General features: G+C 41.5%; 1 protein-coding gene and 1 long non-coding RNA gene across 3 annotated transcripts; both read right to left on the bottom strand.

Annotated features, from left to right (window-relative positions):
• Positions 1–16,278: 16,278 nt before the first annotated feature.
• LOC136960412 (uncharacterized) lies at positions 16,279–17,440 on the bottom strand. The gene is made up of 5 exons (XR_010878839.1): positions 17,393–17,440; positions 17,214–17,288; positions 16,764–16,942; positions 16,568–16,670; positions 16,279–16,375 (listed from the first exon to the last, which is right to left on the bottom strand). It is a non-coding gene; the product is annotated as an uncharacterized lncRNA (long non-coding RNA).
• Positions 17,441–31,000: 13,560 nt separating this feature from the next.
• On the bottom strand, positions 31,001–101,855 carry arid2 (AT-rich interactive domain 2). Of its 2 annotated transcripts, XM_067254327.1 has the most exons (21): positions 101,415–101,855; positions 101,200–101,293; positions 100,219–100,316; positions 93,563–93,696; positions 90,160–90,378; positions 89,805–89,872; positions 88,642–88,711; positions 88,091–88,341; positions 86,622–86,718; positions 86,060–86,269; positions 68,744–68,911; positions 58,448–58,520; positions 48,203–48,337; positions 47,762–47,952; positions 39,389–41,721; positions 39,065–39,228; positions 38,761–38,899; positions 38,328–38,410; positions 36,476–36,599; positions 35,748–35,839; positions 31,001–32,472 (listed from the first exon to the last, which is right to left on the bottom strand). In XM_067254327.1, the coding sequence occupies exons 1-21, from the start codon at positions 101,504–101,506 to the stop codon at positions 32,361–32,363; spliced, it is 4,947 nt and encodes a 1,648-aa protein (XP_067110428.1). In that variant the 5' UTR covers positions 101,507–101,855; the 3' UTR covers positions 31,001–32,360. The 2 variants fall into 2 exon arrangements, 1 of the variants encoding a protein (XP_067110428.1); XR_010878808.1 differs by lacking the exon at positions 31,001–32,472 and having other exon boundaries at positions 35,820–35,839; positions 36,476–37,254.
• Positions 101,856–144,179: the final 42,324 nt, after the last annotated feature.

The raw sequence follows: 144,179 nt of genomic DNA, 5'->3' as shown, positions 1-144,179 counted from the left end.
AGCTTTTTATGAATTAGCGATTTCCCCCTAAATAAATGTCAAGCTTATTTACGTTTTTGTGGGCATATTTTCAGTTAGCAGATGGTACTGTTTGAATCGCGATTCCATTTGAGATAGCTAGCTACTGCCGGTAACGTCGTTGCTAGAATAAGTTTCAAAGGGGGTTCTTTATTAATGAATGAATGCAGTATGAGTAGGATAAATGCCTGAAAATATCACGAGAAGGGAAAAACTTAAAAGGACGTTTAATTCATAGAGATTAGGTAAATGTTTACACCGTTCTGCCAAATGTATTTGTTTTGATTCAACTATGAGGATGCTACTGTATATAGCCGATCACCATTCCCTCTGGCAGGGGAAATGAGAAGACAACTATTTCATTCTACACTTCACTCTTAGTATTTTGAGTTGTAAATGAGCAGCAAAAAAATTATGCTTTTAAATCCATGTAATCTTTATAAATAATAAGTATGCATTTAATATCAAATATACAGAAATATCAGTTGTAAAAATGTCATTAAAAACGGACCCCTTTGCAACAGACGCAAGCAAGTACACCCTACAATTTTCCCAGAAATTGTACCCTCTCTAGTTGTATATGATAGTGTGGACAATAAGACACGGACGCGGTCTCTTTTCATAACTTGTATTTTACCACTGCTCTTCTTGACATCGCCATTCGAACAGCCCTCACGGATTTCACGTAATGCTTTCAGCATCAAGCCTACGGCAACTCCCGAGGGACAAAACACCCTTGTCCGTTGTCACATAGAAAGGTGTGCTACAGGTCTCTATTTGTTTGTGTCTCAGCAACCGGAAACACGCACTCCCTCTCTTCATGTTGTGGCGGACCTTCGAGCCTCTGCTGATAACACTGAGAGGGATGATTGGTTATCTCTTGGCTTTGTGAAAGATTCCATGTGCATTGTTACCTTGGTTGGCTCGCATGGCGCACGGATGTGCCCATACGAGCAAGGGGGGTATGGTCTCAATAGTAAATACAGATTGGTTTGCACCTGGTTTTTCCACAAAGGCTGAGCAACATTGTGCTCAGTGTCATATTTACCAGCAGCATAATCCCGAAAAGGGACCAAAGAGAAGAGACGCAGCCCACCCACCACCAAGTGGTCCTTTTATTAATTTACAAATTGATTTTATGCAGATGAACAAGTGTTGTAATTTTGAGTATGTACTTGTAATTGTTGACATGTTCTCGAAATGGGTAGAAGCCTACCCATGTCGGAAAGTTGATGCTACCACGATAGCCAAGATTCTTATTATTAGAGATGTGATCTGTAGATATGGGATCCTCACAAGACTGTCCAGTGATAGAGGTTCACATTTCACAGGTCAAATTGTTCAGGAACTTTGTAAAGCGCTCCAGATCAACCAGCATTTTCACAACTTTCAAAACTTTTGTTTTGCCCTAACTAGAGCAGACAGGGTTGTGCATTCACAGGTGAAAGCTGCCCGCTGGGGAGCCATGTCATCCCTATCAACCGGGAGACTATGTGAAAGTGCACAAACGGAGGACCGGTCCATACCTGGTTTCTCTTGGTGACTCACACAGCTGTAAAAGTGGAGGGTCGTCCGACATGGATTCATGCAACGGAGTGCAAAATGGCCCCTCCACCGAACAACACGGTGGAGGGTCCCAACGGAGAGCCAGGGGCCGGTGGAGGAGCAGGTGCACCTCCAAATGGTGCCTGCTCCAACTTGTCATTTGTCTCATCCCCACTGGGTTACTCCTCCAGGAGTACACCAAGGGGTGTGGAGACCCGTTTGCAGCGGCTGATCCGGGAGCAGGTTCCAGTCCAGCGAACCAATTTGAGCCAAAACCAGGACTCCAATCCAGGGGCGCTGAGAAGGAGGTCCCAAAGAGCACCCACCCGGAGGTGTTGAAGACGTTGAAAGGTGAGTCACATGAGGAGAAAGCCAGAGAGGGGCTGCTGTTGCTACCACGCCTCTCTTCCCCATGTGTGATTCATGAACCAGATGACAGCACCCAGACGGGAAACCAGAGATAGGAGCCTGGAGAGGGGAAGACACTTTCAGTCTTCCTCCGGCCTCTACATGAAGCAGATGACAATACCCAGAATGGGGACGAGAGGATACTGTGGTGGAGGCCCTCGGTTGTTTCAAGGAAACCGAGGCTGCTGCCGGAGCTACGATGAGAGATGAGATCCAGACATACTGACGCACACACCTGACAGACATTTACTGATACTGGACGCACAAGTCCATAGACATCGCATACATGAGCCACACCGAGAGTCACTATTGCACGCTCCCAATTATACTGATCATTGAGATTCATCATAAAGCACACATGAAGAACAATCTGTACAATAACACCTTACCGTGGACGTGAAAAAATGACTGGACGCAGCATTAGAGGGGACAGACCTTGCAGGGTTTGTGGTTAGAGTCCCAAGCATTCTGGAGGTTATCCTGGGATATCTGTCCCTCTGTCAATGGCTGATATGTGTAAGGTCAAGAAGTGGCCTTGTGTAGGGTTGGATGTGATAAATGTGACTGTTCTGTCAAACGAGTCAGTCATCTCTTGAATATGCCCCACCTGCATGGTTATATGTATGGCCCAGTGGTACAGTGAGAGTGTTAATACATGCAAGGATACGGTTTCTATGTATGCTCACACTCTACTGGATGATTTGTAAGTTCAATTGTATCTGAGTTCAATGTTACTTGTCCTGTATACCATCTGGGCGGGTGACATCAATTCCTGATGTTGCTGACTATGCTATTCCTACACCTTTAGCATACTACAGAAGATGTAGTATATGGTTGATTAAATGTTTAAATAATTATGCGAAGGTATTTGGGAAAATATATGTAACCACACTCTGGTATGTATGCTAACAGCCTGTTACATGATTTGCCTGTTGCAGATGGACCTGTAAGTATAAGGGCATCACCATTTTGGGTTTCTCGTGCAGCTAACAATTGCACCATGTGGGTATGTGGTAAGAGTGCTTATTATTTACTGCTGTCCGACTGGTCAGGAACGTGTTACCTTGGGTTTATTGTAGGAGCCCTCAGACCTGTAGATTGGTTGCCCCTGCACCCCTTTCCCAAACATTGGTGGCACCGCCACAAGAGAAGTATTATTAATGCAGATGCTAAGAAGCTGGGATCACATCACATGGATTTAATAGTACACAGTCACTTTTCGTGTTTTCAGCTGCCATTCTCCCTGTGTATGGTGTTATCACTGCCTTTACAGATATTAGGAGCTTAGCACTAGGGTTGTAGTCCATTGGTAATGAGACAGCCGACGCCTTAACTGCGGTTGCTTCTGAGATGAAAGCCATGAGGCAGGTAGTGCTACAGAACGGTATGGCACTGGATTATCTGTTGTCAGCTCAGGGAGGTACCTGTGCTGTGATAGGTCATGACTGTTGTACTTTTATCCAAGATTAATCTGCTAATATCACAAGTATGGCTGCTCACATTAAAGAGTTAATGTCAGCTTTGGGGGAACCTGAAGCTTGGAATTGTGCTGACTGACCTCCTCTGTTGGGGGTTTCCTTTTCGACTATTATTCAAATGGGAATCACTGGATTGGGCATGTTAATCGTTGTTGTGCTGATTGTGGTTTGTGCTTGGAAGATGTGTACTGCCTGCTGTGTACAGTGCTGTGCAGTGGGCTCTCGTAAGGCTGCCAGTAAGATTATGGTAGCCCAAATCAAGCCACAGACAAAAGAAAGCAAGACTGATGATTACTTTATTGCCCTGAGAATGATTGACATGTCTAATATGTAATCTCATGTACCAAGTGACTACTTTGCCAATGTAATAAAGATGGCCATTTGCCTCCTTCTATTTTCCAACTGATATACAATGCTGTATGCAATGTGAATAGATCTGTCCTTGACCACAGATCAGTTAACAATAATTAAAGATGGTTACTTTATTACTTTTTATACTGTTTGAAATACTCTGAATTTAATGAACAGTGTTTGATATACCCTGATGTGTTGAGCTCACGAGAGCATGACCAGTGGGTATGTCCAGCAGAGAAATATGCCTATGTTTCTAGAACTATTGATAAACTGTCATTATGCTGTTTGCTTAAGAAGTGAATAGCTAGAAGCTGGTTCTTTTGTGGGGTCTTAGGAAATGCCTGTGTTACTAGGATGAATCAGAGGTCACAATATCGCCAAAGTGTATAATGCCATGCAACTTTGAACAAGGAAAATAGAAGGAGCGTTAAGGTCATTTCTGGGAGCCCTGTCTTGAGAACTAAGCAAAAAGCTATTCACTTCATTGACTTTGTACCTTTTCACCTGTGATTGGGTATTAACTAATGTCTTCAAATCCTATAACGCAGCGGCCCGCCTGGTCTACAATCTACCCAGACGCTCCCATGTTACCCCGCTCCTCATCTCTCTCCACTGGCTACCTATCATGGCCCGTATCAGATTCAAGACCCTGGTATTGACCTTCCGAGCAGTGAACGGGACTGCACCCGTCTACATCAAGTCTCTCCTGCAGCCTTACACCCCCACCCGTCACCTACGGTCTTCTTCAGACAACCGCCTGGTGGTCCCACCGCTCAAGACCGCCCGGTCCCAACACAAGCTCTTCTCCTGTCTGGCCCCCCAGTGGTGGAATCAACTCCCCACCTCCATCAGAGACACTAACTGTCTCTCCACCTTCAAGAAAAGGCTCAAGACGCACTTGTTCCGGGAGTACAACGGTACTTAGGAATGGTTCGCTTGACCCGATGTTAGTTTCCTCAAGGATCACAATGACTCTTGCTCAGAGACTTGTTGCTCTTGTGGTTAGTGGTAACTGATTTAAATGTGTTTGTACTCGCTGTGATATATTGTTTTTATTATTATTGCTTTTTTTTTTTTTTTACTTTATTGTAACTTGTTTAACTACATGCTCTTATGGTTCTTCCCTTTGGCACTTACTTTGGTTGTTCACAATGTGTGCTTCATGTTTTGGCTACTCGCAATGTTTTGTGGCTATCTCGTTGTTATGATCAGTGACCTATGCACTTTGTAAAGCTCTCTCTTGGAAGTCGCTTTGGATAAAAGCGTCTGCTAAATGAATAAATGTAAATGTTAATGGCAGGTGAATTCTGCATGTGGAACTGTGAAATGTAATGCAATCTCATGTAATCCCAGTTACAAGTAAATGAGTACAAACTGCACCTCATGAAGAAAGTGCCAAAAACTGACCAAGTGATGGTGTAGGCCTACTTAAGGTAGAAGAATAAAGGCTAATCTTGAAAAAGATTTACTGGAACACCGGGAGTCAGGTGGCTGAGCGGTTAGGGAATCGGGCTAGTAATCAGAAGGTTGCTGGTTCGATCCCCGGCTCTGCAAAATGACGTTGTGTCATTGGGCAAGGCATTTCACCCTACTTGCCTCGGGGCGATGTCCCTTCCTGTAAGTCGCTCTGGATAGGAGCATCTGCTAAATGACTAAATGTACAATTTAAAGTTACAGGAGGATGCATGGGCACAGGTGATGTTAATTGTAGGACCAATAGCCTATATGAATATTAATTGTTGAATTTGCCGAATTTCTACTTTGACCAAAAGACGGTGTACTTAGGGGCAGAAGAATAAAGGCTGATCTTGTAAGGCTATCAACCTGCCCCCACCTCTCATATGGTAAAATTTGGAGTTACTGGATGGAGTCTCAACTTGATGGCCCTCACACATCATTGTGTAACTTACTGTAGCATTGCTAGTCATGTTGATAAGTAAGGGTCAAGATTGTGGTGTGATTAGTTGCTCTTGGGTATAAAAGGAATTGTGAAGCATCTGTGGATTCTTGATCTTCTGAGACCTTCTCCTCAGCTTCAAAGAGTAGGTAAGAGTTAACCTTCATTGATTTCATTAATTTGCAATATGATTAAATGATTATATTATTTAACCTTACTTTGACCATTCTTGCTCTGATTTAACCCATAGAGTCAAATAACTGTAATTCCATTGGTATTGGCATTATTTGGTTAATGTTAATACACTTCAGTTTCCCATCTTCCTTCAAACCATAGGGGAATTAGTTTTGGTTGTTTGGTCAATATTGACCCCCTACAATCTTGAAATAGATTTGCTGAAACACCAGTTACAGGACGGTACATGTAAATTGTAGGAACAATAGCTGATAAAAATACTCATTGTTAGATTTCTATTTGTAGGCAATGAAGACCAAATACAATTTCAATTATTTGTCTTTATTTCAGTGCCAAAAAGCATTTGGTCAGTTCTGAGTGCACGTCCACGGCGAGTAACATTAGCGATGTAGGCCTAAGGGCTGAGAATATCGCTAAAGTAAATTACAGATTGTGACGGGAAACAGTAACGTTAACCTAGATATTCATCAGGGAATTAAAGCACATCGAATCGCAGTCTTAAAATCCTCTCCTGGCGTATAACTAAGCGAATTAAATTTTGTTCGAGATCGGTCGGCTGAACCAGGAAAGGATATCCTATGTCTGCCAACGATATCAGGCTCAGAAAGTGGGAGAGGATAGGTAAAACGCAGAGTCTGGCATGGAAAACCTGCTAGCGAGCAGGTTAGTTTCACAGAGTAAGTTACCATGGAAACTTTCCAAAAGGTTTCGTTACCTCTCTTTCTGGAACGGAAAACCCGAAGTATGCCACTTTTCAGGGTTAACCAACTACCTGGAATACCCCCCTGGACTGCTGTAAGCAGCCTTGAAAAGGATCCTGACAAGCTAAAGGAAAAAGTGTAAAAAGCGATGCAAGTCCTAAAAGCAACACTCCACAGACAGTGGTTATGTCATGAAGTTCTCATCGAAGCAGAAGGCGCAATCATCTCTTTCAGTCAAAGACAAAGATTCAGTGAGGAACTATCGGTACTAAAGGCTGGTAAAACTGGTGTCAAGAAAGGCAGTCATTTATACATACTGGATCCGGTGCTGGATGATGGACTTTTGAGAGTAAGTGGTCGCCTGAATAGACTAGCGATGCCTGAAGAGGCGAAGCATCCGATAATTCTGTCAAAGGACCTTCACATATCCACACTCGTGTTTCGACAGATCCATGAACAAATTGGACATGGAGGAAGAAATCACATGCTGTCTCGCCTCCATAGAACATAATGGATTATCGAAGCCAATTCCGCTGCAAGAAAGATCATTACATACTGTGTAGTGTGTAAACAACAGCGAGGAAAGGTTGGAGAACAGAAAATGGCAGACTTGCCACTGGAGAGAATTTTGCCAGACAAGCCTCCATTTACGGATGTAGGGGTAGACTATTTTGGTCCTTAAGAAATCAAGAGAGGACTTAGTCTTCTAAAAAGATATGGTGTAATCTTCACCTGCATGGCAAGCAGGGCAGTACATCTTGAAGTTGCCTATACACTTGATACAGACTCCTGCATTAATGCGTTGTGAAGATTTATCTGTCGACGAGGTCAAGTTTCAACCATAAGATCAGACAATGGCACAAATTTCATTGAACCAGAAAGAGAATTGAGAGAAGCACTCAGAGGCCTGAATCAAGACAAAATCAGGAATGCTATGCTTCAGTGAGGGATAAAGTGGTGCTTTAATCCCCCAACAGGATCCCATCACAGCATCGTTTGGGAATGATTGATTCACATGTTCCGAAATGTGCTGCGCTCTGTTCTCGTCCAACAAGTTCTAGATGATGAAGGATTGCAAACTGTGATTTGTGAGGTTGAAGCCATTTTAAACGATCGACCCATCACCAAAATGTCTGATGATCCAATGGACCTGGAAGCCCTTACACCAAACCATCTTATTCTGTTGAAACTCCAGCCAATACTACCACCTGGACTCTTTGTAAAAGAAGACTTGTACTTCAAGCGCAGATGGAGACAAGTGCAATACATGGCGGACCTGTTTTGGAAATACTGGACACAGGAATACTTGCCTCTAATCTAAGAACGACAATGATGGTCAAAGGTAAAAGGTTTTGCTCCAGGGGACATTGTTTTGGTGGTGGATTCCACTACACCACAAGGATCCTGGTTAATGGGCAGAATACTGGAGACCAAACCAGATGCACAAGGTCTTGTGCACATAGTCTGACTACAAACTAAGAGCAACATCCTGGAAAGACCAATAACAAAGATATGTTTGCCCCAGGAAGCTGAAACCTAGGAACAGCACGACCGGTGGCCCTAACAGGGAAGAAGATAAGAGGATTGAAGATTCCCTAAAGAAGTTAAATGCCAAACTTATACATGTGTTTTGTTTGTGAATGAGTTTAAAGTACATAGCTCCTTTCCTGATTGATGTTATTGTTTTGTTATATACGTAAGACAATTAGGGGCCGGTGTGTAGGAGCCATTTGTGTTATTGGCATGTCATAATATTTTGGACACTGGGTGGCAGTCATTGGAGGCACAAGGTTCTGTATTTAGGGGGGCACAGGTGACAGGAAGGGTGAGGGCACAGGTAGAGGGAAGGCACACAGTTCTCACCAGAGCAGTGAACAGAGGAGAGAACAGACCACATCACAAACCACCAACAACATTTGGAATCTGGTATGTCAACCCACAACTATGCATAATAAACAGCTTTTGTGGATCTCAATTCAAGTTTCTCCAGATTCAAGTCTCAAGTTTGTGTATTTGCATTTTACCCACACAGGTTTAGAGAAAACCCCCCTCTAATCAAAAATCCACTTGTATCAATTTCGGGTGGCACATGGTTGCCTGCAGACAATGTATTTTCCCAATTTCAACGTAAGATCATGCATGTAAAAGTTGAGAAGGAACATTTTTGAGTGAGGAACAGGAGTAACTCCAAAAACACTGGCATTTTAGAGAAACCGCATTATTTATCACTCGTGAACAGTGCTCGTGATGCAGTTAGTGCTTAAGATGTCAGTGAAACACAAATACAGATTACTTGAACTGCAACTTTGTTCTCAAAGGAGGAGAAGTCGTCTACTGTTAGGGTGGAGGGTGGGCGGGGGAGGTGGGTTAAGAAGGGTGGAGAAGGTAGAGAAAGGTTTGTGAGGGTTTGAGGCAGAGTTAATTTTGTTCAGCAAGTAGTGGGTTTTAGCACCTGTTATGTGAGCAGAGAAGGATTTAAGGAGGGAGTGATACTTATCAAGGTCCAGACCGTATTTGGACTTGCGCCATCTCCTCTCAGCTGCCCGAAGGGAGGACCATTCTTCACGAATGACATCCGTGAGCCACGGGCATAAGGGAGAAGATCGTGCAGGCCTGGTTGACAGGGGACATAGAGTGTCAAGTGATGAAGTTAATATGGATAACAAGGTGTTGGTGGCAGTGTCAGTGGGGTTTTACTAACTAAAACATTTAAAGCTCAATAAATCAACTGAAAACTCAACACAGGTTTATATTATTGTTAACTAGAGAGGGTACAATTTCTGGGGAAATTGTAGGGTGTGTGATGAAGAAAGTCAAAGTACTAAGTCCTTGGGTTAATTTTTCTAAGTTTGAAAACAGCACAAAAACTTCCAGAGTTTGATGCAAAGTGTTTAATCAGAATCCAATACAAACATGGTGATTCCTTTCAAACGTGAGCCAAATTCTGCAGAATCAGACTGAGAAATATTCTCCGGACATTACATTTTATATCAAAACCTTATCAGTTCTGTAATTTTGCTATTGGTACAATATTGTTTATCACAAATGCATAATTCATTTTACACTCTATTGGTCTCTCTCTCTAGAGGCTTCAAGTTACCGGTGCAAAGAGAAATCCCCTATTTTTTTTAGACTTGCTCTGACCTTGATGGCCAGGCACACTAGGGCGCCTTGATGTTTACTATGGTGGGAACCTAATCTTGTAGCCTTCTTTCACACCCAGCTCCAATCATCAAAAATAACACTTTTGGGGCTTCATTTTCCTTCTGTATCTTAGGGGAAATACTAAACAATCAAAGTGGTTTTGCATCAGGCTTTTCCAGTAGTGTAACATATAAAAGTATAAAAGTACAAAGGTGATTAAAAGGCATACTTCAATAATATAATCCATACTCAATCTCCATCTTTCATAATTACAGCAGTGTGATATTATTCCACTTCATGTGCTTGCTTGCGTCGGTTGCACAGGGGTCCGTTTTTGGATGACATTTTTACAACTGATATTTCTGTATATTTTATATAAAAATGCATACTTGTTATTTATAATGATTACATAGATTTAAAAGATTTTTTTTGCTGCTCATTTACAACTGAAAATACGAGTGAAGTGTAGAATGAAATAGATCTTCTCATTTCCCCTGCAAGAGGCAGCCTCATCGTTGAATCAAAACGAATACATGTGGCAGACCGGTGTAAAAATTGACCTAATCTCTATGAAGTAAACGTCCTTTTAAGTTTTTCCCTTCTCGTGATATTTTAAGGCATTTAGCCTACTCATATTGCATTCATTCATGAATAAAGAACCCCCTTTGAAGATTATTCTACGACGTTACCGGCAGTAGAAGACTGAATCGCAGATCAAACAGTACCATCTTCTAACTGAAAATATTCCCCCAAAAACGTAAATAAGCTTGACATTTATTTAGTGGAAAATCGCTTTCATAAAAAGCTCACTGGTAGCGATCATTGTCAGTAACAACGCAAAATGCGATATAGCCCTGTGTGGAGAAGCTGCCCCGGTAAATTGTACTACTACATTTACATTTAGTCATTTAGTCATTTAGCAGACGCTCTTATCCAGAGCGACTTACAGTAAGTACAGGGACATTCCCCCAGAGGCAAGTAGGGTGAAGTGCCTTGCCCAAGGACACAACGTCATTTGACTCGGCAGGGAATCGAACTGGCAACCTTCGGATTACTAGCCCGACTCCCTCACCGCTCAGCCACCTGACTCACTACTACAGTACAGTAGACTACTGCTGTGTTCGTCTTGGTAGCGATTGCGTTGGTTGAGTTGGATTTAACATTCCGTTGTACGGTTTAGGATGAAATTAATTATTTTCATGAACAGATTGACAAAGTTTAGGCTATGGCAATGAAGTTAAGGTTAGCAGTTTGATAGACTTTTGATTTAAGTAAGGGGAGTGCCGAACATGTTCTGTCGCCGTTTGACTTCCTACAGCTGTAGATGTTTTTGTAGTGTCTCGCTTAGGCTACAGCGTTGCAGTGAGCAACACTGGTTTGAAACCACAGGTAATGATAATTTCACCCACAAATCGTTTACTTGTAATGTAATGTCATAATAAATCCTACAACGAAAATGTATTTGTGAGGAATGTTTTTTTTTAAAGATTGAAAACAGATGCATCATAGACCACTGTAGTATGTGTTGCCCGGGCAACAGAGGCTAATGTCATGATGCTAATACTTCAGTGACACTTTCGGAAACAGTAGTCTACTATGTCACAGTGACATAGTAGACTACTGTTTCCGAAATTAGATGTACTTCCTTAATAAAATCAGCTTATATTGTACATTACACGTCACAATTGTGTGTCATATCACAAAGTAAAATTAGTAAATAGTTATCACCCTGGCCTCTTTGCTTGTGGCGTTTCTGCAGCTGCCTTGCAGTAAAGCAGTTAGCTGCTAAACTAATGTTCTGCTAGAGGTAGTCACGCGAGTTTTCGTGACGTTAGTGACGTAAGTAGCGTCATTGACTGTGGCTAGCAAGTTTGCCACCGTTAGCTTCACTTTTCGCCACAAACACTTAATTTCCACTTAAACCATGCAACGGAACGTAAATTCCAATAGAAGCAACTCAATCGCTACCAAGACGAAACTTTTGACACCTAGGTTGTCTATGTAGGCCAAATATTGACTGAGTTTTAGGGGGGCAAAAAGAATAATAAAAACTAGAGAGGATACAATTTCTGGGGAAATTGTAGGGTGTGCTTGCTTGCGTCGTTTGCACAGGGGTCTGTATATTTTATATAAAAATGCATCGGGCCTACTTATTATTTATAAAGATTACATAGATTTAAAAGCATCTTTTTTTTGCTGCTCATTTACAACTCAAAATATGAGTGAAGTGTAGAATGAAATATGATGTCTTCTCATTTCCCCTGCAAGAGGCAGCTGACAGGCTGAATCAAAACGAATACATTTGGCAGACCGGTGTACAAATGGACCTAATCTCTATGACTTAAACGTCCTTTTAAGTTGTCCCTTCTCGTGATATTTTCAGGCATTTAGACTACTCATATTGCATTCATTCATTAATAAAGAACCCCCTTTTAAGATTATTCTACGACTTTACCGGCAGAAGATAGAATCGCGATTCAAACAGTACCATCTGCTAACTGAAAATATGCCCCCAAAAACGTAAATAAGCTTGACATTTATTTAGTGGAAAATAGCTAATTCATAAAAAGCTCACTGGTAGCGATCATTGTCAGTAACAACTCAAAATGCGATATAGCCCTGTGTGGAGAAGCTGCCCCGGTAAATTCTACTACTACAGTACAGTACTAGACTACTGCTGTGTTCGTCTTGATAGCGATTGCGTTGGTTGAATTCGATTAAACGTTCCGTTGTACGGTTTAGGCTGAAATTAATTATTTTCATGAACAGATTGACAAAGTTTAGGCTGTGGCAATGAAGTTCAGGTTAGTAGTCAGATAGTTTCCCTACTGAAAGACTTTTGAGTAAGGGGAGTGCCGAACATGTTCTGTTGCCGTTTGACTTAAACAGCTGAGGAGTTGTTGTTAGCTACTCACACTAGTGTCTCGGGTACAGTAGGCTACAGCGTTGCAGTGAGCTACACTGGTTTGAAACCACAGGTAATGGTAATTTCACCAACAAATCGTTTACTAATGTCAGAATAAATCCTACAACGAAAATGTATATGTGAGGAATGTTTATTTTAACGATTGAAAACAGATACATCATAGACCACTGTAGTATGTGTTGCCCCGGCAACACAGGCTAATGTCATGATGCTAATATGTCAGTGAAATAGTAGACTACTGTTTCCGAAAGTAGATGTACTTCCTTAATAATATCAGCTTATATTGTACATTACACATCACAATTGTGTGTCATATCACAAAGTAAAATGAGTAAATATTTATCACCCTGGCCTCTTTGCTTGTGGCGTTTCTGCAGCTGCCTTGCAGTAAAGCTATAGTTAGCCTAGCTATCCCCCAAGTTAACAGATGCGAAACGAATGTTCTGCCAAAGGTAGTCACGCGTGTTTTCGTGACATTATTGCAGACCGGTGTAAAAATTGACCTAATCTCTATGATTTAAACGTCATTTTAAGTTTTTCTCTTCTCATGATATTTTCAGGCATTTAGCCTACTCATATTGCATTCATTCATGAATAAACAACCCCTTTGAAGATTATTCTACGACGTTACCCGGCAGTAGAAGATGGAATCGCAATTCAAACGGTACCATCTGCTAACTGAAAATATGCCCGCCAAAACGTAAATAAGCTTGACATTTATTTAGTGGAAAATTGCTCATTCATAAAAAGCTCACTGGTAGCGATCATTGTCAGTAACAACGCAAAATGCGATATAGCCCTGTGTTGAGAAGCTGCCCCGGTAAATTGTACTACTACGGTACAGTACTAGACTACTGCTGTGTTCGTCTTGGTAGCGATTGCGTTGGTTGAATTGGATTTAACGTTCCGTTGTACGGTTTAGGCTGAAATTAATTATTTTCATGAACAGATTGACAACGTTTAGGCTGTGGCAATGAAGTTCAGGTTAGTAGTTAGATAGACTTTTGATTTAAGTAAGGGGAGTGCCGAACATTTTCTGTCACCGTTTGACTTCCTAAACAGCTGTGTACTGTAGCTAGATGTTTTTGTAGTGTGTCTCGCGTAAGCTACAGCGTTGCAGTGAGCTACACTGGTTTGAAACCACAGGTAATGGTAATTTCACCAACAAATCGTTTTCTAATGTCAGAATAAATCCTACAACGAAAATGTATATGTGAGGAATGTTTATTTTAACGATTGAAAACAGATAACGCTACATCATAGACCACTGTAGTATGTGTTGCCCGGGAAACACAGGCTAATGTCATGATGCTAATACTTCAGTGAAATAGTAGACTACTGTTTCCGAAAGTAGATGTACTTCCTTAATAATATCAGCTTATATTGTACATTACACATCACAATTGTGTGTCATATCACAAAGTAAAATGAGTAAATAGTTATCACCCTGGCCTCTTTTCTTGTGGCGTTTCTGCAGCTGCCTTGCAGTAAAGCTATAGTTAGCCTAGCTATCCCCCAAGTTAACAGATGTGAAACGAATGTTCTGGCAAAGGTAGTCACGCGTGTTTTCGTGACGTTAGTGACGCAGTGACGTTAGTAACGTCAGTGACTGTGGCTAGCAAATTAGCCACCTTAGCTTCACTTTTCGCCACAAAAACTTAACTTACGCTTAAACCATGCAACGGAACGTAAATTCCAATAGAAGCAACTCAATCGCTACCAAGACGAAACTTTTGACACCTACGTTGTCTATGTAGGCCAAGTATTTACTGAGTTTTAGGGGGGCAAAAAGAAATAAAAAAAATAATAATAATAATATATATGTGAGAGAACAAAGGTTGTGCTCTCGCCGAAGGCTTGAGCACACCCAATAATAATAATAATATATATGTGAGAGAACAAAGGTTGTGCCCTTGCCGAAGGCAAAGCACACCCAATTACACTTTGAATGCAGGAACTAGCTTCTAATACTTAAAGTAAATTTAAAATGCTGTCTGTCCAAGATAATACCAACATTTAATTTTGTAGTTAACACAATGAAACTAAATGTGGTCTTTGTCATACATCTTTAAAAAGGGGTCTAAGATAGTCTGTAGGTCAAAAAGCCCTGGGATACACAGTTGCTCCTCGTTCAGCCTGCTATCTGCGCTCCTTGTGGCCGTCCCCTCGGTCGGTTGCTAAGTTGAACCACCTAATGGCATGCTGGGAAATCTCTGAATCTGTTGCTGTCCCTGAGATGGCACATTTCCGTACAGCACCTAGACGGAAGGTAAAACTTAAGAAGTAAACTTATTTTGCAAATTTGTTAACTATTTTACTCTGTTGTTACATGAATTTGGATGAAAACATACGTATCAGTGTAACTTTGCTTCCCATCTGGTCGAAGGATTTTTTTCCATTGACCCCCTTCCAATTAATTATTTTAGCAACATTGCATGAGAAGAGACGAGCTAGGATGTTCCATGTGACCCTCTTTGTGTCTTGCCCACCGACAGCTGCAGACACCTAGGGTGTCTGCTCTAGCAGGTGTGGAGAGGTACAGGGAAAGATATTCATTTTTATTATACAGTTACTCATTAGGACCAAGGTCTCATTTGCATGTGTACTCTGACACCACTAAGTAAAAGAAAAGTGCATAAAATACAATTCCAATTATAACAAGTACCAATGTTTTTTTTTTTTTACGAGATTCTTTGAACTAGAAAATATGTTAAAGTATTATCTGAGAAAAGAAGCAAGCCATAGTTATTATTCTTAAGAAATACTGAACATATAAATATTTATTGCATCATCCAGAACAGGTTTGTGCTTGAGTGCCATAAAAATCACGTTAGTTTGTGTTTTGGGAGAGGTTTCTTACAATAATAATAATAAAAATAAGACTTTATTTATATAGCACATTTCATACAAGAATTGCAGCTCAATGTGCTTTACATAAAATCAGTAAAACAATAAACAAATATAGCTGCAAGCAGCAGTGGCGGATTCCTCCAAATCATTGCGAACCATTGAAAAATATATATTCTTCACAAATTGTCACTGTACAGAAAAATCAAATATATAAATAATACCTGAGTGAGGGTTGCTCTGACGATGATGTGTGCCAATTCTGGGGAAGATTGGATTTTTGGAGGAGTACCCAGCTAACACAGTTACGTTGCCCTTATGTTGCCGCAACGTCACTCGATGACCAAACATACGTTGCCGCAAGACCGTGCTCTGTGGGATGCCAGAACCCGCAAGGTAACCGCATAATTTTTGTGACATTGCCAGTCCGTAACCGCAACCTCCTAGCAACGTAATTTTCTGACGCTGCATATCCGTAACCGCAACCTCCTAGCAATGTAAATTGTGACGTTGCCAGTCCGTAACCGCGACCTCCTAGCAACGTCATTTTGTGACATTGCCAGTCCGTAACTGCAACGTTAATTAAGTAACCTATATTTCTCAATTCTACTGCTTATATTGGGGCGGTTCATATGCAGACCTCATTTGCCCCAAATGCTACTTGTTCCTGTATAATAGGCTACATCGAAGCCAACTTTAGGAGGATGTTTGTGTATGTTTGTGTGGTGTGTAGCCTAACTCAAGCTAATCATAAACAAGGCAGCATTTCCATGTAACATTCAGTCATTTTATTTCAAACAAAGTGCCAAACAGTGAATTAAAATCTTCTGCCAGTCCCCGCTACAGGTCCTGTCTGTTGGCCCTGACAATGAAGCACAAAATAAGTTATTGTCCTTATCAACATAATTGCATGTGTGAAAGGGGCTATACAAGTCATTAAAAAATCACATCTAGAATAATATACATCATCCAAAAAATATTATGGGATTCTAGTTTTTTGTCACATAGCCATGTGAAAGGTTGGATATGGAAGCTGCAATCATGATTCATTCACCTGGCTTGTTTTGAATGGGCTGCCGGGGCGTGTTTGAGTGTCTCCGCTATGAGGAGCTCCACAGCATTCTCTCCCAGTCCCGTCTTCCACTTCATCACAGCATCTGCAATTAGAAGTCATGAACTTATTGTTAGCACCAATTTGAACGTTGAATGCTGCGTGTAAGCCATAGTTCATGGCATCTCAAAACACCTACCACTCTCTTTCGGAACTCCAGCACCTTAAGGCGCTCCTCAAGGTCTTGGAGTTCAGCCTGTGTTTGGGCCACCTGTAGGTCCATCACTGACCCCTCTTCAGTGTGTCTACCCTGTAGTCTCCTGAATAGGAGAGCCTCTCGCTGGTTCTCCATCTTCCGGAGCATAACCTGTAATGTGTCTGTCATTAAAGACAAGTAAAACAAGTTTACAAGAGTTAGCATGATTGGCATACACTGTGGTTCTTCTAGATTAGCTGTAACATTGATGTAAATAACAAATGTTACCTTGAATGGTTGTATACAAAGCATTAGTATGACAACATTTGTTGTTTTGACAAATATGTATCCCCTCCGCCACGATCAGAACAACTTACGTATGCCTTACAATGAGTTGGCAATGCTATTGAGAAGCTTTGAGTATTTTTTTGAGTGTCTTATATTTGCACTTGCCTGGCCAGCTGTTTTCCTGGGCCCCCAATGGGTTCTCCTCCACCAGACCAGAGTTGACACCTAGGGGTATGGCATCTGGTGATGCAAAAGTTTTAAGTCATGCTTTTGCTTCAAAACATAGCGTTGACATGGCTCATACACTTATTGTCACTGTTATAAACGGTCATTCATTACTTTACCATCATTTCCCAGGGACACAGTAGGCCGTGTGACGGTGGTAGGATAATCTGTACAGAAATGAAAGTGGAATGTAGTTTATGTACATAGTATTAGCATATTGATATTAAAGGAGTAGCATCGCACATATGTGATCGTTCGAAAGCAGGGCCCCACAGCGTAGTGTCGCACATGTGTGACTCTGAACATTCCAACCGACTATTTTCCGATAGACAAAAACTATATGACAAACGCTATAGTATGGCTTCAAAATTTACAATTAGTAGGCTAACAAGTAACACTAGCAGGTAGTAGCATTGCTACGAGTATTATGCTAGGTTGCTAGGTAACGGAAGCTAATTAAAGCTACCTAGCTGCCGTTTTGGAAAAATAACTCACTCTGGTGGAAGCGTCGGAAATATTTTGAACTCACTCTAAAGGTCCATCCATCCATCATCTTCCGCTTGTCCGGGGGTCGGGTCGCGGGGGGAGCAACCTAAGCAGGGAGGCCCAGACTTTCCTCTCCCCGGCCACTTCCACCAGCTCTTCCTGGGGGACCCCGAGGCGTTCCCAGGCCAGCCGAGAGACATAGCCCCGCCAGCGTGTCCTGGGTCTTCCCTGGGGCCTCTTCCCAGTGGGACTTGCCCAGAACACCTCACCAGGGAGGCGTCCAGGAGGCATCCTTATCAGATGCCCGAGCCACCTCAACTGGCCCCTCTCGACGCGGAGGAGCAGCGGTTCTACTCTGAGCCACTCCCGGATGACCGAGCTTCTCACCCTATCTCTAAGGGAGAGCCCGGACACCCTGCGGAGAAAACTCATTTCAGCCGCTTGTATTCGCAATCTCGTTCTTTCGGTCACTACCCACAGTTCGTGACCATAGGTGAGGGTAGGAACGTAGATCGACTGGTAAATAGAGAGCTTCGCCTTTCGACTCAGCTCCTTCTTCACCACGACGGACCGATGCAGAGCCCGCATCACTGCGGACGCCGCACCGATCCGCCTGTCGATCTCGCGCTCCATCCTTCCCTCACTCGTGAACAAGACCCAGAGATACTTGAACTCCTCCGCTTGGGACAAGATCTCCTCCCCGACCCGGAAATTGCACTCCACCTTTTTCCGGTCGATAACCATGGCCTCAGATTTGGAGGTGCTGATTTCCATCCCAGCCGCTTCGCATACGGTTGCAAACCGCTCCAGTGAGAGCTGGAGGTCACGGCCCGATGAAGCCAACAGGACCACATCATCCGCAAAAAGCAGCGACCCGATCCTGAGGTCACCAAACCGGACCCCCTCAACGCCCTGGCTGCGCCTAGAAATTCTGTCCATATAAGTTATGAACAGAATCGGTGACAAAGGGCAGCCCTGGCGGAGTCCAACCCTCACCGGGAGCAAGTTCGACTTACTACCGGCAATGCGGACCAAACTCTGGCACCGGTCGTACAGGGACCGAACAGCCCCGATCAGGGAGTCCGGTACCCCGTACTCCCGGAGCACCCCCCACATGAGCCCCCGAGGGACACGGTTGAACGCCTTTTCCAAATCCACAAAACATGTGTAGACTGGTTGGGCGAACTCCCATGCACCCTCCAGAACCCTGCCGAGGGTATAGAGCTGGTCCACAGTTCCACGGCCAGGACGAAAACCACATTGCTCCTCCTGAATCCGAGGTTCGACAATCCGACGGATCCTCCTCTCCAGCACCCCTGAATAGACTTTCCCAGGGAGGCTGAGGAGTGTGATCCCCCTAAAGTTGGAGCACACCCTCCGGTCCCCCTTTTTAAAGAGGGGAACCACCACCCCGTTCTGCCAGTCCAGAGGCACTGTCCCCGATGTCCACGCGATGTTGCAGAGTCGTGTCAACCAAGACAGCCCTACAACATCCAGAGCCTTAAGGAACTCCGGGCGGACCTCATCCACCCCAGGGGCCTTGCCACCGCGGAGCTTTTCAACCACCTCGGCGACCTCAGCCCCAGAGATAGAAGGGCCCCCCCCAATGTCCCCAGACTCTGCCTCCACGTCGGAACGCGTGTTGGTGAGATTAAGGAGGTCTTCAAAGTATTCCTTCCACCGATCCAGGACGTCCCCCATCGAGGTCAGCAGCGCACCATCCCCACCATATACAGCGTTGACAGTGCACTGCTTCCCCCTCCTGAGTCGCCGGATGGTGGTCCAGAACCTTTTCGAAGCCGTTCTCCATGGCCTCGCCGAACTCTTCCCACGCCCGGGTTTTTGCCTCCGCGACCGCCAAAGCCGCATTCCGCTTGGCCTGCCGGTACACATCAGCTGCCTCTGGAGTCCTACCATCCAACAAAGTCCGATAGGCCTCCTTCTTCAGCTTGACGGCTTCCCTCACCTCCGGCGTCCACCACCGGGTCCGGGGGTTGCCACCGCGACATGCACCGACCGCCTTGCGTCCGCAGCTCCGGTCAGCCGCCTCAACAATGGAGGCCCGGAACATGGCCCATTCGGACTCAATGTCCCAAGCCTCCCCCGAGACATGATCGAAGCTCTCCTGGAGGTGGGAGTTGAAGCTCCTTCTGATAGGGGATTCTGCCAGCCGTTCCCAGCAGACCCGCACATTACGTTTGGGCCTGCCAGGCCTGACCGGCGTCTTCCCCCACCATCGTAGCCAACTCACCACCAGGTGGTGATCAGTTGACAGCTCCGCCCCTCTCCTCACCCGAGTGTCCAAGACATTCGGCCTCAGATCCGACGACACGACTACAAAGTCTATCATCGAACTGAGACCTCGGGTGTCCTGGTGCCAAGTGCACATATGGACACCCTTATGCTTGAACATGGTGTTCGTTATGGACAAGCCGTGTCTAGCACAGAAGTCCAACAACAATACACAGCTCGGGTTCAGATTGGGGGGGCCGTTCCTCCCAATCACGCCCCTCCAGGTCTCACTGTCATTGCCCACATGAGCATGGAAGTCCCCCAGGAGGACAAGGGAATCTCCGGGAGGAGCGCTTTCCAGCACCCCTCCCAGAGACTCCGAAAAGGGTGGGTACTCTGCACTGCCATTTGGTGCATAAGCACAAACAACAGTGAGGACCCGTCCCCCCACCCGAAGGCGGAGGGAGGCTACCCTCTCGTCCACCGGGGTGAACCTCAACGTACAGGCGCCGAACCGAGGGGAAACAAGTATTCCCACCCAAGCTCGACGCCTCTCACCGAGGGCAACTCCAGAGTGGAAGAGAGTCCAGCCCCTCTCAAGGAGACTGGTTCCGGAGCCGATGCTGTGCGTCGAGGCGAGGCCTACTATATCTAGCCGGAACTTCTCTACCTCGCGCACCAGCTCCGGCTCCTTTCCCGCCAGCGAGGTGACGTTCCACGTCCCTAGAGCTAGCTTCTGCAGCCGAGGATCGGACCGCCAAGGCCCCCGCCAAGGCCGCCGCCCGTCTCGCACTGCACCCGACCCCCATGACCCCTCCTGCGGATGGTGAGCCCACTGGAAGGGGGTCCCACGTTGTCTCTTCGGGCTGTGCCCGACCGGGCCCCATGGGAAAAGGCCCAGCCACCAGGCGCTCGCCATCGAGCCCCACCCCCGGGCCTGGCTCCAGGGGGGGGCCCCGGTGACCCGCTTCCGGGCAGGGGCAACTGAGAACCATTGTTAGTTTTCTTCATGGTAGTTTTTTGAGCCACGCTTTGTCTTATCCTTCACCTGGAACCTGTTTGCCTTAGGTGACCCTACCAGGGGCATAAAGCCCCCGACAACATAGCTTCCAGGATCATTAGGACACGCAAACCCATCCACCGCGGTAAGGTGGTGACTCAAGGAGGGGGCATCTAAAGGTTAAAACGAATAAACGTATCCAAAAACAGATGTCATCTACAAATTGGAAGAATTAGTGACATGATACTTTTATAGACACCATTGCTGTGCATGCCATGACCGACTGTGATCAAAACGTGATCAGCCACGCGTTAGCTCCACAGTCTTTGAAAATTCAGGGCTAAATAAACTATTTTGGGACAAGGTTTTTTGTAACAGTTCTGAATGTTTATTTTCACAGATTTTTTTTCGGGTGATTTGTGAGACGCTAAACTTTGATGTAACGTTATGCATTTTCAGTATTTCAACATAACTTTCAACATAACTAGGGAGTCAGATGGCTGAGCGGTGAGGGAGTCGGGCTAGTAATCTGAAGGTCGCTAGTTCGACTCCCAGCGTGCCAACTGACGTTGTGTCCTTGGGCAAGGCCCTGTACTTACTGTAAGTCGCTCTGGATAAGAGCGTCGACTAAATGTAAATGTAATGTACACTAGAGAGGAGGGTACAATTTCTGGGGAAATTGTAGGGTGTGCTTGCTTGCGTCGGTTGCACAGGGGTCTGTTTTTGAATGACATTTTAACAACTGATATTTCTCTATATTTTATATAAAAAATGCATACTTATTATTTATAAAGATTACATAGATTTAAAAGCTTTTTTTTTTGCTGCTCATTTACAACTGAAAATGCGACTGAAGTGTAGAATGAAATAGATGTCTTCTCATTTCCCCTACAGTTGTCACTCTTCTCTTACTTCCGGCACTTTCCCCTCTGCCTTCAAACAGGCCAGAGTTAGCCCTCTACTCAAAAAACCCTCCAGTAACCCAGCTGTCCTCCAGAACTACAGACCGCTATCACTCCTACCCTTCTTTTCTAAAACAATTGAACGCGCTGTATCTAACCAACTGTCAAACTTCCTTTCTCAGAACAACCTGCTTGACCCCAACCAATCGGGCTTCAAGACTGGCCACTCCACAGAAACTGCCCTCCTGTCAGTCACCACGGCCCTCCAGTCTGCCAGAGCGGCTTCGAGGTCATCCGTCATCATTCTGCTGGACATTTCTGCAGCGTTTGATACGGTTAACCATCAAATCCTGCTGGCCAGACTTTCTGAGATGGGCATCACTGGCACTGCACTTCAGTGGATCTCATCCTACCTGTCGGGAATATCCTACCAGGTCTCCTGGGGAGGCAAAGTGTCAGGCCCCCGCCAGCTCTCCACTGGTGTTCCACAGGGATCTGTCCTTGGACCCCTCCTCTTCTCCCTCTACACCACCTCGCTTGGACCAATCATCACCTCCCATGGCTTCTCCTACCACTGCTATGCTGACGACACGCAGCTGTACCTGTTGTTCCCCCCGACTGATCCGGGGATCTCAGCTAGGATCGAGGCCTGCCTCACAGACATCTCCGCCTGGATGACCGAGCACCACCTCCAGCTGAACCACGCCAAAACAGAACTCCTCATCATCCCGGCCAAACCCTCCATCTCCCACAATCTCTCAATCACCCTGGGATCGGCTACGAGGACCCCTTCATCCTCTGCCAGGAACCTCGAGGTGACCATGGATGACGAGCTCTCCCTCACGGCCCACATTGCTGCGGTCTCCCGGTCGTGTAGATTCACCCTCTACAACATCCGGAAGATCAGGAGATACCTATCTGAGCATTCCACCCAGCTGCTAGTCCAAGCACTTGTCCTGTCAAAGTTGGACTACTGCAACTCGCTGCTCGCCAGTCTCCCAGCATGCGCAACCCGCCCTCTCCAGAGGATTCAGAACGCGGCGGCCCGTCTGGTCTTCAATTTACCCAGACGCTCCCATGTTACCCCGCTCCTCATCTCCCTCCACTGGCTTCCCATCACGGCCCGTATCAGATTCAAGACTCTGGTACTGACCTTCCGAGCGGTACTGCACCCGACTACATCAAGTCTCTCCTCCAGCCTTACACCCCTTTGGATAAAAGCGTCTGCTAAATGCATAAATGTAAATATATAAAAATATGCCATATACCAATAAATGACACTAACACTACAGAGCATTGACCCAAATTCCGTACAGTTCTGTATCACCACCACTTCATTACATACATTAGATCCAATAGATTTGTTGGTGTGTGTGTGCAAGCTTCTCAAAATTGCCCTTCATGATGGGAATAATAAAGTCTGTATCTATAGATGTCATTTAACGGCCACGTATCAAACTGGATTATTTTAATATTGTCTGTAACTTACATGCAGGCTGAGGTAAGCTACTCACTGTTTCCAACCGTTTATCATCCAGTACAGACAGTAGTTTATTTTTTATTATTTCATAATGATCATTATGGGAGAAAATAATTAATTTGAATTTCTGTCATTAATAAAAAAAAGTTTCTTTTTTGTTATGTTAAAAAAAGCAAGAGAGACAGAGAAATCCACACAGACTCCCTAGAATGATGCTAAATGGCATGTCATTAACACAATGTTGTTCACCTTCTTCACTGGGACAGGGAGGGGTACAGTTATGACTCATCTGTTGTTAAGTCTGCTAAAAGGGGCAGGGAGTCGGGACAATGATTTAATATGAATATCTTGCTAAACGTTTCCCTGTACTGATTAAATGTTGATGAAATGTAGGCTAACACGAGTCTTAGCTAGCGATCTTATTTCACTATGGACATTAAGCCAACAGGTTAATACCACAGACTACTGGCTACCCACCTTTTTTGGTGAAAAACTGGGTTACAGATTGAAAACCTTTCCTTTGTCTTTCCTCTCTGTTTTTTCTCTGACCTTTTTTGAAAACCTGATTTATATTTACTAGGCGACATTGTGATCACTATTTCTGGCGACTAGCGCATCTACTGACTGCACCTAAACACCGTCAGTGATAAGTGCGCTAAGGCAGGGACAAACCATTTCATGCCAATACAGCGCCAATTGGATGTTATATATTATTATATTTGAAATATATATATACTCAATGATGATGGTTTATATTATATTTAATATAATGTAATTTCATATTAGTTTTTACCTACTTTTTAGGGCCCCTGTCAGTTTCCTCCCTATACGGCGCCCCTGATCCCATAACATGCTGTTTTTGGATACTTTTATATAGGCCTTAGTGGTCCCCTTAAACTGATCTGACGTCTCTTTCCCAAAATTCAGCCTTGGTGCAGAAGGTTACAGCCACAACGAGCAGTCCCACAATGAGCTTTCCTCAGGACGTGCCGTTTCTGTGTCTAGCTTTAAATGCTACGAGGAAGAAAGAGGCAGGGCTAACTGCCATGCTTCGGTCTTTGCAAGCCATGATGTCTCGAGGAAAACCCAATATCACGCTTGCACGGTCGTAGCTCATTTTCTCAATGGTGGGCCAAATTCTCTGCGGGCAAAGCAGAGAAAGGGGAGGTAACCTTCCCTATTGTGACGTCACAATAGGAAAATTTTCAAAACCGAGCGTTTCAGCTTTCATTTTCTCAAAGGTGGAGAAGAATACCCAGGGCTTGGTTTACACCTATTGACATTTCTAGCCACTGGGGGACCAAAGGCAGGCTAGGGGAACTCATATCAATGTTACATAACCTCCTAAAGTGAACATTTCATGTCATGGGACCTTTAAGTTTTGTCACTGTCTTAGAGAAAAAAAGGGGCTTGCACATACTACCCATTTTATATGTTGGGCAATCACATGTAACTAGTTACTAAATCTACAATGTGAGAGTTGGCACCCAATTCAGATGGTACAGCACAATTTCCATGTTTATTAATACTAAACTGAGCCTCCAGTCCTTTATCGAACATAGTTGTAGCAACAGCACTGCATGCATCAGTGGACACCTTGTAATTTTTTCAGCCTCTGCAAGATCATCCATGTGGCATGAGAGCATGGAAAATATAGCATAGAATTAGGTAGTTAAGCCCAACTGTAGATTTCTTGAAAATGTCATTGTTATTATTCAAATTACTTTAAAATAATACAAAGTATATTACATTTACATTTAGCAGACGCTCTTACCCAGAGCGACTTACAGTAAGTACAAGGACATTCCCCCCCGAGGCAAGTAGGGTGAAGTGCCTTGCCCAAGGACACTACGTCATTTGGCGCAGCCGGAATCAAACTGGCAACCTTCAGATTACTAGCCCGATTCCCTAACCGCTTACCCACCTGACTCCCTTTTGTATATGTGGTGAATCATCTGGTGAGAACATCAATTATTAAAATGTGTTTATTGATCAACATAAAAAACATCCCTGTAGCACATGAAACCAAGAGAGAATCAGAACAGCCTCTGGAAAAGAACATTTGATGGCACGGAGTTCCATAACGTTACGGTGGATCATCACAGAGCTATAGAAGAAATAAAAAAAACTAGAGAGGGAAATTGTGGGGGTGTGCTTGCGTCGGTTGCAGATGGGTTTCCAGGCTGTGAATATGAACACCCTGTATTTTTGTACGCCGACTAGTTGGCAAGCTCTAAAATGTATCGGGGCTAGGTCTGAATCTAGGAGCAAAATGGAGCACAGCTGCCAGCTGTAGAGCTAGATATGAAGGTAGCAACGCTAGTGCTAACTATTTAGCTGGTCGGCTCCATGACGCTGGGTAAGTAGGGCTCGTGAGATCGCTCACCAAAAGAACGAAGGGGAACCAAGTAGTGATGTGTCGTTCGTGAACGATTCGTTCATTTTGAACTAATCATTAGTATGACTTGGGAGTAACGAGTAGTCTCAGAGAGCAATTTGTTCATTTTCTCGTGGCCGAGAACAAAATAAAAAGTTAAAATAACTAAACCTATAATTATCACTTGTAAACGAATATCATTCACGTCTTACTAAACCTAGTCACGCAAAAGTGAATGAGGTAAATCCTTTCTGTTTCCTCTTCTGAGCCTATGCAGGTCACGTGAAAAATGATCCAAAGATCCGTATCCGAAGACCCAGTCAAAATGAACGAATCGTTACTGTTTCCTCTAGTTACCAGTACTGAGCCTATGCAGGTCACGTGAAAAATGATCCAAATACCAGGCAGATTAACGAATCATTGATCCGAAGACCCGGTTGTCAAAAGAACGAAACATTGATCCGAAGACACGGTTGGGAGGAACGATTCGTTCATCTGCCGGGTACGAGTCTTTGGAACGAGTCTCAGGTCACGTGAACGTTTTTCACGTGACCTGCATAGGCTCAGTACTGGTAGCTAGCAAAAACAGAAACGATTCGTTCATTTTGACTGGGTCTTCGGATACGGATCTTTGGATCGTTTTTCACGTGACCTGCATAGGCTCAGTACTGGTAGCTAGCAAAAACAGAAACGATTCGTTCATTTTGACTGGGTCTTCGGATACGGATCTTTGGATAATTTTTCACGTGACCTGCATAGGCTCAGAAGAGGAAACAGAAAGGATTTTTTTACCTCGTTCACTTTCGCGTGACTAGGTTTAGTAAGACGTGAATGATATTCGTTCACAAGTAATAATTACAGGTGTAGTTATTTTCACCTCTTTGTACTTTACTTATAGTTCAGTGCAGCATAATTGTTTTCTGTGATAATTAAATGCTAGTGTGATAATAAATGACCATTTCAAATCATACAAACTGTCATGATACATTATTTTAATGCAGGAATTTCTTTTAAAATAGTATCTGCTGGTTTACATGCACTAACATGAGAATATGATACGTGTTTGCAGTGGACGTATTTAGGCCAGGGAATTGGCTACAAAATGTTGAGCAACCCCCCCCAGTTGAAATGAACGTATGACTCGAAAAAAGATTCGTTCATTTTGCTGAACGAGATTCAAAGAACCGAATCAGTAAAATGATCCGATCTTCCCATCACTAGAACCAAGTAGCCTCAACTTTCCTAGACTTTTAGCTACGGTACTAATGCTGAGGGCTCGCTGATATCGCTGTCTGTCTTACTAGAACTGCGTCGTTGCTAAAGTGTGCTGACGTTGTGACGTTAGGCTAGCACTGAGGTCCCTTGGTGCACACAAGGCACTTTTTGCCACAAAAACGTTGTAACCTCTTAAACCGTGCAACGGCACGTAAATAAAAATTCAATTCATGTAACGCTAACAAGACAAACCTTTTGACACTGACGTTGTCTATGTAGTCCAAATATTGAGGGATCCTTAGGGGTGGGAAAATAAAGAATAATAAGCAGTGGTGGCAAATCACAATTTAAAACATGTTTTCATAAAAATACTAATCAGAATCAGAATCAGAAAGGGATTTATTCGCCATGAAAGTTTGCACAGACAAGGAATTTGCTTTGGCAGGAAGGTGCATACAATAAACATATACCTAAAATTTAAATATGTGGACTAACTATACTAAGGGTACATAAACTAGCAGTACTAAGTGGGATAAATATAAGTTGCCGTAAATTACAATATAAAAATACAAAAATACAAATATTACAAAAAATACAAATGTACAAGATACCATGTTGTGGTGCAGTGCAAAAGCAGTGTGTTTTAAGCAATAAGTCATTTGAGTCAGTGTGGTCCCTTGGCCTTGTTGAAGAGGCCAACAGCGGAAGGGAAGAAACTGTTTTTGTGGCGTGAGGTATTGGTCCTGATAGACCGCAGCCTTCTGCCGGAGGGGAGTGACTGAAACAGGGAGTGTCCAGGGTGGGAGGAGTCGGCCACAATCTTCCTCGCTCGCCTCAGGGTCCTCGAGGTGTGCAGGTCCTCGAGGGTAGGCAGATTGCAGCCAATCACCTTCTCAGCAGTACGGATGATACGCTGCAGTCTGCTCTTGTCCTTGGCAGTGGCAGCAGCGTACCAGACGGTGATGGAGGAGGTGAGGATGGACTCAATGATGGCTGAGTAGAAGTGCACCATCATTGTCTTTGGCAGGTTGAACTTCTTCAGCTGCCGAAGGAAGTACATCCTCTGTTGTGCTTTCTTGATGAGGGAGCTGATGTTCAGTTCCCACTTGAGGTCCTGGGAGAGGATAGTGCCCAGGAAGCGGAAGGACTCCACAGTGTTGACTGGGGAGTCACACAGGGTGATGGGGGTGAGTGGGGCTGTGTTCCTCCTGAAGTCCACAACCATCTCCACTGTCTTAAGAGCATTGAGCTCTAAGTTGTTCTGGCTGCACCAGGTCACCAGGTTGGCCGCTTCCCACCTATAATCAGACTCGTCTCCACCAGAGATGAGCCCAATAAGGGTGGTGTCGTCCGCTAAGATTGATACATGGACCATATAAAAAGATTTTTGAAGATATTTTATTGAAATCAGTGTGAACAGATGCGTCTCTCTACAACTCAAGCGGTCATGTCGTCCTAACTGAATACACAGCTATGACGATAATAACCATATAGGCCAACAAAGTTTGACAGTGAGACCACAAAAAAAGGCTTTTAACATCAGTGGACCAGAAGTAGTAGTGTGCAGTATTGAAGCATGTCAAGCCTACTTCCTTTTATAAGTGTACTTCTTATTACGCGGGGGGTATCTGGAGCTGCCTGCGCCATTCTTTCAATCAAGACACCCGCCCTTCTCTGACTCTGATTGGCCGTGAACCTGAAAAAAAAAAGATCAAACCAACAATGGCAGCGAGTAGGCTATTACCCAATCTGGGGACGACTCTTCACATAATTCGGGTGGGATGATTTGCATATTTCTCAAGAAGTGCACAGAGTCGTCGGGTTTAAGGAAAGTTGTATTGTTTATTTTTGCCGCAAGGAACTCGGTCAAGAGTTGTCTAACTCTTCATAGTAAAAAGTAGTCTTTTTATACATGTTCTGAACAAGTTCAATTTACATGAGGTGAAATCTGTTTCCCATATATGGAGTGAGAAGCTTTTCACCTTTGAAAGTCACCTGTCAGTCTTCTTAGTCAAAGTTTGTAATAACAACTGTAAAGAACGTCTGGCGCATTTCGCCTCTGCACACTGTGGAAGAAATTGGGATTTCCTGTGTGCTTACATTATTCACTAATCAATAGAACTAGTCATTGGATACTAGTTAGTACGTTCTCATGTAAGCTTGCTATTAATAAGAGTATATTGTGTCTATGTGTCAGGGTTAATAGATGTTCGGGGTCAGGAGAAAGTACTGGCTAAACGTTCCTTGTCATGACTACAAGGAGAGCTTTAACTATGAACTCTCTAGTCTGAGAGTTTTCATGTGTTGGGAGCAGTGAATCTCTTTCTCTGAGACTGTTGTAACGTTATTACTGCCTGACTGTCACAATCTATGTTTACATTCTTGTGCCCTATAAAAGATGGTCCTCCGGCTTTCAGAGCTGAGAGAGACATGATTGAGACCTAAGCCTGGTGTCGTGTTGTCATTTTATTGTCAGGGGTCTGGTTTTCTCTCCCAATCTGCAGATTGATACGGTTTGCGTGCTATCGTTTTTGCAACGGGTTTAGAGATTTGCAGTGTTTTTGGTTTGCGTGCTTTCGTTTTTGCAACGCGTTTATGTATTTGCAGCGCGTTTATGTATTTGGTTGTGTTGTATTTGCAGCGCGTTTGCTGAATGCTGCGCATGTGTTGTCAAATTCATGATGTTTTCTTAATTTGCATGAGTTTTCTTTATTTGCAGCGCGTGTGCACATGTCTGCCACAGTAGATTGATCATTTATTAAAAGCCACGACTCAACTGAACTTAATCACTCTGTTTATGAAGACACGGACAAAACACTTTCTTCATCAACACCGAAATATGGTGCACAGAATTTCCCTTTCTACATAAAATTATTTAAAATATCGTCCACAACAGCATTATTTTCAGCTTGCACAAATATTTCTAACACCACCTCCCGACTGACCTTGGTATCTGTTATCTAGATTTTTTTCTCGATTCCAAATAGAGCCAGTATTTCTCCTTTTCCCAAAAAATCCAAAACACTATATTGTAAAGGATGGATATTGATGGAATGAAATTGTATTGACGATTAAAGAACATGGCATGTTACTACTGCTGCCCTCAGAATGTCTACCATGAGATCTAGTCCTATTAGAACAGGAAGCCAGTATTTCTTGCTGCTCCAAGAACAACTCCCTTTAAGAGTGTGCTCCTAATCTCAGCTCGTTACCTGTATAAGACACCTGGGACCCAGAAATCCTTCTGATTGAGAGGGGGTCAAATACTTATTTAACTCATTAAGTGAAATGTTGACATGCGTTTTTCTGGATTTTGTTTTTGTTATTCTGTCTCTCACTGTTCAAATAAACCTACCATTAAAATTAAAGACTGATCATTTCTTTGTCAGTGGGCAAACGTACAAAATCAGCAGGGGATCAAACCAAAAATTCCCTCACTGTATTTGCAATACCGTCTCATCTCATTGGATAGTGCACTTCACATCAAGCAATAAACCAAACTATGATGTTATGGTAAATGGACAACTGTTGAGAAATACATTATACGGGTTCTGTATTTAAATTGCACTCAATATAGCTTGCTTGACCCAGAGATAAATACAGCAACACACTTCTAAGTGAAGATAAATCGATAGCTTTCTGCCCCAGTATCCTTTTTGACTGTCCAGTACACTCTGTACAGTCTCGATATACTGTATACAAATTAAAGTTTGTGGTCCTACATAATTCGGCAGCACAACTACACGGTTTTCAATCCCAACTATTGTGTGCACTGTAAATCTGCGCTACCAGAAAATTTTGGTAGCTAGACAATTTAACACTGATCTCTGAAATTACTTTGATCCAACAAAATGTGTCACACAACAGGTTTGTGCTAGGGAGTATCCTGGTAACATATGCAAGTGGCTGTGTGATCCAGACTGGGACCAATGACTTGCAAAACATGTAGCCCATGCAGATTTCCTAATAAACACTTTATGTAACAGTAGCACATCAATTGAACAGAAATTGAAAAACTTGCCACAAAACAGAAAAAAATATTCAATTTTTATTTTATTTAAAAACTATAAACAGTCACCAAAGTAAATAAAGCCAATCTCTAACAGATTGTTATGTCTATGTATATCGCACATCCTACTGACACCGCAGAAATGAGGATGGGTGGGTTTCCCCGCTCGGATGCTAACACAACAGGCAGTCATAAATGTTACACATTACATCGTAGAGAGGACAGTCTGAGGACGTGAGCCGGAATGTGACATGGTATTAAGAATGAAAAAATAGTACAATAAAACTCCACACTATATTAAGATAGAAAAAAGTAGTGAAGAAAATATTATACCTGCACATAAAGAAAAGAACACAGGAGAAAACCTGTATAAAACTCCATGTATTTAAACCAATTTACAAATACAAAAAAATTTGGTACGCGCACTGTGCTCGTACATGACAAACGTTTACAGTGGATACATGTTAGGTTTTGTGTGTCTGTGTGTGTGTGTGTGTATGTGTGTGTAAGGATACCTTCAATATTTCTTTTACAAAATGAACAGATATATTATTCCATACTCTTTCAGCCAGCAAAATGAGTTCTACAAGGTATTTTTATACAAAAAAAGTCACAGTTCCACAAAAAACTGCTTTACCCTTCCATACACTTTACAGCATCAGTACCTTTGCAGAAGTATTTACAGGTTTTAAGTACATTCATTCACTGCTGAGTATAGAATCACATTAGATACAAGTAACCAGGGATCATAAAAAAGCAAACAAAGAAAAACCATACTGTTAAATTCTACCAAAGTAATGCATCTATTACTCCACAGAGCAAGTTCTCCAGTGGCTGTATCGGCTTGAAAGAGGATTTTCTTTATATATATTCACAAATATTTACACAATTCTTTTCATTAATTGTAAGGGTATTCATTTCAATAATAAATAAGTGAAAATATATCGACTCAAGTAAGAAAAACCAAGCTACCAAGTTCTAAACAAAAACAACAGCGCCAGTCACCTGCTGATGCTCCTCCAAGATGTGACCCATCTCCTTCTCTCACCCAACTCCCCATAAACCCATATCTTTCTGCCAACTCACACCAATTCCTTGCAAACAGTCCCAGGTTTACAAAAAATGTGCTCGTATTTAGTTTTTTTTGTCGTCCCTCATGGCAGCTGTCTATAAAGCTCCCCCTTTTGGGAGGCTGGTGGAAGACCCCATGGCAGTTTGTTGTGTGGAGTGGGGCAGAATAGGATTCGCGCACACAAGGTGGGTGTTAGGGAGGGGTAGCAGAGCGGTTTAGTTCCAGTAGACAGCTGCTGCCCTATCGTGTGCTCATTTTGCGGTGAGCATTTTCCCTCTTCTCTGATGATGGGTTGAGGAGTTGTCCCTTTAGCCTCAAGCCTGCAGCGAGCGCGTCAGTTCGTAAAGGCATTTGGCGAGCGTGGTGGATACCTCCATGTTACTGAGTGCCAGCACAGAGAGGTGATTCTCATGCCTCTTTACTAACCTGGAAGGCCAAATGAAGGAAAGTGGACATGGATCAAAACAAACTTGTCTCTCGATATTTAAGGCATGACATCACAAGCGGAAAAAACATCCAGGTTTAGGCCATTACTTTTCTTTGAATTAAGAATAAAATATTAAAACATTGTTTAATTGTAGATTAATCATACATTTGCTGTTTCAACTGTATCATTACAGATGCAATTGAGAATTAACAATTAGCAAATTTGTCATTTTCTTAACTCATGCAATAATAAACGATCTGAATCCCTTCATCACCATCGTCAGTCATTCTCTAACCTTTAGTTTTGATGTATCTGCTATTTGACAATCCTGCACGCACGTCTTGGACATATAACCATTTATTTGCACAATTTACACATGTTTAACTACTTTTCACTTTGTAACTATGCTTTGCTTGGCCAAAGGGCACCGGAAGTAGCACTTAGCAGTACATTACTTCAAGAGACACCAGCATATTGTTTTTGAGATCTCGCTGCATCACTGTGTGATGTTGCCCTTGTTTTTTCTGAACTGTACTATGTAATAGTTGTTGAGATGTTATCGCTACACTGTGGTTGACACATCGTACCTGGTAGTTTTAGGTAAATACAGATCGTTTCTCGACTGACCACCGAAATGGTAATAGAACTACGCACTTCTGATCCTTTCTGATGGACTTCCTGCAGGCGCTATTTGTATGTCACATTAAAACGCATCTTCTAAGTGAATAAAATGTAATTTGCTGTGAAATCATAGCCGTTTGAAACATTTGTGAAATTAGTTTGAGTTCTGTTAAAATTAATAATAAACTTCTGATCACTCCTTCATCCAATTCTCTGAGTCTCTCCCTCATACTCTTCCTACCTCCCCACGTAACTTTCCGCCGCAACCTCCGCTCCCTATCCCCCTCCCATTTCTCCACCATTGTAACATCCTCCCTCCCTCCCATTAACGAGTTTATGTGCCACCCCCCTGACACTGCCACCAACACCCTGTTATCCACACTAACTGAATCACTCGACACTCTCTGTCCCCTGTCAACCAGGCCTACGTGATCTTCTCCCTCCTGCCCGGGGCTCACGGATGTGATTCGTGAAGAACGGCCATCCTTCGGGCAGCTGATAGGAGATGGCGCAAGTCCAAAGACGGTCAGGACCTCGATAAGTATCACTCCCTCCTCAAATCCTTCTCTGCCTCAAACCCTCACAAACCTTTCTCTACCTTCTCCACCCTTCTTAACCCACCCTCCCCCTCCACCCTGACAGCAGACGACTTCTCCTCCTTCTTTGAGAAAAAAGTTGCTGACATTAGCAGTCGGTTCCCTGAACCCACCTTTCCTACCCAATCACCCTCTATGACTGACCCAACTAAATGTCTAAACTCTTTCTCTCCCCTGTCCGAGGCAGAGATCTCTGACCTCATTCTCTCTCTTCGCCCCACCTCCTGTCCCCTTGATCCAGTCCCCTCCCCTCTCTTTCAAACCATCTCTCCCTCCATCATAACTTTTCTTCTCCATGTCCTTAACTCTTCTCTTACTTCTGGCACTTTCCCCTCTGCCTTCAAACAGGCCAGTTAGCCCTCTACTCAAAAAACCCTCCCTTAACCCAGCCGTCCTCCAGAACTACAGACCAGTATCACTGCTACCCTTCTTTTCTAAAACAATTGAACGCGCTGTATCTAACCAACTGTCAAACTTCCTCTCTCAGAACAACCTGCTTGACCCCAACCAATCGGGCTTCAAGACTGGCCACTCCACAGAAACTGCCCTCCTGTCAGTCACCACTGCCCTCCAGTCTGCCAGAGCGGCTTCGAGGTCATCCGTCATCATTCTGCTGGACATTTCTGCAGCGTTTGATACGGTTAACCATCAAATCCTGCTGGCCAGACTTTCTGAGATGGGCATCACTGGCACTGCACTTCAGTGGATCTCATCCTACCTGTCGGGAAGATCCTACCAGGTCTCCTGGGGAGGTAAAGTGTCAGGCCCCTGCCAGCTTTCCACTGGTGTCCCACAGGGCTCCGTCCTTGGACCCCTCCTCTTCTCCCTCTACACCACCTCGCTTGGACCAATCATCACCTCCCATGGCTTCTCCTACCACTGCTATGCTGACGACACGCAGCTGTACCTGTTGTTCCCCCCGACTGATCCGGGGATCTCAGCTAGGATCTAGGCCTTTCTCACAGACATCTCCGCCTGGATGACTGAGCACCACCTCCAGCTGAACCTCGCTAAAACAGAACTCATCATCCCGGCCAAACCCTCCATCTCCCACGATCTCTCAATCACCCTGGGATCGGCTACGATGACCCCTTCATCCTCTGCCAGGAACCTCGGGGTGACCATGGATGACAAGCTCTCCCTCACAGCCCACATTGCTGCGGTCTCCCGGTCGTGTAGATTCACCCTCTACAACATCCGGAAGATCAGGAGATACCTGTCTGAGCATTCCACCCAGCTGCTAGTCCAAGCACTTGTCCTCTCAAAGTTGGACTACTGCAACTCGCTGCTCGCCGGTCTCCCAGCATGCGCAACCCGCCCTATCCAGAGGATTCAGAACACGGCGGCCCGTCTGGTCTTCAATCTACCCAGACGCTCCCATGTTACCGACCTGGTACTGACCTTTCGAGCAATAAATGGGACTGCACCCAACTACATCAAGTCTCTCCTCCAGCCTTACACACTGACTGTCTCCCCACCTTCAAGAAAAGGCTCAAGACGCACTTGTTCCGGGAGTACAACGGCACTTAGGAATGCTTGGCTGGACCTGATGTTAGTTTCCTCCAGGATCACAATGACTCGTATTGAGAGACTTGTTGCTCTTGTTGGTTAGTTGTAACGGTTTCAAATTCTTGTAATCACTGTGAAATATTTTACTGTTGATTGTTTTTTCTACAGGTACACTCTTGCGGGGAGTTTCATGTTGTTCAATTGTAACTTGTTTAACTGCATGCTCTTATGGTTCTTCCCTTTGGCACTTATTTGGTTTTCCAAAATGTATGCTTCATGTTTTGGCTGCTCGCAATGTTTGGGGCTATCTCGTTGTTATGATCAGTGACCTATGCTCTTTTGTAAAACTCTCTCTTGGAAGTCGCTTTGGATAAAACCGTCTGCTAAATGAATGCATGTAAATGTAAACTGTATTTACTCGACTTTGTGGAACGATAGTGTACGCATACTTTCCATGGCTCTTGTGAGACTTGTGAGCACCAATAACTTAACTAGACATCAACAGTATAGCAAAGATTTGAATAGCAACTTTGAGAGTGTCAACTTACTTCCGACCGCAATCTGAATACTTTGCGATGTTCTTTAGAGTTAAGGCAGCAGTTAGTCTTATGTGTTTTGTCATTGGTCCCTCTTTTTCATCCTAAGAAAAGAAAAAAACATAGTTCATATTCACAAGAAATATTCCCAAGAACAATTAATGACCAATCTGTAAGAACTATGACAACAAAACAATTGATAGATTTGGCAAGGTCTGTCACCCATCTCTTGGCATTTACAGTGTCTTCAATACAGTGCTCTTAATTACTCTGGGACAGTGGGGAATATTTAGTGGATTAAAAGACAGCCAGTCCCCAAGTCTCTGAGATAGCACATCAGCATCTAACCATTGCTACTGTGCTTGGAGGTACAGTAGGTATGAATCACTATGTCAGAAGCTTCCCCTGACTTACTTTCCCCTATATATTCACAGGAAATTTTGTTTGATGTGAATACTCCATACTATGGAGTACAACACCGTACAAGTGTATACCAATTGATTGAACAATACATTTAATATTTAGACTGACAATGGTACCTGAATAAACTTGACTCTGGTTCAGTGAATTTTATACAATTACTATTAACTATCATAGCTTATTTAAAAAAACACATAAAAAACTATGTAACGGGATGTAATTTTGAAGGTAATTACAATGCTGTGAACTACTATTATCCATGTAGGCTGTACATGAGAGCGCTTTTATGATAAAATCTTTATGAAAAGAGTACAACTTACAGTGAAGTCTCTGAACACCAGGTTTCTAGAACCCCTGCGCAGGGCCATAAGAGCTGCACTCGGATGATTGACTATAGCTTTCTGAGCTCGCGGTGTTGGAGTGCTGCATGCTACTGACTGAGGCCTGCACAGCAACACAACACGTCCACAAAATCATGTTAGACAGTGAATAAAGTACATTAAATGATCAATAAGACACTGCAATTATTGCAGCTAAATATTTAAGAACCAGTGAGAAGCATTCAGATGAATACATTCAAAGGTGTTTTATTATTTGGATCTAGAATATAAATATTGGCAACATTATTATACAACTACAATAAGTGCACATAATTACTATGCAAGTACAATGGGTTACTACAATGTTGTAGCAACAATGTTGGTTTTGCATAGCATAAGTGGATTTGGTAAAAGAGCAGTGTATAGTTTTGTTCCCAAAAGAGTGTTAATATAACATTAATCTATACATGTTGAACAACATCAGCCCTTTAGCAAGCTTTTTAATTTGTGAACCCTTCTTAGATATAAATACACGTGGCATGGTAAGTTGATGATCAAGATCTCATGAAGACATCTTGGCTTGTATATGATTGAATGTGTTAGAAGACCAGTCAAAAGCTGTGGAAGAACAAAAACATAGTAACCAAAAATACTTATAAACAGGTATATATAAATAAATAAAAAAGGAAAATAGAAGCCTTATCCTCCATGGTCATCTTCTCCTCACAAGAGAGGTGCCATCTCTGGAGGGATAATGATTTGATGATCAGTGTTTCCCTCTAGGATTTTTTTCAGCAGCAGGGGGTTAAGTGCAGGAGGAGGGGGGGAGACGAGACGACGACGACACACACTTACTTTTTAACATATTTATTGACTATATCTATTGAATGTATCTGTATTTAGAACCAACGTTTGCAGCTTGACAGAGCACTTCGATTTTTCAAAAAAGAGCTCCAAGGCTCTATCATACGGAAACTCCTCCAGAGGTGGCCCGTTGATGGTCAGTAGTACTAATACTCTAGTACTCCTGCCTATCTACTTTCTAATAATGTTACATTTGAGAATGCGTAACGTCAGGAAATTCTCCCACGTCAAATATTTTATCACAAAACCAGTACGAACATTAAAATATTGTAGCCACCAGTAACATTACATAACTAGAAGGCGTTTCCTTAAAAACTTTGCGGCATAGTGCCCCTCCCTAGCTACGGTACAAGTACTGTAGCCTGAATTCAGGTAACATTACCTCAGTAAAAAAATGCGATCAGGAATATATACATGGTTGACAATTAGACTGGCTATATTTTACCTGTATTATTTTATGATTCATTGACTGCTAACGTCACTGTTAGAGCTATATATGAACATCAATAGGTAACGTTTATTTAAACTGTAAAATGTATGTACCTTTTTTCTTGTTCTCGGGTAGCTACTTAACTTAATCCGATCATCTAGGCTAGTTGTGACTTAATCCTACAGTAGTACTCTAAAAATCCTCAAATTTGTAGAGCTTGACTATAGTAACCATCTGAGGAGAAAACTGTATTCGCGCTGCTGTTAATTTGGTTGCCATGACTTCGCGAGTGAAGATCCAGATCCAGTTGCTCATCCTCAAAGTGGAGAGTGTAAGTGGGGACGCAAATGACCGTTCATTTGAGTTCCGTGGAGCGGACAGCTTCAAAGTAATTGCAACTTTATGAATAAAAGTTTTTATCTCTGAAGCAGTGGCACACCGCTACAGAATGCATATAGCGGAAACACTGATTCTTTGTCTTTTGTGTAAGTGCTTGTACTTTCTTTGATCCTTTTCTATTTTGTTCAAATAAATGCACAAAAATGTACAAGTACATACTTGGAAGTTGTCTGATTGATGCCCTGTTTCTGTTCCTCCATTTTCATTGCTGCTAACAAGGCATCCCGAGAACAGTGCTTATCCTACAGGTGGATTGAGGTGAAACATTAAGCAGCATTATGCAGATGCACAAGACAAGACAAAACATCCGCCCCCCTCCCCCCCAATTTAAAAAAGGGCAAGAAAAGAAGAAAAATTATCTGTCATTGAAAGTTGAAATTAGGTAATTGCCCACACCCTTTATATGAAAAACAGACAACTAATAGGACCATTTTCAACTTCAAATTTAACTTTTTCTTTCGACAATTTATTTGGCCATGCTCGTTAAATTCTTACAGTATGTTAATATGTTTTGCATGTCTCCACTAAAATGCTAATTGAACTGAGTCTATATTTCTTAACAACCCATAAATGGGTGGGAGTTTGGACTTGCCTGCAAGTGGGTTATGAAAGACAGTCTCTGCCGTGGAAAGGGTTCACATCCTTCCCATAGGCACTGGCCACCATACATGTCCTTACCGCCATGCTGGGTAGCTGCATGGTAGAAAACTTGTGATGGAGTCTCAAACCACCTGGAGGGAGAATAAAACGCACACACGTTTAGCGATGATTATACAATGTGTCAAGGGACTGAACAAAAGCCATGATTGCTATGCAAGACAATGTGAAACATGCACTGTATGTCAGGTTTGTATGTTTATGTTTCTTTTCCACTGTATGACCAGCATTAAACTCACCGTTTACATGATTGCCACAGACACTTGAAGTTTTGTCCTGATTTTCTGATCTGCTCTGAGGGACCTGGTGATGCATGTCGTGGCAATATAGAAGAGTTCAATCTGGGGCTGCCTGTCTGATCAGTCTGCTGTATAGCAGGGGGTGAAGATGGCGTCATGCCAGGCTAAGGGAAAACATGTAAGCATTAGAAGACCAAGTTATACAAATACACTGTTAAAGATAAAAGCTACATGTATTTAGATTTATTTCTGAGTAGAGACTTTGCATAGACTTCTGACAAGAATACTGGGCTCATACTGCTTTACAACAAATATAGTACTCACCATGGTGCTGGCTGCCTGTGGGGGAGAGCAGTTTCTCTGATGTGTGGCGCTCTCTAATGCTACTTTGGCTACTGTGCTTGGGTCTGCTCCAGCAGGCACAGCCACCATGGTGGAGCTGCTTCCGGCATTGTTAGGGTCACTGATGGTAATAATACGTACCCCCACCTTGCTGGGGATACCTGAGGTTGTATTGTCCCGGTCATCATCCTCTGCCGGCCTCTTAGGTGCCCGTCCTTCACCACTGCCTCCATTAGCCGGCACAGTCCGTAGCCCAGCAGGATTATGAGAGTTGACAGTGATGTTGGTAGGTGCAGCATTGGGAACCAGCTGTTGCCTTAGCGTGGGCACAGCAGCAGAGTTGAGCCCCAATGGCCCATTGGACAGTTCAACTGAACTTTTGTTGCACACCATTTGGGGCCCATTGGCCAGGCGTTCTACTGGCTCAGCTTTGGCAGTGTCCTGCTGGGGAGGTGGGGGCTGCTGGACAGTATCCTGCAGCTTCTGGGGAGAGGGCACCTCCCCGTTTCCGAAGTGTTTGGAAGCGATGTGATTTGGAATGATTCTGTTAAAGTGGGTTCCAGCATTAGAGGCATCCCCCCGATCAAGGTCACAAACCCCATTGACAAGAGTCTTTTTGGGGTCAGTATGTCCCTCCTGCAAGTCCTGCTGCCTCCCATTGGTGGGGAAGACCTCGCTAGCTGGCCCGTTAACCACCCCCTGGCTGTTCCCTGAGTAGTACGGAGGTAAACTAGAATCTACACACTTCCTTCCATTTAGCAGCTTGGTCCCTGCCAGGTCCCCGTTGCTCGTTTTTCCAGCTGGAGCTCCCCCTTCTGCCAGTGATGAATTCTCCATCACTTCAATTTTGCGCTCATGGATGTGCAGCCCTGTGGCGTCTTTGGCCTCCTCCTCTTTCTGGCATATGATCTTGTCACCCCTGAGGGGTGGTGGTGGTCCCCCTGTTACACTCCCCGTTTGGTGCGGTAGAAGCATGCCGGGAGTGACAGCACCCTGGCTGACCGTGGCGGCTGCCGCAGAGGTGGTGAAGCTCGTGTTGGGCACCACAGTAAAAGTGACCTGGCCCCCAGGTGCTGGGGCCTGGATGATTGTGGCTGAGCTGCTGGTAGAGAGGAGTTGTCCTGGTAGAAGCTGGACTGTCTGGAGGGCACCCTGGGCCTGGATCGAGCCAGGCACCAATTGAACATTGAGCTGCTGAGGTTGCTGGTACAGCACCTGGGGACTTGATGCTCGAGTGTTGGTGGGAGGGGGTACTTGCGGTGCGGGGAGAATAAGCTTCCCTCCCGGTGTGGAGGGCCCTCGCTTTGGAAGCAGTAACTGTTTGATCAAACTGGACTCAGTGGAGGTAGGCTGGGCAGGAGGTGGCTGAGGAGACAGAGGAAGGGGTTGAGGGTGTATCTGCTGCTGCTGATGTTTAACTGATGACATCTGGCTGACAGGAAGATGACTCTGGACCTGGGCGATGGGTGTGGGAGGAGGGCAGGATGAGGGGTTGGAACTAGTTCCGGGCTGCCCTGCTAGCTGGATAGTCTGGGCACCAGGCATTACAGAGGGATTGCCAAGCACGATCTGGTGGATGGCTGGGTTGTATGTTGGGCTGTGTTGCGCATTGGGGTTAATGATGACAACACTGGACTGCTGGGGCTGGCCAGGAGTGGCTGTTGTAGACATGGATCCGCCATCCTGTGATGGAGCTGGTTTGGGGGCTATATTTTGAAAAGTGACCCGGGAACCCTGGGTATTGGGTACACCTGCAATGGTAAACACCTGACCTCCTCCCATCTGGAAGTTCTGTAGCGTCGAAGAGGGAACTGACACACCTGGGCCATAGTGAGGAGTTGCTGAGTGTCCAGTTGTGTCCTGCTGAAGTCCTGATTGAACTGTCAGGGGAGGTGTATGAGGTGCAGGTGGGCGCTGGGCCATGGGAGGACATGAGCCCTGCACCCTCGCTGAGAGGATGTGGCCCTGTGGTACTTGCTGAATCAGCGTCACCGGGGTACCAGGAGGGAGGACGGGGCCGGATTGGTGGCCTAAATGCGGCTGCTGCGGTTGTGGAGAGGGGAAGTGGTTTTGAATGACAGGTGAAGACGGGATAGAACTTTGCATCATTGCTGATTTAAGGATATCCCTAGAGTGGGCCTGCTGCTGGACCATGATGAGAGAGTTGTGATGTAGCTGCTGCTGAGGGAGCCTGGGAACAGTTGTCTGAGCCATGTGTGGTACTTCTGGAGTGGGAGAGGCCACCTGTGGAGAAGCCCCACTGGCATTAAGGCTGGGGATAGGGGGCTGTGCAAACTGGAGTCCAGGAGGTAAGCCTAATTCAAAGAAAGAAAGAGATACAATAAAACATTCGATTTCAGTTTCAACTCTCACAACATACTTAATGATACATTGACAGCATTTACCCATATCCTAAGAATGCAGTAATAAAGGTCTGTCTTTCTGAAGCTTATTTGTAAAAGCATGTAGACATGATCAAAGTCACCTTGTTTGAAAGCCTGATGCTTTGCAAAAACATACCCCATTAACACGTGCATAGTTTTCAGTTTAAGTAAAACCTACAACAGTGCACATGTACCAGGGTTTTTCCTGCCTAGAGAATTAAGCCCGCCTCCGTCAAAGTTTGTGCTGCCTCCAGCTCTCTACAAAACTCAGACGGGTGAAAACAGTATTTTCTAACAAGCGTTGCTATTGGTGGATTTATTTTATTTATAACTACAATTGCGGCATTACGCCGATGTGGTGGAGCTGTATCGTAATAAGCACAGTACACTGGGAAAAGCGCTGCCAAAACTACCAGAGGAAAAGAATAGCGTATTTTTTTCTCCTAGAATGTTTCAGGTGCCGCCCTGATATTTCATGGTTGTTCATACAGGTGAATATTGTGTCTTCTGCATCCAAGTTGGTCTGATTTCATAACAAGGTTTCCTAAATTAACATTACATCCCATCAGTGTAATTTTTGAGAGAGTTTTGCTTTGTTTAGCTAGCGGCATAAATTGAAAAACAGTCAGTTGATTGAGAGATGCTCACAAGTTTCTTTAACATCTTCTGATCATATATATATAATATTTATACACTCAAAAAACGATTGAGAATACTATCACATTTCATGTACAGTATGTATAAGAATACACAGTATGTAAAAAAATTATACAAATAAAAGGTTAATAAACTTGTGCGCAACAGATATTTGTTAAAGACATTGTTGCAAGGTGGCCTACGATGGACCAGGAGGCCTTGGACTACAAGGAGTTCATGAAGAGGTTTTATAAAATAAAAATAGAGGCTGAAATGTTTTGCTTCTGAACAGCGTAGGGGAAAACAATGTCATGTTCAACTATCCTGTAACAGAGCCACATATTGCAGGTTATGAAATGTGTAAACTAAAGTTTATTTATATTAAATAAAATACGCTTCAACTTGGCAATTGTCATGTTATCATAATTATTAGAACAAATAATTTCTACTTGTAAAGTGTTTGCTTGAGCCAGTTGAAGGCATGGTACACATGTATGTGTTCACATAATCAGAATGTTACCACCTAATTTTAAATCAGAAAACCCCTCTGTTTTAGAGGGTTAAACTGCATGTATTCCAATATTCTTGTAATCCCAACTACATTGCTTGTGGTTGGGATGTCTCGATCTGATCTCCAAGATCGGGGTCAAGGCATTTTTAACTTTTGCTTTTGTATTTGTTAGATAGGTTGCTGCAAGCATTGTTTAAACTGAAATACCCTGACATCTACAGAAAATGTATTTAAGAAAAACTACACCCAGGAAATTTAAGGACAAGTTGTTAACCATCTGTCTAACTTTGTAAAGAAATGCAATGGAATGAAAGAATAGTTTTAATGAGCATAAACTTAAGCCCAGCACGCATCACACAGACATCTACATGTACAAAAACATGTATGATTTTGTTGGGTTTCTGCTCATGTTGGTGTGGAGGGTAATAAGAAAGCAGATGAGATTGCAAAGACAGCATTGAAATTAAATTATGATGAAAGATGATACTTCATTGAGGCATCTCTTATTTTAGGTAAATCAGTATGCAGGACTACTCGTTTCATCATACATCAGAAATATACAGTACAATGCAGAACCATAGGAAAAATGTATTAAACGGAACGCTAAAGGAATTTGGATTGACTGTTTAATCCATGTTCAGTGGTGGAAAACGTGATGTATGGTATTTTGGTATTCTCTGTGACAACTACTTATCTGTGGCTTTTGAACGTCACTTTCAACATTTTAATATGGTTTCGTTTTTTATGTATTCATTAATCTACACTCAATTAATGGCCAAGTGCAAATGAATGAAAAATCTTGGGATTAAATCTTTCATCCCAAGTGTTAGAATCAGAATTCGGTTTATTCGCCATGTATGTTATACAAACACGGAATTTACTGTGGCAGGGAGGTGCAAAACACTAAACATATACAGATCTTAAATTAAGTAAAAGTACAAAAGTTTAACTATTTCTAATAACTAAACAATCTAAGAATACAACAATTTAAATATAAAATAAAATATATATAAAAATAAGAATAAGAATGAGCAGCGTGAGTGGTCAACATAGTGCAATCGGATACTGAGGTAAGGTGGCTTATGCATACTGTAATTGCCATTAGATGGACTTATAATAGTTAAATAAGTGAATGAATGTCAATGGGAGTCCTTGGCCTTGTTGAAGAGGCCAGTATCAGATGGAAAGAAACTGTTCTTATGGCATGAGGTTTTGGTCCTGATGGACCGCAGCCTTCTGCCAGAGGGGAGTAGCTGGAACAGGGAGTGACCAGGGTGGAAGGGTAGGCCACAATCTTCCTCGCACGCCTCAGAGTCCTCGAGGTGTGCAGGTATAATATATGCTGGGGCAGGGACATATAGTTAGTTGGACTTTGTGAACCCAAACTCTTTTGTGGGTAGGAAAACGTAAACAACCCCAGAGCTCTGTACTTGTTGATTTCCAACTGCTGCATTAAAGCTGATATTATCGGACCTCTGCGACTCCAGACCACTCTTTCTAGAACACAGACTTGTGTCATTGAATACCATCATTACATATTGGAATAGACAACTAAATTAAATCCTTCAGGGGCCAAGCAGCGAAGCTGCAAAGCAACCTTAAGTGTTTCTATCTTTCCTTATTATTAGGGTTCCTCCGTTAGGAGAGAGACTATTGTTATTGTTAGTATCACGGTTGTTCCAAGGGAGTCAATGGCAGTGTATCATCATCAGAGCCACCCTCACTCAAATCATCACTGGAATTTTTATTTTCAAAACTGTTTGTCCGGTACAGCCAATCAAAATCGGCAGCAAAGCAACCAAACAGAAAGTTGGGTCATATCTCAGCAAATCTTTGAGATATCAACATCAATCTTGGTATGTCACGAGGAAGACACAACAACATGTTACCATGTACAAAGGCAACTTAACATCTCCAAATATGATTGAAATAAAGGAAATCTGATTTATCGCTAATGTTAAAATAATGCTTTAAGCATCCGACGGTCAAGAACTGATACTCTGATTCTATCACAAGTTCATATGAAGACTCTTGACAATTTTTAGTACACAAATCTGAGAAAGGTTGAATGCAAGACGAAAAGTAGACTTATTGTGCATATTTGAAATATGCATGCTTGGCTAATTGGGTGTGCTCACGCCTTTGGCGAGCACAATCTTTGTTCTTTCACATATATATTATTTATTATGATTATTTTTGCCCCCCTAAGGATCCCTCAATATTTGGACTACATACACAACGTTGGTGTCAAAATGTTCGTCTTGGTCACGATTGCGTTGCTTCTGTTGGGATTTACGTTCCGTTGCACGTTTATGTTTGAATTAACCTGTTTTTCGTCCGGGCCCGCCCGCGGAACCGAAAACACTGCCCCCTACTCCCCCATGTTACTACGCACTAAATGTTAATAAATATATTTTTTAGACTACTACACATGTTATACATCATTGGAAAGCTACGATTCTTGTGCTTGTAGATATGTAAACCATTTCAAGATCGAGTCACAACAACAAGTCTAGTCAACGTCTTTGTCCAGTCACCACTTTGGTGTTGTTTACAAAGCCAAACGTCTCTACTTACCCTCAAAGGTTCCGTGTCGTCCAGGTATGCAAACAACACATCAAAACTTGATCTGCGTACATTCCCAAGGGTTCAAAGTATCTAACCATGTAAAGTAATTCGTCCAAATACAATGTTTTACGTTCATGAATAGCCATTATCCTTTGTTTCATTATGCAAGTTAGCCGACGGAAGAAACAACTTGTTCACATAAAAGTGTTCTTTTCTCCGGTTAGCAACGGAGTATTTACGATATGAAGGCATCAAAATGTCCGTTGAACCCTCCCCCTTTGATTGACACCTTGTTTGACCCAATAGGAGCTTCCATGCCCCGTTGACAGCCCTCTAAAGCCAACTAGGTCTGTGCGTCCTGCCCCCCCCCCCGGCCCCCCCCCCCCACACTCGTTCTAAACTAATTTCTCGAACTGGCTTCGACTGGCTCTGAAATTAGCTCGTTAGCCTTGTAGCTGACAGCTAGCTGAAAATGCCAATACCTCATTTGTATGTGTCTGTGGAGCCGTCAAAATAAAAGTCGATTGCGCAATATGGTTGACAGAATCAGTGTTCTTTGTGCGCCAATCCTGGGAATCAGATAAAGCACTCCAATGTGTTCATGCTTCAGTTTTTGTGTTTCAGTAATACTAATTAGGGATTTACCTATTATATATGATAGTTCTAAGTACCACCTTTCATTAGAGATAACAATTATGAAAAATAATACCTTTTATCCTAAGTATTTGACCTTGGTTACAAAGGGTCATTTTGGAGTCTCCAAAAGGCCCTTTTAGAAAACACCTGGATGTACTCTTATAAAAACATGTGTCAAATATGAATATATTGTGGTATTATGTTTGACTTTTGATTTGAATTGGATAAGGCTTCAACCTGTGGTCCAATTTACTCTTCCAGCTAATACCTACCACATCTAGGCCTCTTCAGGCCTCTGTTTTCAAAACAAAATCTAGGCGGAAATAGAAACTTTCACTTTCCTTGTGTTCAAGCTTCTATTACTCAACACCAGTAGGACTGACAGGGGTCCTGACAACAGGGGAAAGAACTTCAGAGTGTCAGCTTTCAAAAGAGATCATTTACATGCATGTACTCCAAATGGTTCAAGAACAGCTTTCAATTTACTTTGGGTATGCTGGTTAGGCGTTTTCAGGCAAATTTAACAGGATTATGAAAAGGTTTTTGTGGCAAAAAGTGCCTTGTGCCAACGAAGGGAACTCAGTGCTAGCCTACGTCACAACATCAGCACACATCAGCAACGATGCATGGATACAACTTGCATAGATGTGCTGTTGCACAGCGAGTATCGTGTCGTGGTGTACTAGCAGCACATGTACATTTAAGCAAATCAAGACTTGCATGTACAGTAAGTAATGTCACATTAAATAATGTATTTAAACTCAAGCTTGTGTGGTGCGTTACACCACACAAGCTTGTCACGGTTAATTTGTGAAGAATTAAAAAAAAAAACTTAAAAATCAGCCATTGCTCCAAATGTCTTGAAATGTTGTCTGTATCATGTCAATTTTTGAAAAGTTTGCAATGTTGAGAAGGAACCCACCATTACTGCCTGCAATTATATATAGTAAGATTCCTCCGTCAGGAGGAAACCTGTTGTTATTGTTAGTTTTATATTATTAGGATTCCTCCGTAAAATTATCAAAGGATTGGACTCCTACAATTTTAGTTTTTAGATTTGAAACCGTTTGTACTGTACAGCCAATCAAAGTTGGCAGTGAAGCCTCCAAAATGGAAGCAAGGTCCTTTCTCAGCAGACCTTTGCTGCATTGACCCCATCCTTGGTACATGGACTTGGGACCCCGTTCTAAAGATTTCCCAAAAGGTTTGTGCAATTTGACCTCTAGGCGGCAGTGCAAAAAACAAAGATTAGGCAAGAAAATGTAATCTAGTCTGCTTCTTGTAAACCATTGAAGTCTACAAGTATTTCATGCTTTGGTTTTAAAAAAAAGTTTATAATGAGTTATCGTCCATACAGTAGTCCTGAAGAGTAAGTTTTCAAGTATACCTCCTATATTAGTTAATATATGCTATGTATTGTCCAAATATAAATACATTTGCCTGTAATTTGAAATTGTCAATAATCGGTTATTGGCTGTGCCTCCTAATAAGAGTAAAAAATCCAATATCGGTCAACCTTCAATAGTTAGTACATAGTATGAATTCTGAGATTACTTATTAAGCATTATCAAGCGAAGACTGTAGTAATCAAACCAAGTATGAGTCATATTTAATTCCTACCCGAGGGGGGCTGTTCGACAGGGCCCTCATGTCGATGTCCCAGTGGTGGTGCATTATTGGGTTGCTGCTGGTAATACAACTGGATGGGCAGTGGGATTGCCCGCCGCCTCACCCCCATGACCAGTATATGGACCGGTGAGTTTGGCTTAGGGTCATCTTGCCTCTTTACTGTGTGGTTTGGGAAGATGGTCCTAGGATGTCAATTTAAGGGAGAATTAAAAGTGTGATGAAAACATTGGTACAATTTATCTTAATCCAGTCAAACACAAAAACTGTTCATAATCAAAACAAATACAGATTTTAGAATGCACTACTGAAGCTTAGACTGTAGGCATTAAAGCCAGAAAGGAAGTACAACAAAGGGATGCGATATCCAACAATGCCATTTGTAGCATAACAAATATTTTATGAGGGTATTGACATTATTCTAAACAAACTTACCGTAGACATTTGAGGAAGCTAGAAGAAGTCAGGATGCCACCACGTCCCATCTTACTACAGATGGCCAAGTACTCAGAGTATATGTCTGATCGAGACACAGAGCTGTCTGGGTTGGCCTCAAAGTGTGCATTCATCCTGTCCAAAAACAGAAGCAAAAGTAAAAGACACTAGCAAACTAGAGAGGGTACAGTTTCTGGGGAAATTGTAGGGTATGCTTGCTTGCGTCGCTTCAGATGGGTCCGTTTATTAGGGTTCCTCCGACAGGAGGAAACCTATTATTTTTGTTAGTATTCTTATTCTTATTTTTCTTCTTCTTGCTCCCCAATATCTCAAAAAGTCCCTGGTCATAAATTTTGTAATTTGGCACATTGATACTACATCCAAGTGGGTACCCCCACACCAAATATGGGCCACATCGGACCATAGGGGGCGCCACAGGCCACGCCCAAAAGTCCAATTTTCAAAGTGATGGCATTTCCGCCCCATTGCTCCAATTCTTCTGAAACTTGGTGTGCATGCCTCATTTTTCATGAGGAACAAAAAAGCCTCAAGGACCCATAAGGTCCGCCATGATGGATTTTCCTGTACAGTGATAATTTTGGAAAACCTTAAAAATTCCTCTTCTCTTGAACCAGAGCTCTAATTGACTTGAAATTGTGTACAGATATGCATCATTGACGTATTTAAAAACGTTACTTAAGACAATTTATTAGTATTTTTTTTCCCTAGTGTTAGCTCTTATGTTAGGAACCTTGGGTTCATTATTGACTCGGACCTTGGGTTAGTCAAGCAGATTAACTCTGTGGTGAAAAATAGTTTCTATCAGTTACGGCTGAATTCCAAGGTTAAATCTGCATTGTCTTTTAAAGACCGTGAAACTGTCATCCATGCTTTTATCACCTCACGTTTAGATTATTGTAATTCCCTCTATGATGGTCTCCCCCGTCCTCAATTTCCCGTCTTCAGATGGTGCAGAATGCTGCTGCCAGAATTTTTTCGTCCACTAGAAAGTTTGACCACATTACCCCAGTCTTGGCCTCTTTACACTGGCTTCCTGTCCAGTTTGGAATACGTTTTAAAATGTTATTGTTTGTTTTTAAAGCTCTTAATGGACAGGCCCCTTCATGTATCTCGGACCTCTTAAAATTGCACGCACCCATTAGGTCACTGAGGTCTGCGGACAAGCAATTTTATACACTCCCCGATCACGCTGTATACGCACAGGTGATAGGGCCTTTGCAGTTGCTGGTCCTAAGATGTGGAATCAGCTTCCCCTGTCTATTAGGCAGGCTCCGTCTTTGTCTATTTTTAAATCCAGGCTTAAGACCCACCTTTATGTTCTGGCGTTTCCCACCACTTGAGTTGTGCTGTCGCTTGTTTTTCTGTTGTTGACTGTTTTGTATTTTGTTTTACTGTGTATTTTATAGTGTTTTTTTTTATGTATTTGGATTACTGTTTTTGTGCTTTTGTTTGGCACCTCGGTCAGCCTTGCAGTGTTGTGAGTGTGCTTTATAAATAAAATTTACTTACTTTACTTTTTTCAATTGAATCAAATACAAAATGGCTGAAATGGGTGTATTTATGTAAATGCCTCAATATGTTTGTTTCACTAAATCAAATGTATTTTCGAAGGATGGTTCAAACCTAATAGGCTTTAAGGTGACATGCCCCTGAAGTACCATGCAAAGTTTCACCTTGATTTGTCAAAATATGAATTACAGCTGTTTGAACTTGGACCAAATCTGACAATGCTCGCCATTGGAGAAACGGCTTTTTAAATTATCCAGTTACTGAATTTTAACATGTAATCCATGTCTGGGAATGGCTCAATTGGCTGAGATGTTGTGCTGGTAAGCAAAGGGTTGTAGGTTCAAAACCAGTCAGAGGCATAGTTTTTATTTTTTTTATTCTGACAAAACAGTTTCTAGTCTTCCGATCAATCCTCCAGTTGTAAAAACATAGCAATGCGTGTTTATTTGAGCCCATCACAACACTCCGATCATCTGTTTAGCGAGACTGTGTAAACCACTGCAAAACAAGCCAGGTTCACCACAGTAGCTAGCTACTTGTAGTCTACGCATGGTAGAGATAACTCTAATGGTTATCTCTAATGAAGTAAATTGATTGTTCAGGTGGATCCCTTGCCTGTTGCACAAATTCATTTCAGTAACCTAAGCCAGGACACATCCCCACTGATGCTTGGCATGATTTGAAATTCCCTTCCATGACAAGTTATGGCACTCCAAACAACCTTTTTAAAAAACTGAGTAAGTTATTCTTTACAGCAGCAACCCAGTCATCCTGTTTTTATAGGAAATGTACAAGCAGTTTCAACTTGGGCTGAATCTAACAACGCTTACCACAGGAGAAACAGCTTACTTTTTTATACAGTAACTGAACATGACAATATTCAAGACTGAGAATAGCTCAATGGGCTGGGATGGTGACCTGTAAAGTATAAGGTCGTAGGTTGGAATCCAGCCATAGTCTTTTGGCCTGTCATAATTTTGATTATCTGTTCAGTTCAATAGGATGACATCATTCTGAAGTACCACAAACAATTTCACCTTGGTATGTCAAAATATGATTGAATTAGAGCAGTTTCAACGTTAGCTGAATCTAACAACGCTTACCACAGGAGAAACAGCTTACTTTTTTATACAGTAACTTTTATACAGTAACTGAACATGAAGTAGTTTTGCTCTCTTGTTGTCCAACTCTCGATCTTCTACAGTGTACATGTTTATAATATTTTGCGGAGGAACCCGCATCGCTGCTTGCAGCTATATTTAACTAATTTTGACAACTGTTATTTCTGTATATTATAGATAAAAATGCGTAATTATTATTTATGCCAATTAAATAGATTCAAAAGCATACATTTGTTGCTGCTCATTTACAATTCAAAATACTAAAAGTGTAGAATGAAACGGTTGTCTTCTCATTTCCCCTGCAAGAGGGAATAGTGATAAGCTATAGCAGCCTCAGTTGAAAAGTTGGATCTAACAAAGATATTGGGCAATCCGGTGTAAAAATGGTCCTAACCTCTATGACTTAAACGTCCCTTAAGTTTTTCCCTTCTACTGATATTTTCAAGCATTTAGCCTACTCATATTGTATTCATTCATTAAGAACCCCCTTTGTAACAAGCTGAACCCCCTTTGAAACAAACTATTCTAACAATGTTTTCACCGGCAGTATTTCAGATGGAATCGCGAATCAAACAGTACCATCTGCTAACTGAAAATATGCAAAAACGTAAATAAGCTTGATATTTATTTAGGGGGAAATGACTAATTCAAAAGAAGTTTGTTGGAAGCGATCATTGTCAGTAACAATGCCAAATGCGACCATTTGGTCTAGAGTCCTGCGTGGAGAAGCTGACCCCGGTAAATTGTGCTACGAGCAAGCTAGCCTAGCTGCTGTTGCTAGCCAAACTTCACTGACGGGATTGTTTGAATGTGCCGGAAACGAAAAACATTTATTTTGACATGAAGTTTAGGCTGTGGCATTGAAGACAGTGACGCACTACACAAGCTTGAGTTTAAATACATTATTTAATGTAGGGTGACCAGATTTGAGTTTGTGAAAAGGAGGACACTGTCGCAGTGTGTGTGTGTGTGTGTGTCACCTTAAAGGAGACATGACATGCTGTTTTTGGATGCTTTTATATAGGCCTTAGTGGTCCCCTAATACTGTATCAGAAGTCTCTTTCCCGAAATTCAGCCTTGGTGCAGAATTACAGCCACTACTAGCAGTCCCACAAGGAGCTTTCCTCAAAACGCGCTGTTTTGGTGTCTGTAGCTTTAAATGCTAATGAGGAGCGGAGGGGCGGCACCATGCGCTAATGTTTACAATGGATGTATCGCAATGGCTGTAGCCCCGTTGCTGTAAGATGCCTCGAATTTGCCCATTCTCATCTGATAACCCTGGTTTGCAGAGGTACACACTCAGTCATTTCAATGAGGGGAAAGGCGGATATTGCGCGCGCCATAACACCAACAGCAGAACGGTTATCCAAATAACAAAGAAATGTACAACACTCACGTTACAGCATGTGTATTCACACACATACTTGATGCTATCTACCTTTCCATTAGCGACAGTAACTCAGCTGTTAGCTGCAGAGCTAATGTTACAGCCACATTCTAAGGGTAGCAAGCTAGGTAACCATATACAGTAAAGCTACAAAATGATATAGCGTTAGTTAACTTACTTGTCCGAGGTTAGTAGCTGGACAAAGGAGAGTTACTACTGATCCAGAATTTAATTTCAGCAAGGCCAGTTTTGTATTAGCTCAAGTTGAGGAAACAGTCGTGGCTGAAGTGTTTGGCACAGACATACAAAACAAATGCGCCTACAACAGAAGTTGTGTAGGCATTTCCAGAGAAAATAAGATAAGATAAGATACTGGGTCTTCAGAGGCTCGGATGAAACCTTTGTACATCCAAACTGAGCAAATGTAATGCTTCGTTCGTTTGCAAGCCATGCTGTCTCTTGAGGATAAAAACACTTGCACGGTCGTAGCTCAGTTTCTTATGGGCGGGCCAGATTCTCTGGGCGGGCAAAGCAGAGAGAGGGGAGGTAACCTTCCTCCTTGTGACGTAACAAAGAGAAGATTTTCAAACAGAGCAATTGAGCTTTCATTTTCTGAAAGGCGGAGAAGAACACCCAGAGCTTGGTTTACACCGATCGAAAATTCTAGCCACTGGGGGACCAAAGGCAGGCTAGGGGAACTCATATTAATGTTAAATAACCTCCTAAAGTGAAGTTTTAATGTCATGTCACCTTTAACAAAAGTGCAAATGTAAAACAAATCTTTTTTTGTGGTATTTGGTCTTGTCTATGTATTAAAGCAATAATTATATCAAATAAAAACATTCTAAATAGTACATTCTTTATATGGCCACATATTAAAACACTTTAGACACTTTTCAGTCCTCCTCATATTAAAGCAATAATGATAAGGTGGCAAGGTGCTCAGTGTTTCCTAGTTGGATATGGCAAAGTATCGTACCAAAGGCTCAAAATGATCGTATTTGGAGGATTTATCATGCATCTGGCAACACTGAGAAGGCGGTCGACCAATGACAGTTCTCTCTACAGTCATCGCTCGCGCAAGAAGGGAGATACCCTTTCCAAAACTTGTAAGGGCGTAATAACTAGTTTGTGAAAGACCCAGAGAAACACAAATATCCGACGCGGCAAAATCCCGGACGATTTTGGAATCCCTGCCGGACGCATTTTTTAGGTCTCCAAAAGAGGACATGTCCGGGAAAAAGAGGACGTCTGGTCACCCTATTTAATGTGACATTACTTACTGTACATGCAAGTCTTGAAATGCTTAAATGTATGATGCTGCTATTACACCACGGCATGATACGATACTTGCTGTACAACAGTCTTACCAGCACATCCATCATGGTTCGTACAGATACTGTATAATGAAATTCCAGGACTTTCAAGGACTTTTCAAGCACTATTTTGGGGGGTTTCAAGGACTACAATCAGAGATCTCCTTTATCAAACATACACTATTTACTTTAAACTAATTCTTATTAAAGCTACAAATGCTATTCTTTGATTAACATTAATGAGACGGACAGCAGTGAAGTCGGAGCAAATTTACAAATGTGCTTATTTTATCAATAAAATAAGCACATTTTCAGCCACTACACTGCCCATTTCTCGTCAAATTTTAATTCAGATGTTGATTTACATGTACTGTTTAGCTGAAATATGAATTGTAAACTTACAGCAATGGCGGTCAAAGGATTCTGTTCCGTCTTGTTGGTCACGGCAACCCCACCCCCGTCCCTGACGCAAGAGGTTCTTAATACGGACCAATCACAGCCAAGGGGTATCCGTAAAATGACGGACGGACAGTCAGGAAAATCAGGAGGTGCACGTAGAGCTCTTCGAGGGGCTCGGAGAGGGCACGGAGAGGGAGTTCCTCGTCGGAGAGGGCGTTCCCTGTGTCCGTCTCCGTAAAAACGGAGAAGTATGAATCGGCCTTAAGGCATTTAGTTACTTTTGCGTTACATTAAGAAAAGTCTTTTATTTCTAAGACAATTCACCTTGGTCACTTATGCCCAGAAGGCACATTTAATGGGTTGACCTCAGCAATAGCACATATTGTACTGAATATTCAGTGTCACTCGCATATAACATGATCAATCCTCATTATACAGTAATACGGATCAAGGTAATAATCCACCATAACGAAAAGCAATATTTGCATTAAGTTCTTGAATCAAGAAACTCTTTAATCAACAAATAATGTTGTAAAAAAGGCAGAAGTCTAGTAGTTAGCTAGCTCTACAATTTACCAGGGCTAGGTTTGAATCTAGGCACAAAACGAAGCTAAGCTATAGCTAGGTATATGGTAGCAAAATGGTGTTCACTTATGTACTGAACCAGACTATTTTACTTACTGTAATATAATCCTAAACCTAAACCACTGAACGATACAGCAACACATCACACAAGCTTGAGTTCAATACATTATTTGATGTGACATTACGTAGGCCTGTACATGCAAGTCTTAAATAACTATTTAGCTGGTCGGCTCCATGACGCTGGGTAAATTGGGCTTGTGAGACTGCTCACCAAAAGAACGAAGGGGAACCCACCTGTCTAGCAGATTAAGACATTTTCGTAGGTACCTAGCGAAAAGTAGCCTTAACTTTCCTAGACTTTTAGCTACATGCTGAGGGCTCGCGACCAAAAGACTAAATTAAGTAACGCGTTACTTGTTTGAACAAGGAACTAGTAACGGATTCATTCAATTAAATAAGTAACGCGTTAAGTTACTCGTTACTTAACAAAAGTAGTCTGACTACTGTACCCGACACTTACACCCAACACTGCTTGTCATTAATATTACTGTTTAAGGGTTTTCCAGGACTTAAATTTTAAAAAGTCAAATTCAAGTACTTTAAGGACTTTGGACGAACCCTGATCTATGCACGTCGTATCTATGCGTCGTTGCTAACGTTGGGAGTCAGATGGCTGAGCGGTTAGGGAATCTGGCTATTAATCAGAAGGTTGCTGGTTCGATTCCAGACAGTGAAAAATTACGTTGAGTCCTTGGGCAAGGCACTTCACCCTACTTGTTTCGGGGGAATGTCCCTGTACTTACTGTAAGTCGCTCTGGATAAGAGCGTCTGCTAAATGTAATGTAACGTTGGGACGTTAGGCTAGCACTGAGTTCCCTTTGTGCACACAAGGCACTTTTTGCCACAAAAACTTAATTTCAGCCTAAATTGTGCAATGGTACGGAAATCCCAATAGAATCGGGACCAAGACGAACATTTTGACACTGACGTTGTCTATGTAGTCCAAATATTGAGGGATCCTTAGCGCTGGGAAAATAATAATAATAAATAATATGTGAGAGAACTGGGTGTGCTCGCCGAAGGTTTGACAACACACAATTATAAAGCATCAATGTGCTGTTCTTTAGGTCTCAACATTTCTCAAAGTTGTAGGGTAAGTAATTAACAAAGCCGTAAATTATTGTAACTGTAAGCAAGCTAAATGTGTAAACAATCTATTGACTGTCCATGGCACAACATTATACTAAAATATATGGCTTGCCTCGCAGCCACATCTAATCAGAGATTCAACAAAATTACTGACAAAGATTTGCAAATAGGGCAACCAAACAAAGCTGAACTTGGATCATGTGAGACTTTGGCAGGCATTTGATGCACGACACTTTTGGCAGAGATTTGACTCTCGGCTCAAAATCAAGCCAAAGGGTTTGCTATTGTAAAACAGCTCCGGAAATGTGAAACACGTTCCGCAAATGTAAAACCATTTCCACAAATGTAAATGACTTTCCACAAATGTAAGTCAAGTTCCATTAATGTGAAACGGGTTCCACAAATGTCGATCACAGTCTAGGCTACACCCGTGATGTAGCAATGTATGTGTTGTACCCAGACTGTTAAAGGAGTGACAGCGGGAGTTGTAAGCGTCTTTAGCCTGAAGCGCACCACTGAGTCAGAGACTTAGAATGATTAATTTGCTAGATAATTTTAAAGCATATTTCACACAATTTAACACAAAAGCTAAGCACATTTAAGATGTGGTAGCCACACTTAATGCGAAAGATAAGGGTCCGTGTAGGTCGATTAGTGATTTGTTGTCTCGTGTTTTGTAAATCCATTAGGCTATTTTGTTATTCCAAAAAAACATAATGAAAACGGAGCATTTTTCCTTAAAAATGGTTCTGGTTATTTACACCTAAAATGGATGAAACGGTAATACAACCCAATTTACACATTTTTGAGGGTACATTCTTGAGCATGAAAAATACAAACAAACACTAGAAGCACCGAGCGGGGGTCATTTGGGTCCATTGAAGAGAAACAATTTGACCTGGTTTCTTGACTTTTCCTAGATGTGCGTTTTATCACCCAGTATTTTTTTTTACTTTCAAAATCACACCGGGGAAAGCTAATTAAAGTTTTTAATTTTGCTTGTGTTTTGGTTTAATTCCGCATACGAGAATTATTAGCTTCACATGGACGTTTGTGTGTTGACAGGTAACGCAATTCTTATGTCATGTAACGCAATTATTATTGCCACGGCAAAAAAGCGCGGTTTTATTTCCGAAAAATACGGTAATCAACTGTAACTTGATGACTCAAGCCTACTCCTCGGTCGGTTGTTGAAACGAGCCTCAGCAAGCATAGGATAAGAACATTATTTCTACCACTTTAGCCTCCTCAGTTGATTTCTTGGGGCATGGATATAGCAACCCTCAAATGGCATACAACAGGAACAATGTTCTTATGAATTTAGCCACCTCGGTCAGTTGTCGGTGTCTTTCGTGAACGTGATACAGAATATACAAGACAATTTTACAGCATTGCATAGCACAAAGGAAAAAATACTAACGTTAAAGGTCCCATGACATGAAAACTTCACTTTAGGAGGTTATTTAACAATAATATGAGTTCTCCTAGTCTGCCTTTGGTCCCCCAGTGGCTAGAAATTTTTATAGGTATAAACCAAGCCCTGGGTATTCTTCTCCGCCTTTGAGAAAATGAAAGCTCAAACGCTCGGTTTAGAAAATCCTCTCCTTGTGATGTCACAAGGAGGAAGGTTACCTCCCCTTTCTCTGGCCCACCCATGAGAATCTGAGCTACGACCATGCCAGTGCAATATCATTTTTTTCCTCAAGAGACATCATGGCTTGCAAACGAACGAAGCATAACAGTTGCTCAGTGTTTGGATGTACAAATGAAAACAAGTCTTTTTACAATTCCTTCATCCGAGCCTCTGAAGAACCAGTGTCTTAATTTTATTTTCTGATGTGCAGACACAATTTCCCAAAGTTTTGTATGTCTGCGCCAAACATTTCAGCCACGAGTCTTTCCTCAACTTGGGCCAATACAAAGCGGGCCTTGCTGACCGTCTAAAATTACATTCTGGATCAGTACCAACTCCTTGGTCCGGCTACCAACCTCGGATAAGTAAGTCAACTAATGCTCATTTTGTTGCTTTACTGTATATGGTTACCTAACTTGCTACCTTTCATCATGTCAGAATGTCACCTTCAGAAAGTGGCTGTAAAATTAGCTCTGCAGCTAACAGCTAACAGCTCAGCTACTGTCGCTAATGTAAAGGTAAATAGCATAAAGTATGTGTGTGAATACACACACTGTAATGCGAGTGTTGTACACTTCTTTGTTATTTGGATAACCGTTCTGCTGTTGGTGTTATGGTGCGCGAGATATCCGCCTTTCCCCCCATTGAAATGACTATTAGTGTGCACCTCTGCAAACCAGGGTGATCAGATGAGAATGGGCAAATTCGAGGCATCTTACAGCAACTGGGCTACGAGCCATTGCGATACATCCACTGTAAACATTAGTGCATGGTGCTCCTCCTCCTCAATAGCATTTAAAGCAACAGACACCGAAACAGCTTGTTCTGAGGAAAGCTCATTGTGGGACTGCTCGTAGTGGCTGTAATTCTGCACCAAGGCTGAATTTTGGGAAAGAGACTTCAGATACTGTATTAGGGGACCACTAAGGCCTATATAAAAGCATCCAAAAACAGCATGTGACCTTTAATGTAAACATAGCAAACACACAGCAGAACTGTACATGCAGCGCTGTATGGCAAAACAGGCCTACAATTATGACAACTGGATCAACCATTTTAAAATGTTTGAATGCGCCATCCCTAATATTTCATTCATAGAATGTACATTTTTGTCTTACAACTCACCATTGTATTGTAAACTTCTCTCCATCAAGTTCCATAATACCGGGTGGAGTGGACTGAACAGGAACTCTTGCTGCTGTAGAGAGAGAAGTTTTGAGAAGTGAATTGATCAACACATGGATTAAACTAATAGTTTAATCGTTTGAGCTAATAGTGTCTTACTGAGTGTACTTCGTGACTGCCATCTGACTGTAAGTAACCAGAGTTTGTTTCATTCATTTGTGTTTTGCTAATTATTTGCCTCTTTGACAGAGGATAAGGGTATAGCAGCTAAATTGGTCAATAGGTAGCTAGCTAGAGATCGAGTTTCAGGGTACTTGCCGCCGAGTGAGACCCTGGCTTTGTTTACATAATTAGGGCCATTGTAGAATTTGGTTAAATCAGCCCTGACTTCTGTAATCAGATTCAGAGCTAATAGTGTCTTACTGAGTGTACTTCGTGACTGCCATCTGACTGTAAGTAACCAGAGTTTGTTTCATTCATTTGTGTTTTGCTAATTATTTGCCTCTTTGACAGAGGGTAAGGGTATAGCAGCTAAATTGGTCAATAGGTAGCTAGCTAGAGATCGAGTTTCAGGGTACTAGCCGCCGAGTGAGACCCTGGCTTTGTTTACATAATTAGGGCCATTGTAGAATCTGGTTAAATCAGCCCTGACTTCTGTAATCAGATTCAGAGCTAATAGTGTCTTACTGAGTGTACTTCGTGACTGCCATCTGACTGTAAGTAACCAGAGTTTGTTTCATTCATTTGTGTTTTGCTAATTATTTGCCTCTTTGACAGAGGGTAAGGGTATAGCAGCTAAATTGGTCAATAGGTAGCTAGCTAGAGATCGAGTTTCAGGGTACTTGCCGCCGAGTGAGACCCTGGCTTTGTTTACATAATTAGGGCCATTGTAGAATTTGGTTAAATCAGCCCTGACTTCTGTCTGACCCAACTAAATGTCTAAACTCTTTTTCTCCCCTGTCTGAGGCAGAGATCTCTGACCTCATTCTCTCTCATCGCCCCACCTCCTGTCCCCTTGATCCTATACCCTCCCCTCTCTTTCAAACCATCTCCCCCTCCATCATAACTTTTCTTCTCCATGTCCTAAACTCCTCTCTCACCTCTGGCACCTTCCCCTCTGCCTTCAAACAGGCTAGAGTTACCCCTCTACTCAAAAAACCCTCCCTTAACCCTGCCGTTCTCCAGAACTACAGACCGGTATCACTGTTACCCTTCCTTTCAAAAACAATTGAACGTGCTGTATCTAACCAACTGTCTAACTTTCTCTCTCAGAACAACCTGCTTGACCCCAACCAATCGGGCTTCAAGACTGGCCACTCCACAGAGACTGCCCTCCTTTCAGTCACCACTGCCCTCCAGTCTGCCAGAGCGGCTTCCAGGTCATCCGTTATCATTCTGCTGGACCTTTCTGCAGCGTTTGATACGGTTAACCACCAGATCCTGCTCGCCAGACTTTCTGAGATGGGCATCACTGGCACTGCACTCCAGTGGATCTCATCCTACCTGTCGGGAAGATCCTACCAGGTTTCCTGGGGAGGCAAACTGTCGGGCCCTCGCCAGCTCTCCACTGGTGTCCCACAGGGCTCCGTCCTTGGACCCCTCCTCTTCTCTCTGTACACCACCTCACTTGGACCAATCATCACCTCCCATGGCTTCTCCTACCACTGCTACGCTGACGACACGCAGCTGTACCTGTCGTTCCCCCCGACCGATCCGGGGATCTCAGCTAGGATTGAGGCCTGCCTCATAGACATCTCCGCCTGGATGACCGAGCACCACCTCCAGCTGAACCTCGCCAAAACAGAACTTCTCATCATCCCGGCTAAACCCTCCATCTCCCACGATCTCTCAATCACCCTGGGATCTGCGACGGTGACCCCTTCATCCTCTGCCAGGAACCTTGGGGTTACCATGGACGACGAGCTCTCCCTCACGGCCCACATTGCTGCGGTCTCCCGGTCGTGTAGATTCACCCTCTACAACATCCGGAAGATCAGGAGATACCTGTCTGAGCACTCCACCCAGCTGCTAGTCCAAGCACTCGTCCTCTCCAAGTTGGACTATTGCAACTCTCTGCTCGCTGGTCTCCCAGCATGTGCAACCCGCCCTCTTCAGAGGATTCAGAACGCGGCGGCCCGCCTGGTCTACAATCTACCCAGACGCTCCCATGTTACCCCGCTCCTCATCTCTCTCCACTGGCTACCTATCATGGCCCGTATCAGATTCAAGACCCTGGTATTGACCTTCCGAGCAGTGAACGGGACTGCACCCGTCTACATCAAGTCTCTCCTGCAGCCTTACACCCCCACCCGCCACCTACGGTCTTCTTCAGACAACCGCCTGGTGGTCCCACCGCTCAAGACCGCCCGGTCCCAACACAAGCTCTTCTCCTGTCTGGCCCCCCAGTGGTGGAATCAACTCCCCACCTCCATCAGAGACACTGACTGTCTCTCCACCTTCAAGAAAAGGCTCAAGACGCACTTGTTCCGGGAGTACAACGGTATTTAGGAACGGTTCGCTTGACCCGATGTTAGTTTCCTCAAGGATCACAATGACTCTTGCTTAGAGACTTGTTGCTCTTGTGGTTAGTGGTAACTGATTTAAATGTTTTGGTTCTCGCTGTGATATATTGTTTTATTACTGTTGCTTGCTTTTTTTTTTTTTTTTTTTTTTTTTCACAGGTACACTTGCACTTATAGCTGTTCATGTTGTTTGGTTGTGACTTGTTTAACTACATGCTCTTATGGTTCTGCCCTTTGGCACTTACTTTGGTTGTTCACAATGTGTGCTTCATGTTTTGGCTACTCGCGATGTTTTTTGGCTATCTTGTTGTTATGATCAGTGACCTATGCACTTTGTAAAGCTCTCTCTTGGAAGTCGCTTTGGATAAAAGCGTCTGCTAAATGAATAAATGTAAATGTAAATGTAAACCAAAGTTTTTTTTTCCCCAAAGATTCAGATAAATGCTGGAATGTTCATATTAAATGCTCAAAAGCGATGTTGCTAGTAAATACAAACTGTTTAGACTGTTACTGTAGAACTACGCACTTCTGAACCTTGATTTTATACTGGACTTTATGTGCACAATTTTTACGTCGCTTTGCATAAAAGTGTCTGCTAAATGAATAAAATGCAAATGTAATGTAATATATTGAATATTCAAAATCCATCCTTAAAGTGGAACTGAACTGATTTATGAAGTACGGCTCATATTATTATTAAAATAAGATCACAAAACTATCTGACAACTAAAAGAGCAAAATGTTCCATTTGTTATTAAAAACGTTTTAAACTTTACCACAGGGTGCGGCCATCTTTGAATCGTCATGTCTGTGACGTCACGAGAATGGTTAGGTACTGTGACTGACAGCTGCTAGCAGTCATCAAGATTGACATTGACAGATTGTCAGGGAGAACAGAGGTAGAAACGGCTTCAAACGAACCAGCTAAAACAAGGTTCAAAGTAGGATCTTATTGTATAGCCCCAGGTTGTACAAACACATTTTACAGGACAGAAGTCATTCACTACTATGTCCTACCCAAGCAGCAACCGGTTTTACGAAAATGGCTTGTAGTTATAACGTGCCAAAGCCCACCAGTTGCCCCCGGATTCAGAGTTTGCAGTGATCACTTTACAGAAGTGGATTATATTTTTAAACCTCTTAAATACGCTTATGTTACATACACACACTGGCGTTTTTTGACATAGCTAGCTCTAGCTCCTTTATTCACAGATTGTAGCCGAATAACACACTCCGTGCTCCGTAATGTTTCCTACACTGTAGTATGTTATGTTTAACCTAGCGAACAGGTTATCAACTCAACCAGTGAGCATGTTTCACACAACTTGAAGGTTACTAGTAACTGAAATTTACCAGCTATTTATAGGGCGTTCCAAACTTTCAAGTTCAAGTCTTTTATTGTCAGATGCACAGAACAACACAGGGTCAGACCGAGCACTGAAATTCTTAGGACATGACAACGCAAGGCAACCTGGCATAGCATGACATATCTACTCAGATCATGGTTATCAAATACTTTATCCATACTAGTATAAAAAGGTATTACTATTCATAATTGTTGGCTCTAACGCAAGCAGGGTTTTTACACCTTTTCCAAAGTCAAATTCAAGCATTTTCAAAGTGCATTTTTTAAAAACCTTTTTCAGCACCTTACAACCGTGGCAAATTACATGTTTTAATTTGTGGTGGGCATAGATAATTTTTTTTTAGATTAATCTCACTGTAATCTTGGCGTTAATCTAGATTAATCTAGATTGAAATGGCTCATTTGAATTCCGCCGAAGGCATTCAGAATATGTGTGCTACCCAAATAATGACTAAAAGTAAGTCTTTGAGAACGGGTTTCTCAAGCCAGGTGGCGCATTAGACCAGGAGTTCATCTCCTGTTTCCAAAATGCATCACAAACTGCTTGAGAAAGCTGTTCTACTATGATAATTGGTGATGAAAATAAATTATGTTCAATAACATGTACTTGTGTTTATTAACGGTTTATTAGATTAGTTAGCTTGGCTGATAGAGCTGTGCTGACGAGCTTGCCTCTGTTGCACTCAAACATTGTAGTTTGACGACGACTCTTCCACTGCGCTACATCAGTGCTTGGCCCGGCATCTTCCGCATTAGCTAAGGGATGCTTTGCGTTTAGGTGGTATTTGAGACTCAAAGAACTCCTACAGTAAACTAATTCCGCATAGCACAAGGTGCAAACAACCTTAGTCTTGTCGAGGTTTCCATTGGGAAGCTTCTTAAAAATAAATTTTCCCTGACGCAAACCAGGTGGCTTCATAGCTGCATCCATGTTAGCACGTCACGTTTGATGTGATAATTTCATACACAAGGCATACACACAGGTTCGAAGACTCGTTCTCGCCCCCTACAGTGCAATTCGGCTAGGTATACATCCTCGCTAAAATATCAAGGTGAAAGTCATCATAGCTTGCGTAGTATAGACCCAGCTCCCAACCCAACTTTAAGAATAGATTAACGGCGATATTTTTTTTATCGCCCAATAACAGTCTCACGTTAACGCGCTCTACTAGTTTTCATACATACTTCATCACATTAAATCAGATGTTATAGTGTTATTAAAAACATGATAGCATTCTACAGAGGGTGACAAATTAAATTGTTGTTGATCATTTCTCTTGATATTGTAATAATGATTATTAATGTTGAATAATAGAATACATAAGAACGTTTCTGTGTGTGATGAAAGGGAAAGTTAAGAGGTTAAAAGTTTAGAGAATGTCCCCAAAGACTGTTTTCTGACAAACACTTGTGCAATATATCCATCTGTGGCACCATTCAAAAAGTAGGTTATCCCTCAATCTCTTCAGGTATGTCAAGTGCATTGGTAAGGCTGGCTGTCAAATTTTTAAGGCATGTTAAATATGAAGCTATTGGAGTTCATCCTACACTGTTCCAATTGCAACATATCTTCACTGTGTTGGTAAGGGCTGTGATCTCTCCCATCCTCTCAACAACTACCCAGGTAGTTATGCCATAGCATGACACAACTATCCTTGGGGCCAGTTGCACAAAAATAGACCTAGTCTTAGACTTAAATGTAACTTTAAGTCCGACTTGCCATAGACACTTCAATTTACCTGTTGCATAAAGATGCACTATTAGTGACTAAAGTAAAACTGACTAAGATAGCCTGTTGCGCTTTGCATTATGGGTAAAATAAGAAAAAAAGATGGCGGACAAAAGGCGACACAATGACGAAAGATTGATACATTTAAACCTGATGAAAACCTATATCTGTTGGAGGAATACAATATTGAAAAAGCTGTAATTGAAAAATTGTGTATGCGTTTTTAAGCTTATTAACTTACAGTTAGGTCCATAAGTATTTGGACATTGACACAATTTTCATCATTTTGGCTCTGTATACCACCACAATGGATTTGAAATGAAACAATCAAGATGTGCTTTAAGTGCAGACTTTTAGCTTTAATTTCAGGGTATTTACATCCAAATCAGGTGAACGGTGTAGGAATTACAATACATTTTATATGTGCCCCCCCCCTTTTTAAGGGACCAAAAGTAATTGGACAATTGGCTGCTCAGCTGTTCCATGGCCAGGTGTATGTTATTCCCTCATAAAGGGAGTTCGTTATTTCATTGACAAGGAGCAGATAAATGGTCTAGAGTTCATTTCAAGTATGGTATTTGTGTTTGGAATCTGTTGCTGTCAACTCTCAATATGAAGTCCAAAGAGCTGTCACCATCAGTGAAGCAAGCCATCGTTAGGCTGAAAAATCTAAACAAACCTATCAGAGAGATAGCAAAAACATTAGGTGTGGCCAAATCAACTGTTTGGTACATTCTTAAAACAACACCAGCAACACCAAAAGACCCGGAAGACCACGGAAAACAACTGTGGTGGATGACAGAATAATTCTTTCCCTGGTGAAGAAAAACCCCTTCACAACAGTTGGCCAGATCAAGAACACTCTCCAGGAGGTAGGCGTATCTGTGTCAAAGTCAACAATTAAGAGAAGACTTCACCAGAGTAAATACAGAGGGTTCACCACAAGATGTAAACCATTGGTGAGTCTCAAAAACAGGAAGACCAGATTAGAGTTTGCCAAAAAACATCTAAAGAGCCTGTACAGTTCTGGAACAACATCCTATGGACAGATGAGACCAAGATCAACTTGTACCAGAATGATGGGAAGAGAAGAGTATGGAGAAGGGAAGGAACTGCTCATGATCCAAAGCATACCACCTCATCAGTGAAGCATGGTGGAGGTAGTGTTATTGTGTGGGCATGTATGGCTGCCAATGGAACTGGTTCCCTTGTATTTATCGATGATGTGACTGCTGACAAAAGCAGTAGGATGAATTCTGAAGTGTTTCGGGCAATATTATCTGCTCAGATTCAGCCAAATGCTTCAGAACTCATAGGACGGCGCTTCACAGTGCAGATGGACAATGACCCGAAGCATACTGCGAAAGCAACCAAAGAGTTTTTTAAGGCAAATCAGTGGAATGTTCTGCAATGGCCAAGTCAATCACCTGACCTAAATCCAATTGAGCATGCATTTCACTTGCTAAAGACAAAACTGAAGGGAAAATGCCCCAAGAACAAGCAGGAACTGAAGACAGTTGCAGTAGAGGCCTGGCAGAGCATCACCAGGGACGAAACCCAGCGTCTGGTGATGTCTATGGGTTCCAGACTTCAGGCTGTCATTGACTGCAAAGGATTTGCAACCAAGTATTAAAAGTGACAATTAGATTTATGATTATGTTAGTTTTTGGTCCCTTAAAAAGGGGGGGCTACAAAAAAGTGTTGTAATTCCTACACCGTTCACCTGATTTGGATGTAAATACCCTGAAATTAAAGCTGAAAGTCTGCACTTAAAGCACATCTTGATTGTTTCATTTCAAATCCATTGTGGTGGTATACAGAGCCAAAATGATGAAAATTGTGTCAATGTCCAAATACTTATCTACTTGTTGTCATCTACTCACTCGTTTCATAAAATGACATTTTAGCAGAAAAGCAGACGCAGTTAAAATTAACAAACTTAACTCCTTTTGTAATAAATTATACTAAGATAATGACGTACTAACAGGTGGTTGGCATAGCAACTAAGCCCTTACCGCAAGGCTTAGCCAGGGGGAGAGGTGGCTAACTTTGCTAACAGACAGGCTTAATTAGACTAGTCGAACCTGACAATTTAAGACAGTCTAAGACTAGTCTTAAACTAAGTTTATGCAACTCACCCCTGGTGACCAAAGCTAACAAACGAGTGGCAAAGTAATACCAGCACTTGACAGGTTTTACCCAACATATCATTAAAACTCTAATATTTTACTGCTTTCAACCAATTACACTTTGAGGTCAGAACTACTCACTGTACAATTATATGTATTATTGATGATACAATAATATGATATACATATACTGTATATATGGTATATACGCAGAGTATTTATCCATCCATCCATCCATCATCTGCCGCTTTTCCAGGGTACGGGTCGCGGGGGCAGCAATCTAAGCAGGGAGGCCCAGACTTCCCTCTCCCCGGCCACTTCCACCAACTCTTCCTGGGGGACCCCGAGGCGTTCCCAGGCCAGCCGAGAGACATAGTCCCTCCAGCGTGTCCTGGGTCTTCCCCGGGGCCTCTTCCCAGTGGGACGTGCCCAGAACACCTCACCAGGGAGGCGTCCAGGAGGCATCCTTATCAGATGCCCGAGCCACCTCAACTGGCCCCTCTCGACACGGAGGAGCAGCGGTTCTACTCTGAGCCCCTCCAGGATGACCGAGCTTCTCACCCTATCTCTAAGGGAGAGCCCGGACACTCTGCGGAGAAAACTAATTTCGGCCGCTTGTATTCGCGATCTCGTTCTTGGAACTGTGGACCAGCTCTACACCCTCGGCAGGGTCCTGGAGGGTGCATGGGAGTTCGCCCAACCAGTCTACCACATGTTTTGTGGATTTGGAAAAGGCGTTCGACCGTGTCCCTCGGGGGCTCATGTAGGGGGTGCTCCGGGAGTACGGGGTACCGGATTCCCTGATCGGGGCTGTCCAGTCCCTGTACGACCGGTGCCAGAGTTTGGTCCGCATTGCCGGCAGTAAGTCGAACCTGTTCCCGGTGAGGGTTGGACTCTGGCAGGGCTGCCCTTTGTCACCGATTCTGTTCATAACTTATATGGACAGAATTTCTAGGCGCAGCCAGGGCGTTGAGGGGGTCCGGTTTGGTGACCTCAGGATCGGGTCGCTGCTTTTTGCGGATGATGTGGTCCTGATGGCTTCATTGGGCCGTGACTTTCAGCTCTCACTGGAGAGGTTCGCGACCGAATGCGAAGCGGCAGAGTATTTATATAATGACTAATTTAAAAAAGCTGTCTTAGCTGCTCCACTATGGTAAACCTTTAGCTAGCAGGGCATATCCCCTTTGACAGTTAGCTAGTCTACACTGCTGAAATGAGGGACAAAATGCAACATTTAGCAGGGGTATACAAAACCTTTCAGCGGAAACACCAACTTTTGCAAGGGAACACATTTATAACCCGGCCTCCTCTTCATGGCTTTGTAATTATGCTACCCCAATAAGAAAATAAAATTGCAAACATTGCAAGTTACCAGGGGTGGTACTTACTCCACTACATTTGAAAGATGGTGTACTTTTGATTCCACTACACTTCTATAAAAGGTTCCCATTCCTCGTTATTTTGAAGCAGAGCTTAGGTTTAATTTAAAATTCTAAAATGCGGTAGGCCATATGCCGTGTTCGTCACAAGAGAAATGTAGCCCGACCATGTAGAGACAGAAATGACATGCCGTGGTGGAAATAAGATAAATAACATAAGACCATTTAGTTTGTTAAGCAAGCTATAGACCTGTTTTATAGGAAAGGTAACCTTAAATGACTTATTTTGTGATCTGGAACCATATTAAATTAAAATTAAAACTTGACCTTCCGGGGGGGGGGGAGGGCGCCACCCTAATATAATGGTAGGGGAAACACTACTGTAATTTTGCATCTGTGTTAAGACGACACATTTGGCACATTTTAAGGTGACAGAAATTGCTGTCTAAACACATCTGTTTTGAATTTCTTAAGACGATTGGACCATCTATGCTTCCAATTGGTTGGCGTCTTATCTTTCCATATTCCACAGATGTGTCCCTTAGAACATGCATACACACTCACACGCAGTATAAATATGTATGAAATTAATTGTTTGTAAAATCTGTTAAATCTTTCACTGTGCTCCTAACTTCTTTTGTGTGCTCTTAAATTCTCATTTAGGAGCACATATACTCCTTGGGGGGAAAAGTTTGCCCTGCTAAGGGCCCCCGGCTCCATCTAAACTCATACCAGGGTCACCCAGCTCCGCACAAACTCATACCAATGGGCAGTCATATATAACTACACCAAGCAAGAAAGCTCTTTAAATTTAAATTGGGGAGTCAGGTGGCTGAGTGGTTAGGGAATCGGGCTGGTAATCAGAAGGTTGCCGGTTTGATTCCCCGCCATGCTTAATTACGTTGTGTCCTTGGGCAAGGCACTTCACCCTACTTGTCTCGGGGGAATGTCCCTGTACTTACTGTAAGTCGCTCTGGATAAGAGCGTCTGCTAAATGACTAAATGTAAATAACTTAAGCAATACCACATACAATGATTTAAACATTTGCAATGTGATCTTGAATTGAATCATTGTCATCACATTTGGCAAACATTTCAAATGGCATTGTGCAAAACTGTGACTTCAGTCAAACTGTATTATTTGTTTGAAGATAAAGGCCATGCAACTTACCAGGCATGGGAGCCCCCTGCATTGGTGCAGGCACCTGCTCCACCAGCTGTGGCCGCACCTCTGCCGTCTGGCTGCTGCCAGCACTCTGGTGCTCCATTATCCTCACTGCCGTCAGGGCATCCGGTCCAAATGTGTGCAGGTCTACTGATACTAATCGCACCAGAAGGTCTGCCAAGGAAGAGAAGGGGATATACAAATGTACTCAAAACACAATCCTTGAGATTAAGTTAAAAGTAGGAAGCCAGCCATCAGGTTGCGAAGTCTTGTTACATCTTGATTAACTAGCAGTACTCCTGCACTGTTTTAGACAAAAAACTACATATAGAGCTTATTATTGGGTGTGCTCAAGCCTTCGGCGAGAGCACAACCATTGTTCTCTCTCATACATATTTATTATTAGGGTTCCTCCGGTAGGAGGATACCTATTGTTTTTGTTAGTATTCTTATTATTATTAGGGTTCCTCCGGTAGGAGGAAACCCTATTATTGTTTTTGTTAGTATTCTTATTATTTTTCCTCTTCTCCGCTAAGTGGCTCAATAGCTCAAAAAGTCCTTGACACGATTTTTTCAAATTTGGCCCAATGATACACCAGGTCACTCACTACTCCCAGACCGCTACTGGCCCATGTACGCCCATAGGTGGCGCTATAAGCCATGCCCAAAGTCTACGTGATTTCCCCAGCGCCCCATTATTAAAAAATGCCTGAAAATTGGTACACATGCCTTATTTCGCATGGGGAACAAAAAAGCCTCAAGGAACCATATTGTCAGACTTATGAATTGTCTTGTACTGTCCTAATTTGGTAAAACCTTCAAAACCCTTCTCCTCATGAACCATAGATGCAATCGACTTGAAATTTGTTACAGATTTGTAGAATACATGTCTTTCTATAGGGTCTAATTGAATAAGGAATGCAATACAAAATGGCTGAAATGTATGTAAATGTCCACATTGCAACAATATCTTTGTGTTAATAAATCAGATATAATTTTGACTGATGATTTTTCAAACGTTAGTGCCTTCAAGTTTACATAATTCTGAAGTACCATATGCAATTTCACCTTGATATGTCAATATATGATTGAATTCAATTGAATGGCTCCACAGCGCGCGCACACTCATCCTGCCCATTGACACACGAGCGAGTTTGGCGAGACGCACACACATACTTTCTGGAAATTATGTTTGTACACATTTTAAGCTAGAATCAATGATTGGGTTAGTGAAAGTACACTACCCTTGAATTGTGGTGAAGGTTTTAGCACTTTTAGACATTTAGATCGTGAGTCTGAAGTGACGGAAAACCGAACTCGAAAAGTAGTGTAGCTCTAGCTTTTTTCCTCTGTGCTTTTAATCAATGAATCATTTTGCATCTCTGCGAATTGTCCATCAAAAAGGTTGAGGAGGGCAGCCTATAGGAGAAAAAGCAATTCCCCACAGACCTGTCGGCTCAGAATTTTGATTTGGGGCGTGAAAGTCTTTGTAATAAGCCTATGCGCCAGGGAGACCGCATAGGCTTAGGCGGCAGCCATGTTTTGGTCGCGTCATGTTCATAAGTTCACCATTTTACAGTTAGGTCTACACGAAAAAGGTTGAGGAGGGAAGCCTTTAGGAGATGTGGAAATTGTGCTTTTAGCAGATGCTCCAATTATTTTTGTGTTTTGTGGACTTGCAATTGGAGTGATATTGCGTCCCGGGGGTACATTGTTTTGACGTTAGGCTCGCCCACTGGCAGTGTGTAAACAATTTTGTATTTCACTCAATTCTACTCCAAAAACGTCAGGGAGGACTGCTTTTTGTAGACAAGGGCCTGCTAAAGATAGCCAGTATATCAGATTTTTCAAGGCAAGCCTGTTTCATTCGTCATATGCCCTGAGAAAGCGACCTACGTTAGCCAGGCTAGTTTTGCCAATTTCAGTAAGTCAGGCTATTTAAAGGTCTCTGACAGTCAGAATCACCGTTTACAGGCAAAGGTCGAGCTGGTCTTTTGTCAGATGTGTATATATTGACCAGTTTAGAGCTAAATACTCTTGCCTGGAATCGAACCCGTGTTTTGAGTGACTTCGCATGGGTCTCCATCAGGTCAACACATTTGGATTCAAGTACACATTTGGATTCAAGTAATGCCACTGCATTTCACAGTCAAAACTGTAGTTTATGTCAAGTGAAGATGGAAAAAGTTTTTCACAACTGAACTGACATGGATCCTTTCTTCACTTTGACAGGTCTGGAGGGTCATGCAAAGGCCTGTTCAACAGAGTTCAATAGAGGATGCTGAGAGCAACAACAGAGAATGCTGAACATCACAGACCCCTTGCTGGACTATCCCTCTCTAGCTGGACAGCTTCATTCAGCTGGCCTGCCCTGCCTGCAGGCCCTGCTTGCCAGCCCTCCAGAGACAGACAGTCACCCCACAGACACAGTAGCTCTGCAGACTGCTTTTTTGAGGACATTGATGAAAAAGGACAAACCAAAATTTTTTACCTTGATAAAAGTCTAAATGTTTAATCCTTTCCATGTCCCAGCATGCCAAGCTGCTGACTGAGTGTCTTAAGCGATGAAACCAGTTCAAGTGATAGACTTTTGACCTGAATCCAATGATTATTCATTTAAATAAAAACACTCGTGAGAATTACTGCTTCTTGGACGATTTGTGCTCCACATCAGTACATCTCACACATTTGCCTTTGTTTCCATGGGATTCATGGAATTGCTCATTTCTGCTCCACCATTTCCACCATAGTGCAATAATAAATACAATTTAGGACAGCAATTACATTTTTGTGTCATCCTTTCCCATTACACACATTTAGTCAATGTTCTTAAACTCAACCGATTATTGTCATTTTACCATACTGTTCATATTTAACAGACATTAGTGTTTACTTGGAAAGATTACTGTATAGTTCGACTTTTGATTTGTATTTCCATCGTAAGTTTGGTCTTTAATTTAATTTGGAAGTGGTATTAAAAGGTCTTAAATTTAACTTGTTTATACCTGTAGACACCCTGTGAAGCCCCCACCCCCACTCCAGAGACAGTTGGTGACAGAGAGGTGCAGATATTAAGTTAAACATAGTCATGCCTTAAGAGTAGAGTAAAAAGTAGAGACTAAATGTGTAAATGGATGTTGAAACTCAGTTCTCTGAGTTGGTGCATGTCATGCTCATTAGTTCAAATCCCCATTCAGTCTATTGTTGTTGGCCAAACAAAGTAGTTTTGCTCTCTTGTTGTCCAACTCTCGATCTTCTACAATGTACATTTTTATAATATTTTCCCATCTTGCGGAGGAACCCGCATCGCTGCTTGCAGCTATATTTATTATTGTTTCACCATCAATGCTGAAAGGTATATACAGGTTTTAAAGCAACATTTGCTTGCATCCAGGCAACATCTTTTTCAGGGAAGGCCTTGCATATTTGAGGAAAACAATGTTAAACCACATCCTGCATCTGTTACAACTGCATGGCTTCGTAATAGAAGAGTCCAGGTGCTGAACTGGCCTGCCTGCAGCCCAGACCTTTCACCAGTTAAAAACATTTGGTGGATCATGAAAGGAAAAATATGACAAAGAAGACCCAGGACCGTTGAGCATTAAGAATCCTGTATCAGACACAAAAGGGACAACATTCCTCTCCCACAACTCCAACTACTGGTCTCCTCAGTTCCCAGACAGATAGACTGTTAAAGATCCTGTAAAGTAAATTCCATGTTTTGCTTTTTTGTTATATAAGTACATTATATACGCGTGAAATTAGTTCCTGAAAGCATGTGCAAAGCGCTAAAACTTTGTCGCACTGAAATGTGGAGTTAGACCGAAGAACAGTTTCTCTTCCGTTTTCAGATCAAAAAATGCCCTATCTACGTCATTTCGCCCCATCTACGTCAGATCACTGAATGGCTCCTCCTGCTGTACTGTTATTGTAGCTTACATCAGCTAGCTAGCTTCAGGATGTCTCCCACCACCCGCAACTGCATCTTCCCTGGATGCAAGAACTCCAGCTGCGCTGCAACGCCATTTAAGTTCCCTTTTGATAATGAAAGGAAAAATAGGTGGATAGATTTTGTGAAGAGCCACGCTCATGGAAAGCTTCGGATAAACTCCAACAGCAGCCTCTGTGCCACTGACCATTTCACGGCGGACAGTTTTAAAATGGACCAGAGACAGACGGGGTTCACCAACACACGGCTTCTCTTGCAGCGCGGAGCCGTACCAAGCATCGCCCCCCCCGGCCGTTCATCCTCAGGTCGCACCTGGACCATCCACCGCCGCCAGCAGTTCATCACTCAGTTCTGTGTGCTTGTTATAATTATACTAGATAACTTTTCCAGAGGTATGTCTGCTATAATTAGTGCAAACCGCTAACTTGATATTAGGCTACTCGGTGTAGAATGATGGTATTTTGGTGAAATGGTAGCTAATGTGCTAGAAGTAGTTGGAGAGCTCACTGTCTGCTGTCTCTGCTGTAAATGTTTACTTCTGTGTTACAGCTCAGGGGAATATTTCATTTATATGCATCTGTATGTTTCGCTCATTGAACAAATACATTCTAATTCTACTGTTTTGTTCGGCTTGACGTAGCGTCCATTATCTGGGTCGTAGGTAGCTTAGGCTACTTGAGAGAGGCGGCGCCTTCCAGCGAGGGGGCTGAGCTTCAGCTCCTTCAGGCGACACACCCCCCCAGTCTCGAACAGAGAAGACTGATGATTTTCTTATGATTTCAAAGCCTAATTTAACATACTTGTCTGTTTTTTTTTTTCATTCGAATTTGGATGGGTAGTTAATAACACATTATTCTATGGTGTGGTGAACTTGAAACTCGTTTTTAATTCCACTTTACAGGATCTTTAAAAGAAGAGGGGATGCTACACAGTGGTGAACATGGCCTTGTCACAACTTTTGAGACGTGTTTCTGCCATCAAATTCTAAATTACTTTAAAATTGTACATTTCATCAGTTTAAAGATTTGACATGTTTTATATGTTCTATTGTGAATAACATAATGGGTTTATGAGATTTGTAAATCATTGTATTGTTTATTAACAGTCCCAACTTTTTTGTAATTGGGTTTGTGTGTGTATATATAAAGTTCTAGGCCAGGGGTCAGCAACCTTTTTGATGTCAAGAGACATTCTTACATTTTTCAACTAAAATACAGTGCATTGGGAGACAATCAATGAAAATCTTGATTTTAGTTTCATGAAAGAGATGAAAGACATCTTATTGCTTATCAAAAGTGATTTTTTTTTCCATTCATCGATAACACCCAGGCTAAACATACATATATATATATTTTTTTTTTAACACCCACAAATATTTTCTAGGTCTTTTTTTCAGCTTGTTTGTAAATAAATAAAGGAAATTTGTCCGAGGGCCACCCTTTTTTTTTCTGGCCTCTCCAGTAGAGCATTTTTTACAACAAGACTTAAAATTCTGGAAAACTTCTCTCTGCTGCAGATCCAACATGCCGACAACCCAGTCATATTAGCTATGAGTCGGTCCATTCCTCGTTGAAATGGCTGCATTCCTGTTTTTACTCTTGTTTTGGCCATTTAAACATTTCATCATACCACACTTTTTCTTCATTGTTTACCTCAACGCAAACTAGCCAAGGTTGGGCTATAATCTCCAATGGATGGCACTGACAAAATGAACGGTTGGTTTTGAAAGCAATATGTTCGTAGTGTCTTCTTACCCATCTTCCCTACTGAACAAAACCTGCACATTTATATAAGGTCCATGATGGCAATCTGACACATTTTGGCTGTTTTCCAAAACATTTTATGTTTAAGGCTCCTTATTATAAATTGTCTAATCCAAAAATTGCGTGGGAGCCACATGTGTTACCAACCCGTTCTAGGCAGTCAGGACATTGAAGCTGATTGGGGGTTGGATATTTCAGTAATATGTTCCCGGACATCATACTATAATGCCAAGAATCTCTATGTTTCTATGGCTCGACAACTCACTGCATTAACTCACGAACTGGGCACTGAATAAAGTTGAAATTAGCTACTTGTATGAATCAGGACCCAAGAACATGCAATTAAGTGAGATGTTTATGACTATTTGTACTTTTGGGAATAATAAAAAGGCTGGTCAGATGGCTGAGCGGTTAGGGAGTCGGGCCATTAATCAGAAGGTTGCCAGTTCGATTCCCGGCCGTGCTAAATGACGTGTCCTTGGGCAAGGCACTTCACCCTACTTGCCTCGGGGAGAATGTCCCTGTACTTACTGTAAGTCGCTCTGAATAAGAACGTCTGCTAAATGACTAAATGTAAATGTAGGGATGCGTATTGATAAGATTTTAACGATTCTGACTCCTTATCAATTCCTGCTTATCGATTCGATTCCTTACCGATTCTCTTATCGATGTTCCCCTCTACAGCCATAGGTCTGTGCGTCCTGCACCCCCCCACACACACACTCGTTCTAAACGAATTTCTCAAACTGGCTTTGACTGGCTATGAAATGAGCTAATACCTACCACCACTAGGCCTCTTCAGGCCTCTGTTTTCAAAACAAAATCTAGTCGGAGATAGAAACTTTCAGTTTCCTTGTGTTCAAGCTTCTATTACTCAACACCAGTAGGACTTACAGGGGTCCTAACAACAGGGGAACTAACTTCAGTGTCACCTTTCAAAAGAGACCATTTACATGCATGTACTCCAAATGGTTCAACAACAGCTTTCAATGTACTTTGGGTATGTTGTTTAGACGTTTTCAGGCACAATTAACAGTCAGACTATTAAAAGGTTAAACAATTAAAATGCTAAGTTTAATAATGGATTAAAAATCGATATGCTCAGTTTAATAATGCGACACGCGAACGTTTGCTGATAACACACGCCGCCCCGATAACGTGAAATGATCAATAAGATCAATACTAATGGGAGATGAATGCCGGAGCTAAAATGTATGCTTCAAACGACGGGACAGAAGATAACTAGATCGACTACACACAATAAAGGCAAATTGCTTCACACAGTTAACAAGTGGTTGTGATCACTATTGAGCAGTTTAGCTCTACCTTAGATAGTTAGAGATGAAGCGCGAACGTTAGCTGCGCTGCTGCATGCATCGAACACATGACGTTCCAGTTCTTCATTCCATGCTGTGTTCAAATGCTTCTTCATATTTGTAGTATTTCCTCCCTTCGACGAAATAGACTTTTTACACGCGTTACAAGTGGCGTTGTTGTCATTTTGTTGTGTGAAATACAACCAAACTTTAGAACGCTTCTTCCTAGTTGCCATGTTTGCTGCAGTCTGTCTATGCGCAAACTTTTATAGTTTATTCAGACAGACGTACGCGTGTCCCATTATTAAACTGAGCATATTGATTTTTAATCCATTATTAAACTTAGCATTTTAATTGTTTAACGGCACAGAGAATCGTTAACAGAATCGTTAAGGAATTTTGCTAACGATTCCAAGGAATCGATTCACTCGGGATGGGTATCGATTCTCGATGTAAATGTTATAAAAGGTGGCTGCTTTGCACCAAGCCATTGACTTCATAGCCATTGACCTCACAAACTTCCCACCAAATATCCTGCTTTGTCTTAGCTCCAAAAGGCTGCTCAACATGAATACGAGTAGTTATTTTTCGCAAACAAACTCCTTGAAGACAAACAGACACTGCTTAAGATTGCCTCAAGCAAACAGGCCACTGGACTCCATTACCCCTGGAATCAAATTGTCAAATTAGTAGGCCTGATTCTCTACTCTTACAATTGCTGTGGTGAAGGTTACACAAACAACCCCTTAGGATTTAGGCCTATGTAGATAACAGGAATTTGATTTTGATCACTTTGCAAGGCATCAAACATTTTGTCCAAACTCAGAAACTAATTATTTTATCGCTATTAAGCAGATATGGCCAGATGAGCAGTGCTGACAGATGTTTGCACAATATGTTTATCCAAAGGGTTTGAAATAATGGATGAAATACTGGCTTGCTAACTAACAGCAAGACAATATGAAATGGATACATTATGGAGGTAATACATTGTTTTGGACAAACTACTTGACATGGTTAGATAGTTTGGACCTTTGGGAATGTAACCAGACCATTTTTGTTGGGATGTTTCGCATAACTTGACAGCTGTGAGCCGTATTAAATAAGTAAATAGTTTTTCCTTCCTTTTCAACAAAGGTAGTATATCACAAAGACGTTGAGTGTACTTTCTGTTACGACTCGATTTTGAAATGGTACATCAATGTACAATGGCACAAGAATCGTAGCTTTCCAATGATGTATGGCATGTGTAGCAGTCTACAAAATATATTTGTTAGAATTTAGTGCGCAGTAACTGGGAGGAGGGGGCAGCGTTTCCGGCCCGCGGGCGTGCCTGGACCATAAACAGGTTAATCTAGGCTGCATCCTAGAAAATAATTCCAATGGCACGAATAGAAGGGAGTCAGGTGGCTGAGCGGTTAGGGAAGCGGACTAGTAATCAGAAGGTTTCCAGTTCGATTCCCGGCCGTGCCAAATGACGTTGTGTCCTTGGGCAAGGCACTTCACCCTACTTGCCTCGGGGGGAATGTCCCTGTACTTACTGTAAGTCGCTCTGGATAAGAGCGTCTGCTAAATGACTAAATGTAAATGTAGAAAGATAATGGCTTGTTAACTTACTGCATGAATTGTTTGGAAGGAGATACTTTTTGTTTATGATGTTGAAAAAGTAATAACTGCAAACAAATTGGTATTACCTTAATACAATTAACCCTTAGATGTGTGAGTTCTAAATATTTAGCTCCCACCAGTTATTTTTCCGAAACGGAAGCTAGCCAGCTTTATTTAGCTTCCGTTACCTAGCATAATACTCGTAGCAATGCTACTACCTGCTAGTGTTACTTGTTAGCTTCCTCATTGTAAATTTTGAAACCATACTATAGCATTTGTCATATCGTTTTTGTCTATCGGAAAATAGTCAGTTGGAATGTTGGAAAGCACATGTGTGACGTTACGCTGTGAGACCCGCATTCGAACGATCACGTGTGCGACGCTACTCCTAATGGGTTAAGAAGTCTTAACTGAAAGAAAAAATTGTTGTTGGTTGCCCTAACTTCTCTATTTTTAACTAATAAGGATAAACTATAAGTGTTATTGGGGGCCAAGCGGCAAAGCCACCTATTGTGTTTCTATCTTTTCTTATTATTATTAGAGTCCAAGCAGAAAGCTGCAAAGCCACCTGTAGTATTTCTACATTATTGGTTGCCAAGCATGGTAAAAAGTTGTGAAATTTGGCACACTCACTAGACTATTTTCACCAAGTTTCATGTCTCCCTTTGGAGCATTTAAGCGCCACCAACAGGTCAATTTTGGAGGTGCATTTACACCCATAACTTTCTAACCATAAGCTCGATTCTCAAATCTGGTACCGTTGGATTCCATGGATCAAGACGACTTTTTTATGGCGTCTATTTCCGGTTATATAGATATTCCACCATTTTGAATTTTAAGAAAAAAATTATTATGCTACTCTTCCTGGCACAGATGATCTTCAGTCCAAGACTCACAGAGCTAATCACATGTTTCTTTTATTTTTAAAACCGTTTGTGGGGTACAACCAATTAAAATCGGAAGCAGAGCCGCCAATTAGGAAGTTGGGTTGTATGTAATCTTTGATGGATTCACATCAAACTTTCTACATGTCTAAAGTGGGTCATTTGAACTGCTTGGCCCCCTCATTGCTGCTTGCAGCTATATTTCAGCTTTAAAAAAAAAATTGCTTCGTGTAGATCAACAGGGCAGGAATGACCTTGATATTGATTTGTTGCTTATACAAACAACTTGACACTGAACGTCCTTGGGTCCTGAGCAATACACATGCTGAATTTAAATTTACTAGAGCAGAGTGGCCATGATGCAGTTGGTGATTAAGATGTCAGTGAAACACACAAATACAGATTCCTTGAAGTATAGATAGTACATAGTGCCCGTGATAAAATTGGTGGCACACAGATTCTGTAATTATAGACAGCTGGTAATTTAATTTCTTCCCAGTGGTTTTGGTACCTGCATTTCTCAGATCACAATTTAAATTCTGTCATCTCTTAAGTACTTGTTCAACCTCCACATCTATTCTAGTCAAATTGCCAATGCTGTGGTAGCCTACATTAATGCAAATGATTATGTAGCCTTCATTTGTCTGCTCTTTCCTACGTTATAAATTGCTTATGTTGATCAAAATTTACTACGGGATGCACAATATATCGGCGGCCATATCGGTATCGGCTGATAAATGTTAATTTTTGGTGTTATTTTTATCGGTCCGATAAGAAACTTTTGTCGATAAATTAAAGCCGATAAATTATGAATTATTTTCCGCCCGTTGATCCACTTTTTTTGGTAGAATTTAAGAAATCTGATCATTTTGGTAAAAGAAAGATCTAGATGTTTTAAGCAGTTAAGGTTCTAATAAAAGCAGTTGTCCACTGTATTTGTTTGCCTTTTGTTTTTGTAATAAGACTCAGGCTTTGTAGTTATCGGCACGTATCGGTTATTGGCTTCCAAATATAAAGAGTTATTTGTTATTGGTATCACCCCAAAACTTCCATGTATATATATATATATATATATATATATATATATATATATTATTTTTTACTTTTTACTTTAAATTGTTTTACCAGCACAAACATCTAAACATTTAGTTCATAACAGACTGTCACTCTGTCACTCACGCGTCTCACATACACACAGTCACAACGTCAGCACACGTTAGCAACGACACTATGCGATATCAGCGATCCTTCAGCATTAGTACCGTAGCTAAAAGTCTAGGAAAGTTGAGGTTACTTTTCGCTAGGTACCTAAGAACATGTCCTAATCTGCTGGACAAGTGGGTTCCCCATCATTCTTTTGGTGAGCTGTCATGGCCCTACTTACCCGGCGTCATGGAGCTGACCAGCTAAATAGTTATTTAGCACTAGCGTTGCTACCTGCATATATGCAGAAATTGTTTACAATATTTTCAGGCTTCAACCAGTGCTGCTCAAGCAGAAAGACAGGGTCAGGGAGAGAAAGAGATAGATTTGTTAGGTATTGATGAAAGAGTAGGAAGATAATACATAAAACCAACATAATACATATATATTTAACTTTTTTTAAAGTTCTGTGTAACGAAACCTCACGGTTGTTTTCAGCGACAGGCTTCAGCCATTGTATAAACTCATCCATCGCCAACCAGTTTGCAAATTTACATTTCCCCATTTTGAAGTCTGTTTCAACGTGTGGAGGGCGACACATCACCAAACCGTGCATTTCGCAAAATACTTGGCTCGCTGACCGAGCACGTCGTTGTTTATAATAGTCATGGGGAGGAAAATATAAATATTCATGCATACTTTTTGGAGTCAAACTCTTTGGACAAAGCTTGAACATTTAATACCTCATAAAATCGGGATTAAGACTTCTCAATACCTTTTAATGGCCTTAATTTTCCCAAAATTGATTAATCAACTTTTAATACTTAAGATACCCTGTTCTAAATAGTACTAAATTACTACGCTTTGTTTAATTTAATTGCGAATGCCTTTGTTAATTGCATTAGTTCAATCGCGTTACTGCACTCCATTGGATTATAAAAAGGGCACCTGCAAAATATAAACTTTGCTGAGTGCCCAGTTCTTTATCTGATTGTGGTCAACTAAACCCATTCTAATTTGTGTACACACACAGATTCCTGGAATTAGAGAGATTACAAAATACAATGCCCGGTTTTTATACATAAATTAGTTTGAGAACATTTCTAACTAGAAAGTGCATTTCCTGCAGAAAATGCGTTGGAATGCTGAAAGCTGAGAAAAAGAAAAAAAAAGCTTTGATCCATCCCCCCTCCGCTGACCCCGCTCAGCAAATGCAGGGATGCGAGGGCCCTAATAACCAATACAGGAGGTGATACTCCCTTGAAATTACAAGATTGGGTGAGGGGGAGAGGAGACAGATTCAGAATGTTTGGTATATAGACTAAAAGGTTATTAAAGGGGCGATTGATTGCAAAACCGATTTTATCTTGTCATAGTTGAAAAATGACAGTTGTGTGTAAAATAGACATACAGTGAACCTCAAAGTCCATTGAAACCTCTTTCCTATCAAAATGTCACTTTTTGAAACTGTACAAAAGTTTAACTATTTCTAAGAACTAAACAATCTAAGAATACAACAATTTAAATATAAAATAAAATATATATAAAAATAAGAATAGAATGAGCAGCGTGAATGGTCAACATAGTGCAATCGGATACTAAGAAAGTGGCTTATGCATACTGAATTTCCATTAGATGGACTTATAATAGTTGAATAGTTAAATAAGTGAATGAATGTCAATGGGAGTCCTTGGCCTTGTTGAAGAGGCCAGTAGCAGATGGAAAGAAACTGTTCTTATGGCGTGAGGTTTTGGTCCTGATGGACCGCAGCCTTCTGCCAGAGGGGAGTAGCTGGAACAGGGAGTGGCCAGGGTGGGAGGGGTCAGCCACAATCTTCCACGCACGCCTCAGGGTCCTCGAGGTGTGCAGGTCCTCGAGGGTAGGCAGATTGCAGCCGATCACCTTCTCAGCAGTGCGGATGATACGCTGCAGTCTGCTCTTGTCCTTGGCAGTGGCAGCAGCGTACCAGACGGTGATGGAAGAGGTGAGGATGGACTCAATGATGGCTGAGTAGAAGTGCACCATCATTGTCTTTGGCAGGTTGAATTTCTTCAGCTGCCATAGGAAGTACATCCTCTGTTGTGCTTTTTTGGTGAGGGAGCTAATGTTCAGTTCCCACTTGAGGTCCTGGGAGAGGATGGTGCCCAGGAAGCGGAAGGACTCCACAGTGTTGACTGGGGAGTCGCACAGGGTGATGGGGGTGAGTGGGGCTGTATTCTTCCTGAAGTCCACAACCATCTCCACTGTCTTAAGAGCATTGAGCTCCAAGTTGTTCTGGCTACACCAGGTTGTCAGCTTCCCACCTACAGTCAGACTCATCCCCGTCAGAGATGAGCCCAATGAGGGTGGTGTCGTCCACAAACTTCAGGAGTTTGACGGACGGATGACTGGAGGTGCAGCTGTTGATGTACAGGGAGAAGAGCAGAGGGGAAAGGACGCAGCCCTGAGGTGATCCGGTGCTGATGGACCGGGAGTTAGAGACTTGTGTTCCCAGCTTAACGCACTGCTTCCTGTCAAACAGGAAGTCTGTGATCCATCTGCAGGTGGAGTCAGGCACATTCAGCTGGGAGAGCTTGTCCTGAAGCAGGGCAGGGATGATGGTGTTGAAGGCAGAGCTGAAGTCCACAAACAGGATCCTGGCATAGGATGCTGGGGAGTCCAGGTGCTGTAGGGCGAAGTGGAGGGCCATGTTACCAGCACAAGGCGCTCAAAAGACTTCATTACCACAGAGGTCAGGGCAATGGGTCTGTAGTCATTGAGTCCTGTTGGCCTTGGCTTTTTGGGCACAGGGATGATGGTGGAGGACTTGAGACAGGCTGGCACATGGCATGTCTCAAGGGAGGTGTTAAAGATGTAGGTGAACACCGGAGACAGCTGGTCAGCGCAGTGCTTGAGGGTGGCAGGAGAGACAGTCCGGCCCAGCTGCTTTGCGGGGGTTCTGCCTCTTGAAAAGTCTGTTAACTTCACCCTCCTGAATGGAGAGAGTTGTCACTGTAGAGGGGGTGAGGGAGGAGGCCTCGTGGGTGGGAAGGTTAGTGGGAAGGAATGATGTTGTCGCTAACAGTTATTAGCAATGCTAACGTATCCTGCCTGTACCTAGCATCGGTAGAATGTGTGATGATTCCGTTTATTGGCAATGGGGATAACGTTATTTCTTGTTCCTGACTGTGTTTCATTCAAATAAATAACCCGTGTTGTCATGTAAATCTACAATTCAAGATGCATGTTTGTCCAGATCTATTTTTCAGAAAGATAGGTAGAGTTGAATCACGATAGTTTGTTTGGTAAACTGTAGCTAGTGCTAACGTTAACCACCTAAGTCGATCCTGTTTGCTTGCACAGGGATCTTCTACGCTAGAGCTACGTTATAGACAAACATCTGCTTGGCCGTCGAGTCAATGTTAGCTAGACTGTAGCTCATCTGCTTTTTATTAACGCTGATTTTCAAGGAATGCAAGAACACCTAGAGTAGGCATGAAAACTAGTTTAGCTTGCTAATGCAAGAGCATAGGTAGTGTGTGATGATTTAGTTTATTGGCAATGGGGCTAACGCGTTATTTCATGTTCCTGACTGTTTCATTCGAATAAATAACCTGTACATGTAAATATACAATTCAGGTTGCATGTTTGTCCAGATCTTTGGCAGGTTATTTTTTATGTAGCTAACTGAAGCTGAGTTGAATCACGATATAGTTTGGTTGCTAAGCTGTAACGTTCTACCCACCTAAGTCGATCCAGTTTGCTTCGACAACAGAAGTGGAAACAACTAATGTAATCATTTCAAATGATATCTAGTCAATCTGTTGAAAACAGTGTTGTGTAGACACAATAGATTTATTTCTAAATTTTTATTTGAAGTCTCCACCTTCGTTGTTTCAGTAAGTGTTGGCCGTGTTGCGTGTTTGCTCCACAGCTTCACTCATTGTAAACCAACCAATCAGCGCGCAGCTCATCTATATATTCATGAGCATACCATAACAGGAGAAAACCTAGCGTTTTTTCCCGGGAAAATTTCAGAGGATGTATCAGGGGGCATAGAACAGCACCCGGGCCATTTTCAGCCCAACCAATGTTACATACCCTATTCTGAGACCTTAAGGAACTGTGTGAAATACCCCAAAAACCCAGTCAATCACCCCTTTAAATGATGCACCTCATCACTAGCCTGGTCCTAACCAGACTCTCGTACATTTCATATGTACAGAGAGTCTGGGCTGGGTCCATTGACAAGCGTTAACTTCCTTGAAGGCGGGTACTCTGTTGAAGTTTAAAACTACTAGCTGGAAAATCAAACGAACCCCGTGGGGATCAATGATTGTTCTTGCTCCGGCTTTAACTTCTGGATATTCGGCAGCGTTGCCACAACGGACCGAATGGCTTTGCTCGCATCTTTCTCCGCCGCCATTACGGAACTACAACACAAACTAGCGCACGACATCATCGTCATCGTTCTCAGCCACTCCCTCTGTTCGCTGATTGGACAGGTAGAAAATTAACCAGAAACATCTGACTTACGTACCTCATGCCCAGACCTAGTACAGAAGCAAAATCTAAATTGAGCGGAAGTACGTAGGAGGGCAGAGCCAGGCTACATCACAAGAATTATAAAAAATGACCCGCTCTGAACTCTCTACTGACTGAACGTCACTGTTATTCAAAGGTTTATGGTGGGGATAGAGCAAATAGTTCATACTGGAGTACATTTATCTACACATGATCCATCAAAGCCAGTCATCATATTCATGCAAACTCAAGAATAAATACTGAAAGATAAGACCAGTCTCTCTCCACACCTCTCTTCTGTACACAACAGTTGCACTCATGTTCTTAAAATGTGTATAATTTCATTTTAGTAATGGGTCCCCACTAATCAACTGAGTATTTGTGTGAATAATGCAAAATATAAATACCCATAAACCCAGGGTCAGATCAAAGATAGTCACCTACTTGAAAATTCAGAGATTTGAACGCGTGTGTATAGGCTTACTAGGCTATGGTTAGTTTACCAGATTTTTCCTCATACCTCTACCATCTTTAGAAAGGGTGGTCCCCACAAGAGATGTTCGAAAAAGTGGTCCCCGTCAGACATGAAAACCGGTAGGTGTGTGTGTGTGTGGGGACAGTATGTCGGAGGTATGCAGAAGCAGAAAGCTTAAAAATTGTGGTTTTAGAGGAGAACACCCTCTTAAAATACCTGAGTGACAAAAAAGCCTAATTTATTTAGAGATATTAGGGGGTTGGGAGTAAGAGTGGAGGAGGAAGGGAGGGGGGGTCAGTGTCGAGGAGGGAGGGACAAGCGAGGGGTGTGGAAGATGTCGGTCTGACTGGTCATGACTGAATAGCTCCGTCATGTGACTCCACTTATCAGCTAATACCAATCACCTGTGTGAGAGACAGTGGTATGTGTCTGTGTGGTTGCCACGGTGATGGCACAGCTGTGATGGTTAACGAGCTGATATAAGGGCAGAGAGAATAACAGAAATTTACCTAGAATCCACACCTCAAACAAGTTAACCTAGACGCAAAACTATACGTCCAATCCAAAAAATAAGAGACCCAAGACTCTGCCGAACCAGAGATATCCTTTATATGTCTGTGCGGTCAGAAATACGACTTCTACCGGCAGTTTAAAAAAATGTGTACCCTTCTGCTTTCTCTGAGAAATGTGTCATTAGATTTGCATTGGTCTCTATGGGGCGAGTGTTAGACTTTGTCTCGCTCTCGTGGGGCTCTGAATGTGTATGTCTGTTGGATTCCACAGACAACTGTCTACGACCAGCACAACATTTCCTATTTATTGATCCAAAAATGAAGCATGAAGAGTAAAAATTGTGGCAATGCTGGCAAACTATAAATATTTTTTGAACAATATTCTGAAGCTCCTCTCCACTCTAGCATTTCAGTCTGCACTCTAGGCTCTCACATACACACCCATGTAAATCTCAGAAACGGTCTGAAAAACTAATGAAACAATCAGTGATACTGAAAAAAGATAGATGTCAAAAACCTGAATTTAACAACAACAACAAAATACATGTTTTGTCAACATAGCTGAACATTTGAAGGAGCTGAAAGGTGCAATGGAAGAAATAGAATATAAAGAAGTTGAACTAGAAACTGCATTTCCTGCAGAAAATGCGTTGGAATGCTGAAAGCTGACTTTTTTTATATAGTTTCGGATTTTGTCAACATTGTAAAGTTTAAATGGTGGCTGTAGCAGAAAGATTGTGGAAGAAGGATTAGAAAGTTGAAGTTTAAGAGGATTTGGAAAAAAAACCTCTATTGGAAAACCATGTTAAAAATATTATGAATATTGATTTATATTAATTCAAGAATAAGAGGTAGAAAGCTGAAAAGTCATAACTGGAAACCCCTGAATTATTTGATAGCCGAATGGTTTTAATAGCTGAAAGTTTGAAGGAGCTGAAAGGTGCGACGGAAGAAATAGAAGTTGAATAAAGATTCGAAGATGCTGAAGCAGCATTCCAACAATAAGATTTATTACTACTCTCATCATATGTGTGTCATTGTGGTCACCAATCTCAATGCAGATTATTTTAAATTGAGGATAACAGGGAAATATATCCAAGATAGTTCAGGCCATAAACAAAGTTAACCCACCATGCTGATCCATACCAGCCCACCATGTGGTATCTTACCTACACTCCTATCCACTGAAGCAATCTTGCTGCAGGGGATTTCTCCCAGCTCCGCCAGTAGGTAGAGTACCTCAAGGGAAGCCATGAGGAGCATGAGGTCTGGCAGGGAGAGCAGGCCAATCACCTCCTTGTAAGAGTCATGGTCCACATACTCGCAGATCAGCATGCCATTATCCTCAACCTTACTCAGGTTGCCCAAGATCTCCATGGCTAAGGGTGAGAACCAAGATCAAAAGGTCATGAGGGTGCATTACCCAGACTGGAGGCTTGTGCATGATTTATTTTGTGATATAACGAAAGCAATCGGTGTCGGTTAACTAGAAATATTCACAGCAATTTAAAACAGACACGACTAAGAAAAACACTTAAGCCAGTTTTTTGTGGTATGCATCAACCCATTTGGCATGTTCTATGATTATCTGGTAACTGGCAAGTTTAACCAAGTCGCCACTAACCAAGCATGTTTGGCCCAACTGAACTGAACATTTAAATTAGAGTAAAGCAACTTAGATTATCATTTAAGTAGAAATAACGATTGAAAGACATGCAAACATGCACTCACCCCTCATTTTGAGGAACCTGTCCCTGGACATCAAGCATTTGGTGATGGTGTGAAACATTAAGTGGGTAGTCCGAAAATCAACTGGATCTAATTGGAGCTGTAAGGGGAAAAAACACTGATTACAGTCAAAACACTCAAAGCTCTTTTGTAACTTCTTTGTAATACATTACTTTTTTTGTACTTAACACGGTATTGCATACAGTCAATAAGGCTATAAAATCTGACTTGTGTTATTGTCTTAGTGTTACACAGGGCTCGACATTAAGTTTTTAGGGCACTTGTCCTTTGGACAAGTACATTAACATTTCACTTGTCCATGCACAAAAGTAACTTTTCCGGGTAAAGATGTATCATTTTATTTCAAATGTTGTTGACGTTAGCTAGCTAGAGTCAGCAGCTGTGTACCTAGCAAGCATGAGCAGCATTTGTATGAGTTAAATGTTCGAAGTTAAATATGAGCTAATATTCAACTATAAAGTACACCTTTTTAAGGATCCCTTGGTAAATCAGCCTCTGCTGGGTAGAAAGTGAAATTGTAGAAAAAATAAAACGTTTACACCAACATTTTAATTTAGTGGAAAAATCCATTTTTATGTCTACAGAATTATTTTTGATATAGTATAAATTTTGCTAGCTTGCAAATACTGAGGAAAGCCCTAGTCTACCGAAGTTGAGTTAGCCAATGTCGTTAGGGATGCTAAGCTGTATATAACATTTCACTGGGTCAGGCAGCCGTTTCATTTACTGAAATGATTATGAAACGTTATGTTCTACTAGCCATTTGCCTACTTTAGCAAGTCACAGTATTTCCTAGTCCTGATAGTGTAACTGAGACGACACAGTAAATAATTCCTATTTCAAGTAATAAGCCCCTGTTCAAGTGTTGAGCATTAAATTAGCTGCACGGTCTGTAGAGATCTTGGGACAAAGCCAATGCTAATGCACAATTTGGTAAAATTAAATCGGTAAAATAGACGTAATGAGTGGCACATAACGTGAAGTAACATGCCATTTTATTTTGTTTGAGTTTTAATTTGTCCAATGGGGCAAGTACATTTATCTTCCACTTCCACAAGCCCTGTTACAGGTTTAAAATTGACACAACACTCCATAAGAATATAGTTTGTTGGCACTTCTGACCTTTTCAAAGTAGTAAAGGCCTACCTCATGATTAAAGAAAATGTGACAGTATATTGCCATATTTATTTCTGCTATATTAAAGACCAAACCACATTAATGGCTGAACAACCGCCTCAAGCTTCTACTGTTCACTAGTGGCTAGAGTTGCCCAAAATAATCATATGGGTAAGCATTTCACACTGAAATAATTTACAAAACAGAGGTTATAAAACAAGACTAATTTTATGTCCCGTGTCAGCCGGCAAGGCATTTTCACAAAACCAACAAGGAACCTCTTCGATGACACCCCCATATAATTTTTACGAATGTCTAAATGAGTTTACACTCACCTCTCCTGCCATGTTACCCAGAGTATCCAATCCCAACTGTCGAAGGGAGATGAAGTTGCAGTGGGCACATAGCAGGAGGAAGCGCAGGCAGGTGCGGTTAATTGCCAACAATTTGACATTTGCCTCCTCAAATGAGAGGTTCCGTAGGATGACTGCCACCTGCAAGACGCGCTGCCCCTCCATGTCACTGATGCCAAGGTCACGAAGAGGATGGAAGAGAGCATTGCAACGTTCGTCCCATAACATGCCATCTGTGTCAAGATAATAGCATGAGAAGAACAGCAGGGTCGTTATGTTTTTATTAACTTATATATATTTTATACAAATGTAGCATCAAGTTTCTGAAACACTAGTTGTTTAAACTTTTGACAGATCTTTGATGGAAGCTCTCCTCCAAAAGTATTAACTGGTTTCATCCGTGCATTTTTTGGGCTGTTGATCTTCAGGTCCAAGTTGTCCATTTACCGGTTATACAATCACCAACATGTATCCTGTCGAACCATCAATTAAAGCATGTTTTTTGGACACTTATGTTTTCAGTACCAACTTACCCTGTGCAGGACTGCCCTTGTCCCAAATGAGGTCCCTGACTTCAGCATCCTCCACAACATCCTTCCAAAACTGTGTAAATATAGTATTGGATTAGTGTAGAATTTAATACACAAAATGTACCATCAAAATCCACTTCTTTTTTTTTTTTTCTTTTTTTTTTAAACCAACAATTTATTTTTGCCTATTCTCTTTGAGTCTGAGTAAAATAAAGCTGTATATTTAATAAGTATATTTAGTAATTATATTTACCCTGTGACAACATTTATTCATTTAGCAACAAGGACAACAATTCTATTGATACTCGTTTGCTCTGATTGGCACCGCCTTGAGTCAGAGATAGCTAGCTGCACTAAGGACGAGTATGGCGAGTGGTGGTGACCCACAAATGATAGAGGACCCGCCGGCCTCTAAGATCGCAAGTTTTGGAAAACTTCGGTTTCCCTGTCAGTTACAGTAGTACAGGCAAGAGAGTGGTGGATAAGACAAGCACTGTGTGTCAGCGTTGTTCAGCAGTTGTGGGGTATGTGAGTGGAAATACATCTAACATGCTAACGCATATAACACATCTGGATAAGAGCGTGTGCTAAATGACCCAGGCGTGACAATCACTGGAACGAGACAAAAAAAAACTTTCCAACTTCTCCTCCCTACAGTGCTTAACCAGCCTTTAGATACACATACAAATAGGGCCCAAAAAATTACTGAAACAATCGGAATTTACATGTCATCTTCAATGCGCCTGTATTCACTCGTGGAAGAACCTGGTTTGTTTTGCTTTTCCCTCCATTGTACCGAACTCGTCCCGAACCGTGATGTCTGAACCGCGGTAAGAAACGAACCGTGACTTCAGAGTAACATTCCACCTCTAGTAACTAAACACCAAAACCTCTTAAAAACCAAAATACTCATGCATCCATTCTGGTCTTTTTGCCCCTAGTGGTTCAAATCTACCTCTGAGACACTGACTCTTCCTCGGGAGGGGTTGTGTCTGAAGTAGCCTCCCCCAAGATGTTCTAGCTGGTAACACCCCTAGGCTAGGAGATTGGAGATGCCCTAGTCGGATTACCAGTTGCTAACTTTAATCACAAACCAAGCTGCAGTCTGAAACAAGCCACATGTTTGAACTATTAGGACCCCACAGGAGGGCCATTGTCAACTTTACCTTCACAAAGTCACGTGTAGTTTTCTCCTTCCAGTCCATCCCAAATACAGCTGAGAAAGTCCCTAATGCTGAAAAGACATACAGAAACCGTTGACGCAAGCATTTCTCCCTGCCATACATACAAAGATTCAGTGACACACACTCTTAGTTATCCATACTTAGATCACATTAAAACTATTAACAAGAATGGGACTTGACAAGAATGATGAAGCTATATTTTTCAGTTATATATTTTGATAAATATAGCTTTAAACCTGTTAACGATTAGAACCTAACATTTAAGTTCATTGTCAACAGGTAAAACGTTTTTGAGTAAACTGAATAATGCAATTAAAGGGTCATAGTGAATACTTACAATCATCAAAAACCCCTGCATGTGCCAGCAACAATGTGATGAGTTTGGGATCTTTCTCCAGTTGCATGGCATGCTTGCTCTCATTGGAGAGGAGAGTGCAAACATTGACCGCAAAGTCCACTTCATTGGGAAGTCCAGACAGGAGAGAGAGCACCAGTTTGTTGTAGTCACATGTTGGTGCAAACTCTGTGGACAGTCCATAGCTTTGGCGGAGATAGTCTGTTGACGAGACAAAACATCAAATGTTTGTCAGAATGTAAAACATTAAACAATGATTAGCGTTTACATGTCTAGAATGGGGTATTATAGGGCTATAATATCATGTTACGGTATTTTCCGGACTATAAGTCACACTTTTTTTTCCATAGTTTGGCTGGTCCTGCGACTTAGTCAGGTGCGACTTACATATCAAAATATATTAGTGCTGTCAAACGATTAAAATATTTAATCGCGATTAATCGCATTAATGTCATAGTTAACTCGTGATTAATCGCAATTAATGATTTTTTTTGTCCCATTATTTTTCCTCATTTTAATGCTCTTATCAACATGGAAAAGTGGATCGGATTGCTTAGTGAAAATGTTTTGTTTTTTTATTGAAAACAACATTGCAATCGCCTGGCTTTGACTAGGGGGCAGAGAATTTGCATCAGCTGTGTGCTTGTCCATCAAGTGGTATTTCAGAGTGGACGTGCTGCGAGATGCCATTTTGGCATCTCGCAAAACGTAACATTAGCCCACTACTCTTTCAACGGCTCGCAAGCCCAAACAAGTGTGTGCGGCGTGCCTGTTGTTTTGTTTCCGGTCTAGCTAGATCCAGTGTGGTGTTGTAGTTTTTCTAACGTCAGTAGTTGTTGCAACAGCATGTGGAAAAAAAACTACAAAGTTTGCTAGGCCAAAAAGAACGTTAATCTTGCGATAAAAAGATTGACGCCGTTAAAATGGGTTTGCGTTAACGCCGTTAATAACGCGTTTATCTGACAGCACTAAAATATATATTATTGAACATGTTTTTAAATGTTAATTTATACTGACTGACATGACCCAACGAGTTCAACGGATTTAGTGATGTGGAATGAGATCGGGAGCTAGCTTACCGGTAACTTGCTTGTTGGACTCGCTAGCTTGTTATGTTAATTTGGCCTATTCAGATTGCCAGGTATGTTCTTTATGCTATTGTGTAGCTGAATAACTGTTAATGTGTTGACGTTAATATACCGGACACCTATTCAGCCTGTTGTTCTGTGTGCTATTGTATAGTTGAATAACTTGCCTTTCCAGATTAAATGTCTGATCTTGGTGTTGGATTTTGTGAAATACATTTCAAAATAAATGCGACTTGTATACCTCTGTATGTTTTTTTCATCTTCATGACGCATTTTTTGACTGATGCGACTTATACTCCGGAGCGACGTATAGTCCGGAAAATACGGTACTTGCATGCACCTTTAATGGCCATTGCATAACTGAAATCACCCACATCCCAAATTTTCTGTTTGTAACTTAAGTTGGACATAACTGGGTACAACTAGAATCGGGTGTGGATTCAACTGAACAAACTCAAATTAGAGTACAGACCACAATTGGGTAATTGGGGGGTCAGATGGCTGAGCGGTTAGGGAATCAGAAGGTTGCCGGTTCGATTTCCGGCCGTGCTAAATGACGTTGTGTCCTTGGGCAAGGCACTTGACCCTACTTGCCTAGGGGGGAATGTCCCTGTACTTTCTGTAAGTCGCTCTGGATAAGAGCGTCTGCTAAATGACTAAATGTAATTGTGTCCATATGATGCTCTCTTGCTGTCCTGAGTATATGAGTCAATTTGCACAGTTGTCAGGTATTGGTAGTCTATTTGAAATCCTATTATTTCCAGTTGGTACGTTCTTACTTTGTAATGCATGTTTTATTATTTGGGAACAGTCAATATGGAAGTTGATTTGTCGTAACTTTTGGCATTATCCAATTCCCACTCCTTTGTGGAAATTGAGTAATGCCAAATTGGAAAAGGCAATAAAGAAATTGGATGAGACGACCAATTAGTCAATAAAACAACCTTTGTGTCTAAGCCGTTGTCTGTCCATTAGGAGATGTGCATCTCCATCAGAGGCCAATGCAATAAACGTTGCAATGCATTGCTAATGATCGGATACATAAAAAATGATGCTATGCAATTAAATATGGTACAGAACAATATTTTGATATTACTTTGGTTCTGAAGCAGACAGCAACTCAAATTGTCTAAATACGCTTTTTATTTCACATTTGTTTCTCTAGCACTGCAACTCAAGCATGTCATTTAAATGTGTTGTTTTTACTTCTAAAAAACACGACTATTTAACAAACAGGCCGTTTCACAAGTCCTTTGTAGTGTAAAAAAAGTCTCTGACTAAAGAAAATAAAACCAGGCATGACCTTGCCTTAAAATACATGCTTTCTTTTCCTGTTAAACAATTTAAGGATTCCCACAATTAACAGTAAATCATTGTGCAATGTGCAGTAACTAATGCCAGCAGAAGTAGTATACACTTTCAGCAGGTAGGCTCAGCAGTAAGCAGTGGTGCCGTTTCTAAATGAACAATAAAAATTAATCTGGTGAGTAAATATGTTAGTTGTGCTCCCAGTGTACTTTATAGCGGATCAGCATTTTTTGTCAAATTGTCCGTCTCCCTTGAAAAATCTGAAGTGTCTGCAAACATTTAATTTATAGCCAAGTCAATGGAACGTGTGGCTCTACCACTATGACAATCTGTGACTCGCCCACACGCCTCCAACTCGCCAGAGATTTTAAGAGGATTAGCCACTGACAGCAGTGGGAATGAGAGAGCGTGCTTGAAAAACTGTTTAAAGAGGAGGAATCAATCTTCAGATAAAATTGAGTGTTGCAAATTATTGGTTACATTTCTAAATACTAAAAGCATAGGTCCTCTATTAACAATGAAAGCATTTGATTTTACAAATGCAAAAGATATTAGAAATAATGCATCTCGAGTTCATTCCACACTGTATTCAGAGCATACTTTTTCCATTGGGCAATAGAAACGTGTACTTTTAGGCCGGTGCACCGATGTGAATCTGTGAATCTTACCATCCCAACTGTCCATGCATTGACCGCTTTATATAGTTGCATTGTATGACTTGACTATAAGCTGTACAGTATCACTGTGGTCAATTTAGAAAGTCATTGTTCCATTCCTCCATATACCAGTTTAACATTACCATAACAATGTCAATTCGGTTAAGCCTTGTGCCAGATTATTTTCCGTGTGGGAAGTCGGATTTCTTGTCAAAGGTCAATGAATTCCAGTCAAAAGTCAGTTAAATAGGTTTTACACACTCCCAATATAATTGTTTCAACATTTAGTCTTATATATGAAAAGAGCAAATGGAAAGAGCAATTGAAACTTACCCGATACAGTGTGTTGCTGGTAGTTGTAGGAGCAAGGAATTGCACCAATTGGAAGAGATGGTTTAGGATTTCCTGGCTGCACTTCTTCATCATCCTCACCAAAGTGATGGACCTTTTCATACTTCTCTAAATATCTGAAAACAAGGACATGTATTCTCAGAGAGAACAAACGAGAGGTCTGCAAATTCTGCGGGTCAGTCACAAAAGATTAGAGCTGAGCCAAACAACTCAACTCGTTTTGCCAATATTGGAGGTTGTTCAATTGATAAAATAATTGAGGGAGATTACCCACTTAATATTAAAAGGAACAGGAAATTTGGTTGGAAATAGTGAAAATGTTTATCAAGTTTAGTTTCTCATTAACCATACACAAAAATATGAGTGAAAATTAACATTCCGAACTATTAGAAAACCCTATTCCAAAAACTGCTAATTTAGCTGTTTAGACAATTTCTCAAGACTGCGTAGGCGTGGATGATCACTTTTTGATTGACATCTCGACAGCTCCGCTGTCATATTATATTAATATATGTTTCAGCCTATCGATTCAGAATCAGAGGATGAAACTAAAGCCCTGCCATCTGAAAATAATTCCATTCAATTGGTCACTGAATATTGAGCTAGAAAATGCTTTGCTATCTAGATTACGTAGTTATCTACATTCCCGGGTATTATAGCAAAACGTTACACATGCAACGTTAGATGAGATGCCCCTCTCAAAGCTAGCACAGGGCTCTACGCTAATGTTTTCCCCACGGAGTACATGTGCTCCTAGATGAAAAAATCTAGGAGCACAATAAGAAATTTAGGAGCACAGTGTTTTTCTATTGTATTCGTTTATTAAACATAACTTAAAAGTTAATGCCGTTAGACAACTAACGACTTTCACTCTGATAGAACTAGAACAAATATTTTAAGAAACATGTATATAGTTTATATTTTCTTAAAATACTGGGACATTATAGACTATGTATATTAAAGCACGCCAGTCAGTAAATCGAGATGGTGCTGCCGTCTGTCCCATCGAAAACCATTCAAACAGGTTGCCAGCCATGTTTACTTTGAGAGCTACTAGAACCAAGTGATCACGTGTCGGTGAGATCAAACTCTCTTTTTATTTCTCATTTGCATAAAATTAAGCATAGCATCATGCTATGTTCAAATCGTGCAGTCGTGACCCCGTCACTTGTTTTCCATGAAATCAATGGTATGCTTCACTTCATCGCGCTGTTGTTCCGTGTATTGACAACAGCCCGTCACTCGCGCACTGTGCTCGTAAATAATTTTTCAAGTTTGCACATACCTATTTTTAGGCGCAAATGCGAGCGAAATACTCGCACTGTAGAGCCCTGTAGCACTATGACTACAATGCTAAATTACGGCTCTGTAGGGTTAGCTAGTGCCATTTTATGATAAATCTTTGAGTTTGAGCTGAGGTTTTGTTCCAGTTGCGCCCGTTGGGGTGGGACAACTGACGTGTATTTTTTCATGATTGGTTCGCAGAATTTATTTAGTCATAGATATCCTAGTATATCCTATACTATCCAAATATCCCAATTCAAACCCACTGTCAGGAATGTTACACAACTTTAAACGACAATATTTTGACTTTGGATTGAAACTAAAAAGTCTAATACTCTTAAAGGCTTAAAATTATGTACACAAAAACCTAAATATTTTGTGGATTTGGGTGTCCTGGGGCTTTCCAAGCCCACAGTATTTCCAAGCCCTTATAGTGTAACTGAGAAGAAGCAGTAAATAATTCCTCTTTCAAGTAATAAGCCCCCGTTAAAGTGTTGAGCATTAAATTAGCTGCACGGTCTGTAGAGATATTGGGACGAAGCTGCAATACAGTACATAACAGAAAGTGTTTCATTCTGCAGAAATTGTGTATATGTTTAATGTAACAAATAAATTAAATACAATTTATAACACCTCAATTGTTATCATTTGTATAATATTACTGCTCATCTTTGTTCTGACTTTTGTGCATGGAAAAGTGAAACGTAAATAGACTACTAGTCCAAGATACAAGTGCCTCAAAAAGTTAATGTCAGGCCCTGAATGATCACTGTCACTATATATAAAGAAAATTTTGACTTTCACTCACTGCTATTCACTGACAGTTAAAAAATAAAAATAAAATGTGCACTGCTGTTCGTAGACTACATTTAGTCATTTAGCAGACGCTCTTATCCAGAGTGACTTCAGTATTTAAAGGGACATTCCCCCTGAGGCAAGTAGGGTGAAGTGCCTTGCCCAAGGACACAACGTCATTTGACACACGGCCGGGAATCGAACCAGCGACCTTCTGATTACTAGCCCGATTCTCTAACCGCTCAGCTACCTGACTAACTCCAGAGCTCGTTGCTGCGTTGCTAAATAATAGCAACTCACCAGGACACATCACCAACTCTCCCCTCTTTCTCCTTGGACCATCCATTTAATTGACTTTGACGGCCATCAGGTCTCGGCAATTCCTCATTTGCCCTCTCATGTCTACTTGGTTCAAAATTATACGGCTGCGGGCCATCATACACATTAGTGGTTTTTGCCACCTGTTCTTCATCCCAGTCAGTCGCCATAGTTCTAGTACTAGGCTGAGGCTACTCTCCTCCATGACTCCCCAACCTGACGTCATCACCGAATTGCGCTAATATGCTAATGCTAAAACCAAAAACTGTTCTTTAACACCATTTGGAGACACCATTTGGAGATTTTTTTTAATGATATACATATCTTCAGTGCTTCCTGTACCGATTAATCAACAGTGGTGTTTAACCTGCAATATGGCCTTTAAGAGGAAACTAAAAATGTAAATTTTCATTTCAAATTCACATTTCAAAACAGATCTATGTAGCGTACACACACACACACAGGTAGCTATATCAGAGACAGCTGATCAGTAGTAGTGTTGAAAGTCATTGCCAAACAGTTGCTGCAATGAGTCACCAAGTGAGCCCATTTCTGAATGGAGGCCCATTGGTTCACCGTGGCCAGGGTAATCCCCATTTCGCACTGTGACACACTGCACTATAAATACACAGAGCCTCCATTTGGAGATGCACCAGCCAGGCACTATGCACTGTCATCAAATGCTGTCTGGGCATGGGCAACACGGAGAGGAAGGAGTGGGTCGGGGTAGCAGCTGCTTGTGTATAGCCTTTCTGCACATCTTAATCATTGTTAACCAGGGTCACCAGGAAAGCACCACAAATGCAATGATTTTGGGTTGTTATTTCACTTTTACATTTGGCAGACATTTAGTCAATTCTCTTTTTATCATTATTATTCAAATATGGGCCTATTAACTCTATGGGACAATTGCGTGAGAAATTGTATTACCGTGTAGATGCAACATATTGTCTACTTTAATTTTTAAAAGATATGTATTTAACTGATGTCATTTTAGGTCAGCTGGATCAAGTGTTCAAGAGTGCCACGCTTGACTGGCCAGCCTGCTTACTTGTTAAGTTTGGATGCCCTCTGCTGGACAAACAAGAAAAAGAAATGTTAAATGAGCAGTCTCTCAAGACGAAGTCATGAAAGCTGTTAAGTATAAATTAGGAGAGGTATACAAAGAGCAGAATTAGGGTGTGTAGACTGCATTATGTAACTAGACTGGTAAGAATAAGATGAATAAAAGCTTGGTAACACCTACTGGATACACCTTTTTATTGTAATCTACATTCAAATTGTAAACAAAATAATTTTTCACAAATACAAATAAGGTATAGCATTGTTGATTATTTTTAAGCTTACAATCTAAATTCTTACATTTGTTATTCTACAAACTTTAAAATACATGCATGGTCAAGTACAGCGTTTCCCGCAGCACTTTTCAGTTAAGGCAGTCGCCTAAGCAACAAATGCCTGCCGCCTTAACTACGTCGCCAATAGCGTAGTTTATAGCGATATCCGCCGTATTACTCTGTCCTGTTTTCTCCCTTCCATTGAAACCGTGACCAACGCCAATCTCCCTTCTCTGCAGAACGCTTTAGTCTTTCGCACAAACTCTCTCTCCTCCTCTCCTCCTCCCCCCCCCCCCCCCCCCATGATAAATATGCCAGCACATGGCATATTTATCAAAATGCCATGGTATATAGGTTGCCAATGTAAAGAGCAGTGAAGTTCAAACAGCTGATTATCATTATATTAGGAAAAGAGCTACACTTCAATTAACTCATGTGACTTTTGTTATGGGTGATTTAACTTAGTTTTGAGATGTCTTCCAATGATTTTAGAGTGTCTTCTGTATTATTCTTAGAAAAACTGATTTACCCTAATCTATCATCCATGTAAATCCTCAACTGAGTCACAGCTTTGGAATTACTCAACTTTAACATCAAAAAGTGACAAACTATCAAAACGTCCTACTCTCCAGGACTCGGTGGCTGGACCCAGCAATAGCATCACAGGGCTTGAAATAAACTTTTTTACTTGGTGGCACTGGTGCTCCCAACTTTGAAAAGTTAGGAGCACAAGCAATAATTTAGGAGCACCCACTGAATATTAAGGTGCACCGCAACAAAAATTGTAACTAAAAACACGGTGAATGCGTGACACTCGAGCCCTGGATTTATTTTGCGCACTAGTTAGCTCCTAGTCACGTGACAATGGAGCGCAGTGACTGACGGTTAATATAAACCTTCTGCATTAAATCTGTAAAGATGAAGTTAAATTTTTTGTGGAACGTTGGATAGAACGGTGGACCGCTCTCTGTATCAGCTCACAGGAGGCACATACTGTATAGTAGGCTAAATAGCGAGCGTTTTGTAAAGAAATTAAAACAGGTCGCACCATAACAATTATTTGCACTTGGACAAATGTTCTTAAATATACTTTGAGGTCAGACAATTTTGGGAGCATAATTTCAAGCCCTACATCACCTTGTTTTTCACGTACCAAATATGTTCTCACAATTTATATCAGACACAACAGGGACAATTCCATCTGAACTATCATCTGGGACCACTAATAAGTTCAATGAAGATAAAAGTGCAAGAACGATAATTCTATTTCATTCACTGAATATTAACATCCATTGTTGCAAGGATATCAAGTACCACAGGAAAAACTGATCTCTAAATGGTGGGAGAAATGAAATGATTGCTTGTCTCATTATGATGGTCTTACCTTAAGTTTAGGCATTAAGCTTTGATTTTCTTTCAATAATGTAAAGTTGCTACAGTGGATATAAAACAATTATGCAAGGAGGTAAAGCATTGCATTCGTCATGTCTTTACTCTGCTGTTCTTGGTCCGTAAAGTGTAATCAGTACAGATTAGACCAATGAAAATCCTTCTGCCTTACCATTGTATGTAATCATTTGGTCATTTCTACATCTTAATGCTGCATCCAATGTGTTTTCTCCGACCATGTGTCAGAATTCCATCCAACACCTTTAGGTGGTCTGGAACAGCATTTATGGTAGATCTCTGGCCATTTTGTCAACGTTAGATACTGTCAAACGCTATATGCGTCTCTATAAGGACATATTACCATTTTACATATTATTCAGCTTTCACGGTGTCCCAACAAACTTGTTTATGACCTCTGTGAACTACAACCTACCTCTGACAAGTTAGACATCCTTGTTGGTATCATAACTAGGTTAGGATATAGGTGGCTGAGCGGTGAGGGAATCGGGCTAGTAATCCGAAGGTTGTCAGTTCGATTCCCGGCCGTGCAAACTGACGTTGTGTCCTTGGGCAAGGCACTTCACCCTACTTGCCTCGGGGGAATGTCCCTGTACTTACTGTAAGTCGCTCTGGATAAGAGCGTCTGCTAAATGACTAAATGTAAATGTAAATATGACATCACAAGAACCCAAGAAAAGAAGGATGTTTTGGCACCACTCCTCTATATAGTCAAGATTACCAAATGAATGCATGTCCGAATTAGTTTGGAGAAATTGCACTTTTAGCTAAGAATGCAAGTATTTTATCCACACAATTGCAATAATCTGTTTCTTTGCAGTAGTGTGTGCATCTTAATGTATCCAATGTTTACTACCGATCAAAGTGCCTTACTAAACTCTGTCCACATTACACGAGTAGTTCATCTCTTCCATACAAAATCAAAGACACTGCTGTCCCTAATGTTGACTTAATGCTCCGTATCTGTATAGTCAATTCATGCAAGATAGTTAATATAAAGTAAACATGGATTGGTGACTACCCATGAAGTAAACAGTAACATTAGGAGCTACAATACAAAAAAGGGGTAAGGCAGCCTAAAACCTTTAAACCAAGCCTGTTCGATTGCAGTTTCAAAACTGGGACAAAGCAGAACATTTAGTAAATAAACAAATGTAAGATTCTAAAAGGAATGACTACCTGCAGACCCTATTTTACCGAAACTGCACTGAAAACTCAACTGATTTTATTTGTAGTTTCTGTGAGTTCCTAATTATAATCCTATACATTTCAAGTTACAAAATACACAATGCACAAATACATGAATGAATGTAAATATCTATAGACACGTCTATATACATGGCTTACATGGTATGTAATGAATCTTGTCTTTGGCTTCAGTTTTACAGAAATGTAACACGCTCTTAACAATCACTCAAACTGGACTGTGCAGTGCTGCTAGCGCTTACGAGTTGTAAACATTGCCACATGCTGACAGTGTGCTCCTCTGCTACTTACCGAAGGTAGTATTGTTTTAAAGCAAATGCTGCATTGGAACAACTCCTTGGAAAGTTGAAGTCTTCTCCAAGTTCAGACCACTGATTCTTGTCAGAAACCTGAAATAAAATGTTTGTTAGCTAGCCTAGTGTTAACGCTGGTGTTTTACAATTTAAAAAAATAACAGACTTTAAAATGTGGATACTTTAAAAAAATATATAATAAACCCTCTCATTCCGTTCAAGTCATATATATAGTAGCAATCGAAATAAAAGAACAGTACTGCTTGATTACTTTAGGGCAAGAAACAATAGCTACCTAGCTACAACTGTGGGTTGTACGATGGCTTAGCAAGCAGCTAGGTAGCTAGCTACGATTAGCAATATAGCTAGTGATAGCTAACATTACTTTTCTGGTATGACTAGCGTGCAAACAAGCTGAAGTGGGGCTACGCTTGAGGCAACAATATTCGCAACCACAGAACCGGTAGGAAGTCTCAGCTAGCACTACCAAGGGAGCTAGCTTGCGACCTGTCTTCTTTGGGGTCATTCTGTACATTTACAGTATTTAGTAAAGGCCCGCGTGAGGCCTACATTCTGTCTCCAACCATGAACCCAACGATGGCCAGAGGGATGAGCGGACAAACTACCAATGTATTGTTCAAATGTACACACAAAGCTTTTCCCGGCGAGTATGTTCATTATCTCGCCTGTGCACTCTGCGAGTAATCGATAGTATACGTGCCCGCTAATTTTGAGTTACTCCAACGCCGCTGACTCAAACCTTGTAGCTAACGTACGGACTTTCAATTCAAATCATACACAACAAGCCACCACATTGCATTGATAGCAAACTAGCACAAGGCCATACCCAATCCTATATATTCTACAACCGTTTACCCCCAAGACTAATCTCTGATGTGCCAAGACAGTTAAGTGGTGGGCTACTCCACAATTCAGAAAAAAACGCGAGTGCGAAAAATCCACTTTTAGCCCCACTCACCTTAGCAAATCCACCTAAAGAAACGACTCTGATATAAAGAGCATTGAGGTCCAGCTCTTTTCCACCCACGATAGGTACCTTTTTAAACGGCGATCTGAAAAGACAAAACATAAAATATGTGCAACAATGTTACGGTAACAGTCATATCCCATTACAAGTCCAATGCAAATTATGTTTTTAGCATTTTCAAAGGAATAAAGATGCCCCATTCTCACCCTCTGCTTTGGTGAAATTGCCGCAGCTCATCCAGGAACGCCAGCCCTTTCCTCCGCTGATCTGGTAGATTTTTTCCCGTCGAATTTGCCATTGTTTTTGCATGTAAAACGGTTAAAACCCCACTCGGTTGCTTCCTAAGACACCAAGGATCCCATACTCCGCCGGCGCTCAGTCATTCGCGAAGCTGAGTGTTTAAAAAGTTAAAGAAATATCTAATGGCAAGAGCGCCAGCTCGCTAATAAAGACCGATGCACACAGAATCCAAGCCAATTCCCCCCACACTAAGTTCTAACGATCATTGAGAAATACGACCGATTCTAACGGGAAACCAAAATCGCCATAGTAAAGGATGTAATGCGAATAATTTCGGTAGCAATTGTATTGGTTTGGAGTGGTTTGACAGTGTGTTACGGACGCGGCTCCGAGCAATCGCACACACTGTAGAGCGGCAGCGGGATCCAGTTCTCAGACAAAAAGATCTAAAGGCCGCGAGCTCGTACTGACATGTAGCGCCCTCTACTAGGCACAGCGGCATTGCACTGTCCTGAGCGCTTTATTGGAACAATAGATAGTTTCTTTTAGGGCTCATCTATAACTTACAACTCCCATTGAAAAAGAACACAATTTCGTATGTCCATGGGGGAGGGGAACTTTTCAATAACTTCAGACTATTAAATACACCATGTAAACATTTTCACACATCGACAAAACTTAAGAAGTTCAACATGTGTCTGTGATAACTTAACAATAAGTCAATTCATTGGGTAAGGTATGCCAGAGGTATACCTTTTTACAAATGTAGAATAGTAATAAAACCTCAATAGCTATATAAGGACCTTAATGTAATTTTTTTCCTAATGGTATTAATATAATTAGTGTACTACAGAGGCTACAGAGTGGGTGCTTCGCAACATGTTTGCTACAGAAATGTTAAGGACCAGCTCTTTAGTTCATCATAACTAACATGGCATGCGCTTGGAATGCGCTTGGCATGTGGGGGGCAACTATTTACACAACTGTAGTAACCCATTTTGTTTTGCAGATTTTTTTTAACGGAATGCCTTGTATTTCAATGAGCCGGATGGAAGATACCCATGATCCCTACTTCTGTAACTGTCGAGTAGATATCGAGGATTGCTATATGATGGTGTTATACTACGTTCGACCATTACACGTTCCCTTCCTTTTGAGAACAGCCTTTCACAAAATGGCGGTGACAAACGTGTGCTAGCTAGCCAAACATAAGGACTGAGGATTGTCAAGTTATAATATCTGAGCACAGAATTTTATGGGTACATGTAAAAACACAGACGTGTTAGCCAAACTGTCGTGAAAACGCGCGTCAGTTAAATCAACCAGTCAGCTATAGCCATTAGCTCTACGGTTGATCGGGATTCGAATTTTGTTGTACGTAGCCTACTGTATGCTACTACAGTAGTAGCTTGCTAGTAGTACTGGCTAACTACTAGACTACAAGACTAATGCTCCGTCCTGGCCAACGCTAGGATCTAGCAACGCTAGAGAAACTTGGGGAAGCTAGCTAACAGTCCTTTATTATATCTGGGTACTGGCTTAATACATTTAAGCAAATGACAAGGTACTGTAACTAGCTCTAGCTCAGTTTAGACTATATCGGTTTAGAGGCAGTATTTTGTGATAGAAAAGACAAATGTAACAAAACAAAGCTAGCAAAAGAATTAAAGCAAACATGTAGTGAGTTGGCCCACAAGAGTAACGTAATCGACCACAGCCTCTGTTGACTGGCAGTATGTTCACCGGTCTATTTCATTGCTTGTTAGAAGGGGTGACCCTGACAGTTTACCCGTGGTGCCCACTGAGTTAAACAGGCCTCAGATTTGAACTAAACGTTGGAGTTTTGGTTGAGATTAAGATATCCTATAATAAAGCACTGCAATCCTATTAGCTCTACGTTACATTACATTTACGCATTTAGCAGATGCTTTTATCCAAAGCGACTTCCAAGAGAGAGTTTTACTAAAGTGCATAGGTCATTGATCATAACAACGAGATAGCCCCAAACATTGCGGGTAGCCAAACATGATGCATACATTGTGAAAACCAAATAAGTTCAAAAGGGAAGAATAATAAGAGCATGTAGTTAGACAAGTTACAATTAAACAGAAAGAACCTCAAAAGTGCAAGAGTGTACCTGTGGGGAAAAAAGCAAGCAACAATAATATATTTCACGGCGAGTACAATCATTTTTTATTTATTACAGTTACAACAAACCAACAAGTCTCTCAATAAGAGACATTGTGATCCTGGAGGAAACTAACATCAGGTCCAGCCAATCATTCCTAAGTGCCGTTGTACTCCCGTAACAAGTGCGTCTTGAGCTCTATATTGTTTAGATGAAATAGTGTAAATGAAACTGACTTAATGCCATGTCAAAGTATTCACCCCTTTTCAAACAAAATAACCTTAATAAAAATTACATTAAATAAAAAATGTTTCCATACCTTACACACAACACCCTAAATTGACAAAGTGAAAACAATTGTTTATGACATGTTTTTAATGTATTATGATATAGACATTTCTCAATTGCATGTTCACACCATTGATTACAAAGTAGTCATGTTTTGTATAAAGCCGAACCTTTATTGCATGAATTGACTTCTTGACGTTTGTGATCCACCAGCCTAGCCATTTTCCTGATACAGAGACCCGTGGAAATCCTTGTTGGAAGGATGATGGGCAGGGGGTCCCTGAGGACCAAGGGTAGGGGGACCCTGAGGACCAGGGTTGAGAAAGGCTGCCCTAGGGACACATTAAGAATACTGGGACATGACCATGGTCGTGACAACATTAGGAGTTATTGTTTTTTTTTGTATTGAAGTTCATGGGAGGGAGAGAACTACTTATCATTGATATAATGTAACATTAATTGAAGGGACTATAGGAGATTTTATTCTTGTCAGAAAATGCATTTATCATCTGTCCAATATGATTGCAAACATCCTGTGTCATACTATGAGACCTTTATGGCAGGAGCAGTCTGGTTTACATCTTACCCGAAGCAGCAACCGACTCTATTCATTAGAAGTGCTAAAGCAAATAGTCTCAGGCCAGTTGATACACCTTACATATCTCACAATATGTTTCAGAAAGGTGGCAATCATGAGGGGTTGAAGTTGGCATGAAACAGATTTTAATGAGTGTTATGTAGGCTAAATCACTGTTGATTGTGTGTTTATGAAGGTTATCTTCTCACAGTGATTTGCTTAATTCCTGTCAGAACGTTATCTCTAGCTCAAGTCTCTCTAGTCTCTGAGCATATTCCACACCTCGCTTTGCGTTAATTTAGGATACCTGGAAAGTGAATAAAGCAACACATTTATCCAACAATGGTGTTGAGAAGATAGGACCAGAGGAGAGGAGGAGAAAGGGAAGGAGAGGGGGTTTGGACAATAGTTAGAAACCTTGGCCACAATATCTGGACTTGTCTTTATATAACAACACATATATTGCTGTCCTTATCCATTATCAGAAATGTATAACAACAATAACTTCTTATTTTTTCCTTGAAGTTCATCCTATGTGTTAGTGATTTTTTTAATATTTCAGAAATAAATTTGTTTTCAAATGCAAAAGAAATTCTGGGGGGGAACCCCAGACCGTCCAGAACTTTTGTTCACCCCCAATGTTGACTCCTTGGCTACGGCCTTGCCATGGCCTATGCTATCAATGCAGTTCAAAACTCACTCCTCCCCAATAAAATATACCACAACCACATTGTCTGGGATGGACCAGTGGAATGTGTTGGAAGTGGAAATGCATTTATGGAACAGGTCACAAAGTTGGTTCTTCTTAAACAGCTCCCACCTAGGGTGGCCAGGTGTCTGGCTTTTGGCCCACAATTAGGTTTCTCAGTTCCACTCTATCCAGCGCAATCAGTACCCAAAGGAAAATGTGTCCTTCTTTTGACTGATTGACAAAAATATCAATGTAAACCATTGAACTTGTTTCATTGGTTCAATAAATGTGGGGTCAGATGGCTGATCGGTTAGGGAATCGGGCTATTAATCAGAAGATTGCTGGTTTGATTCCCAGCCATGCAAAATGACGTTGTGTCCTTGGGTAAGGCACTTCACCCCTCCCTGTACTTACTGTAAGGCTCTGGATAAGAGTGTCTGCTCCGTAAATATCTGGAAAAAAAATACAGACAACTATATTATATTGAATATGATTGATATTTGCTTCGACACCTGCAAGTATTTGAATGTAAATATGTCTCGTTCACGCTACAGTCCTATTTGGGGTAATGCCAATTTTGAACCAGGGCTAAATGATAGAGGATTTAAGTTATGGGCTGAAAAGGGATTAAGGAAAGTACAAGACATGTACAGGGAGGAGGATGAAGTATTTATGTCCTTTGCGGAGGTATCTACCAAATACGACATTCCGAATTTTTTTTTTTCCGATATCTTCAACTTGGGAGTTTTATATCCTCATTTCAAAACCATTTATTGGATATACCGACCATTTCTGCATTAGAAGTAGCAGTCACGAGACACTCATGATTAGGGATGGGTATCCCAGTGAATCGATTCCTTGGAATCGTTAGCAAAATTCCTTAACGATTCTGTTAACGATTCTCTGTGCCGTTGCGCATGCGCGAACTTTTATAGTTTATTCAGACAGACTGCAGCAAACATGGCAACTAGGAAGAAGCGTTCTAAAGTTTGGTTGTATTTCACACAACAAAATGACAACAACGCCACTTGAAACTCGTGTAAAAAGTGTATTTCGTCGAAGGGAGGAAATACTACAAATATGAAGAAGCATTTGAACACACAGCATGGAATGAAGTTACTGGAACGTCATGTGTTCGATGCATGCAGCAGCGCAGTTACGTTCGCGCTTCATCTCTAACTATCTAAGGTAGAGCTAAACTGCTCAAAAGTGATCACAACCACTTGTTACTGTGTGAAGCAATTTGCCTTTATTGTGTGTAGTCGATCTAGTTATCTTCTGTCCCGTCGTTTGAAGCATACATTTTAGCTCCGGCATTCGTCTCCCATTAGTATTGATCTTATTGATCATTTCACGTTATCGGGGCGGCGTGTGTTATCAGCAAACGTTCGCGTGTCCCATTATTAAACTGAGCATATCGATTTTTAATCCATTATTAAACTTAGCATTTTAATTACGGTATTTAAAACGTGAAGCGACTCTACAACTATAAATGCATATAATGAGATATTTGATAATTATTTATAGTAAGACTAAGAATGTACTTTTCAACCCTGTTACACATGTCGGATGTTATGTTCAAAAGCTGAAAATGTTGCAAAGCATGCTTATAGAACCTACCAGCATCGAGGTGTCTTTATACATTCCCTAGATTTTTTATGGAGTCCTATTATCCACCACAGGCTCTTGGAACAATCAAGAAGGCACATCACTCCAAAGCACAGACTAATAACAATATATTTGACCTCCAAAGCAGCAGCCTTCAAACCAACAGCCTATGACATAAGGGGGTCATGAGGAGTCAGGTGGCTGAGCGGTTAGGGAAGCGGGCTAGTAATCCGAAGGTTGCCAGTTCGATTCCCGGTCATGCCAACTGACGTTGTGTCCTTGGGCAAGGCACTTCACCCTACTTGCCTCGGGGAGAATGTCCCTGTACTTACTGTAAGTCTCTCTGGATAAGAGCGTCAGCTAAATGACTAAATGTAAATGTAAAATGTAAATGACATAGGTTAATCGAAACTTGGAACACCACAAATCAAAAGGCATCTTACCTACTCCCACCTGTATATGCATCTACACTCTGATGAAAGTTAAAGATCCTGTAAAGCAAATTCCATAATTTGCTTCTCAGTACAGTATACACGTGTGAAATGAGTTCCTGAAAGCATGTGCAAAGCGCAAAAACTTTGTCGCACTGAAATGTGGAGTTAGACCGTAGAACAGTTTCTCTTCCGTTTTCAGATCAGGTTTTAATGGGCGGAGGCAAAAAATTACCTATCTAAGTCATTTTGACCCATCTACGTCAGATCACTGAATGGCTCCTCCTGCTGTACTGTTATTGTAGCCTACATCAGCTAGCTAGCTATCTTCAGGATGTCTCCCTCCACCCGCAACTGCATCTTCCCTGGATGCAAGAACTTCAGCTGCGCTGCAACGCTATTTAATTTCCCTATTGATGAGGAAAGGAAAAATATGTGGATTGATTTTGTGAAGAGCCACGCTGATGGAAAGCTTCGGCTAAACTCCAACAGCCGCCTCTGCAGTGACCATTTCACGGCGGATAATTTTAACATGGACCAGAGACAGACGGGATTCAGGGACACACGGCTTCTCTTGCAGCGCAGAGCCGTACCGAGCATCGCCCTCCCGGCAGTTCCTCCTCCGGTCGCACCTGGACCATCCACCGCCGCCAGCAGTTCATCACTCAGTTCTGTGTGCTTGTTATAATTATACTAGATAACTTTTCCAGAGGTATCTCTGCTATGAGTTAGTGCAAACGAGCCAACTTGATATTAGGCTACTCGGTGTAGAATGATGGTATTTTGGTGAAATGGTAGCTAATGTGCTAGAAGTAGTTGGAGAGATCACTGTCTGCTGTCTCTGGTGTCCATTTTTACTCCTGTGTTACAGCTCAGGGGAACAATTCATTTATATGCATCTGTATGTTTCACTCATTGAACAAATAAATTCTAATTCTATACTGTTTTGTTCGGCTTGACGTAGCGTCCATTATCTGAGTCGTAGGTAGGCAGCGAGGGGCGGAGCTTCAGCTCCTTCAGGCAACACGCCCCCCCAGTCTCAAGAAGAGAAGAGTGCTGATTTTCTCACAATTTCAAATCCTAATTTAACATACTTGTCTGTTTTTTCGAATTTGGATGGATATTTAATAACACATTCCTCTGTGATGTGGTGAACTTAAAACTCGTTTTCAATTCCACTTTACAGGGTCTTTAAAATAACTTGTATTTGCATCTTTGACTTCAAATAGTTCATTGTTGACTGACTGATAGAAGAGTAGTATTTCCTCCAAGATTATATCTTGGCATATTGTCTTCACTGCCCTCTTCCTTTGAATTTATACAGCATGTTTAGATGACAGACCAAAGAACATTCATTCATCCACCATCGCCCATTTAAAGGCAGGGTAGGCAATGTTGCTGAGAAGCACTTTTTGTCATATTTGCGGAAAGTAACTTCACGTCCAACCAAACCAATATATCTAAAGGTTTGATGGTAATATTATTTTTTGTGTAGATTCTAATGATCCAATCAAATGTCAGAAAGTCAGAAAGGATGGACAAAGCCAAAAATGATTTGGTAGTGTCTTAAATCTTACAGCCTCTTTTTGGCTGAAACCCTTTCAAGCAACATAGCCATTAGCTCTGCACACGTGAGACCTGAAGTGTTCTCTGAGCAACCAAACAGAGCAAAAATTATTTGAATAGTGTTTTACATCTGTCACACAGAGGAGAAGTTGTAGGATAGATTCAGCTTAGTTTAGTCTTAGAGTAGGGGTGTAACAATATATTGTGGTACGATACATTGCGGTGCAAAATTGTAACAATATGTATCGTAGCATCATGGCGATCTTCTTTTAGATATGCCATCCATTTTATCCTATTGGTTGAGCTATCAACTTCAACCTCATGCATCTGTGTCACTTGTGGACAGCATTGAGCATTCACAGCTTGAAATGGGCAGTAGCCTAGCAGGGCAAAATTAGTTTGGCTTAAACTGAAATAGAAGTAGCCCCGTCCACTTATAAGTCGAACGTCTGGCAGCATTTTGGTTTTCCAGTCACTTGACTAGAGGACTGTAAAAAATAAACAGACAAAACATGAACTGCGTGTTTGAATGATTGGAAAATCGAAATGGTGCCGAGACGTCGGACTTATAAGTGGACGGGGCATTTTCTATTTCAGTTTCAGCCTAACTCATTTTGTCTCATTTTAAACGGTTCACAACGACAAAGTCTTACAATGGACGTGACTACCACCAGTAGGCTAAGTAACTCAAACAAACAAACCCAATGCTTGAAAGCCGTTTATGTTGAGTTTAACTTACTTGAACAGACTTACTTGAACAGTTTTTTCTTTCTTCAATTTTACTGCTTTAACCGAGTAGCGTCACAAATATGTGATCGTTGGAATGTGGGTCCCACAGCGTTACATCACAAATATGTGATTTAGAACATTCCAATTGAATAATTTCCGATCGACAAAAACGTTTTAGTATGGCTTCAAAATGTACTAATGAGAAGGCATATCCCGGAAGCTAACTAAAGCTAGCTAGCTACAGTTTCGGAAAAATAACTTACGCTGTGGGAACCTTTGGAAATATTTAGAACTCACACAGCTAAAGGTTGAAGTTCTGTCTTCTAATTTCATGTAAAACATCAGTTTTGTTGTTCAGTGACACACAAATTAACACACAAACATAGTTACTTAACATACAGAAGTTTAAATAAATATTGCACATTCTTGAAGTTGTTAAATTTCAGATTTTCTTGGGTGGTTCAACATATCTAAATACATATCCTATCGTGTACCCAGTATCGTGATATGTATCGAATCATGAGCTGAGTGTATCGTTACACCCCTATCTTAGAGTAATGGAGTTACATTTTGTTAAATTTAATTCTCAGTTTTTAGCTATGATTAACAATTTGGTTTCTCCTATCAATCCCTACTGCCAATAGGTTAAAGCTAGCTTAGCATTGGTTGCCTGGCTCTTCATCTATCCATCATCTTCCGCTTCTCCGGGGTCGGGTCGCGGTGGCAGCAGACCAAGTAGACGTCCTTTCCCCAGCAACATTTTCCAGCTCCACCTGGGGGTTCCTGAGGCGTTCGCAGGCCAGATGAGATATCAGAATCAGATTCAGCTTTATTAAGTAAGTGTACACAAACAAGGAATTTACCATGGCAGGCAGATGCATACGATAAACATATAAGAATCTTGTATATACATATAGAACATTTTTAAATCTCGAAAAAGTTCGAATTCAAAACAATACTGTAAAATATTAAATCCCTACAGCAAGTTCTGGGTCTACCCCAAGGTCTCCTCCCAGTTGGACGTGCCTGGAAAACCTCCAAAAGGAGGTGCCCAGGAGGCATCCTAGTCAGATGCCCAAATCCCCTTAATTGGCTCCTTTTCACTGGAAGGAGCAGAGGCTGTACTCTGAGCTCTGGAAATCTGAGCTCCTCACCCTATCTCTGAGGCCAAGCCCAGCCAACCTACGGAGGAAACATGTTTTGGCCATTTGTATCCGTAATCTCGTTCTTTCGATCCCTACCCAAAGCCTAGGTGAGGGTTGGAACATAGATCGACTGGTAAATTGAAAGCTTTGTCTTCCAGCTCAGCTCCCTCTTCCCCACAATGGTCCGGTACAATGCCCGCTTCACTGCTGACACTGCACTGTCCATACCGGTCATTCTCACTCACCTTTCTGCTGTCACTCGTGAACAAGATCCTGAAGATACATGAAGTCCTTCACTTGGGTCAGCAAATCACTCCCAACCTGGAGGGAGCGAAACACTATTTTCTGTCAGAAAACCATGGCCTCGGACTTGGAGGTGCTGATTTTCATCCCAGCCGTTTCACACGTTTCACACTGCAAACCGCTGCAGTGTGTGCTGAAGGTCATGGTTGGATGAAGCCAACAGAACCGTGTCTTCTGCAAAAAGCAAAGATGCAATTCTGAGGTTCCCAAACTGGACAACCTCTTCACTCGGCTGCGCCTCGAGATCCCATTCATGAATATCGCAAACAGGGTCGGAGACAACGGGCAACCCTGGTGAACCCCACCATAAACATGTTTGACTTTGTGCCAAGAATGCGGACACAACTCTCGGTTTGACCCTCCTTTCCAGCACCCTGGACTTAACTTTCCTGGGGAGGCTGAGCAATGTGATCACATTTACATTTATGCATTTAGCAGACGCTTTTATCCAAAGCGACTTCCAAGAGAGAGCTTTACAAAAGAGCATAGGTCACTGATCATAACAACGAGATAGCCCCAAACATTGCGAGCAACCAAAACATGAAGCATACATTGTGGAAAACCAATAAGTGCCAAAGGGAAGAACCATAAGAGCATGCAGTTAAACAAGTTACAATTGAACAACATCAAACTCCTCACAAGAGTGCAAGAGTGTACCTGTAGAAAAAACAATCAACAGTAAAATATTAAAAAGTAAAATATTGTGTGTGATACCCACGATAATTGGAGCATACCCTCCGTTCCCCACGTGACAATGGAGAGGCTTGTCAGCCAAGACAGCCCAACAGTATCCAGAGCCTTTAGCATCTCAGGGCGAACTTTTTAACTACCCCTGCCAGGGCTATGGGTGAGGTTTCCCCCAAGTCTTCAGACTCTGCCTCCTCCAAGGGCGTGTTGGTCGGGTTCAGAAGCTCCTAATTGTGCTCTTTCCACCACCCAACTACTGTATATGCCCTGTCCAGGTCACCCGTTTTCTGGGATTTCTGGGATACAAAAATCTTGGCATTAATGTGATCCACCATGAATAAATCATGAAGAAAAAGTCATCCATTTATCAATATTTAATATCCACCCTGTCTACAAAATTCAGTTTGAACAAAAGTGGGGTTTCTCTATATTCTAAGTCCTAGGTCATGTAAGTGATCATCTGCTTGTTTAAATAGTAGCAATCTTAGAAAGTACGGTTGATGTTTCTGTTGAAGGCAGAAAATCGCTGTTACAATAGATTATTGTATAGCCAGTGAGCTTGCAAAATGACTCAATGAAGCTAAAAGAAGGGGAACAGAGGCTTCCAAAAAAAAGCGACAAACCAACATGTCATCAGCAGTTATGCTCAAATTACATTATTTTGATACCAGTTAAATGGGGGTTACTCTTTATTTGTCATGCCTTCTATCTCTGCCCCCTAGCAGTGTTTTTTTGTTTGTTTCTGTGTCTCCCGGTGGTGGGTGTGGCCATGGTCTACAGTTCCCAATTACCCACACACACTGTAGTCATGGTAGTCATGCTCTCGGTTACCAACTGAATATAGTCAAGTAGAAGTGTTTTTGTGATATCATCATTCGTTTTGCTAACTTTGTTTTTTGCCTGTGCCTCCAGGATCACCAGCCAACCTCTCCACCCTGCCAAACCCTTGCACAGCCTACCCTGCCTGTCCCGTCTGTTTTGTCACTGCCATTCCACTCTGCAATAACCCCGGCATTAAACCCTTTCTGGACCATCCCTCATCGTTTTGTTAGTCTGTGTTGTGCACTTGGGTCCACCACCACCCCCGTAACATTATTCCTATTGCTAGGGGCTCTAGGGCACTGTTGATTAGTTAGGGTTAGTGTGAATATCCTTGTCTAACCTTGTGCTGAAAGTCAAAAGAATCCAACCTATCATAATAAGTTAGGATGGAGGATGTTAGACAGATGTATAGCATTTTGACCCATGTAATCAACCCAAATCCAAATCTACTAAGGCCTTCTAACACATATGACCATTCTATTTGGCATCGAGGGATAGGATGGCTGCTCCAGGAAGGAAAATCTGCCAGTTATAAATCCTGTTTGATCAGGATGTATAATAGACTAAACATATTGCCCTAGTCTATTGACAAGTACCTTGGTTATAGTCATAGCTGCTGAACATTAAATTGATTGATGTGACAATTGCCACAACATAATGCATTTTAAAGATGCTGTAAAGCAAATTCCATGATTTGCTTCTCAGTACGTGTGAAATTAGTTCCAGAAAGCATGTGCAAACGCGAAAACTTTGTTGCACTGAAATGTGGAGTTAGACCGTTGAACAGTTTCTCTCCCGTTTTAAGCTCAGGTTTTGTATAGGCGGGGCAAAAACCCAACCTATCTACGTCACAGCGACCTAAGCTGGTATGATTCAAAGACAAAGTAATTAACACATAAAACACTCAGAGACTGCAGGTAGGTCTGTTCTGATATCTACAATTGATTTAGCTAGTGTTGCTGCTGTTGCTGAATTCAATAAATTTGAGGGGGCAGAGCCTCAGCTCCTTCAGGCGACACACCCCCCCAGTCTCAAGCAGAGAAGACTGCTGATTTTCTCACAATTTCAAAGCCTAATTTAACATACTTGTCGGTGTATTTTTGTATTCAAATTTGGATGGGTAGTTAACCCAACACATTCTTCTGTGGTGAATTTAAAACAAATTTTCTATTCTACTTTACAGCATCTTTAAGTGGATGTAGGTACTGTTTGTGGAGATGGTTGGCAATGAAATATAATCTAAAATGGTTTATGTCACAGTATTAGTGAACCTTTACTCCACCTGTGCAGCATTTAGATCTGACACAATCCCACACAGATAACCAGGAAGGGCCAATGTACAAAACTTTATTTAGAAATCCAGTTCATGTGCTTTCACACCTTTCCCCACAGGGTGAGTACCAGTACTCGCCCTCCCATACCAGCACCCGGAGCCTAACGTCAAAGATCCTCATCCTCATAGAATCCAAAACAGTCGAGGAACCGATCAGCCCTTTTGGCTCCACTCCAGCACATTTGTGGCTGAGGCGACTCGAAGGCAGCTCTGCGCTGACGGCAGCTGCTTCACCACAGTCCCTTGCTGGTTGTGGCAAGGACAAACTGAGACAACAAGTTTTGCATTCACATGCAGCTTAAACACGTTCCTTACGTGGAGAGACACAGCATCTATAAGCGCAGCACATAACGGGTCATTCTAGTCTGTAGTCGGCGTTGCCGGTTGGCATCCTCCCGTAGTCCTCCGCTGTCGCCCTGGACGATCTGAAAATCACCAGGCCAAATCCACAAAACAACAAACAAGACAAAAGGAACCTGAAATAAACTCAACTGCCCCCCCCCCCCAATCTCCGTTTCTCCACCAACTCCCCTCTTATTCACTTGCCACCGGGTCACCTGAGATGGTATTAGTTAGCCTGGGTGCCAGCCGAACTTAACCCCGCCCACAAAAAATGTTGGTCGGGAAGTTGGGTCTGGGGTTGTTCGGTTGGGGAAAAACTATGTCCGAACAAGAGCTGTTCGGACCAATCAAATTGTCAGGACAGGCTTTATACGATGATGGACAGATGATCAACAGTAACGTAATCAACCACGTCACCAAAGAGTGCTTGGGTTGAATTCGTTTTCAACAAACAACATACTACGTTGCTCTGATTGGTTGTAGGTCTATCCAATTGAGTGAAGAGGCATTTTTTTCCGGGTTCGGTTGAAACACGCCCCATACTCACAGCCCAACGGAGCGGTATCAGACTCGTATGACAACGTCGGGCTAGGTATTAGTAGGCTTTCCTTGTAAGTTGCTGATAGATGAGGCAGGCACTGTGGAAGAAGTTGTTCTCCGTCTCCAGAACAGTGTGACTTCAAGTTCAGGTTCTTCGTTTATAAGTATTAGACAACCAGCTGATTGGAGAAAGAGTAATCTGGCATCTTGACAAGAATAATGACAGGATCAGACACACAGTCATAGTAGCAAAGTCTGATGATGATGATAGATACTTTACATTTAGTCATTTAGCAGACGCTCTTATCCAGAGCGACTTACAGTATGTACAGGGACATTCCCCCGAGGCAAGTAGGGTGAAGTGCCTTGTCCAAGGACACAAAGTCAATAGGCACGGCCAGGTATCGAACTGGCCACCTTCTGATTACTAGCCCAATTCCCTAACCGCTCAGCCACCTGACTCCCTATTTTATTAATCCCGTGGGGAAATTCAGGTATCTCTCACAGCTCTCATACCAACAACAACCACAGACAATATGTACAGACAACACGATACCATACAAACAGACAACACAACAAGGCCATGTACAGAGTAGATAAGATAAAACGTAGAACGTAGGGTGCTGAGCTGCCCGCTACGGAGGCTGCTGGACTGTCCTGCCAGGACACGGCGGAGGGGATGACCGACACCGCCCACGATTGCCAAGAGCTTGCACCGCATCTGTATCTTCACAAGTCACCGCCTTCCTGACCAGTCTGTCCAGCCTTAGTGTAACCCTTCCGCTTTGCTCCAGCTTTGCACCCGCGGATTGGCTCTCGAAGCTCCGCAGTTTAGCAGTCCATCGCCACGCCATGGCAACCAACTCAGTCATCCAAAACAAATCAAATAATGCCGGCACTGTCCGCTGCTCCGGCTGGCCCCCCAACCGGCCAAGCGAGACCACGAAAAAAACATTCATGCAGGTAGATCAGCACACCATCCCAACACAAACAAACCCACCACAACAGAACAAAAACAAAGTCAAGAAAAAGTCGAGAAAACAGCAGAAAAATGAACGAAAAACAAAGAGCTGCTGAGACAGCTGCCACTCAGCGGCGCTACGTCCAGTCTGCAGCAGAGGACAGAATTTATCATAAAAATAAAAAGCTAAGATAACATAGTCAACAGGAGGTTGTTATACAATCACGCAGACATGACTGTCATCAGTACACAATGTAGGCTAGGTTTACAACAGGGACACAGGAATAAATAATAAGACAGAATGAACTACACTAATAGTCAGTGTTGGGAGCGTTACCGAAAATTTGTAGTTACAGTTACTTATTTCAGAAGTAACTGCATTACCTTACTAGTTACTGCATAGAAAAGCAATTAGTTACAAGGGAAAGTAACCTTTGCGTTAGTTTTAATTTCCTGCTTCTATTATCAAATTAACGCACACAGGTAGTTATAATATTGCAGTGTTGCAATGTTTCAGTGGCACAGTGTGGGACAAGACAACTGTAAAATGTTATTTATCATTGTATGTTGCTAATTAGTTGCCTGAAGGCAATGCACTCAACTGTTGACAGGTCGCATGTCTTTGACAACATACCTGGCAATCAGTCTGTTAAGTTCTGCCTGGCTTAGAGAATGGGAATACTTCTGTTTAAAATCAAGCCTGGGCTGTTTTGATGGAGTGGCTCCGACTGCTTGATCAGCGGAGCTAGCACTGGGTTCTTTTGTGATTAACTTTATAGAAGCGTGTTGTTTTACTAGGTGCTTGTGAAGATTAGAATTACTATTCTTCGCAGTGGATGAAGTTCTCGCACCTGCACACAAACTACAACTAACCAGTATATTTGTATCCTTGATCTGGACAAGGGAAAAATAATGTCTATATTTCCGTGACAAAAAGCTTGCACGGTCCGAACTGTCGGCCATTGTGTGAGCTAGTCTAAAATGCGGATTGATTAATTCATACATTGCGTCACCGTAAACTCGTTTAATTTAGATTAAAAACAGGATATTGGGGAATTCATGCAAGAAAAAAGTAACGACTTTAAGCCCATTTAAATTTCAATAATTGTAACTGCCTAATTATATAATTTAATGCCTAATTGACATACAAAATATATAAATTACAAATTAAATGAGACACTAAATATATAAATGTTACATTTATTTGTGTGTATATATATATAGACTTACGTTTTCATGTGTTCACATTTATTTATTTATACTTACATTTATTTATTTATACTTACAATTATTTATTTATACTTACATTTATCCACAGTGTAACTTGCTGCAGCAAAATAAATCTGTCGTCCCCCGTCACCAAGTCAGGGGGTGGGTTAAAGCCTCTGATTGGTGGTTCAACTTGAATCGACTGCTTTTGACTAATCCAAGATGGCAGCACCTGGTGCGGATTCAATGAATGAAATATTGCATGCTACAGTGGTTGAAATTTTGGCGGTAGCTGAAGAGATGGAGGCAACTGCTGATTCACTTTTTTTTTTTACATCATATTGAGAGCTTCGCTGAAATTATAGCAATGATATCATACCTGACTGACACAGACGTCAATGAAAAATGTGTTCACGATCCTCGGCGAGATGGTACAGCATAGGGGTGGGCGAATCGATCTCAAGACCGATAGTATCGATACCAACGTTGGTATCAGTAGCCTGATTGATACTGGCGTGATAAGATCGATACCTAAGTTTCAATTTCTGTTCTCTACATTCAGTACACAACTCCCTTTACATCATAGTGGTTGTGTAAACACTAACTCGCTCTGGATAAGAGCGTCTGCTAAATGACTAAATGTAACTTCCCTCAAACTCACTTTGCCCCTCCCCTGCTAGGCTGTGAGTTGTTGCCGGCGTGTACGTGCAGTAACACGACTCAGCGGCACACATTAACAACAATTAACAATTAATTAAAGGACAAATCATTCAATGATAATAAATATTCAATTTTTTTTTTTTTTATGATGCATTCACTTCATAAATTATGAGGCATTGCTTTACCCGACACGAAAGTAGATAAACTGCTACCGGCCCTGTATTTACTCCTTGGTATCATATCGATACCACATTTTGCAGTATCGCACACCCCTAGCAGCTGCTGAGTGAGACGATAGAGGATCCCTCCAGATTGAAGAGAGCTTGATCGACTGGTGGAGCCTGCCTGGTGTGTAATACTGTTCATTCACCAATCAGAGGCTTTAATCCTCCCCCTGACTTGGTGACGGGGGACGACAGATTTATTTTGCTGCAGCAAGTTACACCATGGATAAATGTAAATATAAATAAATAAATGTAAGTATAAATAAATAAATGTGAACACATGAAAACGTAAATCTATATATATATATACACACAAATACATTTAACATTTATATATTTAGTGTCACATTGGATGTGCTTTGCCTTCGGAAAGGGCACAACCTTTGTTCTCTCACATATATATTATTGGGTGTGCTTTGCCTTCGGCAAGGGCACAACCTTTGTTCTCTCACATATATATTATTATTATTTTTATTATTATTGTACCGTACAACGGAACGTTAACACGAATTCAACCAACGCAATCGCTAGCTACCAAGACGAACACAGTCTAGTACTTCAGCTTCTCCACACAGGGCTATATCGCATTTTGCGTTGTTACTGACAATGATCGCTACCACTGAGCTTTTTATGAATGAGGGATTTTCCCCTAAATAAATGTCAAGCTTATTTACGTTTTTGGGGGCATATTTTCAGTTAGCAGATGGTACTATTTGAATCGCGATTCCATCTGAGATAGCTACTGCCGGTAACGTCGTTGTTAGAATAAGCTTCAAAGGGGGTTCTTTATTAATGAATGAATGCAATATGAGTAGGCTAAATGCCTGAAAATATCACGAGAAGGGAAAAACTTAAAATGACGTTTAAGTCATTTTTACACCGGTCTGCCAAATGTATTCGTTTTGATTCAACTATGAGGCTGCTTGTCACCATTCCCTCTTGCAGGGGAAAGACAACCATTTTATTCTACTCTTCACTCTTAGTATTTTGAGTGGTAAATAAGCAGAAAAAAATATGCTTTTAAATCTATGTAATCTTTATAAATAATAAGTAAGCTATGCATTTTTTATATAAAATATACAGAAATATCAGTTGTAAAAAACGGACCCCTACGCAAGCAAGCACACCCTACAATTTCCCCAGAAATTGTACCCTCTCTAGTTTTTATTTCTTTTTGCCCCCCTAAATCTTCGTCAATATTTGGCCTACATAGACAACCTAGGTGTCAAAAGTTTTGTCTTGGTAGCGATTGAGTTGCTTGTAAATTTATTTACGTTCCGTTGCATGGTTTAGGCTCAAGTTAAGTTTTTGTGGCGAAAAGTGAAGCTAACGGTGGCTAATTTGCTAGCCACAGTCACTGACGTTACTAACGTCACTACGTCACTAACGTCACGAAAACACGCGTGCAGAACATTCGTTTCGCATCTGTTAACTTGGGGGATAGCTAGGCTAACTATAGCTTTACTGCAAGGCAGCTTCCGAAACGCCACAAGCAAAGAGTCCAGGGTGATAACTATTTACTAATTTTACTTCGTGATGTGAAACACTATTGTGAAATGTAATGTACAATATTAGCTGATATTATTAAGGAAGTAGGCCCACATCTACTTTCGGAAACGGTAGTCTACCATTTCACTGAAGCATTAGCATCATGACATTAGCCTCTGTTGCCCAGGCAACACATACTACAGTGGTCTATGATGCATCTGTTTTCAATCGTTAAAATAAACATTTCTCACAAATACATTTTCGTTGTAGGATTTATTATGACATTACATCACAAGTAAACGATTTGTTGGTGAAATTATCATTACCTGTGGTTTCAAACCAGTGTTGCTCACTGCAACGCTGTAGCCTACGCGAGACACTACAAAAACATCTACTGTACACAGCTGTTTAGGAAGTCAAACGGCAACAGAACATGTTCGGCACTCCCCTTACTTAAATCAAAAGTCTTTCAATAGGTGAAACTATCTGACTACTAACCTGAACTTCATTGCCACAGCCTAAACTTTGTCAATCTGTTCATGAAAATAATTAATTTCAGCCTAAACCGTACAACGGAACGTTAAATCGAATTCAACCAACGCAATCGCTACCAAGACGAACACAGCAGTAGTCTAGTACTGTACTGTAGTAGTAGAATTTACCGGGGCAGCTTCTCCACACAGGGCTATATCGCATTTTGCGTTGTTACTGACAATGATCGCTACCAGTGAGCTTTTTATGAATGAGCGATTTTCCACTAAATAAATGTCAAGCTTATTTACGTTTTTGGGGTTGCATATTTTTAGTTAGCAGATGGTACTGTTTGAATCACGATTCCATCTTCTACTGCCGGTAACGTGGGGGTTCTTTATTGATGAATGAATGCGATATGAGTAGGCTAAATGCCTGAAAATATCACGAGAAGGGAAACTTAAAAGGACGTTTAAGTCATAGAGATTAGAGACTGTTTTTGATACAGGCTGCCTCTTGCAGGGGAAATGAGAATACATCATATTTCATTCTACACTTCACTCGTATTTTGAGTTGTAAATGAGCAGCAAAAAAAAAATGCTTTTAAATCTATGTAATCTTTATAAATAATAAGTATGCATTTTTATATAAAATATACAGAAATATCACTTGTAAAAATGTCATTCAAAAACGGACCCCTGTGCAACCGACGCAAGCAAGCACACCCTACAATTTCCCCAGAAATTGTACCCTCTCTAGTTTAATTTGTAATTTATATATTTTGTGTGTCAATTAGGAATTAAATGATATAATTAGTCATTTATTTAAGCTTTGTGTTATATAATTATGTATTTATCCAAGTATTTAACCATTCAATTATTTATGAATTTATTTATTTAGTTTTGGCCCCTATAATCCATATATATGTCTCTCGCTCGCTCTAAATACAAAATCCCAGATTTCCGGGAGATTGTCTAGCATTTGCGGGCGTCAGGGAGCCGCTATTAGAATGCGGGAGACTCACGGAACTTCCGGGAGACTTGGGATGTCTGAGAACATAGGAAAGTATTGATTTATCCCACAGCACACATCACCTACAGAGCAGTCTCCAGTTTATTAGTAAAATCTGTAAGGTTTTAGGCTCCCCTACTTAAAACATCTGCCTGACTTCACACTGTTGTGATCATCTACTGTATATACTTGTCTTGCATGATCGTTTACAGCTCCATTCTATTTAGTATAATTTACATGTTTAGTTATTGTATGACTTTTTGGTCTTCATTAAATGTGACAGCTCCAGCATATGGTACAATTGAGGCCAATGGCCCACGATCGCCTTACACACAAAGACAAAAGGGCTTAGTGGGATACTAATTGGATATGGGGTAGGTCCTCTTTCGCTATAAAATGCTAAGCCCAGTACACATGGAAAAGTCTCCAGTTTCAAATGCAGTTGAACACTAGCAAGTCTATTGTGTGGATCTCTTTTTAACAATTCATTTTTCATCCCCAAAATAATATAGGAATAAAAAGTGTTCCAAGTACAATTAGATTTTCTTTTCTTATGCCTAAACCCAGCAAATAATCTCAATTGTTTAGGATTATAAAAACTTTTAAACAAATCAAACGGAAGCTAGATAATGCATAATACTAGCTTTAAATTTGACTAAACCACAAAGCATGGTTATGCACTGCTTTATCTCCCTTTTCTCCTTTTTATCAAAAATGATATCTCCAAAATGTCTTTGAAATTTAAACTTTTGTCTCTTTTTAAAGATTATATACTTGAACTACTCAGACTCACCCAGACAGTACTTCAGTTCCCTCAGTTTACCAATTCTGTTCATTTTAAGCCTTTTATTTTTATTAATCAATGAATGTATGGATGTAAAATTAATTGTCAGTAGACCTCTGAGACAGGATTGTGTAGAGGTACAAAACTGGGAAGAGTACCAAAATATTCTGCCGGGTTGAAGGTTCCGAAGTCCACAGTGGTCTCCATCTTTCTTAAATGGAAGGACTTTCATCAGAATGGTGACCAAGAACCCAATGGTCACTCTTACAAAGCTTCAGAGCAGCCATCACACCTATGGTAGAATGCCAGGCGGAAGTCATTCTTCAGAAAAAAGGCATATGCCAAGAGGCACCTCAAAGGCTCTGAGAAACAAGATTCTCTGGTCTGTTGAAACAAAGATTGAACTCTTCGGCGTGAATGTCATGTTTTAAGAAACCAGGCACCGCTCATCTATTGGCCAATGTCAGACCTAAGGTGAAGCATGGCAGCATTATGGTGTGGAAATATTTTTCATTTGCAGAAACTCAGAGACTAGTCAGGTTCAGGGAAAAGATTAACAATGTATAGACAAATCCTTCATCAAAACCTGCTTCAGAGTGCTCAGGACCTCAGAGTGAAGGACAGGTTCACCTATCAACAGAGGTGGGTAGAGTAGCCAAAAACTGTAGTCGCGTAAAAGTATTGATACTTTCAAATAATAATGACTCAAGTAGAAGTAAAAGTAATCATCTAAATAATTACTTGAGTAAGAGTAAGAAAGTATCTAGCAAAAACTTACTTCGTACGATATGATTTATTGTTAAACACAATTAACATAAAGATGGAAAACAAATATCCATGTCTCGAATGTTGCTAGTGTCACACTTCTACATTTGGTTGGTGCTTCTAGAGGTAAAGGTTTGTGTGGAGCCCTGCATAGGCACTTGGTAATTAGGTAAAATAAATAGGTAATTAAAACAACCAGTCATCTAAATCACTGCTTTGACAGTCTGTAAGAGAAAAGGGTTTGTATATAGGGTAAGATGGGGGTACTTTCCTAAGAGCCCTCCCCAAGAACAATGTCTCACTACATACACAAAAAAGCAACATGTGGGGAAAGAAGGGTATGTGGATGATGATTATGTTAAGGCGAATAAACCATAAGGTAATTTACTGGCTACAAACTATATATTTTTTGCTATTTCATGAAATGTTAAGTAAATTATTTTCTTCTGTTTGGTTGCAACTGAGTAACCTGACTCGCAAGAGGGTTTATTACACATATCCACCTGGATAAGATGGATTATTGCATTGTTGTGATTTCGCAAGGTTAACAACTGAGGAATACTAAAGCTGAAACACCTGATGTCTTGGTTTCAGCAGTTTCAGTTTCTTATTGATCTATACCAGTAGGTGGCACACTTGTGTTACAATTGTATTAATTCTGCACGCTATTATTTACAGTTGTTTAAAGTTTCAATTATCTGAGAAATGTTTACAGTTTACACTTTCAATTATAGGCTACATATTTTATTGTTTCAAAGTGATGGTGTTCCTTAATCAGCATGTGCTTGTACTTTCTGTATAACCTGGAAGTCATTTCCAACTGTAAAAAAGTACCCCCCATCTATTGGTTGGTGTGTGTCAGTCCCTGTTGAGGGTCAAGTTAGACTTCAAGGGTAAGAACTGCTTTTGTGGTCTGCTCCAGTGGTTTACTGGATACAGTGTGTACCACGTACTACAGGGACACAGGCTTGATTCCAGACCAGACCATTTCATGCATGTCCTCTCTCTCCCCCCTACAATTCATGTCCCTCTACATTGTCACTATCAACAGAGCATAAATGCAGAGAAAAAAAGAACTACCTTTGCTCATCGAAACTCTCAATAAAGGCTTGTTTTGACAGATGTATGCTAAAGCTGACCAGTATGCAGTATGATATCTCCAGTTATATGGCTGTACAGCAGTTAGTCAGCAGCATTCCCTGAGACTGGTAGCTGAGTTAACTTTTCTTTGTGCCTGGTACACACAGACCGTTACTAGACTTCCAAGGCCTGAATACATCCACTGCAAACATTTATCATATTCTCATATATATGTTAGTGCATGTAAACCAGCCAAGACTACACATTTGTGTGGCAGATACTATTTTAAAAGAAACATTCTGCATTAAAATAATGCATCATGACAGGTTGTATGATTTGAAATGGTCATTTATTATCACTCTAGTATTTAATTATCACGGCAAACAATTACACTGCACTTAACTGTAAGTAAAGTACAAAAAAATGAAAAAAACATTTTTAATTAAATCTTCAATTATTTTGTGAACAAATTTCATTCAGGTCTTACTAAACCAAGTCACGCAAAAGTGAATGAGGTAACTATGCACTTCTGGTCCTTGACTTTCTGCTGTAATTTCTCTGGCACTATTTGTATATTGCTTCGGATAAAAGCTGAATGAATACAATCTAAAATAACTCATTATTTTGCACTCACACCCTAAACTTTCTCCCAAGTCCCAACTCAGACCAGCTGAGCCCAAATCGGTTAGCCTACGGCACCACTGTCACACACACGTCAGTCTCCATCCTACACTGGGGTTCAATTTGTGGTCCTCGGACTCAAACATATCTGACCACTTCTTAAACACCACTTATGCCAAGGTAGGCGGTAAATGAGACACTAAATATATAAATGTTACATGTATTTGTGTGTATATATATATATATATTTACGTTTTAATGTGTTCACATTTATTTATTTATCCTTACATTTATCCACGGTGTAACTTGCTGCAGCAAAATAAATCCGTCGTCTACGTCACCAAGTCAGGGGGCGGGTTTAAGCCTCTGATTGGTGAATGAACAGTATTACACACCAGGCAGGCTCAACCAGTTGATCAAGCTCTCTTCGATCTAGAGGGATCCTCTAGCCATACGGCGCCCCTGCCAATACCAATATTGCTGATTTGCAATATTACTTTTTACTTAGAAAAGCAGTTTATCTACCTTTGTGTCGAGGGTGCAATGCCTCATAATTTATGAAGTGAATGCAACATCAATATGAATAATAATAAATTTAAAATGTTCATGATCATTTAATGATTTTTCCTTTAATTACTTGTTCGTGATTATGGTCATAATAAAACACAGGACAAAGAGTTTTGTCAAAAATACTGTTAGTGTGTGCCGCTGAGTCATGTTACTGCACGTACACGCCGGCAACAACTCACAGCCTAGCAGGGGAGGGGCAAAGTGAGCTTGGGCGAAGTTAGACGGCGTTTGCACAAGTTACAACCACTTGTTTTTGATAGCCTAGGCCTATGATAGTTTTGGCCAAATCATGTTAACTAAATTTAAAATGAAAGGACAGTTGGAAGTTGTAGAAGATAATCTACGTGATGCAGTCAGTGATTCAGATGTCAGTGAAACATACAGATTCCTTGAACTATGGACAGGGCACAGTGCCCGCAATGATGTCGGTGACACACACAGATTTCTGAATTATAGATAGATGGGTGTCAGGTGGCTGAGCGGTTAGGGAATCGGGCTTGTAATCTGAAGGTTGGCAGTTCGATTCCCGGCCGTGCAAAATAACATTGTGTCCTTGGGCAAGGCACTTCACACTACTTGCCTCGGGGGAATGTCCCTGTACTTACTGTAAGTCGCTCTGGATAAGCGCGTCTACTAAATTTGAAATGTAGATGGTGCAGTGCCCGTGATGCAGCTGGTGATGACAGTTCTCAGTGGTTTTGGTGCCTATATATCTCAGATCACAATTTAAATTCTGTCATCTCTGAAGTAGGCTAGGCCTAGGCTACTTGTTCAAATCAAATTTATTTGTATAGCCCTTTTTACACGCAAGCATGTCACAGAGGGCTTCACATACGCCCATAGAACTGCCCCTCAACCAACCTAAACCCTCAAGGAAGACAAGGAAAAACTCCCAGAAAAACTCTCAACAGGAGAAAAAATGGAAGAAACCTTGGGAGGAACAATTCAGAGAGGGATCCCCTCCTCCAGAGACGGTTGGTGAGAGAGAGGAGCAGAACACAGGCTAAACATAATCATACAGTGTCGATGGGTTTTGAAACACCAAAATCCATTGTTTAACTTTATAGATGTAGGACAGGACCGGGAGACTCGCAACCAGGTCCAGCGTTGGCCGACCGACGACCAGGCAGGTGCTGACAACTCAAACCCCCCACACCACAAGGGATGTGTGTGGGGGGGGGACAGAGAGAGGAGAGCAGGGATTAGAGAATGCCAGGAGCAGCTAACAGTTACAGTCATAATAGAATGAGATGAGAACGAGACCTCCACATCTATTCTAGTTAAATTGCTAATGCTGTGGCAGCCTACATGCAAATGATTATGTAGCCTTAATTTGTCCACTGTTTCCTATGTTATAAATTGTTTATGTTATGTTGATCAAAATGTACTATATTGGTTCCAGTGTTTCCTCTATGTTGATTTTTGCGGCCCGCCACTGCTGAATTTCTGCCGCCACGGTATCAGAAATAGGGCTGTGCAAAATTTTTGGCCGTCTATCAGCAGTGATTGTTAGAGTGCATGTCGGAGAATAGCACGGACACACGCTTCACACCGCAGTTGAGATTGCGTGTGTGCGTCCTTGAGAACTGTAAAGGCCGAATTATACTACTCCGACTCTGTTACGGACAGACAGACGGACGGCGTCGGACGGATTCGTTGAATTTATAGTACTCCGAAGTCTGTGGGTGCTGAAAACAATTCACCGCCAGAAGAGTAGGTGGCGCTGCACTGCGATGCTAGCTCGGTTATCGAAAAGTCAGAGCAAATTTACTAATTAGCCGTTTCATCAATAAAATAAGCACATTTTCAGCAACTACACTGCCCATTTCACGTCACATTTTAATTCAGATGCTGATTTACATGTACTGTTTAGCTGAAATATGAATTCTAAAAACTTACAGCAATGGCGGTCAAAGGATTCTGTTCGTCCTGTTTATCACGGCAACCCCTCCCCCGCCCCTGACGCAAGCGGTTCTTAATACTGACCAATCACAGCCAAGGGTGTCTCCATAGCTCTCCGTAGCTCTCCGAAATTACAACGGACAGTTAGAAAATTCAGGAGGTGCACGTCAAGGTGTCCGAGGCTGTCTGAGGGCTGACGGAGAGCTCGTAGAGGGCGTTCCACGGAGATGTGTCTGTTTTTCGAAAAACGCAGAAGCATATATCGGCCTTCAGCGTGAGAGAAAAATGCATTGCTTCTTTTAGTGTCTATGTCTATGATCATCACTATCGGAAAACGCGAAATTTTAATTAGTCATCAATTCACTGTGAGTCCTGTGTATCATAGCAACGAGCACGAGACTGTGGAGAATCCGGTGTGCAAAATTGATTTAGTTTATCATTTATTTTTAGTGTGTGTATGTCTATGTGATAGATATAATTATTGTCAAATAATTTCAGCTGGCTCAGCCCAAAAATATCAGATGGTGGCTCAATTTGGCTTACAAAATATTAGCTGGCTTTGGCTGAAACTCAAATGGCACTGCTTGGGGGCGCTTGGCGTCGGCTTCGGGGTCTATGGCTGGAATGCGCTCTCTGGAATAGGTAGGCTTACCTATTCCAGAGAGCGTATTCCAGTGTATCTTTCTGCATCAGGGCGTGGCCTGTAGTGTCAACTATGGGTGATATTGGGCCATTTGTGGTGTGGTAGTTACTCTTGGCCTATACTATCAATGTTTCAGGATTTTGAGAACTTTTTCTAAAATGCATTACCATCAAGATCCACAAGGGCCTTCACTTCAAGCCAAGGAATGAGTGGGGGCTTGGTCAGCCCACAATTGCCTGAAATGTTGTGTATGCGTCTCGCCAAGCCCGCGCATGTGTCAAGGGAAAGGCTGAGTGTGTGAGAATGTGGAGCGCGCGCGCTGAGGAGCAGAGGGAGACATTACATTGAAAATTTCGTTAGCAATTAGCCAAGCATGCATGTTTCAAATATTCACCAAAAATCGACTTTTCATGTTACAGTCAACTTTTCCTCAGATTTGTGTACTAAACATTCTCAAGAGTCTTCATATGAACTTGTGATTGAATCAGAGTATCGTTTTTTTACTGGCGAATGTGGAAAGCATTATTTTAGCGTTAGCGATAAATTTGATTTGCTTTATATCAACCATTTTTGGAGATATGAAATAGCCTTTGCATATGGTAACATGTTCTAGTGTCGTCCACCGATATACCAAGTTTAGTGTTGATATCTCAAAGATTTGCTGAGATTTGACCCAAGTTCCTGTTTGGTTTCTTTTATTGCTGATTTTGATTGGCTGTGCCGGACAAACGGTTTATAAAATCAAAACGCCATGGGATAACTTTTGTGAGGCTTGGTCTGAAGCTCATCTCTGGTCATTTTGAAGAAGATATGACAAAAATTGTAGGAGGAGTAGGCTTTCAAAGGTTTTTGATACAACCGGAAATAGCGGAAAATCTATATAACCGGAAATTGACGTCATAGTTGAACTCGTCTTGATCCAGGGAATCCAATGGTACCTCATTTTTGAAAATCAGTTATACGGTTCAAAAGTTGCATGTGTAAACACAAGTCCAACTTTGACCCATTGGTGGCGCTAGAGTGGTCTGATGGGATACATGAAACTTGGTGTAGGTATAGAAGGAAATGTCCTTAATGAGTGTGCCAAATTTAGCAAAAAGTTATCCAAGGGTTCTAGGGGCTGCCATTGACTCCCATGGAACTAGAATAATAATAAATATAGCTGCAAGCAGCAATGGAGGGGCCAAGCAGTCCAGAGCAGTCCAGAGCAGGACATGGCCTCCATAGCACTTGTGCAACAATTAAGTCACAACAACCTGTTGCACTCATGCAACACACCAAGTTTGGTTGAAATATATGTTTGCGTTCAAGAGTACTGAGAGTTCAAAGTTATTTTTCTGGTATAACACTGCAGGCCTCCTCTGCTCCTCATGGGAACGATGGAACCCAAGTCTGGTGACAATCGCGCAAATGGTTGCTGAGATATGCTCTTGCGCCTCGTTTGGCGGCTTTGCCACCGCTTTTGATCGTCTCTACCGAACAAACGTTTTTGAAAATTGAAAATTCATCTGATTGCTTTTGTGAAACTGGGTCTAAAGATCATCTTTGCCAAATTTGGTAAACATTGGACAACAATTGGGGCGTGCAAAAGGTTTTTACACTTTTCCATGAAATCCAAAATGGCGGCCGCGTCAATTCGGTTATTATGAAAAGTTATCAATGGTCAGGCTTGATATCTCACAAGACATCAAGAGACAAATAAATTACTTTATTAAGGTAAAAACGTCAACAGTTATTAGCCAAAACACGTTTATGCTTCCGGCCACGCCCCCTTTTAGTCACATGACACAATTCTTGGAGGACATCCTTAGAATAAAGTTCCGAGTAGGCGTACCAACTTTGGTGTCACTGCCTCAAAGAACTGCTGAGATATGGTTTCACTTCCTGTTTGGCGGCTTTTCTGCAGAATTTGATTGGCTGTACCGGAAAAACGGTTGTGAGGATCAAAATTATTTTCAATAACTTTTGTGAGGCTTGGTCTGAAGATCATATCTGGTAATTTTGAAGAAGATTTGACAAAATTTCTAGGAGGAGTAGGCTTTCAAAGGTTTTTGATAAAACCGGAAATAGCGGAAAATCTATAAACCGGAAATTGACGCCATGGTGTGCATTGAATTCGGCTTGATCCAGGAAATCCAATGGTACCTCATTTTTGAAAATGGGTCATACGGTTCAAAAGTTGCGTGTGTAAACACAACTCCAAATTTGACCCATTGGTGGCGCTAGAGTGCCAAAGTATGGGACATGAAACTTTGTGAATTGGACCAGGGGACTGTCCCCAATGAGTGTGCCAAATTTCACAACTTTCGACCAAGCGCTTCTAGGGCCTGCCATAGACACCCAGTCTTAAGAAGTATAATAATAATAATAATACTAACAATAACAATAGGTGCCTCGCAGCTTCGCTGCTTGGCCCCTAATAAATATAACTGCAAGCAGCAATGGCGGATTCCTCCAAACATTGCAAACCACTGAAAAATGTATATTCTTTACAAATTGTCACTGTAAAATTCCATGCTGCAGACTTACCAATGGGATACCAAATCTGAAATGCAATACCATCAAGATCCACAAGGGCTTTTATTTCAAGCCAATGAGTGAAGGGAGGGGGCTTGGTGAGCCTACTCATTCCAGAAAGCCTTGTATCTTTGTCTATCAGGGCGTGGCCTGTAGCATCACTTATGGGTGGTATTGGGCCATTTGTGGTGTGGTAGTTACTCTTGGCCTATACTATCAATGTTTCAGGATTTTGAGAACTTTTTACCATTGCATACAAAATCGGAAATGCAATACCATCAAGATCCACATGGGCCTTTGCTAAAGACCAAGCAATGAGTGGGGGCTTGGTCAGCCCACAATTGCCTGAAATGTTGTGTATGCGTCTCGCAAAGCTTGCGCGTGTGTCAAGGGAAAGGCTGAGTGTGTGAGAATGTGGAGCACGCGCGCTGAGGGTCAGGGGAGACATTTCATTGGAAATTTCCTTAACAATTAGCCAAGCATGCATTTTTCAAATATTCACCAAAAACCAACTTTTCATCTTAGAGTCAACTTTTTCGGAGATTTGTGTACTAAACATTCTCAAGAGTCTTCATGAACTTGTGATTGAATTAGAGTATCAGTTTTTGACTGGCGGATGTGTAAAGCATTATCTTAGCATTAGAAATAAATTAGATTTCCTTTATTTCAATCATTTTTTAAGATATTAATTTGCCTTCTCACATAGGAACATGATGTAGTGTCTTTCGACATTTAAAATTAGGTTAAAAACGTTATTGTTTAGTCAATTCTACGACTGTTAAAGGTAAGTATGTTACTAGTTGGAGGCAATGGGGGACGGGTTGCTTCCATCCTTATTCTATAAGTATAACTTATTTTAGAGTTCTCTTCCCCTGGAACAGTTTTCATGTTCCAAATGGGGGGGGCTGTCGCTGTCTTGGTGTGTGGGGTTGCATCAAATTCCCCTTTTTTGCTCTGTTAAATTGCTGCACCAGTCCACACTTGACCGGTGGGGATCTCATTCTATTATGACTGTAACTGTTATCTGCTCCTGGCATCCTCTAATCCCTGCTCTCCTCTCTCTGTCCCCCCCCACACACATCCCTTGTGGTGTGGGGGGTTTGAGTTGTCAGTACCTACCTGGTCGTCGGTCAGCCAACGCTGGACCTGGTCGCGAGTCTCCCGGTCCTGTCCTACATCTATAAAGTTGAACAATGGATTTTGGTGTTTTAAAAACCCACCGACACTGTATGACTATGTTTAGCCTGTGTTCTGCTCCTCTCTCTCACCAACCGTCTCTGGAGGAGGGGATCCCTCTCTGAATTGCTCCTCCCAAGGTTTCTTCCATTTTTCTCCTGTTGAGAGTTTTTTGGGAGTTTTTCCTTGTCTTCTTTGAGGGTTTAGGTTGGTTGAGGGGCAGTTCTATGGGCATATGTGAAGCCCTCTGTGACATGCTTGCGTGTAAAAAGGGCTATACAAATAAATTTGATTTGATTTGATTTCACGTGACACACCAAGTTTGGTGTTGATAGTTCAAAGATTTGCTGAGATTTGATCCAACTTCCTGTTTGGTTGCTTTGTTGACGATTTTGATTGGCTGTACCGGACAAACGGTTTTGAAATTCAAAAATCTGTTGAAGAATTCAGTGAGGGTTGCTCTGACGATGATACCTGCCAATTCTGGGGAAGATTGGACAAAAATTGTAGGAGATGTAGCGAAAAAACGTGTTTCCTAAATCTTTATAGTACAGAAAAATCCAATATGGCGGCCGTTATAGGTTATTGAGGCTTTTTTGTTCCTCATGAGAAATAAGGCATATCTAATGAATTTCAGAATTTTGGGACAAATGGGATGCGAATGGCATCACTTTGTAAATGAACAATTGGGGCTTGGCCGTAGCGCCACCTACGGATAATGGTGCGTCATTTGTGGTGTGGTAGTTACTCCTGGCCTATACTATCAATGTTTCAAGATTTTGAGAACTTTTTCTAAAATGCATTACCATCAAGATCCACAAGGGCCTTCACTTCAAGCCAAGGAATGAGTGGGGGCTTGGTCAGCCCACAATTGCCTGAAATGTTGTGTATGCGTCTCGCCAAGCCCGCGCGTGTGTCAAGGGAAAGGCTGAATGTGTGAGAATGTGGAGCACGCGCGCGCTGAAGAGCAGGGGAGACATTTCATTGAAAATGTCGTTAGCAATTAGCCAAGCATGCATGTTTTTAAATATTCACATAAAATCGACTTTTCATGTTACAGTCAACTTTTCATCAGATTGGTGTACTAAACATTATCAAGAGTCTTCATATAAACTTGTGATTGAATCAAAGTATCAGTTTTTGACCGGCGGATGTGTAAAGCATTATTGTAGCGTTAGCGATAAATTTGATTTGCTTTATATCAACGATTTTTGGAGATATGAAATAGCCTTTGCATATGGTAACATGTTGTAGTGTCTTCCTTGTGACATACCAAGTTACGTGTTGATATCTCAAAGATTTGCTGAGATTTGACCCAACTTCCTGTTTGGTTTCTTTTATTTCTCATTTTGATTGGCTGTGCCGGACAAACGGTTTAGAAAATCAAAACGCCATGGGATAACTTTTGTGAGGCTTGGTCTGAAGATCATCTCTGGTCATTTTGAAGAAGATATGACAAAAATTGTAGGAGGAGTAGGCTTTCAAAGGTTTTTGATACAACCGGAAATAGCGGAAAATCTATATAACCGGAAATTGACGTCATAGGGTGCGTTGAACTCGTCTTGATCCAGGGAATCCAATGGTACCCCATTTTTGAAAATCAGTCATACGGTTCAAAAGTTGCGTGTGTAAACACAAGTCCAACTTTGACCCATTGGTGGCGCTAGAGTGGTCTGATGGGATACATGAAACTTGGTGTAGGTATAGAAGGAACTGTCCTTAATGAGTGTGCCAAATTTAACAAAAAGTTATCCAAGGGTTCTAGGGGCTGCCATTGACTCCCATGGAACTAGAATAATAATAATAAAACTAACAATAACAATAGGTTTCCTCCTTACGGAGGAATCCTAATAACTAGAGAGGGTACAATTTCTGGGGAAATTGTAGGGTGTGCTTGCTTGCTTCGGTTGCACAGGGGTCAGTTTTTGGATGACATTTTTACAACTGATATTTCTGTATATTTTATATAAAAATGCATACTTATTATTTATAAAGATTACATAGATTTAAAAGGTTTTTTTTGCTGCTCATTTACAACTGAAAATACCAGTGAAGTGTAGAATGAAATAGATGTCTTCTCATTTCCCCTGCAAGAGGCAGCCTCATCGTTGAATCAAAACGAATACATTTGGCAGACCGGTGTAAAAATTGACATAATCTCTATGACTTAAACGTCCTTTTAAGTTTTTCCCTTCTCGTGATATTTTAAGGCATTTAGCCTACTCATATTGCATCCATTCATTAATAAAGAACCCCCTTTGAAGATTATTCTACGACGTTACCGGCAGTAGAAGATGGAATCGCGATTCAAACAGTACCATCTGCTAACTGAAAATATTCCCCCAAAAACGTAAATAAGCTTTACATTTATTTAGTGGAAAATCGCTTTCATAAAAAGCTCACTGGTAGCGATCATTGTCAGTAACAACGCCAAGTGCGATATAGCCCTGTGTGGAGAAGCTGCCCCGGTAAATTGTACTACTACGGTACAGTAGTAGACTACTGCTGTGTTCGTCTTGGTAGCGATTGCGTTGGTTGAATTGGATTTAACGTTCCGTTGTACGGTTGACATGACGGTTGATCATGAACAGATTGACAACGTTTAGGCTGTGGCAATGAAGTTCAGGTTAGTAGTTAGATAGACTTTTGATTTAAGTAAGGGGAGTTCCTAAACAGCTGTGTACTGTAGATGTTTTTGTAGTGTGTCTCGCGTAAGCTACAGCGTTGCAGTGAGCTACACTGGTTTGAAACCACAGGTAATGGTAATTTCACCAACAAATCGTTTACTAATGTCAGAATAAATCCTACAACGAAAATGTATATGTGAGGAATGTTTATTTTAACGATTGAAAACAGATACATCATAGACCACTGTAGTATGTGTTGCCCGGGCAACACAGGCTAATGTCATGATGCTAATACTTCAGTGAAATAGTAGACTACTGTTTCCGAAAGTAGATGTACTTCCTTAATAATATCAGCTTATACTGTACATTACACGTCACAATTGTGTGTCATATCACAAAGTAAAATGAGTAAATAGTTATCACCCTGGCCTCTTTGCTTGTGGCGTTTCTGCAGCTGCCTTGCAGTAAAGCTATAGTTAGCCTAGCTATCCCCCAAGTTAACAGATGCGAAACGAATGTTCTGCCAAAGGTAGTCACTAACGTCACGTGACGTTAGTGACGTTAGTAACGTCAGTGACTGTGGCTAGCAAATTAACCACCGTTAGCTTCACTTTCGCCACAAAAACTTAACTTGAGCCTAAACCATGCAACGGAACGTAAATCCCAATAGAAGCAACTAAATCGCTACCAAGACGAAACTTTTGACACCTAGGTTGTCTATGTAGGCCAAATATTGACTGAGTTTTAGGGGGGCAAAAAAAAAAAAATATATATACATATATATATATGTGAGAGAACAAAGGTTGTGCCCTTGCCGAAGGCAAAGCACACCCAATAATAATAAAACTAACATTAACAATAGGTTTCCTCCTTACGGAGGAATCCTAATAAAACTAACAATAACAATAGGTTTCCTCCTTACGGAGGAATCCTAATAATAAAACTAACAATAACAATAGGTTTCCTCCTTACGGAGGAATCCTAATATTAATAAAATTAACAATAACAATAGGTTTCCTCCTTACGGAGGAATCCTAAATATAGCTGCAAGCAGCAATGGCGGATTCCTCCAAAACATTGCGAACCATTGAAAAATGTATATTCTTCACAAATTGTCACTGTATAGAAAAATCCATGCTGCAGACTTACCAATGGGATACCAAATCTGACCAAATCCAAATATAGCTGCAAGCAGCAATGAGGTGGCCAAGCAGTCACATGACCCAGAAAACATTTTAGACATTCTCAGAAGAGAGCAACGAGTACACGCAGCAAGTTTGGTGTGAATCCATCAAAGATTTGCTGAGATACGACCCAACTTCCTGTTTGCTGGCTTAACGGAACATTTTTATTGTCTGTACCGGGCAAACGGTTTAGAAAATTAAAAATTAAAAAACCATGTATGGGCTTTGTGAGGCTTGGTCTGAAGATAATCTCTGCTGAATTTGGTGAAGATCGGACAACATGTGTAGGATTGGCTGTGCCGGACAAACGGTTTAGAAAATCAAAACGCCATGGGATAACTTTTGTGAGGCTTGGTCTGAAGATCATCAAAAATAACTAGAATAATAACTAGAAAGGTACATTTCCTGAAGAAAATTTGTGTGTTTGCTGAAAGCAGTTGAAACAATTGTTTTGATGGCTTGAATAGTGAAGAAGGTTTTACAAAAATTTTAAAAGAGGTATGTGCTTTAAAAACAAAATGGTGAGACAAAGTGTTAAAAGTATATCTGTCATTGTTATGCATTGCGATATTTTCTTACTTTTGAAAATGGAGAAAAAACAGTGATGAAAAGAGTATCTTATTGACTTTCATACATTTTTTATCGTTAAAAGTAGTGGTGGGCATAGATTAATTTTTTTAATCTAGATTAATCTCACTGTAATCTTGGCGTTAATCTAGATTAAAATGGCTCATTTGAATTCCACCGAAGGCATTCAGATTATGTGTGCTACCCAAATAATGAGTAAAAGTAAGTCTTTGAGAACGGGTTTCTCAAACCAGGTGGCGCATTAGACCAGGGGCTCATATCCTGTTTCCAAAATGCATCTCAAACTGCTTGAGAAAGCTGTTCTATATAATTGGTGATGAAAATAAATTATGTTCAATAAGATGTACTTGTGTTTATTAACTGTTTATTAGATTAGTTAGCTTGGCTGATAGAGCTGTGCTGACGGGCTTGCCTCGGTTGCACTCAAACAGTAGTTTGACGACGACTCTTCCCCTGCGCTACATCAGTGCTTGGCCCGGCATCTTCCGCATTAGCTAAGGGATGCTTTGCGTTTAGGTGGTATTTGAGACTGGAAGAACTCCTACAGTAAACTAATTCCGCATAGCACAAGGTGCAAACAACCTTAGTCTTGTCGAGGTTTCCATTGGGAAGCTTCTTAAAAATACATTTTCCCTGAAGCAAACCAGGCGGCTTCATAGCTGCATCCATGTTAGCACGTTACGTTTGATGTGATAATTTCATACACAAGGCATACACACAGGTTCAAAGACTCGTTCTCGCCCTCTACAGTGCAATTCGGCTAGGTATACATCCGCGCTAAAATATCAAGGTGAAAGTCATTATAGCTTGCGTAGTACAGACCCAGCTCCCAACCCAACTTTGAGAATAGATTAATGGCAATATTTTTTTTTATCGCCCGATAAGAGTCTCAGGTTAACGCAGCGCGTTAACGCCGGTAACGGCCCACAACTAGTTAAAAGTATTAAAGAATGAAAGATTGAGAAACAGAAAAAAGTTTGAAGTTAGAAAAATGAGCAAATATAGTGATGAAGAGTATATTGCATAACAGTTATCAATATCATAGCAGACAAAAGTATGTCAGCAGTATGAAGGTGAAAAAAAGTGTTGCTTTGAAACCAAAATGGTGAGACAGTGTTAAAAGTATATCTGTCATTGTTATGCATTGCAAAATTTTCTCACGGTTGAAAAAGGAGAAAAAAGAGTGATGAAAAGGGTACCTTATTTAATTTCATAAATGTTAAAGCGTTATGTTAGAGACATTTTATTTAATTCTAAACCTTTTACATTTTTAAACCTTAGTATTAGTTAGACTTGTACACTTCTTATATGTTTAATGTGTGCACCTTCCTGCCACAGTAAATTCCTTGTCTGTGTGATGTTTCTTGGCGAATAAAACCCATTCTGAAAAGTATTAATAATTGAAAGATGTAGAAACAGAAAAAAGTTTGAACAGTGGAACAGTGAAGAGCGTTGGCCAATCGGATTGGTTCCTTGTTTCTTGTAACGTAGCAACTGTTGGTCATTGTCAACATTTCTAACCTAGAATCTAGGTTTTAGGTTCAAGATGAAGGAGAAACTAATCATGTGTGCCTGCACAACCAGTCCTGTTCAGACACTTAATTTAAAGATGACATCAAAATAATAATCCATAGTGCAGGGTTGCCAATGTTGTCGTTGTCCCTGGTGAGTTTTTTAAATTCAATCTCGTCACATTATGTGATTTTGTTGTGCAACTGGAAAAGCTAGCTACTCTAACTCAAAATGCTGCTGCAAAAAAAAGCAGAACTATTGTGGGTGGTAAATAAGATCATGCTACATCTAACCAGCGGATAATTTCTTGCAAGTGTGTCAAAGTGGTATTATTCCAGACTGTATTAACACCGTAGGCGTGAATAATGCATGCATCGTCATTGTCGTCCATCTTTAGCCGAAGAAGCTAGAGAGAGGATGCAATGGGAGATTTCCAACAGTAAGCCAGATACTGCTTCAAATTGAAAACGGAGACAATCTTTTGATTAAAGACAAGTTCCTTAACCTCTGTTGTCAATGTCGCCGATAAAAAGTAAATACTGTTACGAAGAATTTGTTTGTAGGTAACGAACGATAGACGTAGCCAGTTTCGCCGTTCTATGGCAGCTAGTACAGTACTGTATGATGACAGTCGTAGATAGCGTTGTAAGCACTCGTCACTAGAATGGCCATAACTTTAAAACAAAATATCATATTTCAAATCTGTCTGTTGTTCTACATTGCCCACACAATTATGTATATATATCAACTCTAACATGGCCTTTATCTTGTATTCAAAGTGCTCGAAAATTAGCTCGTCTAATATATGGTGGACTGAGAAAACATATTTGTCAAAGCAGAGCGAGCGGATGTTGTGGGAGAATTCCTACTGTTCGATTTACTGCTTCAAATTGAAAACGGAGAAGATATTTAGAGTAAAGACAAGTTTCTTAACGTCTGTGTTCAATATCGTCAACTAAAAGTAACAACCTTTCAGTTACGAAGCTTTTGTTCGTACTAACGCCAGCTGCAGTAAACCTTTCGTGACCCCGGTTTGGCTGTTCGTGACGGTCGGATATGACAGTGTTGAGCCTCGATTTTTGCAGATTTCTGTGGAACTTTCTTAAAGAAAAATAATCAAGCTAGATTATGTACACTTTAAGATCAATGTACATACCTTGTTTGGCCAATTTGGTCGATTGTGGAAAAAAGTTGAACCGTTTTTAGTTATGGAGAGCCATCACGCTAGCTTGGAATTGCGTTATCCCACTCATCACTTCAGTGGTCATAACTTTTAAACAAAATAGTCTATCTTAAATCTGTCTGCTGTTCTGAATTCACGAAAAAAGTACGCACATTTCATACGCTCTAACATATCCTCTATCTTGTAGTGAAAGTGGTTAAAAATGAGGTTTTCTAAAAAAGTAATGCAGACGGAGAAGATTTTTGTCAGAATGGCTCCGTGAAATCGTCTTGATAAAGGATGATTTGCCTAACATGATCATATAAATATTTACATAATTAGAAAGCCCTAAATCTTGTCTTCAAAATGCTATAAACAGTTCAGGTATATTATTTGAAAAAGTCTTCAGGCAGGAAAGTGTTAAACAGTGTCAAAAATTGACACGGTGAGAAACAGTTCTGTCAGTGCATGACGTCACAATTGAATTTGACTTGAACATTCTGAACCATTGAAACCCATTCATTATTACCGGAGGAACCCTAATAAAGTTACAATCATTTGAAGTACAACATCTGAATACTTAAATGTAATATATCTGTAATATGCCTTATTTTTCATTAACTAAACACTCCAAAAACCTGTTTTTGCTTTGTTATTGTTTAATATTGTGTGTAGTCTATGTGAGGACAAAAATGAATCGAGTAAGATAAGTCTGAAATATAACATTTGGAAAGCTTGACATAAGCACTGTTTGGCTAGCCTGGTCCTAACCAGACCCTAGTACATTTTGTTAGTACAGAGGGTCTGGGATCGCTCCATTGACAAGTGTTAACTTCCTTGAAGGCGGGTACTCTGAAGTTGAAAACTATTGGATCTGCCCAGAGCCACTCTGATCTGCCATAACCAATCGCTAGCGTTCGCCTTAGCCTACAACTCAAACTAGCACACGGCATCAACGTCATCGTTCTCAGCCACTCCCTCTGTTCGCTGATTTGAAAAATTGATTTGAGAAAACCGAGTTGTGTGCCGAATTCCCAGACCTAGTACAGAAGCAAAATCTAAATTGAGCGGAAGTACGTAGGAGGGCAGAGCCAGGCTACTGTATGGCTACGTGTACGTAACAATGTAACATGATACATAACACGTACATTATTCATAAGCAATCTGGTGATTATTTTGTTATAATATACTCATAAAATTATTTTTTGATGATTGGAGGCTAAGACCAATAACATCTAAATAGAAAATACTCTAGTTTTAGCGCTGCAAACCAATGAAATCGGCAGCGGGAGAAATCTGATGTGAAAAGGTGCATTCGACTTCATGCAGCACCGGCGGCGCCGACAGCTGCAGCCGACTGCCTTGAAGCTGAGAATGCCATTGGCTGCTTCAAGTCAGCCGGGCTGCAGGCGACGCCGGCGCTGCATGAAGTCGAACGCACCTAAAAGCAGAAGGAAGGCTACGTAACTGCAAGGATCCACGTGATCGTCAAGATGCAAAGACAAAAGCAACGACCACAGCAAACGACAGGTGAAGTGGCACATTGTAAACGCAACGCTGTAAAGTAAACAACTGAGAGCAAAGCAATTATGGGGGGTGATTAGTATGGGGGGTGACAAGTGCCCTCGCACGCCCGAACAGCATACAATGTATACTATATACTACTAGTATACGTCTCAGCTGAGTGCCCTTGGAAAGAAACTATTCTCCAGTCTTCAGCCCAAGACTGAAGGATGGGTGGTAACAGTCTCTTTGAATCCTGCCAGCTTTCCTGAAGCATCGTGTGGTAGGTGTCCTGTAGGGCTGGGAGCTTCCTGTCGATGATTAACTCAGCAGACCTGACCACACTATGTAGGACCTTGCGGTCCCTGGCGTAGCGGCGTCCGTGATTGCAGACACATGGCGTAACGGCGTCCGTGATTGCAGACGCTTGGCGTAGCGGCGTCCGTGATTGTCAGGCGTAGCGACGGTTGCTAGCTTTGTTAACATTGCCTGGCACAAATCACCCCCCATACTACGCCAAGCGTCTGCAATGTCTGCCTCCGCTACGCCAAGCGTCTGCCATTATGTGGATAGCTAGGTAGATAAGCAGCTAGCTCACCATTATGCCATGCCGGTATTATCGAGTGAGACTGGAAGTGAACCGGAAGTGACCATGTGAGGCGATCCTTCGATTAAAGTCAAGTTTCTTAACATCTGTTGTCAATTTTGTCAATTAAAAGTTGTAACTAACCAAGAAGTTTCACCCATTCGTTTTTACTTTGTAACTATAGTTTTAAAAGCGTTCAGAAAACTGTGCAACTGGCTGGCGAGGCAGGCTAGCTGTCATTGGTTTTTGCCTTTCCTCACAGCCCAGTCCCCAATCGAAGTTGTCAGTTTGCCTGTTATCGTTATGTTGAGTAAGAATATGATAGTTTGGAGAGAAAAAAGTACAAATGTGTATCGATATCCTTCTCAATTACACTAAATTGTTCGTTAACTTGCTGTGCCAACTAGCACTAAATCCCATATTTGTATGTCACTTTGTATAAAAGCGTCTGCTAATCTCAATGAATACAAGAGTCTAAGAGTCTCATGACTCATGAATTTTTCATTAAAATATGACAATAATATGAATGTCCCATGATGACCCATCTAACACGGCACACAATAGCCTACCCAAATATTCTAATTCATGTAATTCTTTAATATTGAATCAAACCACTACAACCACTCCTGACTTGTTTCAGTTTTTTTTTATTCAAATAATGATGCCTACACGTTTAAGTAATTGTAGGCCGATACATGCTATTATTGTATGTTCTAAAGTAACAACAAATAAATCAACAATAAAAATTGTTAATAACAATAATAGTCTGATTTTAACCTTTTTATATGTGGCCCGGTAATGTGAATGGATAATAACGACGGGGCACAGGTTCAAATTATTAAAGGCCATATGGCAGGTTAAACACTACTGTTGATTAATGGGTACATGAAGCACTCAAGATATGTATATCATTTAAAATATCTCCAAATGGTGTCTTCAAATGGTGTCTCCAAATGGTGTTAAAGACATCATTTTTGGTGTTGGCATTAGCATATTAGCGCAAATCGTCGATGACGTCACGTTGGGGTGTCGTGGAGGAGAGAAGCTTCAGCCTAGTACTAGAACTATGGCGACTGACTGGGATGAAGAAGAGGTGGCAAAAACCACTAATGTGTATGATGGCCCGCAGCCGTATAAAAGTAGACGAGGGGGCAAATGAGGAATTGCCGATACCTGATGGCCGTCAAAGCCAATTAAATGGATGGTCTGAGGAGAATGAGTGGAGAGTTGGTGAAGTGTCCTGGTGAGTTGCTATCATTTAGCAACGCAGCAACAATCTCTGGATCTAGTCTACGAACAGTAGTGCACATATACAATTTTTTTTTACTGTCAGTGAATAGCACCGAGTGAAAGTCAACGTTTTCTTTATATCAGTGACAGTGATCATTCAGGGCCTGACATAAAATTTTTGAGGCACTTGTCCTTTGGACAAGTAGCCCTACACTTACGGTTCACTTTTCCATGCACAAAAGTCACGTCCGGGTAAAGATTGTGCCTTTGACCAATAAAGATGAGCTGTAATATTATACAAATGATAGCAATTGAGGTGTTATAAAAAAAAATATTTGTTACATTAAACATTTACACAATTTCTGCAGAAATTCGGCTATCCTCAGTATTTGCAAGCTGGCCAGTGCAAGTACAGTAACATGGAATTTTATTTTGTTTGAGTTTAAACTTGTCCAGTGGGGCAGGTACATTTCTCTGCCCTACAAAACAATCCACTTGTCCCGGACAATCATGTTGTTAGCTGTAGTTCAGATAAGTAGACTAGTACTACCGGTAAACTAGAAAGAAGACATCATGCTAGCTATGGGCTAGCTATGGGCTAACTTGCCAGTCCCACCTAGAAATCCCCCCAAGATCATCCCTAATGAAATATTTTCCCCGACGTTGTAAACACATTTACGATTAGATGTCCCATGTTTTGATGGTACTAGCAGAGACCATATTAGACATTCTCTGGTACTAGCCTAGTGTTTATTTCTAATCGATTTCAATGGTCTCTAAGTGGGCTTTGGTCGGTCGTCTCCCCAACGTGACGTCATGCAATGCATTGTGGGGGAAAGAAGAATCATTGCAAAAAGTAGCTACTTTTTTGTATTATATTCCGTTTTGTGACACCCAACAACATCAAATACAATGGATAACAGTTTAAATGTTTATTCCCACAGCAAATAGCGCAAATTCGTTGGAAAAATAAACCTGCCATATGGCCTTTAAGTGTGGGTTGTTTTATTCCAGACTGCACTTGTAATTTTGCTGCATTAATTGTGCCGTATCCTGGGACTACGGAGAATGGCTGTATACATGCAACAAATGAATTTCTATGGCAGCATAGACAACGGTAGCAGCCTCCTACAGGAAACATACACAGATATAACATTTATATTCAGCATACAACACAGGTGCTTCATTTCAATCACAAATATAAATGATAAATCTCTATTCACAATGAACATCAGATTAATACATTCTGAGCAATTTTCACATTGTCATTTAAACATTCACTGTAATGAACAAACATGCTAGTGCCACATAGAAAAGTAATGAAACAAGTTACACTTGCTGTTTCGCATTGCAGGTATCCATTTACACACAGCATTTGTTGAACCCCTTATGTTCAGTAGAAAATGAATACAAAACCTGCCTTAACATTTCACAAACATAAAAGTTAGGCTACATGAACATCAGTGGCGGCTGCTGGTCTTTCAAACAGGGGAAGCTCATTTTCGGCCTACATCATATACATTTTCAGTTCACTGCCTAGTTCACCCCTACGACACTAGCCTAGACTACTGTATGAATGAATGAACGAACGATCTAACCGAAAAATATTTAAACCCGAAGGAAATATGGGAATTAGGTTAAACTGAAACAAGGAATGTGGTGTATAAATTTCGGCAAGCAAATATCAAGAAATAGGTTGCAGCAGTTTGTCTTTCAACTACAGTTGCAAAATCCGTGATGGGACTGAGCTTGAATAGCTTCGGCGACTTTTTATAGTACAAAATCGCTGTCAATCAAAAGGAGATGCAGTCTTTCGACAGACCCTCCAATCATCACGCGGAAGCCCAGCGTCCAGGCCAGCCCACTCCTCCATTCACCCCCAGAGACGCTGAGCGTCCAGGGCAGGACATAATCGCAGCATTTATCCAATGACCGTATAGTTTCGAAGCACTGAAAAAAACTGTTCAACGCAGCCCCATTGAAGTCCATGGAAGCTGAGCTTCAACAGGGAAATGCACTGTGGCGCTACGGGAATGTATGAGATGGAAATCAGTCAGTCGACCTGCTAATATATGTAGCTGATTCTGAACGAACTCGTCTTCGATATGAACGTGTTCTAACGCATTTAAAATTTTAACACAATAGTAAATATTTGAAATGTTAGGGGAAGCTGAGCTTCCCTTGCAATCTTAAAGAAATCGCCACTGATGAACATTAACCCTTTTAAATGAACAAAACTCCTTTTATGACAAATACAAGTAAATCACTTACGATGATGTTCCACTGTTACTCGACAATACGCACGGAGGGCCTATCAGCACGTTCTCTCCCCTCTTAATTCAACAGAAGAAATATACTTTAACATCAAAACACATACCATGTTGCACAAACAGGAGTTTGATCCTTTTAGATGTTTTAGAAATTGATCTTTTCACAACACTTACGGTGCGTTCACACTGCAGCGTTTTTTAACGCTCTGCACCGCTTGCCTTCCCACAGTACACCACGCTCGGGGGTGTGTTAGAAAAGTTAATACAGAGTTGGTAGTTCTCTAAGGTCACTGTTGTAGTCATGACCAAGCGTGCAGACTTAGGTTCATGTACTCACAATATCGATCAAAATACCACTTTTACACAACATTTGTGTAAAAATACAGAATTTTTACTAGTGCAAGATTACAGTAGAATACATGTTACGCCACCGGTCACTCAACCAGTCGTTGGAGGCTGGGCTAGCAAGTTAGCAGTGGCACAAAATAGTCACGTAATGTGACCAGACTGAATTTAAAAGTCTAAAAACACACTAGGGACACTGACAACGTCGGCAACACTAGCGTTTTCACGCTCCTCATTTACATAAAGTTGAGAAAATCCAACTTGCAACGCTCTGCTCGCCTTCCCACAATTCCCTACGCGAGCGTCAACGCCTGGTTTCATTGAAAATGAATTGGAAGCCGATGCCCCGCGCCGCCCGCTCCACTGCAGTGTGAACGCACCGTTACGCTCTTCGCGGAACAGTGATGAAATTAGCTCTCCACGAGGAGAAGTACCTCCACTCGGATCTGAGC

The sequence above is a fragment of the Osmerus mordax genome, chromosome 17 (genome assembly GCF_038355195.1).
Source record: "Osmerus mordax isolate fOsmMor3 chromosome 17, fOsmMor3.pri, whole genome shotgun sequence".
NCBI classification, from domain to species: domain Eukaryota; kingdom Metazoa; phylum Chordata; class Actinopteri; order Osmeriformes; family Osmeridae; genus Osmerus; species Osmerus mordax.
This window is presented reverse-complemented; position numbering and strand designations above follow the sequence as displayed.

Bases quoted from the DNA above. Each gene is read 5' to 3' on its own strand.
- arid2 (XM_067254327.1), bottom strand. From the start codon at position 101,506: ATGGCAAATTCGACGGGAAAAAATCTACCAGATCAGCGGAGGAAAGGG. The intron at 86,719-88,090 runs GTGAGTGTAAAC...TTCCCCTTACAG, and splicing joins TGGGTAACATGGCAGGAGAG to CTCCAATTAGATCCAGTTGA. The intron at 47,953-48,202 runs GTAAGTTTGTTT...TTGACATCCTAG, and splicing joins AGCTTCCTCAAATGTCTACG to GACCATCTTCCCAAACCACA.